The following is a 144,179-nucleotide window of genomic DNA, read 5'->3' as shown; positions in this document are numbered from 1 at the left end:
GCTAATGTAACAATCATCCTTAATTGTCATTTCATCCTCCACTTACCAGAATCCTGCTTTTTCCTCTCCTCTCCTCTTCCTCATTTTTCTTTTTCTTTTCTCGCTACCAGATGAATAACTTCTCATTTTGACACTGGGCACTCCTCAAAACAAACTCCTGCAAGTTTGCAGTCAGAAAGACACGATTCAGCAAGATGAGGCCCCTTTAGGGGGGTTTCCAACAGTGTTGCAGGAGCCTTTTCAAACAACAGATGCAAGATAGGGCCCTCTAAGCTTTTCAAACAACAGAGTGGACCTAAAACTGTCAGCCAAAAGGGCCCCCAACAAAAAAAATAGGGGCCCTAAGCAGTTGCCTGCCTTGCCTGCCCAGGAAAAACACCTCTGCAGACATGTTCTGTCTGCTTACAGATGACTCAGCATCATTTCATATATAGTAAAAGCCTTAATAATTACCTGAGAGAAAGACATAAGAGCAGAAGGAGTTGTTAAGCAATGAGGACACAATTTTACTAACAGGGTACCAAAACACACGTGCCTCTCATATTTTATGCCTCATGCATGAAGACTCTCTGATAGAGTTCACCATATATTTGGCAACAAGGGCTTTAATCACTTTGTAGAATATGTTACAATGGTTTTCTACATGCCTAGAGCTGCCCTCCATCTAATCCATCTTTAATGTGGTATTTGAGGTGCAGCCTTTATGTACAGTGTTCATCATTTCATTTATTCTTCATGCTGAATCCCCATGGCATGTATGCCAATAATGTCTTTCTCTATGGCTGCCATATGCTATTAAGCTAATAGTATTGGATTTTGCCGCCATGTCATTTCTGCACTTACTGCTCAACACAAGTGGCAATGATTTTCCCAGCTCAATATGTCCTTGTTTTATTTCATCATCATTCTTTAATACTTAATCCAAAATGACATGGGGCACGTACAGTGTATGAATCGCTTCATTGGGAACCTGCCATAACTGATGGCTTAAAACAACCATGTTTGTCAATTAAATGATGAAAACCAATAGAGAATAAGAAAATCCAATTCCATTTTGGATTGTTTGTGGTGCAGCGGGTTCAACAAAAAGATAATGCATGATTGATTATTATTATTTTTTTTTTTTCATTTTCTCCCGGATTGCTAAATCAATTAAAAAATGTGATATAGGACTCGCAGCATCGCCTATAACTATCTTTCATTCTTGTTAATAAACATGCAATGAGGGTTCACAGCGCACAAGCTAACTGTACATCAAACAGCAGAGCAGTTGACTACATAATTAGATGGCTTGAGGGGAACATTCATAGGTCAAAAGGTAGGCCACTTTCTGATTAGAGCTTTGCACATTAAAACTGTCGGGGGTCACGCAGTAATCAAACTGAGGAACACAGATGAATATTATCCAGTGTTAGTCATAGGACACACCAAGCTTTGTATGATTGTAGGTTACTGCGAGGCACAAATCCTCTTAGTAGTGCATGAACCATTACCATACACTGAGAAAAAAATATGCAACAGCTGTCTGCTAGTCTGCACATGATTAACCAATGCTTTCGTTTTAGCTTTCTCACTCTACTTGAAACATGGCTCCAATTGGGAGAAAAACAGAGGGAAAAAATTGACATATTTAACAAATACAGATATGGAGTTTACTGACTGAAGTAATACACATGGGCAATACATAATTTTGTCTGGAAAATTACTTTGATATTTTTGTCACTGTCCAAAGTGGACGTGAGAAAATTCCTTGCATCCTTTCTTGTGTTCCTTGTGAAGCCTTTTCACCAGCTTTGACATCGTCCACTGCACCTTAAAGTTCTCCATTTCAGTAACGTAGTAATGTAATGTAAGGCAAAGATGAATTAGATTTTTTTTTCTTCCACACTAGCCCATATTTTTCTAGTTTCCTCCATCAGGATAATTGATTTTGTTAAAAACCTCAGAAATTAATTCACTTTAATAGGTTGTTGAAATGACATAATTTAATGTTTTAGTAACTTTTTAGGTTCATCTGTTCATCTAGAAAAAAAAAACAGCTCTCTTCACAAACTGTATGTAAAGCTCCAAAGTGTGATGAAAATAAGCAAAATAAGTAAAAACAGTAATTGAAAATAGTCAGAATTAACCTTTAATAAGCAGCAAAGAAACAGTAGAAAAGCTCTGCTGCCAAATGTCATGTTTTTAAATGTTAATAATCGTTTTGCCATCTGGTGGATCACGATGCTGCAGCTAAATACACGACTACTCAATGCAAACATGATAGGGTTTCCTCAAAAGCACTACTTGAGCACCCAAACAAACAAACACACACACACACACACACACACACACACACACACACACACACACACACACACACACACACACACACACACACACACACACAGAATCTGCCAGAATCTGGGTACGGTGGATAAATGCATCCAGTCATTGTTTATCCTAACAGGCATGTCCTTGAACAGCTGGAAAAACATATCTACCAATCTTTCATTATTGTATCTTACTGGTTAGCAACTTAACTCTCCACGGACTTCTTTTTTTTTCTTTTGTAAAGCTTTTTTTTCCTGTCCTGCTATGTGAATAGCTTCTGGCAGTAGTTGTTCATTGATCTACTGCATGTTGTGTCTGGATGTTGTTTTGAAGATTGGGCAGGATGAAGCAGCTTATGTAAGCAGCAGCTGGAAGTCAGCAGGGGAAGGAAAGATTTAGCCACACGTCTATGTTAGAGGAGAAATTGTGAACTATTACCGATATCAACACACCCATGCTGTGCTTAAGCATATCCACGGAGTCCAGAGCCCCACAGCTCTACACTGAACTGAACTGAACTGAACTTTCATTGTTCCAAATACATCTAAATGAATTTGTCTTTAGGACCTGTGCTCCAACAATTCATCACATGGGCGTACAAAACAAGATACACATAACAAACATTTAAAAACATAATCAATTAAGAAAATTAAAAGTCACTGAACTAAAAAGGGGCGTTTGACAAAGGAAGAAAGAAAGAAAGAAAAAGAAAAATCATCTTAATGTCTGGTGCTCATTAGGCACCCTGATTAAGGAAGGGAAAAAAAGAGTTTTTTAATCTGTGTGTCTTACAATTCAGTGTTCTGTAAGACCTCCCTCAGGTGGAGGGTCATGAGCCTTGCTGTTTGCAAGGTTAAGAATACTTCTGTGACAGATGTTTTGAAAAGCCTCTTCCAGTGACTGCCCCACCACTTTGTTACAGATGAGTAACTGAAGGATAACTGCACAGGCAGTGAGTGGATGAAAAAAAAACAGAGCTAAAATTTCCTTACTAGCCCCAGAACACCTCAGTCTGCACAAGAAATTGATCCTCTGCTGCACCTTCCCACAGGCATAATCCACAAGAATGTTCCAGAATAGTTTAGATTTGACATGGACTCCCACGTATTTATATAACGCTACTTGTTTGATGCGGTTGATGATGGCTAGCCGATGCCTTCCTGTTCCATTTTCCTGACGTTGAAGATGAGGGCGTTCTGCTCACACCACCTCACCACCTGTTCCATGGTGTCTGTGTATTGAATCCTCTCCTTCCTTCAGTAGTGCCACCAATGTGGAATCATCTGAAAATCTGATGATATTCTTATGTTGCACATTAATACTACAGTTATTTGTGTAAAGAGTGATGACACAGCCCTGTGGGTCTGCACAGTTCGTAGTTATTACAGAAAACTGTGTGCTGTTTACTTTCGCCAGTTGTTGTATTTGTATTTGAGAGGATGTGAACCAGTGACTGAGATGAGGGTTTATCTGTAACTGATGCATTTTGGATAGGAGACTGTCTGGTTGGACTGTAAATGCGGATGTAAAGTTGGTGAAAAGGACTCTTGCATATGCCACACAGGTGCCAACTCATGGCTGTACAGTTTCAAGATATAATAGTTTAAAGTCTTACTTGTATTAAGATGATGAAATGTACTGGCTACCTGATTCATTGTGATATCTTCTAGGGTTGTCCAGATCCAGCCTGATGGACTTAAGCACCTGGATGCATCTTGTTGGAGTGTCCTCGTTGTCAAATCTAACTATAAATGAAGAAATCTCTGTCTGTGTATGTGTATCTTTCGATTTTCTCCGCAACCGTTCAGCCGATCGACTTCATACTTGGCAGTTGTATTGCTGAGGACCCGAGGGAATGTAGTGTCAACTTTGAAGTCGATTGGATGAATGGGTGTCTAGAAAATCGAAGGACACACATACACCTAAAGTTGGAGGGCAGGTCAGTGGAGGGGGCAAGAGGGTCAGTGCAGGAAGGCAGGCTTGGGGGTTGTTTTAGCACACAAAGCAGGAAACACAAACACACACAATACTCCCACCCTCCACACAGCAGAAGCTCCCAAAGGGGGAGGACAGCCAGGGTATCTCTCTCTCTCTCTCTCTCTCTCTCTCTCTCTCGCTCTCTCTCTCTCTCTCCCCACCTGTTTAAAAGTCCACATTGATTTCAGCCGATTCAATTGACAGCTTCCCCTTCATCTAATCGAACTAAAATGGAAGGAATCTCGGTCTGTGTGTCTCTTTCCTTTGATTGTCTTGACAACTGTTAATCCGATCGACCTCACACTTGCCAGGTGTATTGCTGAGGACCCAAGGAAGTGCAGTGTTGTGCATGAAGTTGTTTAGATGAGTGGTTCTCCAGAAAGCTGCAAGCTGCGATACCAGACACCAAGCAATTGGTCCTTTCCAAACAGGCAGGTTTGGAATGGACACTGCAGTAGTCTACTAAAAAAAAAAACACATTGAGTTCATTGGCAAAGCTGCTAGAGAGCAGTAAATATCACTGCTCTGCTGTACCATTTGTTCATGATGTCAGAAATATGGACATTAACATGAATCTGGTGCCACGATATCACTCACGGTGGTTTTGGTGGTGATTTAAATTATTCAGGCTATTAACATGGACCTGTACACAGATAGAAAAAGTAATAGCATAGTAATTAAACACCGATTGATGATTCCTATAAAACAATGTATAGTCTCATGCAAAAATAATCCCTCCAAACCTCTGGGTGCCTCTGGGCATCAGCCTTTGGAAAGTGGATATAGCTCATAGCCAATAACAGCGCACAGTGCCATAGTGATAGCTTGACATCCAATAGGAAGCTTCAAAAATCACAGAATCACGGCCACAGAAAAAAGGAAATACAGCGAGGCAAAACACCAAATGGACAAAGCTCATTCCACAATGAGAGTGAAACTGGGGTTGACTTTCGCCAGCTGGTGACCACTGCAGGAGAGGAGGAAGATGAAGACCAACATGGTGTTGGCCTTGTACTCTGTTGGACAGGTAAGTGCTGGGAGGCCAATTTTTTCCTTGGACTGTGAGGTTACAATTTGGGCGCTCATTTCATTCAGTCGCCATCCTAGGAAGCAAAACCTCGCTACTGGTGGCTAGCTTAGCCGGGGAGAAGGGGCCAGTTTTGAATGTTGTATTTATAAAGTGCAAACGACAAATCCTTCTAATGCAAGTGGCAAGACAGAAGAATAAGTCATACTAGATATGCTGAATTCAGAAAATTTTAATTCACGGCTCTGGGATTGTAGGAGTGGAACCATGCCAAAAGTCGAATATATCTGTCTCCTGTCTCTGTTCAGTCTCTCCTTCAGAATTTGCTCGCTTCCTTTGTAGCAAAAAAAAAAAAAAGATGTCAAGGTGACATACATTGCACAAGCACAAAGAGGCAACGCTCAGTCGTGGACAATTATTTACAAGAATTCTTGTAACAAAGGGTGACATCTATAAAGTGCTCAGCAGAAGAGCCCTTTCAGGTGGCTTCTGCTGTTTTTGTGGCCACGTCATTCCAGTAACAGGCAAAGACCACTCTGCAAGACCTTGTTATACGGAATATGGTATCAATTAGTCTCAAGGTAATTAATCTTCGTATAGCAGCACATCCACAAGCAGGCAGAGCTCTCATGACAATAGTGATATTTTGGCAATTAGAAGCTGCAACAGTTGTGCTGTCCCTTTTCCACTGTGGCCACTTTGTTTTCAGTCCATCGAACAGCATCTCTTTAAGAGATCCTCCCAGAGAGAATGTAATAGAGGTGACAGATGATATTTTCAAGCCTGTTATCTTACAATTAGTTTCACATTAGAGTTTTTCTGTTATTTTTGAGTCTTTATACTCTTGTGCTTGTGCTCCTATATTGGCCGTGCACACAGTGAGGAAAGCACCTCTCCCTGTCAGCCATAATTTGGCTATGCAATTTGAGCTGTAATGGAAACTAGTACTTCCTTTTAAGAGGAAAAACAGCATACAGCAGTGGCAGATTATGTTTTAACATTTTACCCTGTCAAGGACGATGGATGGTGAGATACGAATGTAGTATATGTAGTAACTGCTTGTCTAAAGTGACAGTGTAATTTAAGGAAGAGGTAGGGTTACTGAAAACCTTTTATTTTCGGATGACCACAACATTAAAAGCCCTCTTTGAACAGAATTTGCTCTAGGAAAACAGAAAGTTATCTTTGCAACTTGTTATTCCAGAATAAAGCATTTGTAAATTCCAATTATGTGATACCCCAGGATGTTTAAATATCAGAGTGGCCCACCTCTAAGAGAAATACCTGCTTAAAGCAATAATGTTAATGAAATAAAATGGGGGGTGGAGGGGGTGGGGGGCGAAATACATACAATCAAGTCAGGCTTAAAAAAGAATCAAAATTGATTTGGGGGAATAATATTCATAGAAAGTAACAGTTAGAAAGTTAATGTAATAAAGAAAAATCCCCCGCTGCCAACAGAAATGAAAATAGTCAATTCACATTTAATTTAATACATTCTAGAAAAAAAAAAAAAAAAAAAAAAAAACTTTATCATGCTAACAAATGTGAATTTTTAGCATTAAAAATAAAATAATTTCAGCCAGAAGAGAATCAGCTGCAATGTGCTATTTAATATTCAGTGATGCACAGGGTGTTACTCTGAGACAAGGGCAGTGTTTTGCCGACAACCTTATCCGCTCTACATAAACCATAGGTGGGCCTGTTGCTTCAGTCATGGGATGTGACTAAAATATTTGTTTAACAAGCACCATGGATTGTCTGACAGGAATCTGTGAAATAACCCTGAAGATACAACTCTGTACATCCTCCTCTTGATTCATAATGACAGACCCTGAAATTTATGGGTGGAAGAACTGTTAACTTCATGTTTTTTGTATTATATAAACAGAATTTTCCTTCAGCTGTCAGCAGGAAATGAGATATTGCATAATCCAGTAGTTTCCGATAGTTGGTGAATGTTCCAGTCTAAAGTAGAACATTATTGATCTTTATTTTTTTCTTCATCAGATCTAAGAAATAGATCACCAAATGTAAGATACAATAACAATACATCAAACACTCGACATGCAGAAAACACACAAGACGTGTACAGACAGTGGGTGTAAAGGTCAAAAATGAATGTTAAATGTTTTCATTACCTGGTGCCTGAGATAATGACATTCATGACTTAGCGTTTCTTGGTCCTGTGCAGCACAAAGTAAAATTGTCTTTACATACTGCATTAGGAAACTCTTACTGCAAAGAGTAACACAAAGCTATAGTGAGTGTACAAATCAAATCACTAAAGAAATACTGCTATAAGCATCATGTCTAGCCCATTTATTAATCAAGAAATGCACAATACAATAAAACATAATGTTATTCACCAAAAGATGTGATTACAGAAGGCAGGTGAATATTTGCATTTCTGTATCTTCAAATGTTTCTATTTTTCTTAGGTAATGGACAGTCTCCATCATGTGGGAGGAGTGCTGCTGTATTGATTCAGCCCTTCAAATTCATGAATATTGATCCTGCCCGTGGATTGGACTAGAATACTAATTACAAAATGAGATCCTATTTTATCTGACTGCAGTCCACAATGACTCAGGTTACAGTGGGCACAATCAAGGGATTCAAGTCAAGTCGTCATCTGGTGCCAATCACACACTACCTGGATATGTGTTCAAGCCCAATTGTCCAATTTAACTGCTCTCATTATAGTCGGCATTAAGCATCATTAGGACAGATACTATCCCCCTCCTTCATTATCTAACAAGACCTTGAAATGAAGGCATAGAGTATACATTTGAAGTATTCTTTTGGATGCCTGAAATCAATTTGGCAATAACCTGTGCTGATCTGATACACGAGATACTGTTTTTAGAATCAGCAGTGGTTTAAAAAATTAGGAGATAATATCTTGACCTGCTGGTTAATTGGCTGAAATGAAAGCTTTGACATCAGCAGCGAGTAGAAGGATAGCAAGCTTGGCTTCCCATATGAGCCACCGAATACTGGATTACATGTTCAAAGGTTAGTCAAATTCAAAAACAAACATGTCATGTTTGTTTATGATAACTGGAGAGATTATTGCCTTGATTATGCCATCATTGTAACTTTTTCCTCACACATTATAAAACTTTCTATTGTCCCAGTAGCACCAAAAATTTGCATTCAAAGGGATGATTGCACCCAATGGGACACAGACTCTTATAAACAATGACTAACTCTGTCATGAATAATACATATGCTGGGATTGCTTTGAGAATGCTAATTTTGTAAGACCAGCCCTCCAGTTGTTTTTTTAGACTGCTTGTATGTCTAAAAAAGCCAAAATGCTTTAAGATATAATTTAAGAACGAAAAGGATACCATTGTAAAAACCTCTCTGAATTACAGTAAACATTTTCAAATGCCGTTTGCTGTTACAGCAGCTTCATTGTGTCCTTCTCTGTGCCACAGGAAACCAGCCCAGGCAGTGCGATGTTTAACATGTTTGTTTTGAACAGTCCCCTGACTTAATTGCTCCATTAGTTAAGTAGTTATTTATCTTTCCCCCACTTGAAATCCACATGTAACTATGCCATTAGGGCTGCTGCTCTATACACTGCTGCTCAATACACACACTCTTGTTTTCAAATGAAATTTGTTTGATTATTTGGGTAAACCATCAGTTTAATCATGGGTATTACTTTGCAGTGTTGATGTACCACTCACTGCAAGCAGGAATGAAAAAGGATGAGCGAGAGTGAAACAGAGAGAGAGACAGAGCATACATTCAGATTAACACTAATGAAGTGGGAGTAATGTGACTATGTATGGGGACACTGGGGCCAGGTCTCAGTAGACACTCAATATCTAGTGACAGTGGAGGTGAGAGGGGGCGTGTATCAACACACAACTAAATTCTTTGACACTTCCTAATTGCCACCTTAACCCCTGGTGTCAGAGCCATTTAGTCACCACAAAAAACACCACACGCAAAAGAGAGAGGGAAAATAAATCTAAGCTAGGCACTGCATCAGTTCTCACTTAGCGCCCTTAGCCTCTGACACTGAGCTCACCCATGGTGCCTTGCTAGTAAACCAGTGCAACTCCACTAAGGCTCCCATACACATGCCCAGCCCACGCTCCACTTCTGACCCCTCTTGCTTGGTGACTCTCATTATTGCTCTGAACAGCCCTCCTCTGTCATGTAGGTGAACCGCTGACCGGTAACAAAAGCATCACTGGTTCCAGAAAATACACCACTCATCCACACAAATTCACAATAAAACACTCTGATCCGTAGATTATGGTTGTGGCAGTGAAATAGCATTTTATAGTAAGCATGACACACAGCAAGTCTTCATTTGGCAGCGCAGTTGTTTTGAAGTCACCGATGTGACATGATGAGACGCTGGTGAACATAGCCCAGCCAATATACGCCTACAGGTCCAGATATTATTTGGGCAGCACAGGGCTGGATAAAACATGTTAGAAGTTTCCATTTGAATCCATACATCTTTGTCTTTGTAATATATGCTGACATACTTTGATCAGAGCAAATGATTGCTCTTCACTGGGAAAGACATTTTTGGTATTGGTGTTTTGCAATGAGACAGTGGTCTGCAAACTGGAAAAGACAAGTGACAAACTTCTCCTCTAACTCCAACCACCGTGATGTTTTGGGTTTTTGCGATGTCAAACAGTGTCTTTACAATGACTTCTGTAGGGCTATTGGTGCCTTTAATGTCTTCGTATAAGGTAGAACTTTTTTCTATGCTTTTCTGGCTTCCCATCAACTCCACCATATTACAGCAAAGTGCATTCCTGTAATTTCCATAACCATGGTATATATTCCATCAAAACTACCATGAAAGGCAAAATAATGATTGAAACAATTTTCTTTTGAGCTGAATGAGAAAAACACATCCTGTTGGTTTTAATCCTGTGGGTTTCCTTATGAAGCCAATGAATAAATAAATAAATGAAATAAAATACTGGTCAATTTTGATACAATGATTGTGTGTCCTGCGTTTCTGTTACAGTATGACCCCATGCTAAAACCTGGTTGTAGTTGGATGAAAAGGCATCTTTTTTTATCTTTTCTATTCAAAGATGATTGGAAATAGATTTTACTAAATCAGCACCGGACAATAGGTCCTTCTTTGATGTAATCCTGTCTGGATGGCTCCGTTGCAGTTTGCGGCTTTATGTGGGGTTTAAATCCGGCTATAATTTTAATCAGTTAGTTGGGGTAAAACACTGAGACAGATGAAAAAGAGAATTCCTTCCTCTCAAAGCAATCAAGGGACCTGTTCGTCATTCCTACATATTCAATTTCTCTGCATGACCAGAAAATACATAAATAAGAAAAGCATTCATAAAGAAATGCTTTAGGGAGATCTTTCAGTCACATATAGACAACTTCAGAATAATTACCACCCTCCATGAACACAAGCAAAATGAATTCTGAAATAAATAATACATAATGACTTCATCGTAAATAAATGACCCCAAGCATATGTCAAAATCAATGGCACAAAATAAATGTTTTTGCAAAGGCCACTTGAGTCTCCAGACTTACCTACCAGGCAACTCAATTTAACACCTGTGGTCTGAATTGACAATTGGGAGACGACAGGCAGAAAGCAAAGAATATCAAGGACTGATTTTGCAGAAGTCCAGGACTCCTGCAAATGTGCCCTCCAACTTTGTCCCACATCACAGGAGGAGGCTCAGTGCTCTTATCCCCTTCAAGGGAGACTGCAGTCAGTGTTATCATAGAGGTGCCAATAATGTTTAAAACTGTGTTTCACAGAACAATTTTACTACTGTAACACTTGAAAAGTTTGCATTGAAACAGCTGCTAACAGCCAAAGATATTCTGTTGCTGGTTTTCTTAGCCATTTTTGTTCATTCTGCGGAAAGGTGCTAATAACTCTGGAGTTGACTACATGCCTGGAATATTTTGCCCAACATCTAACTAAAGGACTAATAAAAATAACCTCAAATGTTTTAGAAAAAAAGTATATACATATAAACTGATATAGAATGTGGTTTAAAGCCAAAGTATCCAAGTCCAGGAAGTCATTGAGTTCCATATTCATCTGTGTTTGTGGTTAGCCCTGGACATTTCAGCAGAGCATAGTATTTCCTTAAACTAAATGTCATGAAGGCATTCAAGCATGAAATGTCAGACTAATTCAGGGCACAAGCGCAAAATGTGTGCTTGCACAAGACTAGCTCAAACTATACAGAGCAATTCATCAAAACGAAAAGGTGGCTCCACAAAAATGAGGTAAAAAAAAAAAAAAGGTCTGCACACATAGCTCAAATTGATTTTGAAACAAAAAAAAAAAAAGTACTTAAAATCTATCTCCATTTCAAGGAAACATTGTTTCTCACTGATTCTAAGAGCAAAATCTATACTGTATGTCATGTTGTTGTGAGTATGTGAAAAAAAAATGTGGCTGGGCTGGCACACGATTGAAAAAATTCTATCCTTGAAGCATATTATTGACAACTTACTTGGCTGTAAATAAATTACAGGACCGAGGACAAAGACATTTTGAAGCTCAAAAGATTTTTTGTCCAGTATATGGTACTTAAACATTTATGTCGATCATTGAATGATGACAGGATAGTGAAGCCAATAATCTAACATAGATTTGATTCATCACTTTAATCACAGTCAGTCTTTTAGTCTTCCACTTGCTTTTTGTGGAAAAAAATTGCTTTGACAAATATTTACCTTGTAGAAAATTGGAAATTTTAAACAACTGTACATAATTAGGCACTAAATATGTTTTATTTCCCCAAACGACAGCTTGCCTCAGAGCACCATCAGTTATCAAAATTTAGGTAAAGAGAGAGCAACATTCAACATTCAGAGATGGGATTATGACCTACAGAACAGATGCTATTATTACTTTTGCTACATTTGACAAACATTTTCATTGGGTTGTAAATCCTGTTGCTGTCATCAGTTACTTTTTTCTTCCATTAGACAAAAATTTGAGATAGTATCTGGTACTAGAAGTTTTTAACCCCCTCTGTTGAGGTTCCACAATTTGCACAAAAAACTCATCACAAAGCTCATTCCATTATTCATATGGACCGGCTTCAGCAGTACTGGTAGCTGTGCTGTGTGAACTTGCACCAAATCCTTTGCCTCGGGTGCAGTAAAACAGTGAGTTAACGATGTTTATGTTCACATTCATTAGCTGCAAACAGATCTGTTCAGTTCACTAAAACCATGAGCAGATTCAGTGAACTCCATTCATTTAGCATGTTCATGCACAACAATGACTACTGTAGCCTACTGATGTAATTCTGTTGTTACAGTATTGTTCACCAGTAAATAGGTCTATTATTCATTAGTTTGTTCCTGTGTTTGTGTGTGCGCGCTGCCACTATAAGTGATTTCATATTGTCACAAAGTGCTTGCAAACAACTGCCGGTTCACTGGCAGGTCTACATATTTGTTATGTAGGAGCATGTGCTGGTTTAAGGCTGTTTGTTCTCCAGTAAATGAGTCTATTATTCATTGGTCAGTTTGTTCCTGTGTGTGTGTGTGTGTGTGTGTGTGTGTGTGTGTGTGTGTGTGTGTGTGTGTGTGTGTGTATGTGTGTGTGTGTGTGTGTGTGTGTGTGTGTGTGTGTGTGCCGCAGCCACAATAAGTGATTTCTTTGATGCTGCTGTTGTCCCAAAGTGTTTGTGGACAACTGTAATTTTACTGCCAGACCTTCATATTTGTTATGTGGTTTAAAGGCTATTTGTACCACAGGAGTGTTTGGAAACATGTAAATAATATATTTCATTATTTTTTTTCCCCAAAGGGTTTGGTGTGTTTTTATGAATGGTTCATGTGAGGCATAAGTTGCCTTCATTCCCGAGGGGTTTGGATAATTAAGGTTCAACTATAGTGAAAATGGTGTAGCGTATGCCTAAGATTCAAAGTGGTAAAATAAGCAGAAAGGGCAGGAAGAGGCCAAATAAGAAGAAGACTTAAAATCAGCATTGTAAAATGCCTAAATTCCCAAAAAGGTCTAGCGAAGAGATAACAGTCTTCTTCACGATATATTTATTTAGTCTATACTAGGGATGCACCCGAATCCGAATCCATATTCGGCAAGTAACGAATAATGGCTTTCTGCTGAATAAATTACCCCTCTTAACATTTTTCTTAAAGTTTGGCTTCAAATAATACATGCAGTTTCTTCACAATATGACATCACTTACAAAGGATAGCACAATTTTGGCTGTCTTTGACATCCAACCCTTTATTTTTAAGAAACGTTAACCCAGAAGCTACATCTGCACAAAAAATGTGAATAATATTATTTCTTTTGATTTGCAGAATACATAGTCGTTAGAGTGGGTTTCCTAAACCTATATAGTTTTAATAAGCAGGGATTTCAGTCATTTTAGATTTATTTGTGGTGAAAATCCAACGACTAAAAAAAAAATAAATCACTTCTGGGTTAAGCAACACCCAGTTTTTCCCCCAAATCTGAATCCGAATGATTTTGCCCCAAAACAAATACAAATACGATTACAAATAGTGGTGCCTCCACACACCCCTACTCTGTACACTGTTTAAATAATTTCATTGATGCATCAGCCCACAAAGGCCGGTGTCCTGGATCTGTCTCTTCACAGATTATCAATCTCTCATTAAAGGCAACATATTATGTTTGGCACACAAGATCTGAATTTTATTATATGTAAACAATATGAATTACAGTCTTATTTTCACACTGGGATCTGCGCAGTGGACTAATGCTCAAATAATTGTGCTTCCATGTTTTTTCAACTGTCTATCTAAGGATCAGAGCAGGTCATCATTTTTGTGAGCGCTGGCTGACATTTCTCCATGATGGGATGAGTGTTGAACAGCAATAACACCGCTGTTGTGATGGTCATTGATCACTGATCTTTATGGGGGAAAAATTGCTGAATCAGTTAGAGGGGTTATTTTATTGCCACAATTGACAGCGCAATATCAATGCGCATGGAGAGAGGGAGGCGGACTGAAATGAGTGAAATGATCAGGAGAAGATGTAGCTTGTTTTCATTAGGGAGTGGCTGATAACATCAGATGATTAATCACCAGCTTCCCTACTGCTGTAATTCACTACACGGGGCAGAGGGGCTCCATGGCAACCAACCACAATAAACTATTCTCTCTAATATAAATCAGACTCAGTGCACCTCTAAAGAGGAGAGCAGGAAAATGTATACTGTTAGAGCTCGTATTGATTCAGAACCTAAGGAAGATATGCTCTTTTGCTGATAATATTATGAAATGTCTGTGTAATCTAAAAAGTGGACCATTTATGCAAGAATTGAACATTTTCTTTTTGTTAAAGGAAAAAACTATAATAAGGCAAAAGTTATCTTTGAAGTTCTCCTTCATTCTTGAAACAAAATGGTTGAGAAAGTAACCATCATACATAATGCATGGAGCATTTCTCTCACACGTTTCAAGGTTTTTTATCTTTAGTTCTGCTGGAGGCACATGAAAAGAGCTTGAACAAAGTAAAAGCTCAGTTTTCCTATATTTGTAGTGGGCTAGGTTGTGCTGCTCATAATGGCCGATACCAGGCTGGTGTAGATTTCCCTGGGGATATGAAGGCTATCATATCCTGCACTTCCTTTCAACTCTATTTTTCAGTTCAATTTATAGGGTACAAACAGGGATCAGATTCTCAACAAGAATCTCTGCTTTGTGAGATATAAACATGATGGCTTTAAAGTGCAATAAATGAATGGAGCAGAAGTTCTCAGAGCATCACATCTTAGATTTACGCTTCCAGCAAGTAGTTGATTCAGATGACAGGAACAATGGAAATAATCTAGGCAGGCGCTTCCGGCAGTGGTATAGCAGGGGTATAGACAAAATTATATGAAGGGATGCCTCTTTCAGTGCTCTAAAACTATCCTGTATATGTAAATGCTTCGTTCAGATTTTGAAAACTGTTCCATTTCCAGTCTCTTAACAACAATGGGTACCTTGAAAAAGAAATCACTGACCCTTTGACACCTGTGGCCACAGTTTCCTCTCAGAGAACGAAGCACTTAGTCAGACCTCACTTCCACTTCTCCTCAGTCTGAGCCACACAGGACTCTAAAACGCTTGGATTATGTGTCAAACCTCCAAAAGGAAAGTGCAAAATCAAATCAAACTAAACATTGAGAAATGAATTATTTTTCTGTTGCTCCAGACAATGTATCAGACTGACGCACAAAGCACTATAATCAAACATGGATTTGTAATAACTATGCAACTTTCAAGTGTATGGCGTAAAGAGTATGACCCACTTTTGGTGGAAAAGGCCATCCCAAATGGAACAACATAGGAACAATACAACAAAATGAATGTTTTCATATTTGTTGACCTTACTGAAGACTAGAAAATCCTTACTGAGGAACAAGTAATTCATATTTGTGTCAGAGAAAGTGTCTATGGCCATGAAGCTGCTTATTAGAACAAGCCCTTTTAAATCTGGCATGGTGAAGTCCTGGTCTTATTACGTTGTGGTTTTAATAAAGCTGTCAAATCTCCAAATTACACCGGTGACCTCTATTTATGAAAGCCTTTTTAATGTCCTCCTGAGACTAGTTTGGTTTATAGAGTTGGTACCAAATCATCGCACTTCATCAATCTCCAATAGCTCTTCCCACACTACTGAATTGGTGATATTTATAGACACAGTATATTACTCAGCCCTGTCTGACTGCACAAGGGACCACTACCTACAGCAAATGCCAGTTTTAACATATTTTCTTTATATATTTTTGCAAAGATGTGTTGAGGTGTCACAGCAACAAAGATTTATATGTTCCCTAGCTATGCATGCAAGACTGTGTTTGGTGATGGGTCACAAGTACCAAGGTGGAATGAAAGTAAGTTCAACATATGTGTGGGGATGGTGGAAGTGCTAAAGATGGTATACAAAGGCTGGTAGAGGTTTGAAAACATTCTTTATTCTTATTCTTTTCAGGGAAAAAAAAAAAACAAAACAAACAAACAAAAAACAAACAAACAAACAAACAAAAAAACAGTTTTTGCTTGTTTACAAAGCTTTACATGGTCGGGCTCCAGCTTATATATGTGACTTGTCAACTCCCCGTGAGCCAGGGCTCTTTTATTGGTTCCCAAATCCCACCTTGTCACAAAGAGTGACCGGGTTTTTCCCATCTGTGCCCCTAAGCTATGGAACTCACTGCCTGAGGATCTCAATCTCAAAGTCTCTGGCTTCTTGTAAACATGTTTTTTTTTTTTTTAATCAGAATTCTCTTCATTGTTTGAAAATTTTATTTATGATCGTATTCCTTCTTATCTCTTCCACTGCAACTTTTTGTCGTGTTAATTGTTTTAGTTCTTCTCCAATGTGTTTGATTTATTTTGCTGTTACTTGGTCATTGTGTTTTAACAGTTCCTTTTTTATATCTTTATCGTTTTTATGTTGTTATGTCGTTATATCACTTTGTGACCTTGTTCCAAAAAGTGGTATTTTATTATAATTATTATTAGTAGTAGTGGCAGTAGTACTAGTGGTAGTAGTAGTATTAGTAGTAGTGGTTGTAGTAGTATTAATAATTGTTGCAGAAGAGAATGGAGAGAAGTAGTAGATAGATAGATAGATAGATAGATAGATAGATAGATAGATGAACTTAATTGATCCCAAACTGGGAAATTCTTATGTTACAGCAACAAATGGAAACATAAAATAAAATTAAATAGAATAAATGCAAAAATATATACAATAAAGACAGACAAAAAAATACAGAAACATCTAACACTATGAAATATACAGATGGTAAATGCGAAATGGTAAATATGAAATATACAGAAGGTATATGAAATATACAGATGGCTAGTGGCAGGAATGATTTCTGTATCTGTCCCAGCTTTGTGTTTGTTTGTTTGTTTTAATTTGTACGGGTTGATTACCATGGAATAGTGGGGTAGAAACTGTAAACAGTGATCTGAGATGTTAACAATATATATATATAAAAAATGCAGTGCTAATGGTTTAAAATGAGATACTCAATGTAAGATTCTCTTGTCAACTGTTACATATCACTACATGCCCTTGAGCATTTTAGTGTGTTTGTGTGAAAATGTGTTTTTTTTTTTGTTTTGTTTTGTTTTTTAGGAAGCTAAGCAAACATACTCCAACTTCCAATGGCACTCAAGTACAACAACTGCAGACCAAACACAGCATGATGTACAGCCAGCTAGTCATTACTCATGATTAAATCCCATTAATTAAAGTTAAACTTGATTAAAAAAAAAGACCTATTTTGCCCTTTCAAAACAGCAGTCATTGCAAGTGTCGCACACTGGGTCCTGAAAAGGAAGTTCGATTGTCTCCTCAGCCTATTTGAGATGATCCTTCGATAATGATGATGGGCAGGGATCAGATGCCATTTTGACTCACATTCAAGTCTAGCTAAACTGTTGTTAGTCTGGAGTTGGTAAAAGTACCAGAAAATACATACAACCCTATTAACAAAAACATTACATTTTATACAGTCCATCAAATCATCTCAATTTGCAGGAAAACACATCCCAGGAAAATGAAATGCAGCTCAATGACATCACTGAGCCTGCACAATCAATGTGCTACCCAAGACACGAGTTCATGCAAGATATTGTTTGCAGCTTTTGGCGTGTTTGCAAAAAGACAGCGTGAATGCAGAAGCAACTATATGAGAGCTGCAACAATGTATCTTAATCATGCTCGCTAATACAAAATATAAAATCTATACAACATACTGGAGGCAATGACACAGCGCCCTGTCTGAGTGCTCCTCATGTGATCATTGAACTACAGTTACCATGCGTAACTACAGTCACTGCATAGTTCATGCATTCCCTTTTTGATGGATATCAGCAAAATTACATACAGCTATATTTACAACAATATTTCACTATATCATATATACAGGGCAATGTAGTATGTACACTAGTAGTATACACTATATATAACTGTATTCTATGATATACTACTGTTTATATGCGTTTGTAAAAGTTCACACATGCATATTTGCTATGGGACCTGGGACCTGGAGACTAAGGCAGCGGGAATTCTAAGAAAAAAAAATTCTAAGAAAAGTAACTGAGGAAATAAGATGGCCTTTCTTTTAGTGTTCTTCCTGTCAGAACTTCAGTGAAGACATTAATAATGGGGACTGGCTTTTGAGTCCTTTTGCCTTTGCAAATTCTATTTTTTTTTTCTTACTGAAATAGGAATTACACCAGCACTTTACCTGCCAAAATAGAACAAAGAGAGAAACTGCTGTATTAATGTCATGTGAACAATAGTAGCAGCAGCTAAATGTCAATGGGGATGTAAAGGATTGTCAAACTTTCAACTTTTAGCTCTGATTCTGATGACTGCATTTGAGATGACTGCAGTCACATTAATCAGACTAGTGCTTTCTTGTCTCAGATGACAAATCCAGTGTTATGATACCAAAATTTCAACACAGTTTTAGAGCCTTTCATGACATAGACTCTGCTCTTTTTAAAGTCACCAGTAATCTAATATGAACTGCCAGCGCTGGTGATTGCTCTGCCTTAAATCCACACTAGCACTATTTCACAGTCAACCACATTAGTTTACCTGACTGTGTTTACAAATGTCAGCACCACAGGCCTCCCTCTCCCAAGTGCATCCATTCATAGTTTACAGGCAGTTTTACACAGGCTCTATCCATTGGCAGAAAATATTATATAAGAATGGCACCACAAATCACACCATATGCATAGAGAGCAAGGTTCATCATAAACATGCAAAACCCCCTTCTCTAGGACTGAACTTCTGAAAGAGGGAAACAAGACACCCATGTTAAAGTAATAAAAAATAATGATAATAATTCAGAACAGTGAATATATCTCCAGACAGTCGGCGATAAACATTGGAGAACTTCCAGAGACTACATGGCAATACAACAAGAGAACACTGAGCACCGAGTTCCTCATTCATGTGCTGGGGATGTTTTCAAAAACCAAAACCAAAGCCATTTGCATTCTTCTCTCAATAGCAAGCTGTTTACTTCCACTCCCTGTCTTAGGTGGCCACTCGGCTCAGAGAGATGCTTTGCCACTGGATGATCTGTCATCATTATGTCTTACTCTGATACTTGAGAATGTGTGTTTTGACTGAACTTCTCATTTTTCCAACATATCGAAGACCTGGCTGCACTGCAACAGGTAAATAACATTTGTGGTAAATTGACAAAATCATTTATCTTGTGCTGTTGGTAACAGTAGTTTCTGTAAAGTAAATGCTGTTTGCTTTTGGAAGATTTACAGACATCTCTGATTGGAAAGAAAACAAGATATAATCTCATGAGGCACCTTTGTGCTTTCATTTATATGCTTTCATTTGTAAATCTTCCCTCCTGTCTCTCACGTATTTTTCGCTGCTTTTAAGAGATTTGGTGCCTCATCATATGTCCTGCCTAAGCTCACTTCAGAAAATGCAGCACAGCATCAGAAATATCAATAGCACCCTCACCCCCATCAAGAACAAGTCAATGGCACTCTCAGCCTAAATTAAGATTTCAATTTAGGATGCCAAAGCACTGTGTGTCAATATTTTCTGTATCAATATTTTTAGATCATAAGCCTAAGAAGGCATGTGTATAAATTTGAGCAGTGAAATTCTTACAGAACTCCAGTTAATTATATCACTTACAATGGACACGTCAAATAAAATAACAGTCAATGTCTAACATGGGCCTGATTCACTCTTTTGTTGGATTACTTTTATAGTAGTGATTACAGTTATATACGTGGGCACTGCAGTGGTTGGGGGTGGTAGGCAGGCATGGAAGGGCACAAGGGAGTAATTTTACCTAGAGCGCCAACATAGGTAGAGCCGGCACTGAGCGGGGTCATAAAAAGTAACACTGATTAATAGCAGATGGGTTGTGGATGGGTGAAATAATACATGATTAATGAGGAAAATATGAATCACATTCTCAAAAATGTGAACACAATTAAGAAATCACATGCAAAGATCGCGCTGCTCGACATAATTTAAAAAGCAACATAGCCTACAGGGACAGGTAGGGGTGCAGTGAAATGTCCATGTGGGTCATTAAATCGGAGAAAATAATTCATTCACTTGGTAGATTATTTATGTGTAGCCGGTTTGTCCCGAAACTGGCTCCGCTACACCTCCTGCGTTGTGTCTGTGTGCGGTGATCGAGTCAAGTACGACGACGAGTCTGCTCATCTGGTGGATTTATTTTCTGTGTAAACAGATATATTTCAATATAACATCCTTCTGCGGTCTTCCAGAAACACACCTCCTCTCCATAGCTAGCGGCAAGTGAATAAAATTGCCGCGAAGCGACAGGAAGTGACATCGCCGCGATGTCAAAGGTCATACACTTAAGAGAGTAAATTTAACAAAATAATGCTCCCTAAAATAATACAAAAACAGTTTTCATGAAAACAATAACAGCAAAAACAGATTTTCGGTGAAATATGACAAGTTAATTTACACATCTGTTACATCCTCCCCTCCTAGATTTCACCAAAATCAAAACCATACCTGAGAATAACTCTGTATACTATAACACACATGGACATCTAACCCACACTCTGAAATCTTGTCTGGGATTAACTGTAAAACCCTAGTTTTACCATCAACATTATAAGCTACCTACTGCATAGGTTCAGAGAAAACATAAGGGTGATCAAGCCTTAGCCCCTCTTAGACAATATGATGCCTTTTACACCATACAAACATCCCACTACTTTCAAACACATGAAGCATACCACATATCAAACAATGCATAGTCATGATGTCCCACAGATACATGTTCACTAAATTACAGGCACAAGAAATAACCCAAACTCATGTTCATCCTCTTAAAACAATGTAAGGAGTGACTGAGACCTCTTATGAACTAAACTTGCAAAATCTCTGAAGCCAAAAGGCTTTTGAACCATGGACTCAATGAGTCGATTTACCCTTTTACTGACTCTGCCCACTCGTGTTTTGACCACCGGCTCTGTTTCTGGGTGGCAGCCCGTGTCTTTGGGGGTCACCTGAGTAGCTGTGTCATGAATTGGGCCTGCTGGTTGTGACAGTGACTCTGGAATCAACTGGGCATTTGGAGGTACTGAAAATACATCTGACATGAGTGGGGAATCTGAGTCAGGCTCTGCCACTAAACTGTTCAAGTCACTGTCTTGGTAAGAAGAGGCTTGGTCATTTGAGGGGCACTGAACAGCACTGTCTGGAGATAACTCCTCTTCACTCAGCTCTGGAGCACCCCGACTCTGAGTGCCCTCTGATCCACTCATTATCCATGCACTGGTCCTATCCTCCGTATCCACTTCCTCCAAATAGTCCAGGGAGTCGGTCACACTTGACCCTTCCTCTGATTCAGCATCACATGACTCCAATTCAGCTGTTGCCACTGGCAGGAAGCTGATGTCCAGTACCAAGTTGCGGTGCACTATCTTTGTGTCACCTTTGCCATCCTCCAACTTGTATGTGTGTGTCCGCAGATTTCTGTCTTTGACCGTGTACACTGTTGCATTCCATTTATCAGCCAGCTTTTTCTTTCCTCTCTCACCTTTGTTTGCAATAAGCACTCTGTCTCCTATGTTCAGGTGAGTGCCTTTCAGTTTCCTGTTGTAGCCTTTTGCTTGTTTGTCTTGTTCTTTGACAGCATGTTTATGGGCAATCCTGGCTGCTTCATGAAGATGTGACATGAGTGTTTTAACATAGCTTGTATGATCAACAACCACCGGGTCCTGCAGTACCTGTTTAAACATCACATCCACGGGAAGCCGTGGGACTCGGCCAAACATGAGCTGGAATGGTGCATATCCTGTGGTTTCATGCACTGTCGCATTATATGCAAATGTCAATGTCTGTATTTGTTGTGGCCACTTTTGCTTCTCTTTGAGGGAAAGGGACCGCAGCATGTTTCCAAGTGTTCGATTAAATCTCTCAGTCCCCCCATTCCCCATGGGATGATATGCTGTAGTATGTGACTTGGAGACTCCGGACAGTTTGAGCAGTTCTGCTATGAGCTCACTTTCAAAATTGGCTCCCTGATCAGAGTGGACACGTTCAGGGAACCCATACACACAAAAGACATGATCCCACAGCTTTTTAGCTACTTGTTTAGCCATCTGATTTGTGCAAGGGAAAGCATGGGCTAACTTAGTAAAGTGGTCTGTTATAACAAGGACATCCACTGAATGCTGCTTACTGTCCTCCGCACTCCAGAAATCCAAACACACCAGCTCCATAGGGGCAGATGTCCTGATGCTCTCAAGTGGGGCTCGAGCAGAGGGGTCTGGTGTTTTGGCCAGGATGCACCTTTGACAGCACCTGACATGATCTTTTATATCAGACTCCATTTTTGGCCAAAAGAACCGCTGTCTCGCTAGATGCAAGGTCCTTGCTTGCCCCTGATGTCCAGCAGCGTCATGTATGCCATGTAATGCTTTTTCCTTGAGGCTATTGGGCAAGACATACTGATGTCGCTTTAGTTTGCTAATGGGGTCTTTAGTGACTCGGTACAGGACACCGTTTTGGGTTTTGAGCCTCTCCCACTGCTTGAAGAGCACCATCGCCTTGGTGTCAAATCCTGCCCTCTCACGGCGGGAAGGGCGCCTGCCGCGGATAACAAATGGCATGACTGTGGAAATAGTGGGGTCAAGCTCTTGGCTGTGCTGAAGCTCCTCCAGCGTGAATACAGGGAGTGAATCTTGTCCTGGTGATAACAGGCCTTGAACAGACTGAATTAACTCCACAGCCCTTGTCTCAGCGGCAGCCTCCCAATGTTCATGAGCATCCAAAAGAGCCTTAACATCCACAGTATCACAGGGATATCTGAGGGGGACTGATTGGGGTTTTGAGCTGTTGCAGGCTGATTTCTTCACCTGACACTGGACCTTCAGCCGGAAGGTGTCTTGAATGCCGTCGTGACAAACACCCTCAGCTTCATCAAGTAGATGGCTGTACTGCTCTGTGATAAGCCTGTGACTGACTGTTTTTGCAAAGGGATCTCTGCTGAGAGCGTCAGCTACTATGTTCTTGGAGCCAGGTATGTGTTTCAAGTCAAATGTGTAAGGGGCGAGTTTGGATACCCAACGCTGCTCGCATGCATCGAGCTTGGGTTTTGACATGATATAGGTAAGAGGATTGTTATCAGTCCATACTGTGAATGAATGGCCTCTTAGCCAATGGCTAAACTTCTCGCACACACTCCATTTTAAAGCTAAAAACTCGAGCCTGTGCGCTGGGTATTTCTTTTGGGAACTGCTCAGAGTTTTACTGGCAAAAGCAATGGGGCGTGCCTTCACTTGACCAGCTGGTATTTGGGACAAGACAGCTCCAAGTCCGTCTAGTGAGGCATCAATGGACAGTATCAGGGGCTGGGAGAAATCTGGGTGAGAGAGGACAACACAGTTTAATAGAGCATCTTTCAATTTACACAGGGCCGTATCACATTCGTCTGTCCAGTCAGAGGGTCTGAGTTTTCTGTAAGAGCCAGCATTGGAATTTGCCCTGACCTTTCCACGTCTCTTTTGTCCAGCAGTGAGAGCAAACAACGGTTTGGCTACTGAAGAGCAGTTAGGAATAAAGTGTTGGTAATAGAATACCATCCCCAAAAAGGATTTGATCCTCTTCACTGCTGGTGTACAGCCATCATCATCCATCAGGTCTGCCTTTGACATCTTTGATATGACCTCAACTTTTGCTGGATCCACAGCCACCCCTTCACCGCTTATAATGTGGCCCAGAAACTTGACTGAGGATCTCATCAAGTGGCATTTCTTGGGGCTAAGTTTCAGGTTATGGAGCCGGAGCCGCTGGAAAACAACCTCTAATCTCCTCAAAGCCTCCTCCTCAGTTGCAGCAAACACAAGCAGGTCATCAAGATAACACAATAGACTGCTGAAATTGAGATCTCCAAATATGCTGAGCATCATACGCATGAATGAGGCAGGGCTGTTGCATAAACCTTGTGGCATCCGATTATACTCATATAATCCCATTGGAGTTGTGAATGCAGTGTATCTCTTGTCCTCCTCTGCCATCGGGATGTTATAAAATCCGGACGTCAAGTCCATGGTGCTGAAGTAGGTGCTTCCGCCCAAGGCGGCCAGGCAGTCTGATTGGTGTGGCAAGGGGTGTGCATCCTTGAGGGTTCTGGCGTTTAGCCACCTGAAGTCTGTGCAGAGCCTCAAGCTGCCGTCTTTTTTCCACACCAGCACGAGGGGAGAAGCATAGTCACTTACTGACTTCCTTATTAACTCCTGTTCCTCCATTTCAGACAGGACCTGTCGCAGTTTCTCGTAATGGGCTGGTGGTACTCGCCGGTAGGGGAGGCGGAATGGTCTCTCATCAGTGAGTCGGATACGATGCTGGAAGCCTTTTGCCTCACCGCAGTCCAGTGCATGTTTAGAGAAGATGTCATTATACTTTTCAAGCAACTCAACTAGTCTCTCTTTCCCCGCTTTGTCAGCATGGCACTGTTCAATATCTATGTCAGCAAGCCCAACCTGTTGTAGTCGCTGTTTGAGATCTGCAGGCTTGACATTTTCAGGTTTTTCCCCCTGCTTAACTTTTTCAGGTTGGTTGACACCTTGAAAAACCTCAAAATCTTCCACAGCTAAGCAAGTAGACACATCTGCTAGCTTACTGTTTTTCTTTAGGGTAATGGGCTTGTCTGACAGATTAGTAACTTTCATGGGAATCCATCTGTCACCCCACAAAGGAGTGATGACACGGCCGACCATGATGTTACGAGGCATGGACTTGGATGAGGTGGGCTCAACAATCACTGTGCTGCCTGGCGACATGGGAACGTTCTTTGGCAACTTACCCCAAACTAGGTGCTCTTGCCTTGCTAGCAGGGTGACTGACTGCTGGAGCTTGACGGTCCCGATCACATCTGGAAGCTCCTCACCTCTCCACCGAGATGAATTTGCCATCAAATCAAGAAACTGTTCACATTCTGGGAGAAGATTTCCACTAGAGACAAGACGCCAATAATCACTTGTTATTTTCAGCTGGTGCATGAGGAATCTGATGACATTTGTGCCTACGATCAAATCATCACGCTGGCCGGGCACCACAAGGACAGGCACAATGCAACTCTCTCCGTACAGTTTCATTTCTATTTCATACATACACTTTGGTTTACTCAGTGTCCCTCCACAGCCCACCAGCACAATCTCCTGAGTCAAAGGAATGGGCTCTGAAAGTATATTCTCACTCAACATTTTCAGCTCTGCTTGCTCACTGAGTGTACAGGCCATGGAACCAGAGTCAAGCATCCCCTGCACCTGGAATGTGTTATTTACGCTGACAGGTGTGTAAAACAGTTTGTCAAAGGGACCCACTCTCTGAATGTTTTGTGCTATTACTTTAGCACCAGCTGGTGCTGCTGCACACGCTTTTATATACTGTTGCTCAATATCACCACTGTTGAGGGATTCTTCTGTGCCCACACATCCCCTCATCAAATGCGGGCCAGTTAGTTTAAATGCTCAGTGTTTTGTGACGGGGAGGCACGCTGAAATCGGCTAGGCTGGCGATTTGGGCAGTTTTTCTTGATATGATTGGGCTGAAAACATGCTAGGCATAGGCGCTCTCGCCTGCAGTGGGCATGAGTGGAGTGCTCCATTGACTGACAGACTCTGCAGAATCTATGCTGAAACTGATCAGGTGGGATTGGTCCGCGTGCAGCTTGGCTGTTTTGTGACAGTGCACGGTCAAAAAGGCTGACTAGCGTTTTCAAGCAGTTATCATTACAAGGGACTCTGGTTGTGGCACTGCACTCGTCCTGCCCAGACGACTCTACTGAGTGAGATGATGTTTCTGAATTGTTTTGTGGGATTGCTTGAACATGAACTGTCAGTGGTTTAGGGCACTTTGACTTGGAGAGCATCTGCTCTTTCATTTCAGTCTGATGGCGATCAATAAGCTCTTGAACCTCACTCGCTGTCCACTTATCTGGTGCTTTAAATTTGAAGACAGCAGCAAGGGTGGGATCTGGGCAATGTTTCACAAACATCATGCTTACCTCCTGACAGGGATCTTCCATTTGCCGTCCTAGCCTTTTCAACCCCTCTTCTGCGGCATCAACAGCCTTATTCAACCGAAGCCAGTACTCCACAGGACTCTCTCTTGCCTGTGGGACAGTGCTGTAGAAATCAGCCATGGGCATGCATGAGTACGTCACTGCACTGAAATGTTGCCTGAGGATGTCATAAATGATTTTAGGATTTTCCTGAGGCTTCAGAGATGGGCTACTTCTCAGAGTTATTCTCACAATGTCTTTAGCTTTGCCCATTAACTTACACATTATTTCAATATGCTGTTCATTCAAGGGCGTGGCTCGTTTCCTGAAGTACACTTCCATCAACTCTTCCCACTCACAGACTGTGTTCTTATCAGACCCATCTCCCCTGAAGACTGGAGGTTCTCTCACATCTGACTGTAGGACTAATTTTGCACCAGTCAAGTTGAGGTAAGTGGGGTCACTGGGTAGCTGGCCCACACTGCTCTGAGCTTGTGTGCCACCAACACTTTTTCCTACACTTTCATTCCTCAGCTGATCTTTTATAGTCTGTCCCACTTGTTGTGCAATATGTGTTATCAAGTTATTTAAGGCTGGGTCTGTTGTATCTGGGAGGCTTGAGAGTGTAACTGCTCCACTGGAGTTAGAGGCTACATTACCAGGCATACGAGTGGAACAAAAAGCTGGTGAATCTACATTATATGCACCTTGAACTGGGGTTTGAGGTAACTCACTGATAGGTCTCCCTCTCCCAAAAGAGAAACTGAAATTATCAGTTGGGACCTTGTCCTCATCCATTTCCCTGATTACATATGTCATATTACATTCAACTGTGCACAACAAAATATTGTGAGAAAAAATAATAAAATTGATTCTCAAATCAGGACAAAACAACTTAAATTAGAAGGTAGTTTCCAGAGATTATTTCTCTCCTTTTTTTTTTTTTTTTTTTTTTTTTTTTTTCTAATACCGAAAGTTCATTAGAACGACCGTGTAATGTGTAGCAACGTCCGGTGACCAAGCTGGTGTTGATCCACAGCTCCACGAACGACAATGATCCAGTCTGAAGCGATGTGGATCCGGGTCACGGCACCACTGTAGCCGGTTTGTCCCGAAACTGGCTCCGCTACACCTCCTGCGTTGTGTCTGTGTGCGGTGATCGAGTCAAGTACGACGACGAGTCTGCTCATCTGGTGGATTTATTTTCTGTGTAAACAGATATATTTCAATATAACATCCTTCTGCGGTCTTCCAGAAACACACCTCCTCTCCATAGCTAGCGGCAAGTGAATAAAATTGCCGCGAAGCGACAGGAAGTGACATCGCCGCGATGTCAAAGGTCATACACTTAAGAGAGTAAATTTAACAAAATAATGCTCCCTAAAATAATACAAAAACAGTTTTCATGAAAACAATAACAGCAAAAACAGATTTTCGGTGAAATATGACAAGTTAATTTACACATCTGTTACATATGCATACATGTGGATTCAGAGGACATCAGAACCGATACATGCATCGTTATTTTACAGTATTTAACTTTACTCTCTCAAGCCATTTTTCCACATATTTTTCTCAGCTGGCCAAAATAACGGTGGCCGAGAACCTCCATCGCTGCAAATAAAAAAAAAAAAAATGATGCAAATAAAAAAAAAAAAAACGCTGCAAATAAAAAAGAAAAACGCTGTGTTGCAAATAAAAAAAGCAACGATCGCTGCAAATAAATAAGAAAAACGCTGCAAATAAAAAAAAAAAATGCTGCAAATAAAAAAGGAAAACGCTGCGTTGGAAATAAAAAAAGCAACGATGCAAACAAAAAAGCCAAAACAGACGTAAATTACCGGGGACTATTATTGCTGATGCACAGGTGTTTTTTTTATGTGAGAGAAGAAGAAGAAGACGAAGAAAACGACACAAAACAAGAAGAAAAACGAACGAAGTTAAAAGTTACTGTTTAAACAGAAGTTGTACTGCATTAACTGCATTAGCCATCTGTTTTCTATTTTTCATGGCAGATTTTTTATATTTGTTATATTTAAGCAAGAAGCCCCGAAAAGCCGTGGGTTACAATGATTTTACAACGGCTGAGGGGCGTTCTAAAATGTAAAATCGCCGTTGTAAAATCACTGTAACTCACGGCTTCAAGGGGCTTATTGCTTTTATAAAACGGTTACCCTACATATAGCCCATAAAATAAAAAAAAAATAGAAATAGATAAAAATCGATAATTTATTGGTACTAATGCAACAATAAAACTGAGAACTATTCATACTTCCACCAAGCAAGATAGAGTGGACAGAACGGTTGCCAAGCAACAGAGACGCTACGATTGCTTTGTCATCTAGCGCCATCATCATGTCACATCAGGCTATCTGGGCTCATTAATATTGAATTGGATATTTCCATTAATAGTGCAATTGTTAAAATAGTGTTCAATTATGTTTGGACTCCTCTTTGCAGGGACGGTGGCGTGCGTTTCGTGACAGGTGCGTCTTTGCACAGACGTATGCCTAACGTCGGTTGTAACAATAACAATAATAATAAAGTATACAGTTAATTTACCATACATCGACGCTGTCACACTGTGTAAGCTTTGGGTGAAGATAAAAGGCAGGTGGATCAGGAGGCAGCAGGGAGAGGTAGGCTATTTCTCCAGGGAAATATCCAATTCAACATTAATGAGCCCAGATAGCTGATGTGACATGATGATGGCGCTAGATGACAAAGCAATCTAAAGCTGTGTCCCAATTCAGGGTCTGCATCCTTCGAAGTCTGCATTTGAAGGCCAGTTACGTCACAATACTGCGCGAAGGCCTGTCCCAATTCATCCAAACCCAAAGGATCCTTCAAATGTGCACTTCAAATGCGGCCTCCTTTTCAGCCGTTGGTAGCCGATTCGGAGGCTGCACCGCGACTATCCTTCTCGGCCTCCCGTATCCCAAAATGCTTTGCGTGCTTCTGCTCAGTCGGAGAAAAGTTCAGATTTCACATTATAAATATTCGTTTTTTACTCATTTGAACATTCAACGCCATATATGTTAAACCAAAACCCCTGTTCTGTCTTGTCTGACAGAAAGAAACGTTATATTTCGGTCTCTGGAGTTTGTTGTCATGGAAACGGCGGTAACGGCGGTTACGCAACCAGGAAATACTCTGAAGGCTAGACCGTCCCATTTAGTTGCCGTTAGTTGACAGGGGAGGATGCTTCGGTTGAAGTCCGGGTCCTCCGAAGGACCCGGACTTCGAAGGATGCAGACCCTGAATTGGGACACAGCTTAAGTGTCTGTGTTGCTTGGCAACCGTTCTGTCCACTCTATCTTGCTTGGTGGAAGAATGAATAGTTCTCAGTTTTATTGTTGCATTAGTACCAATAAATTATTGATTTTTTTCTTGTGTGTTTATTTTATGGGCTATATGTAGGGTAACCATTTTATAAAAGCAATAAGCCCCTTGAAGCTGTGAATTACAGTGATTTTACAGTGCGTGTCGTGCCTTAGAGCGCCCCTCAGCCGTTGTAAAATCACTGTAACCCACGGCTTTTCGGGGCTTCTTGCTTAAATATAACAAATATAAAAAATCTGCCATGAAAAATAGAAAACAGATGGCTAATGCAGTTAAATCAGTACAACTTCTGTTTAAACAGTAACTTTTAACTTCGTTCATTTTTCTTCTTGTTTTGTGTCGTCTTCTTCGTCTTCTTCTTCTTCTCTCACATAAAAAACACCTGTGCATCAGCAATAATAGTCCCCGGTAATCAGAGGCGGTCCTGGCTAGTTTTGCGCCCGGGCGAACCGTCCCCCACCCCCACCACATCAGGCCTATCATTTGTTAACATCCTATTAACTAAGAATAACACACTAGAAATTACTCATAAAGCTATATCACATATAGCTTACAAAATGTCATGTCAGTGTATAGGAAGTTATTTAGGTTACCATAGACCCACGTATAGCAAAAAAAATTAAAAATTCCACAGTCAGGACGTATTGTTTACCAAATCCACAGACTAACAGGCCAATGTGAACTTGCACTTGTTGTGTTGCAAACACAAACTAGCCTATGGGTGAAATTAATTCCATGACATGATGCCTAAAATTCTAATAGTTGCTAGTTCAGCAAAACTAAAAACCAAAAAAACAAAAAACAAACAAACAAACAAAAAAAAAACTTCTGTGGCTAAGTGGCAACATATTAGCAAGAGGCTAATAAATAGGGTATAAGCTACTGTTTCATTACATGCACAATTAACGTCACGCATAGAGACTTGCATACCTTTATCTTTTGAACATTTCTCCTCTTCTTCTCTCCTTCTCTTTCTGAACTGGGCACCTGATGTTTTTTTTTGGCCTTTTGTCCATGATACTCCATTGACTTTTTGTTGTTGTTGTTGTTGTTTGGCATTTTCACATAACCCAATAAATTACATGTAGCTATAAGGGGTCTATATTAATTTTATGAATGAAATACAATTTATTTGGAAGCAGCAGTTTGTGTTGTTTGGCCTGGGATCTTTCATATCAGAGGTTAGTCTATCCCCCGCCCCCCTCCCCTTTGCTTTTCCTGAGACTCACAACCTGCGCACAGCCTTTGCAGTCGCAAGTTGATCCCCCGCGCCCCCCTCCCCCTTGCCTTTTCTTCTGACACACACGACCTGTATACATGACTCTCAGCAGCAAGTTGACGTGATAGTAGGGGCGCCTTAGCGCCCACTGCACCAACTTGACATGGAAATGAGCGATATTAGTGTAGAAACGTTTTTTTTTTTGTTTGTTTTTTGCGGACGCACTTTTTTTTGGACGGCGCTTGTGCGCCCCCAAGTAGATTGCGCCCTGGGCGGTTGCCCACATTGCCCATAGCAAAAACCGTCCCTGCCGGTAATTCACTTCTGTTTTGGCTTTTTTGTTTGCATCGTTGCTTTTTTTATTTGCAATGCAGCGTTTTCCTTTTTTATTTGCAGCAGTTTTTTTTTTTATTTGCGTTTTTTTTATTTGCAGCGATCGTTGCTTTTTTTATTTGCAACGCAGTGTTTTTCTTTTATATTTGCAGCGTTTTTTTTTATATATTTGCATCGTTTTTTTTTTTTTATTTTATTTGCAGCGATGGTGGTTCTTGGCCACCGTACAAAATAAGTTAGGAAATCGAAGGAAAAAGCATAATGTTTTATTGTATTTACTTATGTTAATTTAAAGCTGCACTAAGCAATTCCTGACCACCATGGCCAGCCCTGCTAAAGGGTACACAGAAGATCCGTGGCACAAAAACCCTAAAGAAAAGGGGGAAAATTTGTTTTTTGGATGGCAATGAGGGATACATTTCACTTTCACAAGGCTCCTGTTAGATTACTTGGATTATTTTGTCTCTGACATCCAATTCAAAAATGTGGTGACGCTGCAGACTTTCAGCTGCAAGGTGAGCTGCTGTGAATGGAGCATGAACTTTTTCTGTCCCCACAGTGGTGATTGCAGCGACAGGGGTAGGTGTGTGGCTGATGTGAAATTTGGATATTCTGCTTTGCAGAATGTATGGTTTCATCACTTTGAATGAGGTTGAAGCGGCGAGGAGGTGAAGTGGGAGGGAAGGAGCTTTTTCTCAGGTCAATACAGAAATTTAGAAAGCTAAAACTAGGAAATAACAATGGGCTGGATATGAATTGTATGGTGGACAGGATACCCACAGTGATGGCTCTCACATCCGAAGGGTCATTTTAGTGCAGCCAAATGCATCTAATATTGCTTAACATAGCTTTAAAATCAGGTTTTAAGTTATCCACATTTGATAACATAATAGAGAGAGTCAGCCAGCCACCACTAAAGCCTCCTGAAAAGACGAAGGCTGGTCACGTGACTCCACTGTCCTCGAAGTCACTCCAGAAGACATGGACTAATTGTTAAACTGAAAAATTATACCTGTCCCTGTTTGGAAAACTAATCTGGCCTTAATTAATCAACTGCTCACACGGTGTGTAAGGCCGATATGACAAACTGCCACAACCAGAGAGTGACTCTACAAGGAAAAATCAAAGGAGATGCTTGAGACTTTTCTCTTGTGCTCAGTCAATTAGAAACTAGTTCACCTATGATTTGTCTTAACTTATCTTATGATGAACCAGCTTACAGGAGTGAGGTTTTATCAATTTGAAATGCAAAAAACTTGGAATTAAATGTTTTAAAATCAATGTATGGACCATCTAACCAAGGTCATCCACCACACTGAAGTTAAACACAAGCCACAAAGTGCTGGGAGTGACAGCATCTAACAAAATCACTACTATTCTAAAGAAAGCACACCAGAGACTTTTCTTTTCAAGACAACAGTATCCAGGGTTGTTATGGTGCAGTTTTATAGAGCGGCAGTGGAGAGCATCCTTACCTGCGCAATAACAGTGTGGTTTGGCCTCGTGTCAGCTGAAGACAGGAGACAGTGGTGAGCACTGCATCCAGAGTTAGTGGAAGTCTATAAGGCTAGATTAGAAAAAGAAGGGCCCTCAAGTTTTTAAGGACCTCTCTCACATGGCTAACAACCTTTCTAATGTTGTTCACTCTCAGAAAAGACGCAGAAGCACACCAGACCAGAACATCCACTTTTCAGAGCTGCACATATCCTGAAGCTGTTCACCTCCTTAACACTCTAAACACACATAGAATAAGGTAGATGTTTTTAATGCACATTATTTAGTTGGTCATTTCATATTGCTGCAAATTCCCCCACAAGTGATGCTGTTTTATCTATGGTGTTTATATGTGTTGGATTTATATATATTTATATATTTATATTATATTTTACCTGTTTGTTCTTTGCTTTTATGGTTATTTTGTGGTTTAGATTTTACGAATCTGTTTTATACATTTTTGATGTTTTATGTAGTATAGTGTAGTGGACAAATTCTATGCCACATTAGTGGTGTTGATATGGCAATACAGTATTGAATCATGAATCTTGAATCTTAATCCATAGAAAGGGAGAAAATAGTTGGATGTACTAATGTTTAAGTGTACTTGGACATTATTAAAACTATGATGTTGATGAATATTCATCAACTTCTTTAGCTAAGATTAAAAAAAAAATTCAGTATCTTCAGTGTGGGTATTTACATATGAGAATTCAATTAATACTACTTGCTCTGACATCCATGCCTATTTTTAATTGCAAATGAATAGAGATAGACACAATAATTAGTCGGTCATGACAGATATGTAAAAGGCTGTTTCAAAACAGAGAGTAATATAAAACAATTATGATGTAAATTTGAGCACTGTGAGCATTTCTCTCAAAGGGTATGTGAAATTAAGGACGTGTGTGTGTGTGTGTGTGTGTGTGTGTGTGTGTGTGTGTGTGTATTTATCAAATTAATCAAAATCAAATTAAATGTTTTCATAAAAATCTTTAAATCTTAACACAGTTGTGGGAAAGTGTGTCAGAAAGGGTAAAACAGAACAAAATCCAGTGCAATACAAAATTAGGAATAGGTAAAAGCCCTGGAGGAGCATGCAAGTCTTAAACATGTTCTTTAAAACAGATAAAGATTCTGCTGACCTAATGTAGATGGTGACAGAGCTGCATTATCTGCTGAATCTGTCCCGTTTGTGAACTGACTGAAATCTTGTTGCTAAATGCCCCAGGTCAGAGCTCACCTGAAGGATTTGGAAGAGTCACTGGAACACTGGAGCTCAGAGATGTATTCTGGGGCTAGATGATGTAGAGCCTTAAAAATAAAAAAGCAAAATTTTATACACATATCTGGCTCTTACAGGAAGATAGTGTAGTGAAAATAGAACCATCGTGAGGTGGGTTCTCTTTATGGGCTGAATTCACCCACAAAGGGAAATTATCCCTCCTTGGCAACTTATTTACAGTGCCATACATTTGTAATTGAAGTGCTGTATATTCATGCATTCCAACTGCACCTGCCAGAGAAGAACACTGGTTTCCTTTTAAAAGAAGCTGAACGAGACTTTCCTTTATCCAGTGTGACACTGGCAGACGCCAACACCATGATGGGGAGTGCACACCTTTTAAAGGGCATAAGAGCTGATTTGATTGGCCTTGGCTGATGGCAGCGTCTGTCACACCTTTTTTGGTGATCCAACCCCTTTTGCAACTGCACCACTGGCGCATCTCTACTGCAGCAGCATTTCCCACTATAAAATTACCAAGAATTTGTTGGCTCCAGCAGTAACACTGCACCATGAGCTTAGGCCACTATCTGCTCCTTGATTCACTAAATTACTTGCCCTATGTGACGGGGTCTTTTAGTACTTTGCTTGTTCAAATGTGCAAATGACATAACATAGTAGCGGGGGTTCATGACTGGTTTTGATCAGTACCAGTAAACACACTGTCTGGCCACTTTGTTTTGTTTTGACGAGCTATGCCACACAGCTGCTGTGTGTGTGCTGCTGCTGCTGCTGCTGCTGCTGCTGCTGTTATGTACATTGAGGGGGGATTTAGCTAAATCACCAAAATGCATCCCCCTTTTTAACTTGTCATCCCCCTCCCTCCCCTCTATTATCTTGTGACCTTGTGACCATTATTTAGGATGTTAGCTACTTTCCCTGAGGTTTTCTTGTAATGTTTCGAATCTCTACAGTGTGTGAGATTTATATTACAAAAGAAGGGGGTGGAGGAGGAGGTTGGAGGCAGAGCACACCATGAGCAGCTTGAATACAAGCAACATCAGTATTGTCAACAGGGAGCCAAAGGGCATTGAAAAGAACAGGAGGAGGACGGCTTGTCCTGCGTGCATTTTTCAAAAAGAAAAAGACAGGTGAGCAGTTACCTCAGTTTTTATTCTTGTTTAGACGATTAAAGGGTACGACAGTGTGGATGGCCTCATGAACTGGGGCCACTGCAGGACAAGGGCCTGTTGATTCATTAGTGACGTGCCCAGTTGGGCCAGTACAACAATTGAGGATTTTTTTTTTTTTTTTTTTTTTTTTGCATGAGCTGTGTAAAAATGACAATGCCATGCTGTTTGTAGGCAATGTTTGTGTAAACCTGATTATTCAGGTTCTTTCTTCAGTGGGACAGATAATTACCATCCATCCACCTATCCATCTTCTATACTCCCTCTCCCATTATACACTGGGTGGAAGGTAAGTAAAAGGTCGACAGCTCATCGCAGGGCTTACACAGACAAACACACACACACACACACACACACAGACCTAGAGGCTATTCAGTCTCTGTTTCACCTGACCTGCGCGTCTTTGGAACGTGGGAGGTAGCCAAAGCACCCGGAGGAAACCCACTTACCACTAATGAAGATGCAAGTATATCAGTGGTTTTAAAGCCAGGGTAAGTCACTCACCCACATCAGTCACTTCGGTAGTCTTACTTTAAAAGATGACAGTCTCAGTTTGAGTGTCAGTCACCTCCCCATTCACATCAATTTGTTTTCTGCAAACCAAAACTCAAGAACAAGCTTCCAAGTTAAACCTGAAGGCTGAAACACACAAGGTTAGCACAAAAGAACTTGCAAATCCATTCAGAACATGTTTTTTTTGTTTGTTTGTTTCATTCTTCATTTACTACCATGTTGTATTTTCTGCTGCCGTTATTTATTGTTTCTTTTTGTTAATGCGTGTGTTTGCACTTGCATAATGATCTTTGTTTTTGACTCCAGTGACACTGATTGTTTTACTCTACATGCATGCAGATTTTTGTTGCTGTCAGGCACAAACTCTCCCTCTCTGTATATTGTCAATTACGTGAACTGCATTGATTATGGACCAGTGTCATACACCACACAATGCACAAACACACCCTTTGGTCTACTGAATTCCATATTTTACTTCACTTTCAAGGGCAGCCTTTTTTTTGTTTAGTTTTGTTTTGTTTTTGCTTGATGTTATGTACATTGTTGTGTTGTTTTTGTTTGTTGTTAGCAACTGTTTTTGTACTGTGCTTTTGTGGTACAGGACATCAAAAAAAGTTGCTTCCTCTCGAGGGATTTATCCTGCTATTGAAGCAAATATACTTCCTAAATGAAACACTACTGGTATAAAGCTCTTAGAAATTGACAGTATTCAATGTACAACATCTCCATGAATCTGATTTACATTTTTTTCAGGCAGTTAATATTGAGGATGTTTAAATATTGCCTCCTCTAAATGTGTGTTTGACATTCAAAAGCCTTGGGTTTGATTCCACACCAAGCTAAAGTGAATTAGTTTTTAGTTTAGCTACAAGGATGAAAATCATGTCAAGTTTCGGGCCGGCATGGCTCTGAAGGTAGAGTGGTAGCCTGGTAATCAGGGGGTTTCTGGTTTAATCCCCTGCTCCTCCAGCTTGGCACCTTGCATGGTAGCCTCTGCCATCAGTGTGTGTGAATGCGATGTAAAACACTTTGATTGGTCAGTAGACTAAAAACACATTATAGAAATGCAGTCCATTAAGCACATAACCTACCCTTATTGTTCACATAGAAGTCAACATTTGCCTCTTCTCTGCTCACATGCTGTTCTGACATGCAGTCATTCATCTGAGATCACATTACCACAGAATTAGTTACTGTCGTAAATGGGTCACACTGTAGGTCATTTAATCTCAGTGTGTTAGCACTGAGTTATTACATGCAGAAATGAATATAAATTATAAGAGGCCTTCTTGGTTTTTCTTTTATACATGATGTTAAAGGTACTGAGATGTCCTTTGTTCATGCAAGAAATATCAAGAAGCTCCTCGGAACCTTTGACTGTGTGAAAAATGAAACCCCATCCTCCTCATGTGGTCAGCCATGCTGTTGTCATTCTTTTTTTCTTTTTTTTTTCTAAACACTCAGCAACTATTTCAGCCATTTGTTTTTGTTTACTTGTCCATGCTGACAGAGCTGAAGGTTATACTTGCTTATTTTTTGGAAAGTTCCAAAATTGATGACTCAGCGCTGAGGTGTGAGGAGTTATTATAAGAGCGATGGGCCAAGTGCCTCACCCAACAGCCCACGTAAGCCATGATAGCGCTTACTTTTCAGGCCAGTACACCGCTTTCTGTGTTTTGGTTGCTGGAATCTGAGTTCGGTCTCATCAACGCATATCGCTAAAAATATATATGTATAAAAAAAAAAAAATACATATTTAGCATGTGAAGCTGCACTGCAGTGCTCTGCAGGGGCCTTATGTGCTGTCGAGTGTGTTTAAGGGTAGCTCAGGTCAGGGGTGGGGGTGGGACTGGTGTCGTTCCCGTGGGTGTCTCTAAGATTGGACTGTCACATTCTCTGCCTCCTTTGGTCTGGGCGGCCCTGGGCATTTGCTGGTCCTGGGCTTTTGTATGGTTCTGTAAACAACTCAGAGTTTAAGAAAACCATGGAAAGGATTGAGTGCTGGTCACTGAACTATTATTTGAGAGGTTAATACATTGCATGACTTGTCCTGTTAGTACGTCTGTTTCTTGTGCTTCCATTAACCCGTCACAACTGTATTTTTCCCTTTGTATTTGAACATCTATAAGAAACTGTGTGGCAAGACTAAATCAGTTAATCAGGTGAATATATCTTTATTTACCATAACCTTTACTAGGGCTATAAGAACAGCTATAAGCTCCAAAAGGAAATGCTCATAATACCACTGTACTACTTGTAAGTAGCCATATTTGAAAGTATGTGACAACGTAACTCTATGCCTGCAGACCTTGTGTGTGTATGTATTTGTGTATCTCTCTCTCCCTCTCTTGTGCATTGCACCTACTTTTGAAAGAAAGAATACAAAAACTATAAAGTAAAAATGTCTTTGTTAATTTTCGTCCTATATAAAAGTCATTCTATTAAAAACTATTACATTATTGCATATTAAACAACATTAAAATTGAGACTGACCTTGACCATGGCCATGACCTTCTACAATCACCCAATGAAAACAGGGTATGACTTGTTATAGAACCCTTCTGAATAGTTAGATGTTCTAGGTGTCACAAAAACAAAAGCCTGGGCAAACAAATTTACTTACATGTTTCAGAATCAAGACAGAGGCCTTTTGTGAATCATGGCGTAGATGCAGGCAGTGACTCAGGCTCACTTGGGTGTAACCAACAGATATTTGGTAATTTAGTGACCAGAGGAGCTGGAGAAGCAGAGGTGCACCTGCAGCACAGCTGTGAAAGTGGTTCCATTATAAGAAATAAATTATCAGTGGCAGTGGCTGGGGTCAATCATGGCAAAATAACCTCCTCTCATTTCCTGCAAAACCAATGCACTACGCTCAGTGAGTGCACTGACAGATCAGACTAGCTTCTCCCAAGAGAAAACAAATGCCTAGGGGGATGCAAAGTCACAAAATAGGAATATATGCCATGCCAAATATGCCACCAAGGTCAGATGATGTCCCTTTTTAAGATAAGAAGTGACATGCTAACAATCCCACCATAGCCACAGTAAGCTGAGCTAAATCACTACAGGTAGGCAAGGTGTAGTTTTTTTGAAGGGGAAGCAAGTATGCTGGGGTCGTGACATTTCCTTGAGGTGAATGTTTGATTTATCCCCAGAGGATTTTAACAAGCAGCCTAGAAGTCCAGATTTTTTTTTTTCTCAGTGCATGCACTGTAGTTTGGACAGGACCTCTTGTGTATATAAAACTATGAAAGAAAATAGTGACCCATGCAACATTAACTGACTAAAAAGTTTGCCTTCAATTAGTCATATATGGCTATGTATAACCAATAATCAAGCCAGTGCAAGTTATGACAGGCCATGTCACTAATGACAGCGCCAATCAGCAGATCAGAGGTTCAGACTTCTATCAGACAAATCTATCAACTAATGCTCAGCTATGATGCCAAAAAAATCTGACAGCTGATTGCTTAGCTCCCAGTCTGACAGCATATTTAAACACACTCTACCCAGAAGGTTCCTCTGCTCTGCACAAGCTTCCAGGTCCAACCTAACTCCACCTTGTTTTGTATCTCATATTGTGCGCATTTGAGTGGTTTATTTTTTATTACTCTGTCAGTTCAGCCTAAATGGAATGTAATCATAAGTTGCAAGCAGGGGATACATCTCAGCTCTGTTTCTCACCTCCCCATTCATGTGTATTGCATTCACAAAACGACTCTAAAAACCAGTTATAACTAAAATATGACCAAGTTACAAAACATGACTCATTGCATAAGGGAGCATGAGGAGGGATGTCATGTTTTTTTTTTGTTTTTTTTTTTTTTTTTTTTTCCTGGTTATCTGGAAAACCTAGAATGTGAATATGTGAATCTAGTGAACCTGGATCTACTTTGTTTGTGTGTGTGTGTGTGTGTGTGTGTGTGTGTGTGTTGCATTTGGTTGCGTATGAATGGCTGTCTTTCCTAACAGGTATGCCCCACCACCCTCCATGGGCCAATCCCCCAAGTCCTCTTCATCCCACCCTGTCATCCTCCTTGTCATCATCATCCGCGGTTGCAGTGTGGCTGGTCATTGTACTGTGCTGCTGCGGCTGCCTCCTGCCTTGGCTGAGACTTCCTGCTGCTTCTGTTGTCATATTGTTTGCTGGTATGTTTTCTTTTGCATTATGACTGCATTGTTTGTCATTTGCCCCCTGGGTTGTACACCTGTTTGACCATGAAGGAGTCTCTTCTCCTTCTCAAGATTCCTTTCATTTTTTCCCCCTTACAGCTGGGGGGTGGGGGATCTTGTCCGCTCTGAGGATTAAGTCAGGGAATGTCGCCCTGTTTGTTGTAGACTAGTGGGCACGTAAAGCCCTTTGAGACTGTAAACAGTGGTATTGGGCTTTAAGCAAACTTGAACTTGAACTTGGGAGAGAGAGACACATTTCAGGGTATTGGAAGAGACAGGCTTAGAAGTCTGAGGACAGAAAGACAACAAGAGTTTACTTGTATCGCAGTTTTCTTACTGCTTTCAGTTTTGACAATCTAAACCATGTTTATAGGCAACTCCCTTCCATACACATAACTGAATTCTCAAAGACAAAAAAAACCTGTCTGTTATGAGATCAATACTAAAGGTGGTTTTGGTTTAATTTACAATAACAGGACGTATACGAATGTTATGAGAAAATAAAATGTCCAGCTATTAATAGGAAAGTGTTTACATTCACATTTGGTAAATTGTTTTATTAATAATGCAATCCAAAAAAAAAAAAAAAAAAAAAAAATAGACTAATCAATACAGTAGTTGTTAGATGTAGCCCTGGCCAAAACATAATTGTATCCATAATGGGGGTATACTATTGACAATACTGCAAATAGTCACTGTAACCTTTGCATATGACTGTATATGAACTGACAACTCTGCCATAATAATTCTGTTTGATGTACCTATGATTACAATTGTCTAGGGAGACTTACCAGTACAGTTACAGAGCAGCCATGGGCCTAGATCGCTTACAATTAAAAAATGCAGTGCCTCAGGCACTGCTTTTGAAAGACCCACTGGAACCTCCTCATGATGAGAGTGGCAATACTGCACAACCTCAGAGGCTGCAGGGGACACCGAGTCATAGCATCGAAATGCTGTGCACAAAAGCATAAACAATCATACAGCTATTCTTTAAGAGCATAGTGCTAGTTGGAAGAGATTTACTCAAGATGTTTGCAGCATGTTTAACTATGCATGCTGCATAACCTCAAATTAGTCGCTGCAATATAATGCACATGCCTGTTCTGTCTCCCTCTGATTGCGAATTAACAGAAAGGGAAGGACGCATAAAGCAGCTGGATAAGAATCAGCCCTCTAACCCATTACAGACTACCTGACTGACATTACTGCTTTAATCATATTAAAATCGCATTTTTGATGTGCATATGAATGCATCTACCGGTTGAAAGATTTATATCAAAATGAAACATGGCATGCGTGACATACATGAAAGGGTTTGTGTGCGATTTTGCAGAGATTTTTGTGGGTTTGTCCTCACCAATTAATTCTATAAAAATAGCACAGAACACCTGGATCTGTACTAAGACATGATCTAAAGAATGCTCTAGAGGTTTTTCCTGGTTGTCCCCCCCCCTTTTTTTTTTTTTTTTTGTATATAATCTAGTCAGATTTATTTATTTATTTTTATATGAAATGATACATGGTGCTGAAAATTGGTGTCAACTAACCCACTAGAATCTGCTGGTAGTTGTAGTTTTTCCAGTTTTATAAATGATAAATTTGGAATTTCTGGTTCCATATTAAGATGGGTTTCTTCTCATATAATAAATAAAGAAAGAAAAAAGAGAAAGGGAAAAACTATTTCAAACTTGGGATCATTTGCATAACATTCTAGGAAGAAAATCTATTCTGATCACTACAATCAGCCATACGAATGTAACTGTCAAAAACGATATTTATTTAGAACCATCTAAACAATAATAATAATAATAATAATAATGAAGGTGATGATGCCTGTGTATCTCCTTGGCCTGCTACAGTCCCCTCAGGGAAAAACAGCAAATGCATCATCTATACCTGCAGAAAAAAAATTATCCTATGACCTCCTGGAGAAAAAAGTATCCCCTGTAACCATTCCCAAAATAACCACTAATTGGATAATCAGGGATAGCAAACATGAGAACATAGAGAAATCATAGGCTCTCTAATTAATATAAATCGTGTTGGAATGGGTTTTAATAGCCTCATAGCTGGTTGATTTCCTTGTCAGTTTTTGCTCAAGTGCTAGTGCTAATAGTGGAGGTAACAGTGGGCAACCTTGAAACACACCACAATCAAGGGTGAAAAAGGATGAAATTAGCAAAACAAATATATTAAAAAAGTTGAGTCATGCAGCTGATAAGGTTAAAATGTTATAAGAGTTGCAGGCATGACTTGAATATTGTTAACACTGTGGCATGTGACTTATTTGTCACATGCCTTCTCTTTCTGTGTCCCAGGACTTTTAATGTCTCCCAACTATATCTAATAAAGGCAAAATGCAAATAAAAAAAAGAAAGAGGGAAAGAAAAAAGATGTGGGCATTTTTACAAGACTCCCTGAAAAAGATTGTCTATTTGAGCCACAGTTAAATAATGCCTTGGTTGTAGGCTTGCTGTGCATCCACTGACTACAGTGTTTCTGTGTTTCAACCTTTGTTCCCAGGTACCCCTTGCCCCTACCCGGAAGAGATGTGGCGAGAGGTTAAACCCTAAAGCTGGGTGACAAGGGGAGTGCTGATCACACACAATGCTGCTCTGCTGAACAGGAATGGTCGATTTCCTTCTTACCCTATGGTGTGACTGATGGAATCTGTTTGTTGGTGTGGATGTGTGTCCTGATAATCTGTTTTGAGCTTGCTGTACCTCTGCCTACTCTTGGCTGTATCACTCTGCTGCTTACCTGGCTGCTGCTGTTACACTCCACTGTCCGTTCTACTCTTGTTAATCCCAGTCACCATGCTGAGAGGGGTGTGGGGTGGGACACTTCGACCCTCACAACTATGACATTCATCGCTGACCGCTGAGTTACTCACCACTCTGAAACCCCCTTTAAAGACAGGACTATACTGTGGTCTTGGACAATCATTCTTTATTTCAAGAAAATCGGTGGATGATCAGAAATCTGTACTGAACCACTGCTGCAATTACTGACAAATCCTGCCAAGTTACCAGGAATGAGAAAATAGTCTAGCATAACAACCAAACAGAATGTGCAGTCCTTTCCTTGTATGATGCATTAGTTAAATGCAAAGTGTCCACTGTGCCCAGTTCATTTTTAATTTTAGGCCATGCCTAATGATCCAGCATTTGGTTGTAATTGTAGTTCTTATTAAGGACACTATTTCAGTCACCTCCAATGACTGTGATAGCACATATGCACACATAATAGGGTGAAATGAAAGAGGTGATATCATAAATTCAGATCTGATACATATAGTTTTAGGGGAAATGTGTGTACATACTCACACACACACACCCACACACACACACACACACACACACACATCTCTCACACATCAAAGAGATAAATCAAGCGATAAAGGGATAACGCATGTTGATATATGAAATCTTCCTTGGATCTCAATTACGAGTTCGCCTGATTTAATATCCCAAACATTTACGTTAACAGCATACAAATTTAAATAGATTTTCCCCCCTGAGTTTGAACCAGTTATTGCATACTAATCTGTAATTCTGAAATACTATGACGGACAGCACTTCATAAAAAGCCTGGTGACTTTAAGTGGCCTCCTTTGAAAATGACTTGTGGAAAAGGAGCTCTGTGGCTCAAAGAACAATTTTGTTGTTTGAAACGGGTTGATTAGGCAATCAGGATGCTTTGAGGCATTAATCTGCACCACTGTCAGCAAGTGAACTGCCACAGTCTGTGTGGGGGCCTTCATGGTGCCAAAATACTTGGGAAGATAATTCAATATTTCCATTTCACTGCCAGCCTGCTTTAATTGATTGAATCTATTCTGATTTGCTAACTCAATTGAAAACAATGTGTGTAGTGCAGCTGAACAGATCTTGAAACCAGATAGAAAGCTTCTGGCATTCACTTGTTTTCTGGGGAGAATGTTCTGTCACAGCATTTAGCCTATAGCGGCCTTGCTAATGGCAGTTTTCATGCTCATGGTGATTCCCTTTCCAGTCTGCCTCACACTGGCTAAAAGGCTGGATTGACCTTTGCGGGTGTTTTCAGTCTGACTCTTACAGCTTAAGCTCTCATCATCATTTACATCATTTCTTCATGACATAAAACAGACAAAAACATTTCTCTATCCTTGCATACTGTATGTGTAACACAGTGTTTTGCAATCATGTGCCATCAGGAGTCATGCGTATGCAAAATTTCATCACAATCAAGCACTACACAGGTTGAGATTACTCATCAGCATTTTAGTCATTAGGGAACCAGCATATGAATTTGAACGCTGATTGGAGTTTGTGTTGTACATGTTGTACAATAGTTGACATGATCTGCTTCCTACATGGGAATGTGTCCCATTCACACCAGTCCCACAACATACAGCATACAGAAGTGTAGTTCCTTAATTGTCATCATTAGGGTTAAATGAGTCATCACCTTCAGCCAATTTCCCATCCAAATTGCTGGGTAAAGTATTGCAAGGGTAACCTTAAAGGAACTACAATGTTCCTTCAGCCTGTTGCTGCCTGCATTTCCATCACAGTCAAAAGACCCATGAGGATTAGGCACATTAGTCCGCTGATGTATGAAACAGCTGTCTTATCCGTAATTTTCTACAGTCATGAAGCATCAGGCCATTTAACCTATTTTAACCTTGATGTCAATTTTTACAGTGTTTTTCCTGCCTTTTCCTGCCAAGACAGAGAAGCCTAGTCTTCTGTCTGTTTGTGTGTGTGTGTGTGTGTGTGTGTGTGTGTGTGTGTGTACACACACACAGATGCAGAGGAGGAAATGTGTGTCTCGACTGTAAATCATCTGTAGTGTTTCATGGTTATTTATGTGTGCTTTAGAACGTAACCACGGTGAAACAATCAGAAAATAGTGTTTTATTTTTCTTATTCACTGGCACCGCAGCATTGGTTGCCAATGCTCTCAGCTTGATCTCGCTATCTATCTTTCTTTTGCGCTTCTATTTTTAATAATGAGTCAGGAATCCGACAGCTAAGCCTAACTCTTTAATATTATCAAGCAAAAGGGAAATGTCCTCACCTCTTCCTAACTGTTCCTAAATCGATACTACAGTACCTCCTTTATGTATGAATGAGGCAGCGCACAAATTGTAGTAGCCTTGGCAATTCAACAGTCCCCACAGCCAAGTAGGGACTTTTTCTTCAGCCAGCAATTTCCCCATAACTACATTTTGACCCTGGTCCCTACAGTTGAAATGCAGACACTCCCTCAAAAGGTTCCTCATCCCGAGGGAAAGTTCTTGCAGTCGAAGTGAACCTTTAGAGTGTTCTCAAGGGTGGTGCCTCTTCTACAAGGCAGGTAGCTATTTACCCCGCATGTCATTGGCTGTAAAATAGTCATTTGTATATAAATATATCTTCTATTGTTCTGCTCTCAATGGAAGGAGGAGCAAGTGGCGCAAATGTACATGTAATAGCATCTCATGTGCCAGTTTGCTTTAGCACATTTTCTAGCCTAACGTATCCTAAACAGGCTAGGCTAGGTTTCCCTTAAGCTGCTTTTAGAAACAAGTGCACATCTAGATGTTCAGATGGAGGGGGGTATTAGAGGCATGCATAAGTGAAACTGTGTTTAAATAACCACCTGTTAACACCAAAGTATTATGGCAGCACAGCTTTATAACACTGAGAATCACCAAGCTAAATATTAATTCATGCATTGCCTTAGCATGTGATTGTAGAGAGCAGCAGCATTGAGTTCACTGATGCTTGTTTGACTTTCACTGTCATGTAGTGTCTGACATACAAGTAAACAGTGGTTTTCTCTAATTCAGGGCTCCTGGGGCTCCACACTGCCTAAACAGCGCATACTGTGATTCCCCTAAGCAGTGCACGCTGCAAACAGTGTTACACTCAACCTGACAAATGAATACACAGAGCCTGACACTCATAGAAATGCTCCTTCAGAGCACCTAATGAAGTCACAAGGGGGTCTGAAAAGTTGCTAAATCTAGCAACAAAGTCGCAAAGTTCGTAACAGTAGTTATCAAACAGGCTCATACATTAGCCAGTGAGCTAGTAAACTCTGCTATAAGCTGTATTGCCCAGGCTATTGAGAAGAATGCCACTGTTGAAAATATAATGATTGACATTTTCCACACCTCAGCCTTTCCTGGTATGAACCACAATCCACTGCTGAGGAGATTCTGCAATGGAGGCAAAATGAACTGCTGCCATGAGTCAAACAGCCACCCCAGGGAAGGTACCGCTGGGATGACCAGAGGGTCCTACAGTGACTGGTGGTGCATGTGTGGCATACAGTACAGCATGGACTAGCCTATGCACAGTTGCACATCCAAACAGGGCTCATTATGTGTCCCACAACATCTACGTTTTGATATACACATGGACAGCAGCATCTTACAAGTATTCCCCTGTACAACCAACAGGCTAAACTGGTAGAAAAAGAACAGCAGCCTGACTGACAGGGCAAATTAAATAAATTCCTTCAACTGGATGAATTATCTGAACTTGACAATAAACAGCAAACACTGGCAAGAATGACCTCTATAATAATCTCTGGTCTACAGGATGTGCATGTGATCTGGTCTTACAGCCACACTGAAAGCAAGAGACAGGCATGGTTGGCTGCTTTTTTATTATTTTATTTGACATTTGTTGTAATGTAACTGTTGATTTTGAGTTATGCCCTAATATGTTTCTACATACATATATAGAAATACACTGTTGGTGTTGGTTAGGTTATAACATGGCTGTAAGTACCACTAAATTGTGAGCATGACACTTGAAATTACATAAAAAGATTTAGTTTTTCAATTAAAAGACATCCATTAAAAGGCATCCATTTGCATGTTATGTCTTTTTTACAGTGTTGTTTGTCACACAATCTTAAATGAAAGGCATCACTTAGCCTATAAAGGCTGTTGTGTTAAATAGTGTAGTTGTGCTGCAGTGCAAATAAAAGGGGAAACGTATGACCTGTTGGTGAACATCTTAAAGTTAACAACCACCAACAAGAACAATTTCACTTCAGGTGAAACCACATCCATGGTTACTAGAAACAGGCATTTCACAAGTGTTTCAGTTCAACGGCACAGAATTATCAGAAATATTAGACTATCAGTTGTGTTTCCTAAATTTGACAATATTCTCATTCTTGGCTATTTTAATGAGCATGTATGTTTAGCTAATGAGTTTTTACCTCTAGTAGATTTGCATCTTGCACCCGCTGGGCATACCTGATATCAAACACCACACCTTAGATCTTGCTTTACCTGCTGGGATTATTAAAACAACACATACTGTACTGATACCAGAGTTACTGATCATACATGTATTTTATTTCAACACGTCCCTGCCCATTATCTCAAACCGACTTAAATGTGAAACATGCTCTGGCATTTTAAATTCCACTTCTGTTTCCATATTCTACAAAGAATTTGCCTTGCAGCCATTCTAGACAGAGCTGCACTTTGTAAAAGCCTAAAAATACTTGCAGCCCTGGATAATAGTGATGGGTCGGTCGCGAACGAACCGGCTCTAAGAGCCGGCTCTTTGAAGTGAACGACGGGAGCCGGCTCCTGATTGGGAGACGTTTTTTTTTTTTTTTTTCGGGAGCCGATTGGTTATTTTTTCTGCGAAAGCCGCACGTGATTGGTCAAGATGTGGGTGCCGTCTGTCTGCGCTGAGCAGCTTCACCCCGGACCGGCAGTTACACACACACACAGCACACACGAACAGGAGGGAGGGAGACGAAAGAGAAAGAGCAAGGGGCCACAAGGAGAGACAACACGAACGCTCTGGAAAGGTGGAGTTAAGAAAATGAGTGACAGCAGGAAAAGGAGTATAATCTGGACCCATTTCAATTTTATTGACAGTAGAAAGGCAGAGTGTAGAGTCTGCAAGAAAAAATCTCTTATCGAGCCGGCTCTACAAACAACCTGCACAGGCACATGGCAACTGTCCACCCCCACCCTAAAAACACAAGCAGTTGATCCTGATATTAATGAAGATGCCAGTGTGTCTACTGCAACTGTTGTTGCGGCTGCTGCAGTGTGTACAGCAATTCAATTCAACTGTAAATAGCCTAGTTAAAAGTTTGTTTTTGTATTTTATAATATATTTTTTGTAGCACTATGTAGAGTGAATAAATACAGGCATATTTATATAATAAACATATATAAATAAATAAATAAATAAATAAATAAAAACATAACGCATGTTTTTTTTGTTTTTTTTTTTACATTAGGAATTCATTTTGCGCATAATTTTACATTATTGTTGGTAATAAATTAATTTAAGCAACAAAAAAATCTGAAGAGCCGCTTGGGAGCCAAAAGAACCGGCTCTTTTTAGTGCGCCGAGCCAAAAGAGCCGGTTCTCTAAAAAGAGCCGGAATTCCCATCACTAATGGATAAACAAAGAACGGAAAAAGACCACCTTTGTCCATCTTGACACCCTAAAATTCTTAATGAAAAAACTCAATTCAGTGATTAAAAATACTCGAGAAAGCTTTTTTTGTTGTTGTTTTGTTTTGTTTTTTTGAGATTGAGAGGAACCAGCACAACCCCCTCCACACAACGCACACACACCACTGAAAAAGTCATTGAGCACTCAGAGTGAGTTTTACCCTTGTAACACTTTCTAATCATCTGTCCTTCCTTCTAAATGTATTTCACCCTGTCTCTGTTGATCATTCAGCCAAGACCATTGCAAAAACATTTATTTTTCATGTCTGTAAGGGTGTTTAAGCCATATACACTACATGGTGGATGGTAAAATGTGTCACTAGCTAACATCTTCCCCAAAAAATGCCCCAAGTTTGAGAACAAAAAAAAAAAAAAAAAAAAAAAATAGTTGAAACAAGAATGGGTGATGTAGCTAGCTAAGAAAACAAGATAATGAATATGTATTCTTGGACACAACCACTTGATTTCCCAGTTTTATAGCCAACATTAAGAAATGCAATTCAATTACAAAACAACACAAATACCCTACAGCCTCAAACAGTTCAGTTGAGCACAAGAATTGATTCTGAGCATGGTCCTTTATTATGCATTTGCTTATAGGAAAGACGCTCCAGGCATAGATTTATCCACAGTCAGGCCTGAAATCACGAGTCAGATGACAGAAATGCACTCATTGTTGTAGATTAGACAGGGAAGGTGGGCTGTCTTATTGGCCATCACCTGGGAATGCCAGATATACAGTACATCCAAACGTGACATCAGCATATAGGTATGCCCCCTGGGTCTATACCACATTTCCTCTACATTCCATTTTCTTGCTTCCTTTCCAAAAAAAAAAAACCTCTCTGACCTGTGAGCTGTGATGCAGGGATCAGGGCTGCAGTGTGGTTAGTGTCGTCAGGAGTAACGGTGTTGAATTCTAATTGTTTTGAAGGGTACAGGATTCAGTGGTTGTTATGGTAACAGTCGGTGCACAGGAGTGAAGCAGAGACACAGTGAATGAGAGAAAAAGCAAAATGACATGCTGAAGATAGAAAAAGAGTCAGACAGACAGAACTGTCTCTTGCTTTGATGCGAGTTTAGTTTATCTCTGCCAAAGATACGCTATCCTTATGTTTTGTCTGAGGCAGTAGGGGAAGAGCTGTGGTTGCCTTCTAATTTATGCAAGAGGTTAATATGGTCCTCTTCTTTTTTCTTTTTTGAAAAAAAAAATCAAACTGCAAATTGCTGCAAAGGACTGTAAAAATGAGGATTTGATTTTGTGAAAAATGGACACCACCCAGATGGTGTGTGTAAATATACTATTTTCTGCCTGGCACACAACTTTGAAAGATGCATAAAAAGTAGGATGGGGAGTGAGAGCAAATGGGGATGTGTGTGTGTGATAACAGATCACTCATCTCTACTTCGGGGCAGTAACAATTTTCTAATCGCAAAGGGTTTGATGCTGCCAAAAGTGAAATACTTGCCTTGACATCGCAGCTTGAGTTGTGGCCAGAAGTGCAACACAGCTGAAAGTTTCAGCCTACATAGAGCAGTGCAATGATTTTCTAGTTCTAGAAGCAGATGCAAGACATTTTATATAATATGTTGTGTAGTGCTGATTTGCTCTATGAAAGGATCAGAGAAAGAAAAAAAAAAGACAAGTTGAAGCTAGTGCAAGCTGTGCCGCTCAGAATTTATGCAAATACTTATGGACTTGCCTGTCTATGTACTCGAGGTCATGTACCCTCCAGCTCCAGAGCTGGTGTTTGTGCCACACAACTTTACAACGAGATCCAATGTAATGTGATCAAAACTTTTGTGGAAAAAAAATTATATATTTATTTTCATGTATGTATGTATTCGTTTTGAAGGCTGACCTCCCCTCCTTTGATCTGTTCTGGGGTAAATCCCCTTCAGGGTGTCGAAGGCTCAGACTTGTTCTCTCAGTCTGGAATAACATTATCATGGTAAACTAACCGCTTCAATGGAACTAATGACCAGATTTTACATTTTCCATTCAGGTAAGCAACATATGCTGTGTGCGGCTATGTTAAAATCACTTGACCAAGGCCCAAACAAACAAAAAGCGTCATGAGCCAGCGATGCAGCAACACCAACAGACAACAGTTCATTTAAAGCTTACCTTGTCGCTGAGTCTGCTGTTTCACCACATTTTCAAACTGAAGCTCAGAAACCAAGAAATCCAACAGGAGCCTTGTGAGAGTTAGATCCTCCGTTTTTTGTCATAAAACACACTTTTTTCTTTACTTTCAGCTTTCAGCCGGTGCCTGACAACTAACACTGGCTCATACTGGCTCTATGTGTGCACCTTTTAGATGACATAATGCACCTTTTTCAACAAAGTGGAGTCAGTAATTAACTCAGTGCACCGAGAGGTCCAGAGCCTGGCTAAAAACAATTACAACCCAATCTGGTGTCACCTTTCCTGAATCCTTCCAAGCATCAGTGCTTGGACTGAACAGAGGACTTCACTCTCACTGATTTTATTATTTTTATTATTTTTGTTTCCTTTTTCTTTTTGGAAACATTTACAATAAGCATTTTCACAATAACTCAATTACATTTTATTTAATTATTATTTATTAGTAATGGGGTTGTGAGCTGTACATGATTTGCTGATTGGGTAATTATTTTGAATCAGTAACTCAAGAGCTCAAAGGGTCTTTAAGCTCTCTATTTTATAGATGAACGGCAACTCAACTTGTTGCTGTAACTCTTCAAAAATCAAAAACAACCTTGTTATAATGAATAATAAATAAATAAACAAAATAAACATATTTGCCTAGAGTCAGCTGCATTAGGAATCATATGGGTGCAGAATATGTTACTAAGATATAACAATTGATAAGAGACATTGTGGGAGAGGATGAGTACAAGAGGAACAGCAATGTGCTGAAAGGTATTTTTTTCTCACTCATGGAGTTGAATGTGGCATGATAATCATCATGAACGTGACATGATGCTACAGGAAACTGCCATAGTCAAAATGCAACTTAAAAACTGCTGCGACAACAGGCATATCCTGAACCTGACAATGTGGTGACATTGCACTTTCACACTTTCTGAAAAAAAAAAAAAAAAACAGGATTTAAGATGTCTATTTACCTGTGTCACTAGGGCTGTGATATTAATCCTGTTATTAGGATTATGATAAACATTGTTGATTGGAACATGCCACATAACCAATCCTTAATGGGTTAGGTGTTTCTTATTTTTATCTGAGAAAGTTTCCAACCCAAAGACACTGGCAAATTAACACTGGCCACAATATACAGAAAATGCAGCTGAATCTTTGGAAAACAATTTTGAAATAAATTCTAATTATATGAAATAATGAATAAGATATAGGACTTTTTTCCCTATTTGTATACGTCTGTGTAATCATAAAGCTATTCCAAGTGGGTAAATTAATTTATCTTGTTTTGGCACATTATGTACTTGCTAGCTGTGGGCTTGTATGTATTAAAAATAGGTATTCTCATCAGAAACCAGTTTGCCTCTTTCTGAGACACAGTGAAATTCATGCATTTATTGGACCTGAGCAGTGATCCTTGAGCAGGACTCTAATCTCAGAAGTTTGACACATAAGGGCCCTGGTTTTATTATTTCCTTTTTGCAAGATTTGCTCATTTTGAGACTTGCTTCATTGATGCTTGACGAGATACCGTGAGTTCACTGTAATTTCCCAGTGAGATCCTTCACCTCCGTATCTAAACTATAAGAAACCATGCTTGATGCAATGACTTTCAGCTGGTTTTGCCTCTATTACCATTACCTCAGAGACAGAAAGAAAGAGCAGCTTGACGTTTTCCAACTGTTTGAAAGTTACCACGGTAAGAGTTTGACCACCGAGAGGCAAAACTGCACTGTATTAATGATGAGCTTCCAATGGAGGAGGTTGCCAAAGGTAAGCCTTTTCATGTACAGCAAAATAATACCAAATTAGCATAGAGACCAAATGACTCACACATTTATGCCATGTACCCCAAAAACTACCCCAAAACACACAATGAACCATGTCAGCCTTTTTTCTTTGTTGAGTCTCAAAGACAGCATATCACATCATAACATCTTCCGAAACACAATCCAAGTAGCCAAACAAGTAAAACTGCAGTATGCAGCTTTACAGCTATATATATTTTGTGTGCCTCCACTGGCAGTGAATTAAACACCGCTTGAAAAGTACACTTCTGGGTTGCACAGCATGCCTTTCAAACTTCACATGCAAAGAAAAACAGGAAAAAATAAGCTGTACAAATGTTTATACAATTCCAGTAGATACTATGACTTTGAATCATATTGCCCAGCCCTACCTAAATTAGATGTACTAGATGTACGTACATGGGATCATGGCAGTTACAGTCAAGGAGGGACCGGGACAAAAAAGTGGCTCTGGACTTTGACCAAGACCAGCCCACAAAATAGTGCAGACTCTCAACAGCCTGACCACTGTTGCTCACACGAGTACAGCAGCCCCTAACACCACCACCTGTCTGCATTACAGCAAATGTAGACGTATGTCTAGATGTACAAACCAAATTAGGCCCAGATAGTGAGGCCTACTCATATGGTTTAAAGCTAAGTGTCCCAAGTCCCAGCAAAGTTCTGTAAAATACCAAAATTTCCCAGTTTTCAACATTCACTACCATTAAAGTAATAATTACCATTTTATACTTGTTTTAGTGCTTATGTAGACGTCTATCATGTTCTGTCCCACTCAGTAGAACATAACCCAATATGAAAAAAGAGATAAACAACACTAATAATTCAACATTGTCATTCATGAAGCGTAGCTCCTAGCTCGGTGTGTCGGTTGTGTGCGTAGAGAGAGAGAGAGCGAGTGTGTGGTGGTGAGAATGGCAACCGGATCAGAGAGTTGTAAGTTAGCAGTAGCTGTGAACGCAGCAGTACAAAGTACTTGTTAGGCTGCTTGAAAATAAACACTACAACTCTTCAAGACCCAAGCAGGTAGAGGCATTTAGCCCTGAAGAAAGCCCCAGCAACTTCAGCCCTGAAATATAACACAAAGTATCCCTGTTGCTTCCCGACCTCAGTGGGGACGCTGAAGCAGGAAAGGTTAACAACACTATTCATTGTAACATTATGTGTGTCAATCAATCAATGAGTCACTCGATGTCAAGGATGTTGCTTGCCCCATTGCTAGCCTGGATTGTCCCCCATCCTCATGAAAACGCCTATGGTGCATGCATGAAAATGAGGTACATTTCTCACACACCACTTTAGTTGCACTATGGTTTTGGCAGCTTGTACCAGAGGCAGGGCTGCTGGGCTTAGGCAGGTCAACATCTGTGTAGGGGTTGGCGCTATGTAATCCTCCTCCACAACCTCCTCTGCAGCACCAGCAAAGGTACTGAACAGGCCTTGTTTCCCGAAAGGCTTTCAAGGCTAAGATGATTGTAGAATCCATTACAAAGTTTCTTGCACTAACAAGGTGTTTCCCAAAGCCATCTTCAATAATAATAAAAAAAAAAGCTCATGAAAATGATCATAGATCTATGATTACCACTGACAATTTGCAGATCATTAAATGCATTTAAATCAACCCAAACACATTTTATTTGTCCTCTTCTTCTCAATTTATTTGTTTTTGTACTGTTTGAATACAAATCTTTTTTTTGTTGCAATGTCATCCCACACTCCAAGTTTATCTTTATTCCTGAGTGTGCCCTTATGCAATAATTAACTTGTACAAATGTGCCAAATGACAATAACACAGCAGCGGGGCTTCAAAGGTGTTGTTACAACACAATCCACAGCTATTGATCAGATTTTAAAACAATCAAGTCAGTGTCATCCAGTCTAGCCTCTCTGAGGATAATTACCCCCACACACATGCATTTCAAGCTCTTGAACAGCCAAAATGGTTCAGCTAGTCAGGAATATTTATAACATCCATGAAACAAACAATTGGCTTTCCATCCATTGGATTCCATTCATTCCACTGCGATATGAAAATGAACTTTCAGAGACTTCAGGCTTTCTTCAGTAGAGTATTACATCGCTGTAATGAAGTTGTTCACATTAATCTTTCTTAAACCAGCAGCACAGCTGTGTTTTAATGTGCTTGAATTTGGGTGAAGTGAAACAGCCCCTCCACCAGAAAATAGTCCCTGGGAAACATTTGCTTTACACATCCAATTATCAGTTTATGAATGATGACAAATTTGCCAGCCACAGAAGCAGAACATTACAAGGTAGGTGTTTCCACCAACAATTTATATTTAAGAGATTTTGATTATATGTTGTGCAATCTTTAGCGCAGCCACATCATTTGCACAATGGTTTGTTGCAGTGAAAAATCTGTAAATTGTAGCAAATGAACCAAACATTCAAAATCCTTTGTGTGGTGGTCCTTTCAGACTTGCTTGCATTGTTTCCTATGGCTGTTGCTTGAGGTGATATTACTTACAGCTTCTTTTAAAAATTGTGATCTCATGTGTAAAGCTCACCTGTGTGGTGGTGTAAAAATATCACATTCATGATAACTCAATACAGCACCTAACCTACTTCTGTTTCTGTTTAGATTTAAATAGATCACTCTTAGAAAAAGCTCTTAACCTCTAAGATTGATTGTTATTCCGAAAACGGAATAACAATCAATCTTAGTCATTCAAGTCATTTTTTTCTGTCTCAGTTTTTCTGCTCCAACTTTATTCTTTTACTAGACCAATGAGACCAAAGAGAAGCAGAGGGAGGAGCCACACTAAGGTACGTAACGCAGGTACACAACACAAATTATCTGTCCATTAGAATTGGGCTTCTTCAACCCTCTCCTTATCTGAAGTATTGGATGAGCTTACTCACAAATGTCATTGTTGCAGGTTATGTTAAAGAGTAAAGAGGAGGAAAAAAGTTTGTGCTTAGCCAGCCCACAAGCTCTAGGCCCACTGGGACGTTAGGTATGTTAGTTGTCAGATTCAAACACAGTTTTCAGATGTGACAGAATGCTGCCACCGTTCTTGATTTCCAGCCTCTACACTTCACTGGAAAAACATGTCATAGTTTTTTACTGCAATCTATTTTGTTGTACAGTTACCTTTCAAACATTGGTCATTACCAATTGGAGAAACATTTCTGTGGCATTGCAGAGCCAACGAGGCAAAAGACTGAAACAAATATGGGATCCCAGCTATATAACTATGTTTTTCATGTTTCGTGTGGGAATCGTGTTCACATGGCTACAGGCAGTGGTAACATCATTAGCCTAACATAGCTAGGGAGCTTTCCAGGGGAATGCATTTTACAGAGTGACATTCATTTTCTCTGCCAGCCACTTGTTTCCAATTTTAGTGAGATCTCTACGATGTTTTTGTGGCCACACTATCATTACAGAACACTACATGTGCATTGCACACAAATAAAAAAAAAAAAAATCACGAATATACCTTGCTTTAAGATACATCCCTGCATTTTTCTGACAGTTTCTAAAGATTAATGGCATCGCTATTAAGTGACAGGGAAGGACTCAGGGAACTGAAGGCAGGAATCACTGAACTGTGGCCGTCATGATCACAGGTGCCACCACAATACAAAGTTACAGCCTGACGCTTCAAGGTTTTGTTTAGCAAACTAAAACAGCTTGGGTAAGATCAGCTCAATGAAGACTTTCTAACTTTGTACCTCTGAAGGGAATGGAGAACTGTTCATTCAATACTGTGCCATTCAGCTACAGTCAGTGTATCCTTTTCTTATTTCTTGTCCTTCACTTTTTTATCCTTACCATGTCCATCCTTTTTTTTTTCCTGTGTTCCGAACTTCAGCCCCACCCCTCGCTACAAGCAGCCCTCATGCTTTAGTCTCTGTAACTGATAAGGTAATTGACATTAACTACAAATATACATTTAAAATGTGCCATTATAAAAATCACATTTAAGTGGTCTCTTGTGCAGTTCACAACCTGTCCTTGTCATTTTGACCATTCATGTGTCAAATTTTGTCAAATCCCATTAATGCTCTAGATGTGAGCAATTTTCTTCTCAACTCAACTCCAAGCCTCACCTCATGGACTGTAGAAAAAAAAAAAAAAAAAACATACCAGCTTCACTGCAGCTTGCCATAACATTCCACACATCCTCTGCCTCTGTCCATCTCACGGGAATTTATTTATTAGAAATCTTAAACTTAATAAAAGCAGCCCACATACAATTACCATTCACAAATGATTCAATTATTTAAAATACATTTGGAAATGAAGGAACTTTATACTTTGAAGTGGGATAGCTCAACAGTATCTGCAGTGGGCTTGATGCACATCGGGTGTAGACAGGATTATCACACAAGCTCAGGGGGACAGACAAGTAAAGCACCAGAAAGGGTGAAGGGTGACACATTATCAAACTTAAGGACATCACTGTCAGCAAGACATGATGAAAAAATCATGAAGACATGTAATTTACATAGGTGTTTCAGAAAATATCTAACTTAAAGCTACTTCTTGAGCTGATTTTCCTCCCCAGTGTTTGGTGTCACATAGACTAAATAAAAGAGAGAGAGAGAGAGAGAGAGAGAGAGAGAGAGAGAGAGAGAGAGAGAGAGAGAGAGAGAGAGAGAGAGGTGGTTCAAAATACATCACTGCCCTTTTCCTCAAATCTCTCAAATTAAAAAGATCCAATAAAGCACTGATAGGTAACTATGTTCCATGGACAGTAGGGAGTAGTAGTGATGTGCTGAACAGGTTTTAGGGTGCCAATTCCGATCACCTTTTTTTTTTTTTTTTAACAGTGAGGTAGGAGGTACATAGCCAATTGAAAGGGTACATTTTCTGCAAGCAATACCACATCATGTAAAAGTGAACAGCAAGCAAAAATAGTAAAATTTAAGACATTAAAAAGATAGTTACTGCGGGTACCTGTCCACATGTAAACAAAGCATAATTTTATCCAGCTCATGTGTTAGTGTGTGCTTGGTAAGTGAGGCACTGCCTCTGCTATTCCCACTGAAAGCCACAGCCTCTGACATCTGTCCAACATCTTCTCTTTGATTACAGGATGTAACATTCACAAACACAATATCAGAAATAAACTCAGTGCCCGGTGGATGACATGACTGCTAACATTCTGCTAAAAGTCTCATACTCTTTACAACACACACTGATTCCCTGACTGATTTCCTGACTGACTGATTGATTCATTCATTGACTCATCTCTTCATTGGTTGATTGATTTAATTACTTTTGAATCAGGCAGTTGAAACTGTGCATGACTGATCAAAGGTGACCTTTTTTGGATTTTTTTTTGTTTGTTTGTTTGTTTTGTTTTGTTTTTATATCTCAATCAGAATTAAATTGTGCATGTCCAGAGGCCTGATGACCACTCCCACAATTTACCACAAATGGAGTGTGACACTCACCTGATTGGTCTGCTTTGTATTTAAACAGTTTCTGCGGGCCATTCAGTCTTCAGAAATAGTTATGAGAAGGATGTAAAAGAAAAAACAGAACCTGTGACGCTGAAATGATTGTTGATGAGGTTCGGGTGAGGAAAGCTATTTTGTTTGGAGGCCTTGCTGATGGTATGACCAGCAAATAAATATATAAAGTAACAACAAGTCAATGAAGCCTTTAAGTCAAGTCTGAACTCCAAACCCTGAATGACGTCAAAAAGAAATGGTGCGACAACAAGCGTGTGGTGAAGAAGAGCATCGGTGCCCCCAGTGCCAGTGCATAGTTTCATCTGCAGGCTGAAAGGGCCTCAGTGGCATTGTGGGAGATTATGCGGGTAACACAGATGGACAGAGCGATATGCAGGTGGATAAATAAATCTTCCACATTCCAGACCTGTCCACGAGCTTCAGGTTGTGCTGAAACTGAAGAATGAAAGGGATTGCATGGCGCTTCTGTGTCTGTTGTTCTAACATTACAAAACAGCTCCTGGAAGCATGAAGCAGCGCATTAGCCAGTCACCATCACGGGCCAAAAAATCAGTACGGTCTCTAAATGCTCATTCCCCTCTATTTCCTGCATTGGCAAAGCCCCCCAGCAGCACAAAAGCCACCATTGTGTTGTTGTGCACAGCCATTACACACGGCCATGCCTAATTATAGCGCTCATAATCTCTATTAATTGATCACACATGTGCTTCTAAACCAGCATCAGTAGTGATTTCTCAATCAATAGATAAATGTTGGTGTGTGTTTATATTTTCACTCACAACATTATGAATGGCAGTGTGCAAAATCATAGATGCACATTAAAATTGGAGGTAATGACAACACTTGGTTATTAAAATAAGAGGTTATCATGAGCCTGCCACCAAAAAATGGTGTATGGTAGCAAGCAGGGGCGCCGCCAGGGATTTTGGGGCCCATGAAAAGAAATCTTATTCGGCCCTTGTATAGCCGGCCAATAGATAAACCTTTTTATTTCAGGCCTTTCGAGGGCCCCCTCCCCCATTGTGGCCGTGGGTAATCAGTCCCGCTTTTCCCCCCACTACGACGCACCTGGTAGCAAGTATGTGTGGAGGTATACACACTCTCACAAAAAATTTTTTTTTTTTAAAAATAAAAACCAGTTTCTGTGTGGAAATTGGCACATGCATGTTTTTGTGCAAGCACATCATTTATGAACCTGGCCTCAGCTGTAGCCAATGATTTGCACGCCCACAATCAGAGAGGAAGAACTAATCAGTGAAATGGCTGTGTCGTGTTTGGATGAAATGAAAATCTGCATATTCTCAGCAGATTCTGTTGCACCTTTTACAAAAAACATGATATGTAGGCCTACCAATGAGCCATATGGAGGTCTCCCTCAGAACAAGTCAACACAGCTCAAGACACAGAATTTCTACTGAAGCTTGTAGGACCAAGATCCAGCACAGGCTGATATCAAAGAGGCCTGCGTGTGTGTCTGCTGCCATGGAGAAGAGAGAAATAACTGTAGTGAGCCCACGGGCTACAGTTTGATTGAATGCAATGAATGTGGCCCTGTTTCTATCTCCAGCAAAGAGACTGGGAGAGGGCCTCATTTTTATGATGCTGGTATTTGCCAGAATACAGGCTAGATTTCGAGTTTGTTGAATGTAGACTTTTTTGACACACAGATGGGAAATATGAGCCTGAGAGGAATGTCAGAGGAACGGAACTCAAGCTAATCACTGATCTATAATTCATTGATGGTGAAAGCTCTTCTTAAGCAGCATACTAAGACTAAGGACCCAGTCACACAAGTGGATCATTATATTTTTTGATATCCTGACAATTGCAAGGAGAACACACAGACTGGCACTTGATGCTTTGCACATTTTATCTGATAGTATAAGCAGTGCACATGGCGATTCAATCTTAATCACATCACACCGACTGTCTTGCAGACTGATCTGAGCCACCACAATCCTATCAGCCATGTTTGAAATTTAGGACCCGACATCTAGACAGGCCCTGAAGTGTGTGGCAATTACAGATTCATTCAAAGAGCAAAGATCGCCAGTAGCCATTGTCATCAGAATTTAGTCAGGTTTTATTACCAATGTTATATGAATGAAAATAATTACAGTACTATTATTCTTTAGCTTTTATCTGATGAAGCCTATGAACCTCCAGCTCTCCTGAGATTCCTTGGTGTTTTCTCTCTTCTTTTTAATGCATATTATTACACCTTGCATTGATGCTCAAATTAATAAATACTGATTCAAGCTGGAACGCACAAATTTAAGATTAAAGATTAAAAGGTACTGACATCAGCGCTGTTTCAGGAGTCATCAGGATAATCTCAGTTAAATTGTGCGTGTAATACAGCCTCGCCTTAATGCCCAGTGTGAGCATATTTACAACTGAGAGACAAAATTATGTGTGAAATGCGATGCATTTTCAAAGTCAGTTAGGATTTTAATAGTCTTTTAGAGTGTCTCCAGCCTAAGGGGACTAAAATGCCTCAGGCTTACCATCATCATCCTGCATTAGGACCATTTGAGAAAAATAGAGATGCTCTTAGGAAGAACATTATCAATCTATTACATGGCCATGATGGCTGATTCATCATTATCATAGTATTTGCTTTTGATACATGCGGTTATTTCCAAATGGCTCCGATGATTTTCTTGCCCCATGAAACTTTAAATTTAAATAACAGATTTTATGTGCTTTTTTTTTTTCAACTTTCACCTACAACTTTTTACAACTACAACATGACTATAGAACATCTACAGTTGCAGTATTTCGTTTTTATTTCACTGTCCAAATCCGTCGTCTTTTGTGTTTTTGTGATGTACTACATAAATTAGCTTATAAATTTCATCAGAGAGGACAGAAAGAAAACAAATATAAATAAACAGATAAATAAATAAATAAATATGTATAATTTAGTGTATATTGGTGGTGCTCTCTAATGTGTCTGTCTGAATGCCAAAGCAGGTACATTTGCAAGCACAGATAACTTTAAGCCTCATGCAAACCAAATAAACTGTCATCTCTTTATCTGATTTTTTATTCAAAGTCACAATCAGAGTAAGAATAACATGATCAACATAACAAAAAATAAATATTAAAAAAAAGTAAAAATTTCAGTGTGTCGGTGCCTTACAGAAAGCTGTGAATGTCATAACTGTGACCAGAGCCAGATGTCACGTATCCTGAAAACGGTAACACAAAAAGATGAAAGACAATGGCAGGCTGGAAGTGCTGGGAAAGCTGGGCTGAGTTCCTTTCCAAAAGGGTCATACCTAAACTGTATTACCTGCACAGGCACCTCTGCAGTTAGCTGATGCCCAGGAAACTGATGATGATGATGATGATGACGACAGTGATAATGATGATAATGATGATGCTTCCTCCTACAGGTTTTGAGGACAACTCATCAAAATCATCAGTGTCCTAGCATGCACTAATTTTTACATCAAGGGCTGAAGTCTGAGTGCACCAGCAACAACATTGTATTTACTCAGTTGGCATTTCTTATTTAAGAAAACATTAACTACTGATATCAAACAAATGTTTACATCTGTGAGAAATGCTCATACGAAAGAAACATATTTGTCAATATTTTGTTTGCACAACATTTGGTAAGATTTTTCAAATAGTTTCTAAATACTGACAAATGAATGCTACTAATGCATAGTATGTATTATTTTGATAACAGATGTTGACTAAATTACAGACTGTATGGTCTTCTATGCATTATGCTTGCTGCTGTTAGAGCTTTAACTTTGAAAGGCAATGTCAAATGTGCCAGCTGTGAGAGGGAAGTGCTAGAGAAACTATATGATCCTAAACAGGACTCTCTGAAGACCAAGAAAGAGCAAGGGGTGCTGACTGACATGCCTTTCCCTCCACAGTCACCACATTTCCCCAGTGAACAGGCCCTAAAATAGTGTTGGAATAATATGGACTCACAAATTCTGCAAAACCATGAAGAACTGATGCCACCCGGTTCAGCTTGTGATTAAGGCAATTGTTGGACATACCACATATTGCTTTGAGTGAATGTAAAACTATTTTGTTTTGTTTTGTTGATGTTGTTGTTAAAAAAAAAAAAAAAAATACAGGATTAGTGAATATTTTTGTACTATTCAGTAATAGTATTTTTGAGTTTTTTGTAGTGGATTCTGACTTTCAGACTTCACTGTATCCCACCTGGCTGCTTTATATTACATTGTCTGTTTATAAAATCCAGACAGTGAGTGCTTGTCACCAGATTTGGATGATTACACTGTGACATTTTCTGTAACATGAATTATCAAACATTTTCAAATCTCTATCATCATTTTGTACAGTGATACAGGACTACGATGACATTTAAGTCAGTTGACTCTGCCGTAGAACTGTTCTTGGCAAAAAGGGAAATGAATGAGGGTTTATTCCATTATAGGCTTCTCTAACCAGATGGAAGACATTATTATAATCTTATTTCCCCAGTAAATATGGCAAGTACACTTCAACAAAACTCAGCAGAGATCAATGTTCACCCCCACCGATCAGAGCCTCACTCAAGATGGTGGAGATTTCTTCCAAGCCCCAGTAAGGGTCATGTGTAGGTACCCACTGTATTTCATAATTGCAATGGAGCTCTGGTCTTACCGCTAGTTTTCATTTCTGCCGCCTAATCAGGGGGGATTTTACACTTGGGATGCAGGGTGAATGCAATCAGCTGGATTAACCAGCTGGTAGGATATAGAGAAAGCAGCACTGTGCGTCCTGAGAGCCACACTACTGCTGGTTCTCTGCTTAAAGCATGTAAACATTTAAATCAAATGTTTAGATGGTGATGATGACGACTAATTTTGGTATAAGTCTGAATATAATTATAAAGAAACTGCAGAATAACCTGTTTAATAGGGGAAAATAATTGACTACTGTTAACTTGGGATGTCAAACCATGAGCACAAGGCAATCATCTCGAAATGTGCTCTTCCTGTGTGAATCATAGTTGAAAATGTATGTTGTTTTTGCATCTGTACTGAAATGTTTAGGAGAGCAAAAAACTTACTGACACTATGTTTTATTTTGCTTATGTACTTCTTATTATTGATCAGCCACTGAGACAGGTTAGATACACATCTCAATAGCTGTTCAATGACATGATGCATCTAGTCACAATTTAAGTAGCCAATGGATCGACAAAATTTGATTGGCCCAGTCACAATTAAGCAATATTACATGAGGGGGAGTGCTGATTAACTGAATATTGAATATATATATAATTCATGAGATTGGGTGCGGATGACATTTTTAAGTGAATCAACACAACCAATCAAGAGCGGATTTAAAAAACAATCAACAATAATCAACATCAGCAGAAACATCCTGATCTGAAAACATGATGTAACATTTTAACATTTCTTGTTTTTCACAGTTGATAGCCTTTGTAGGTTGCATTGCCCATTTGTTACGCATCAGTGTTCCCTGGAGTAATATTTTTCCTACATAATGTTATATGGAACATGTTTATTTAGTGCATGATATCATTAACTGCAACTACCTGCAATTACCTGAAAGTTACAGAACTCTACAACATCTTGACAAACTCTTAAATGATTTTCTCCCGCCTATTAGTTTATGACCTCCAGGTTTTGCCTTGTGCACAATGCATGTGTATAAAACCTGTTGTTTTTCATTGCTGCTCTCAGCCTATTAACAGCATCACTTCTAAAGTATGAGTGTGCTGACAGTACTAATTATCACTGAGTTAGCCTAATATCAATTGTCAATTTCAGCATTTAGGCTCAGTAAATATCTGTTTTAATTGAGTTTCCTGAAGTTAATGAATTTTAGGCTTTCATATTTTGAAATAATTTTGAGAGTGCTATGCATTTAGGAAGAGGCAATCAATTATCATCTGTCTAATTTCCTGCAAACTGTGCTTGAAAAACAACTTGTAGTTGGTGAACCATCATGGTTAAGAATAAATACAGAATTGTTTTGGCTGAATGGCGGCCTTGAACAGCAGGTACAATGTGGCTAAAACGGAGAGGTGTGATATGATCATGTAAGGATTGTTGTCATTGACATTTTGCTCCATATTTTTTGTTCACCCAGAAATGAACACTATGGGGGCATCTCAGTAGCTCAGATGGTAGAATGCAAACCATGCATAAAGGCATAGTAGTTTTAATTATGTTTGCAACATAACAGCAGACCGAAGGTTGTGAGTCAAATTACACATAAAAAAACATAAATTTGTAATATTAGGGATCAGTTGTCGTACACCTGCAAATATTGGATGTCAAAAGTGTTTTTTATAATCCTCACCTGTATTAACTTGTAAAAACTGTGATCTAAGACATGATATCTTCACTCTATAAAAGTGCAATTTAACACTTTAATAACTATTCATACTCCAAACCGCTCAGCTTTTTAAGTCTTCCATATCTCATGCATTTAAAGTCACTGGGCATTTAAGGTGACATTCAACTCTGACATGACCATTGCTGGATTTGTATGTACTGTATGATTGCATTTACCAAATGATCCATGCAGGCATAAAGACAAGAATTACCTTGCTTACACTTGTAAAATTTTCCGATGTCAACATAATTTCTGTTTGGGCAGGCAGGAAACAGCTGAGTAAGTGCTGGGATTATATAACACAGTGAAATAACTAGGAAGGACAACATGAATCCACTCAGCATACTGTCATTACAGCTAGGGGTGGGGATCACCATATTTTACTCATGATAACAATGGTATTATGATAGGCTACTCTGCAATCTCCAATATATTATCGTAATATATAGGATAATTAACTACAGTGTGATACATCAGGATATCTCTATCTGAAGAAAAAAATTACCCAGGAAGAGGTAAAGTAACTTCTCAATAAGTAGGAATCAGTAATGCCTGTTGCCTCATCTCATCTCATTTTCCTCTGCTTATCTGCAATCGGGTATTCCAGGGCCACCTCCACCAGCTCCTCCTCGGGGATCCCAAGGTGTTCCCAGGCCAGCCGGGGTACATAATCCCCCCAGCGTGTCCTGGGTTTGCTCTGGGGTCTCCACCCAGTTGGTTACGACCAGAACACCTCCACCAGGAGGCAACCAGGAGGCATCCTGACTAGATGCCCAAACCACCTCAGCTGGCTCCTTTCACTGTGAAGGAGTGGCAACTCCACTCCGACTTCCTTGCGGATGTCCGAGCTCCTCACCCTATCCCTAAGGGTATGCCCTGCCACCCTGCAAAGGAGACTCATTTCCGCCAAGAAATTGTAAAGAGAAACAGTCATACTAGTTTGCCCATGGCTTCGGGCCCTAATGGAGTGAAAGTGGCCCAGTAACGATGAATCTGATGTAGTGTCACACTAATCTAGGGAGGTGATTGATTTCTTTTTGCTGCAAGCTATGCAAGGGAGAAGTTCATTTGTACGGCAATGTTAAAGCAAGCAACAAGGGCATAATGATGTAAGCCATGTGTATTAAAAGCCATTTATTCACCTCAAATAGAGGGAAGGGGAGAAATAAAAAGGAGAGAGTGATTTTTCATTAATTCTATTAGGTCATTGCAGAGATACACCATAGAACTTTGAACACTGTCGGGTTCCATTTGATCTGTATTATTAGTCCGCTGACCTGTCCATCTGTTGCCGGCTTCTGCTACAAAAAGCAGGATGTCATCTTGCATTAAATCTTCAAGGTAATGGTAAAAAAAAAAAAAAAAAGGCTATGCTTTTCTTTCTTTTGTTTCTGCCACCTGCTCCTATCCTCAAATACTCACTCTGTCTTTAACATTGCATGTGTTTGTGTGGGTGCATTCATTAATTTTATTATTCACTTTTTAATTCTTTTTATTCTGTTTATTTATTTAACTGGAAGTTTGAATCAAGCGTTGACTCTACTGTACCAGGAGCTGTAGGAATAGGGGCTTGTTGTGTACTGCATTACAATCTGTGCGCATATAGACAGTTGTTCCTGTGCTGAAACACAATCGATTTTAGGTATAGAGGTGGTAGAGGTTGTTTAAGTTCAAGTTCAGTTTACTTCAGAGCCCCAAATTGACATTTACAGTCTCAAAGGGCTTTGAGGACCCACAAGAAAACATCAAACAAAACAGGACAACACCTCCTAACTTAAATCCTCACAGCAAGCGAGCAAAAAATCCCGTCCAAAAAACTCCAACGATAACAGGAAACCAGGGAAGAAATGTTGAGAGGGATCACCCCCCCCCGCCTTTCCTATTTAATGTGAAAATTCCCTTAAAGCAAATTGCATTGCATTTTATTTTACAAAATGTGCGATATAACATGCTATGGTTTGGCTTGGTGTGTGTGTTTGGGGGTTTGAATGCAGTGGGCTTAAAGCGGAGTACCCAACACACACCAGTGCATTTGTGTTTACGACCTCATTGTCAAGGCGACAGCAGGGTGGATGGTTTGCGCTGTGGGAGAGCTGTGATCATGAGGTAGATGCTGCAGATCAGAGGGTCGGTCCTTGGCTAACTGCGATGATGATCAGAGGTTCTGCATGGAGGTCTGACCCCCCTGGCAGCAGCCATAAGAAAACCCTATTAAATCATGTCTTTTTCGGGGACCTCTACAGCTTTAGGCCCACTGAATCACTGCCATCCGTCTCCTGATGTCCAGAGCCCAGTGTTGTTATTCATCCCACCAGAATTGATTGGTTCTTTATGTACGCTTGGGGTCATCTTGACCAAAGACTGTGACTAAGCTGTTTCCTTCATGATTCTATCTACTGTAGATTATTAGAGATATTTCTGAGTAATGATTCTGAATCAGAGTTTGTTTGAGATGCTGACAGGGCCATTCAGACGCATAGTCACCCAAAGCTCTTCCACACTGTGTGAAATATTCAAACATCTGTCTCAAGCAGCAAAACGGGGGAACAAAAGGGCAACAGATGAATAAAGAGCTAGAGTTAAAAGGGCATGGTGGAAAAGGAGATGTCACCACACCAATAAACAGCATAAAAGAGTTAACACCAGTACAAAAGGGGGAAAGATGGTGAAGAAGAAAGCGTCCGGAAACCATTTTAAGAGCAGGGAGGGAAAGATTTTTCTTTAATCCCTGTGAGGCAAAGCGACTTAATGGAAGCTTCCTCTTATCGAGCATGATGCAGAGGCCTTACTATTGCCGCTGCTTTACTTTGATGTGTTCCGAGAGAGAGAGAGAGAGAGAGAGAGAGAGTGCTAAAGACTGTCTCGTCACATGCGCACACACAAACTCACAAGCCTTTGGTAGGCTACACAGCACAATAGATCTGTGCTACAGCTCCAAAGATAGGGATTTCTGACAGTGCTGGGACTATTGTTGCTCCCTACCTATGTACGCAATTCAAATCAGGCATTTCAATTTCAAATCAGATTCCCATGTGCTGCCCATAGATACTGCTGTTGTGCTCTAATATGCTTATGTCTTTTTTTTCCTGAGTAATGTGAGAAAGGGGCTGAAAGGTTGTGTGTAAAACATAAAAGGAAACAAACTAAGCAACGAACCAAATGAGAGGACATCTACTGCATGGTAATGATGAGACAATTACACACTTGCAAGCTTAAATAACGAGTGTAGTGTTTGATGGAATGGCGATGCAGTTAATAACAGCACAAAGCCTTTGTGCAATGTGCCAGAACAGAAGCGGCAGATCCGCTGCAGACAAAACAGCAATATTCTGTAATCACCACAGTGACAGTGTGTCTGTTTTAATCAAAACATTCTGATGATCACGTAATATCAGCTGGCCACATAAAAAAAAACACAAGTAAACAAAGAAGGAGAGAGACTGTCCTCTGATATGTTAATCTCAATCACTTGTCCATTCTCCTCTGTCTCACAGGCTGCCTAGAGTACTGCCTACGTAGGTGGCTCTTCCATAACAGCAAACACTTCATCAGGAGCAAGCATGCGGTGTTTACTCCCATCAGCAATGCACAACATGATCCTAGCTCAAATGAGAATATCTTACTAATTTTTGTTGATGCGTTACTAAGGTGCCATAGGTTTTGCAGAATTTTCTGCAATGGTCCTGCTTTGTGTTACTAATTATTGTGTGTAATGTTCTCAGTGACTGACCTCCCCAACCCTTTTTGTGCACCCTTGTAAACTAATTTGCAAAAACACCCTAAATATATTTATTGCTATGAATCATGTTTTTATTTTACTAATGTATTTGTTAATTTATTTTTCAGATAATAAAGTCAGTCAATAAATTATAATAGCAGGCTAATGCACTTACAATATTGACTTTCGCCAACGGGGTGTGGCCAGGTGGATTTTGCAAGTTTGGCACGCCGTGCACGGTGGCGCAAATACTCCGCTGTTCCTCCTACCGGCGCATGGGAGGAGAGAAGGCATGGAGTGGGTTTGACACAGCCGATTCACTTTAAACCAATCAAATGAACACTTGCCCTCACCTTTAAAATGCGCTGCATGAAGGCGTAATGAAAGTTTACACAATTGACATGGATGTCTACTGCTGCAGGCCGCGCGGAGCCCAGGAGACCGGCGCGATCAGTGCGGACACGTCACCAAAACCTCACAGGCAGGCTTCCGGAATGTCAGGCACATGAACAATGCAATAAATACCGACAAAAAACACTATTCAATGCTACGATCACAATCAGCACATACATACACTATATTACCAAAAGTATTCGCTCACCCATTCAAATGATCAGAATCAGGTGTCCTAATCACTTGGCCTGGCCACAGGTGTATAAAATCAAGCACTCAGGCATGCAGACTGTGAAACAAGACATTTGTGAAAGAATGGGCCGCTCTCAGGAGCTCAGTGAATTCCAGCATGGAACTGTCATAGGATGCCACCTGTGCAACAAATCCAGTCGTGAAATTTCCTCGCTCCTAAATATTCCACAGTCAACTGTCAGCTCTATTATAACAAAATGGAAGCGTTTGGGAACAACAGCAACTCAGCCACGAAGTGGTAGGCCACGTAAAGTGACGGAGAGGGGTCAGCGGATGCTGAAGCGCATAGTGCAAAGAGGTCGCCGACTTTCTGCACAGTCAATTGCTACAGAGCTACAAACTTCATGTGACTTTCAGATTAGCCCAAGTACAGTACGCAGAGAGCTTCATGGAATGGGTTTCCATGGCCGAGCAGCTGCAGCCAAGCCACACATCACCAAGTGCAATGCAAAGCGTCGGATGCAATGGTGTAAAGCACACCGCCACTGGCCTCTAGAGCAGTGGACACGCGTTCTCTGGAGTGATGAATCACGCTTTTCCATCTGGCAATCTGATGGACGAGTCTGGGTTTGGAGGTTGCCAGGAGAACGGTACATTTCAGACTGCATTGTGCCGACTGTGAAATTTGGTGGAGGAGGAATTATGGTGTGGGGTTGTTTTTCAGGAGCTGGGCTTGGCCCCTTAGTTCCAGTGAAAGGAACTTTGAATGCTTCAGGATACCAAAACATTTTGGACAATTCCATGCTCCCAACCTTGTGGGAACAGTTTGGAGCGGGCCCCTTCCTCTTCCAACATGACTGTGCACCAGTGCACAAAGCAAGGTCCATAAAGACATGGATGACAGAGTCTGGTGTGGATGAACTTGACTGGCCTGCACAGAGTCCTGACCTGAACCCGATAGAACACCTTTGGGATGAATTAGAGCGGAGACTGAGAGCCAGGCCTTCTCGACCAACATCAGTGTGTGACCTCACCAATGCGCTTTTGGAAGAATGGTCAAAAATTCCTATAAACACTCTCCTCAACCTTGTGGACAGTCTTCCCAGAAGAGTTGAAGCTGTAATAGCTGCAAAAGGTGGACCGACATCATATTGAACTCTATGGGTTAGGAATGGGATGGCACTTCAGTTCATAGTATGAGTAAAGGCAGGTGAGCGAATACTTTTGGTAATATAGTGTATATCTCCATCACAACTGATGTCAGATCAAAGAAGATTGGCACCGTTTGTGCTGATTGTGAGGTTTTGGTGACGTGTGCACCAGTCAGCCAAATTTCCACTGCGCCAGCTCCACTCCGCCTTGCACCGAAAGTAGACGCGGTTTCAGATGGCGAGCTTTTGGCGCACCTCGGCGAAGCCTTTTGGCACGAAACTGTCACTGCGCCAAGCTGAATCTGTTGACACCTCCCCCGCCAGTTCCATCTCGGCGCACCTCGGTCTGCGAAACTAGCAAACTGTGTGCCCCTCGGGTTGCGCTGGTCGAAACTAGCTCTGCGCGGGGTTCGCCTCACTGCGCCACCCTGCACTGCGCTGGGAAACTAGAGCCTTATACACCGATTCGGGTGAGCGGTTTGTGTACGCCGCCATCTTGTGGCGGCGCCATTGCTGCGGTGTGCGATGTCATAAAACTGTCATGCTATCAATAAAGACCGATATGCCAATAAATAATGACTGAGAGCATCACTGATAGCATGAGTAAAGTCACCTGGTTTGACGATGTCAGACAGTGGCCTCCGGTTACTGATGAAGGTATCTTAAATTAATACCGATATTAATTTGGGAATTAATAAGATGAAAACTATGAAGTATTTCAGTGTGGAATACTGAAGTAGAGGGAAATGTGTGACTGTAAACACTGGCTAGGCTACGTTTATACTGATCTCCGCAAGCTAACAGGCATTTAATCATTGTGTACAAGCCTTCGTGATTAAAAAATAATGTAGGGATTAAATATTAGTTTCGTGGGCTAACAGTGTTATGCCGAGAAATGCATGCCTGCCAAGATCTACACACAATAACTGAGAACTGAATGGATGTAACATGAGCTCAACCAAGTCAAAGTTGATAGAATAAAATGTGCGGACGGCGCCGCTTGAACTAAGTTAAAACTTGCTTAAAGATATTTTTAGACTCACCAGCAAACGTCGGAGATGGATGCGATATACGGCACAGCTAAGATCTGCCAAGATTTATGTCCCCTGCCTTTTCAGCCACACACAGTTGCATGTGTGAAATTCACATTCATTTGCATAAACGGGTGGATCTCGGCGAGAAGCAATTTCTGTACATAACAGTGGTGTTTAATCAACATGGCCAGGCTATGACATGATTAAGAAAAAAAACATGTTTCTGTTCCATTTTTAGATATTCAGGAGTATTTTATTCATCGGCTGGCCAGCGATGACCAGCAAAACAAAAACTACAGGTCATTGATTGAGGGTCAGAATTACCTGAGCTCTGGATGGGTCGGCCAAATACTACACTGCTTTTTGGACGACCACAGAATAATACTGAAAGGACACACCGCACACCGCAGTAATGGCGGCCGCTCTATTTCCGGTTATTTCGCCGAATCAGTGTATATGTGAAGCAATACACACAACAGGTAGTCCAGTTTTCTTTCAAGAATGGCATCTGTCTTTGCAAATAAACTCCTCTGTTCCTTATCCCCTTGGATTGTCCGATTGTTGGCAGTGTTCTTTGTGTATATATTAATTTGCTGTTTGGGCTCATTTTCTCTTTAGACTGGGCTTACAAACAGAATTTAAATCGCAAAGTGACGGACACAAAATTCTCAAAACAACAAAAAAGGTATCCAGAAAGATCAGACTGGAGAAATAGCACGTGGCACATGACAGCATCAAAAACTTCAATCAGTCATTTTGAGTAGTGGCTCACAGTTAATCCTATTACTTACATTTCTGTTATTTCCATTACATTTATCTAAATTTGTTTCCTTTAAGAGGGAGAAGAAGGAGGATATTTCATAACTTACAAACTGATAACAATGTGGCTGTCTTACATGGTTGCAGTTTTATCATCTCCACTGTTCCAGGCATACCAGCTCATCACGCTGTACTTGCATGCTCTGATATTAAATACTTAACATAATCAGTCAGACATGAAATTATTATCAGGCAACATAGGCTAGGTGTTGATGTTTACTTCAACCTATATTTAACACATACCTGCCTTACTTAGTGGTTGTAAATGTGAAAGTCAGCTCAGGGTTTTGATATCACATGGATTATGCCGATATACCAAACAGACGATTCAGAAGTCAAATTCCAGATCCCTATTACACATAATACTGTCTGTCTCATGAACAAAATACACATCCTTCCCACCATTGTTATAAATAAAGCCTAGCTGCCATTTTTCATGACACCTGTCTTCTTGAAAGCTCTACTGAAAAAAAAAAAAAAAATCAATGATGCCTCAATGGTAACACTTAGCAACTTGTCGCGTTTACGTAAGAATCAATCAGTAATTTGCTGTTACCTTGCACTGCCATGGCTTAACTCCTTAAACTCTGATTTTGGCAGCTTTGGTTGCTTCAAAGTAAGGAAAAGAAGAAAAAAAAAAGATATATTGAGTGAAATATTCTAACCCAAGCTGCCATTTTTTATGGATGCAGCATTGCATCAAACAGAGAATATCTAAGTATCTTGTGCATCATTTCATGCAAATTTTTCAGTAATTAAACCCCATTAACCAAATAACATAAAGATTAACTCCTATAATGGGACAGTGATTTAGTGCCACACATAGTTGAGGTTTTTTTTTTTTGTATTTATCATAAGTAAGTGTATAAATATACAGAAACATGAATTTATATGTGTGCAAGTTGTACATTATATGCACATTTCCTTGTATCCTATAAACACATATCATATTACCATTTTTCAATACCATTTCACTAACAAGTACAAAGAACTTGTAGTTCTTTGTGTGTGTTTGTGTGTGTGTGCGCATGCATGCACGCACGCATGTGCACAAATTTAGATAATGCCCCATGCTCATAACACACACACACACACACACACACACTACACGGTACAGTACATTACTTTCTGCTCCACTCCTATCCAACATTTTCCAACATTATGCCAATATCCATAATAGAACTTGTACAATGATGCCACAATCCATGTTACTGACAACTGTTCCAAGTTCATCAACGAACTAGAGTTGATCACAAAAAAATGGCAACATAATCTGGTGAGTGGGGACTAGTAAGTACAGATATAGGGCCCTATCTTGCATCATAGTCCCTAAATCCGTTATTTGGGGATTTAGCATTGCGTAAGAGGCGTTCCCCCGCAAAAGTTGCTATCTTGCACACCTGCCATTATCCCTAAAACTCCTGCACTACCCGCTATATTATGCATAGGTGTGGTTTGGGCGTTACGCCAGTTAAACCAATCAGTGTGCCAGCTGCCATTGCCTTTAAGAGCAGGCTGTGCTATCCCAAATCCACAAACCGAAACCCGTGATGGAGAGAGGAAGGTCGCGATTTAGTACTATCTCTGCCATTTTCTCAGGGGTTCAACTGAGGCTATAGCAAGGTGGCTTTTTACAGGTGAGTTAATTGGGGAGGTGGAGCTGCATGTGCACGTCCACATGTGTCGAAGTGGACGTGCATTGAAGCCGTCTGGGCGCGCTCTTGTAAAAGCCCAAATGGGATAGCGGGTGGACCCGCTATCCGCTTTCCCTAACATGTGTGGTCAGGATAGCAATTGTAGGGAAAGCGCATAAACACACCCACGGGCACACCTCCAGGCACAAATAAAGGAGTCAGCATAATGTATAGCGGGTAGTGTGGCCGCAAGATACCGTTTAGGGATAGTGGAAGCAGCTAAATGCATAGTTCACGGGTAGCGGGTAGTGGCAACGGGTAGCGCAGTGTGAAAGATATAGCCCATAGTTTTTAAAAGAGACCTTTAACAGCCACACACACAAATACACACTATACTCCTGTGCTGTTGCTATTTCTCACAAAGTGGTAAGATCATCCATCTCATCCTGTCCTCATTCATTATTTCTTAGGTTGTTTTGAGGCCCTTTTTTAGCTTTGAAAATAGTGTCCAATGTTCTCAAGAGCATTTTCTGTCTAGTTTTTTTTCTCTGTTGTCATTCTGATGGTCCCCACCTGTTAGAGTAGTATGCAATTATTCTGAACAGCTTGAGCAAACTCAAACATTTATTTCTGTTGTCATTTGCTGAAGATACATGGTAGAGACTGATTGTGTTTAGTATTAATTGTCTTTTGGATTGTCTTTTGCTCATCCTATTATGCAGTACCTGGGGGGATGTACACTGCTTGCAAGAATGACAGATTGGCAAGAGTCCTTGAGGGACTCCAGCAGCTTTGCTGCCTGTCTAATAATCGAGAATCTCAAAGCATGCAAAAACGTCAGCTTATGTTTTCATATGTGGAAGTTAGCCTGTTGAACCTTTTTGAAAAACTGATTATGTGGTTTGTAAAAGTATAACTGAGTCCCATTTATCTCCTAAGCAATGGCAAAAACAAGTGGCAGTACAAATTAGGAGGTTCAGTAATGACTGGGATCACAGAGTATTCTTATAAAGAACTGCCTTCATTCAGCCTTTCCAAAATTGGCCCACAAGGCCTGTAAATATTTAATCCATTGATATATCTTAGTTTGGTTACTTAATTTGTTAGAACTATTGATTTTACACTTACTATTGAAACACAAAAGAGTGCAGCAGACGTGAAAATATGAAAATAGGTCTGAATGAAAGGATTGCTACTTATGTATGTCCATCAGGATTCCCAGCATTACATTACAACCTATGACAGAATTCAACAATTTTTAACATTTAAGCCAATCTCTTAGTCGAATCAGGCGAACAACAAAAATCAAGACGTCTATCCACAACTAGCGGGTATACATTAAATTGCATGATGTCCACATCCTTTCTGTCTTCCTCTCTGACACACAAACAGAGTGCCATATCATAGCAGACAAACGCTGCAGTGTCAATAGACCAACTCCCTTGTGGAAGAAAGAAAGAAAGAAAGAAAGAAAGATAAAAAGAACTATATAATAAACAATAGGAGGAAGATAAAACATCCGGAAATTAGGTGAGAGAGAGAGAGAGAGAGATACATGTTTTCATATTCTCATGTCTGCTCCACTTTTCTGTTTGAATAGCAAGTGTACAATAATAAAATAAAAAATAAATAAATAAAGAAAAATAAAATAAGATGAATCTCATTTATCCAGGTACTATTAAGGGTTGAGAACATCAGAGTTGATTCATTCATGATTTATGCATGCAACCACATTGCATCAAGTTGGACTGCTACTGCAAAACCTGCAGCTCAGAAAAATATTATAAATATTGTAAATATATATACAAACACATAAACACACACACAGATGGAATACATAAATACATGTCAATGTACATAGATAGATTTTAAATATACTACATATATTTTATTATTTTCTTGTGCTCCACTTTGGCACCACTGACCTGGCTATTTCCCACAACATACAGAGAGAGTGAGCTATTCAGAGCAGGCTCAGTCTGTCTGTACCATATATTTATTTGGCTTGTTGCAGCATGGCAGCATGATATATTGCAGTACAGACATTTTGTGTCATCATCTAACCTGATCTACTACGTCAGTGGAGTGACTCCACTCTGCCATATTAATATGACAAATTGCAGGGATGGTGCTTCAACAGAAAAGGGCTGTTCTTGCATCATCCTCTCCTCACTCTGCTGTCGGTTATGGTTTTGACCTTATATGTTGATGCTGGGAAAGATTCTTGGGAGGTGTGCTGTTGTTGCTGTGACCATGAGTAAAGTTAGTTTAAAATAGCAAAATAAATTTCCCTTTAAAATTAAAAATCTGGGGAAAATATGCAGTGTTCCAGCAGGGGTATTGTCTCACCATTCCTATATAAGGGGGACATCCACAACTTGCCGAAGGTGATCCAACATCATTCAGGATGCAGACAAAAATAATATTCATTCCTAGTCAATATCAAACACTGACAAAATTTGATTTCATAGATAGCTTTAGATATTGCAAGGGGCTGCTATCGATCGCCTGAGGGAAGCACCTGACTTGATGAATAAACAACCTAATTTAGTCCTGCTCTGCACAAGGGAGGATCCCCATGCATGATGTATGATGCAAGTTGCGTAGTGGGAGGAACGAGGGCACGAGTAGGAAGGAGAGGAGCTTGGCCTCTGGGCACCACAGGCCTCTCTGTTGGGACCCATTTAGAGTCCCAGCACAAAGCAGAAAAGCAGTGACACAAGCACACACACACACACACATATGTGTGTGTGTGTGTGTGTGTGTGTGTGTGAGAGAGAGAGAGAGAGAGAACATGAGAGAGGCAGACATAGAGAGACAAAGTCTAACAAAAATTCAAGGAGCAAATTATGTAGATGGCCTACAGGACTCCTGGAGGATTCTAAGGAAATCTATTGAACAATAAAATCATACAGGACAAATACCGTTTTTGTGAGATTTTTTCTTATTCCCCATAGATATTCAAGTTTCTGCAGGATTTGGAGGAATAACTCCTGCCAGATATTGAACAGCTCTGTAGGAAATTAAATTCCTATGTTATAGAGGCAGTTTTTGCAGAAATAATAAGGGTACCATGCAGGAGTACAGTAGGAGAGAGGATACATTCAAGTTTACAGTGTTTATTCAGTGTATTGGATATGGTTAATTAACAATGATGCTCTTTTGATACCATTATAATTGTTTGAATGCGCGTATATACTAAACATCAGCAAAAGGAAGACAATTTGATTAAAAACTTGATTTGAACATTGAATTTTTTCAAAGGTGTCAAATGGTTATGTTGAATGGCTTTTAAGTGACAAAATGGAGACTGAGACTGAGACCTCATCCGTCTCAGTCTCAGTCTCAGTCTCCATTTTGTCACTATCTCCATATGTGACAGGTACTGAGTAAAGTTTATGTAAAATATCACCCCCTACAGGCACAAGGGTGAATGATGAATCTAAATTATGACCTCCATACGGCTCTCCAACACCTGTAACCCACCTGCTGTCATCTTCTCTGAATGCACACACCTTCATAACAAAACAAATGCAATCAGTCAAACAACAACACAATTCAGTTAGGAGCTATAAATTTATGATAGGACCTGCATAAATTACACATGACTATGAGGTGTAACCTCTACAGTAACAGAGACATGGTGGAAAGTGTGACATTGCTGAGAATGAAACAACAATGGCTGGGGATTTGTGAGGGTTACACTCTAGTAAATCTGTCAGTTAAACTTAGCCACAGTTAGCAGAACAAACACATATTACAACCTGATGGTACAGTGGCACAAAACACTGAGGGATCTACTTTAACAATCCAAGCGCACAGTCTGAAAAGCATGGCACAAGTGCATTAAGGGCATATCCAAGTCCACCTTTGCTATTTTAATGGCGGAAAAAGGGTCGTTGTGTCAGGCGCATGGTTTAAAAGGGTTGTACTAGATCACTTAATTAGTCATGGGCATATTCTGGGCATAATATGCAATAAACCGTTTAAAAGCCAGGTGTGCTTGCACCTTGGCAGCTTGCTATTATGGCGAAATTTCCAGGTAAGAAGGAACGCTTCTCTGCAGAGGAAACAGATCTGCTTTTCACAAGCAGATCTGCAATAGCAGGAGATGTCCCAAACATCCTAAGCAGAGTGTACGGGCTTGTGCACCTGTCTATGTAGGTATGCATGACTATCTTGATAATGTGTCCTTAAAAAAACACATACTACAACACTGACTTCAGGCCTGGTTTTTATTGGTCAATCACACAATCGCTTTTAACTGCTTGATAGCACTGCACCAACAATGCACCTGACCACACCTCATTTTAAGGTCAACACACCCATGGGTGCACAGATATGTGCAAGTGCATTTGCTATTTACACAACATGAGCACTGGATGGGAAAATGACAACTGCATCAGTTGGAAACTAGCAAAGACACTTGCATTGCACTTTGCCACTTTGTGCAGCTTGGTTACAGGTGTAATATAGGGCCCATAAAGCTGGTACTAGCAGGGTTGTACATTATGGAAACACACAGAAACTAAACTAACCTGCTAAACCTGCCTCTATCAGGTTTATCCTTTTGCAACTCCACACAGCCTGGTTCTGGTTCTGGCTCTGGTTGAAATAAGGGTCCTTTTCCGCTGTACAACAAGAAACAAGAGCTAGTGCATCTGGGAACAAACAGGAAATGGTGACAGCTCTGATTCCAGTTTTCATTTGTGTTTCAACCAACTTCAGGGGAATAAGTAACAACTACAGTGGTGACAGAAAAAAGAGACTAACATCATCATGGCACATGTCTACATCAAAACGGGAACGGAAGAGGGTACAAAACAGACATAGGGACACATGATGGAAAGTGAGGTGCTCTACTTACATGTATTTCTTTACCAAATGATAATGAGGACTTAGACCTTGTCACCGGTGTGTTTTTTTTTTTTTTCTGTTTGGCTTCTTCATGTGGATGACAGCTTACAACAATATGCTTCTGTTTCACCATGAATTCAAACATGGAATTGGAAGTGGAACTGGACACCAAGGTCAGCAATATCAGATCTAGTTAGGAGTGTCAGTTTTTTTCAGAAGCCCAGATAACAAACATTAGATAACTGTTAAGTTGTGTTTATCATTGTGTTGTGTTAAACAGTCATTTCAGCAGCAGTTTTTGTCCCCATTTGACCCATCTCACAATCCGCCATGTTACAATAACAATACCATTTTTTAAACCCATTCTATTATTCTGTTATGTGTGTTTCCAAAATGATCCACTACTGAGAAGAAAAAAATACAGCCAATGGTAGGCATGTGGTTGAAAATGGTTCCTTGATGAAAGAGGTCATTAGAGGCTGACACGGGGCTGACAACGGACAGTCCAGTCAACTGATCCAATGCAACACAGGTGCTGAAAGGCCCAGAGAATGCACAATTTGTCACATCTTAACATAAACTGAATATGGCAGCACCCCTCTTTTCTCAAAAAAGAAAAGAAACTTGGAAGCCATTGGCTCATTGCTGCTCTTTCATGCTGATTTCCATACAAGGGTATGGAAAAAGCTTCAAGTTCATGTATGCATTATTCTGTGTGTCAACGCTGCAGGCTGGTGGTGGTGGTGCGAAAGTGTGGGCGCATTTTCATGGACACTTTGGGCCCAACGATCCAGGGGAAACAGGATTTGAATGCCACAAAATATCTGAGCATCGTTGGTGATCAGGTGCAGCTCCTTATGCCTGCGGTGTATCCATCTGTGATTGACTTTTTCAGCAAGATAATACCCCATACCAGGGTATAGTTCCACAAAAGCAACAAAAAATGCATTCAGTTTGTTGCAATACCCTGCCCAGTCACCAGATCTCAGTCCAGTTTAACATCTACAAGATGAGATGGAACAAGCTAGTTGGAGCAGATATCCACCATCACCACACAACACAACTGTGGAGAGCACTTGGTGTCAGCGTGGGCCGGCGTTGCTGTGGAATACTTTCAACACCTTGGGCTCTTGTAGCGCAGATGCGCTTCGCCAACTGGGTGTGGCCAGGCGGATTTTCCAAGTTTGGCACGCCGTTCTCGGTGGCGCAAGTACTCCACCGTCCCTCCTACCGGCGCAAGGGAGGAGAGAAGGCGTGGAGTGGGTTTGACACAGCCGATTCACATTTAACCAATCAAATGAGCCCCTGTCCTCGCCTTTAAAATGCGCTGCGCGAAGGTGTAATGAAAGTTTACACAGCTGATATGGAGGTCTATTGCCGCAGGCGGAGCGGAGCCCAGGAGACCGGCGCGGAGCGGAGACCGGCGAGCAGTGCGCACATGTCACCAAAACCTCACAGGCAGGCTTCTGGAATGTCAGGCACATGAACGATGCAATAAATACTGACAAAAAACACTATTCAATGCTACGATCACAATCAGCACATACATATATCTCCATATCAACTGTCCCGTCACAGCTGATGTCAGATCAAAGGAGATTGGCACCGTTTGTGCTGATGTTAGGTTTTGGTGATGTGCGCCAGCCAGCCAAACTTCCACTGCGCCAGCTCCGCTCCGCCTTGCGCGGAAAGTAGACGTGGTTTCAGGAGGCGAGCTTTTGGCGCACCTCGGCGAAGCCTTTTGGCACGAAACTATCACTGCGCCAAGTTGAATCTTTCGGCACCTCCCCCCGCTGCGCCACCACTCCCATCTCCGCGCAAGTCCGTCTGCGAAACTTGGACACTGTCCGCCTCTCCCATTTCGCCGGTCGAAACTAGCTCTGCGCGGGGTTCGCCTCACTGCGCCACCCCGCGCTGCGCCGGGAAACTAGAGCCCCTTGTCCCCAACTGGTGAGGACTTTAAGTCTGTTCCATTGTTCAAACAAGCATGACCCTTTCAGTCTACCCAACACATCCCAGGTCTTGCATCTTCATTTGAGTGAGAAAAAATAGAATAAATGTACATTTTTTTTCTCTCATGAAGTGGCCACTTATCTGACCATCTAAGTAGCCATGGTTATTTATTTTCATATGTACTGTAGAACTTCTCAAGCAGCTACCAGTGAGGAGGATAATCTTAACACCTTGGACCAGATGCAGCAAAGTGGCATAGAAAAGGCAAAAATCAAAGCATGAATTTGAACTGCAGTATTTTTTCTGCACCCTATGTGAAATTATTAGCTGTTGAGGCTCACCAGAGTTTTATACAATGCTAACATTTAGGATATTATTTATAGATATGTAGCTTTTTTCTTAATGCTTCTGTTAATGCAGTGCTTTTTTTTCTTAATGCTTTTGTTCTCGTGCAAGTAAATGAGTATTCGTATTACATCCATAATAATACTTGGGAATCAGAATAGAAAATATGCACACTGGGCATAAATGATGCACAGCAGCAGACCTTCAGGTATGAGGCACTACAGCAAAGTTACATTCACAGAGAAAAGTTCCTTTCACATTCCTGAATGGCTTGTTTTGTAATGACAGCTACAACAGACCAGGTTTGTTGATGCCATAGTGCATCTCCCTCGCCCCGCCAGCTAAGCTATCACCCCTTGAATATTCATTAGACCCTGGAGCCTTCCTCCCCAGTTATTAGTGGTTTAGAAGCTAAAGGGACATTTCTGAATATATCTCCAAAAACACAATGTTAGCGCTTTTCAAAAAAACAAACAAACAAACAACAAAAAAAAAACACATTGCCAGATGATTGTTCAATCTAACCTCCCTCCCTTAAAAGGAAAATTTCAGCCTAAAGTACATTAACACTGGATTGATGATTAACATTAAGTTTCGAGTGATATTTTGTAGTTTGATGTACTGTCTGTTTTCCCCAGCTAACTAGCCAAAAGTTAATGCACTGACATCACTGGGAGGGAATCTCAGCACAGCTTCAAAGCTGTTTAACAAGGAGGGGAAAAATAGTGGTCTGAAACACAATGTTAACTGTCAGTAACTAGTAAGTGTTTACTGTCAGGTCTCAGTGTCACCTGCTGAAAATAAATCAGTAAGGCCTTCTTTTTAGACACAGCACTTTGGAACAATGCTACACAAACACAAATGGAGAAATCCAGCATAGAGGAGGGAGATCACACTTCCTCCTATTAAGCTCCAGTGTAGCTTTTGTAGCACGTTTGACGGGTTTACCAACAGAAAAACAGAATTACAGAGGCACCCCAGTAGCTCACTGGATAAGTGTGTGTACCACGTGTTGAGACTTGAGTCCTGATCACAGCATCCTGGGTTCAAAAGCAGAACTGCCAGAAAAACATAATTACATAACAGCACCAGTAACATATGGTAGGTTACCAATCCCTGTTTTGAAACAGGGATTGTTTTTAGGGTGGAATTTTCCTTTAATAACACCATTTACATCTTTACATCTGAGGGCGGCACATTCACACATCCTCTGTTAGGTAAAACTTTTAAGATTAATGAAGCCATCACTTGTGCTGCAATTAGTGTTTATTAACTAAATTCCCCTTGTGGATGTGTTTGTGGTTTTGAAAAAGTAGCTGTGCATTCGAGACGAACGAAGCGTAACACAGAAGCAGTATTGGAAATCAAAACCCTAAAAGCCCAGTGGCCATGCAATTTAACGTGGCTCAGCACAGTTTAGCCTCCCTGTGATACGTGAGCTTTGAACATGTAAAAATCTCTAGATGAGGAGGACATACCATATCAACAGGTTCTTTTTTGACAGGATATTGAATTATACCAACTGGACACATTATTTCCCAAGGGGCATGTTCTGTTATTGGACTATTTACCAACTAACAACAACAACAACAACAAATTGATCAATTCTTTTCCCCTTTTCCTATGTTTATGCTGTGTACAGTATGTGCATAATAAGTTGTTTTTTGTTCAGAGCATCAATTCATTACGGTGTACCACAATATTGCAGATTTTTGTAAATGTGCTTGTTGCACTGTGCCAAATTGTTCTTGTTTGTTTGTTTGTTTTGACCTGCACCACATGGAATTGTGTTGGCTCTATTTTACCTTAAAAAGTGACATGGAATGAATGTCTTTTTAATAATATCATGGAGATTGAAACAAAGACGGATTGGTGGGTTTTTGTCCCTTTACATCAGTTTCTATTGATGATATCCATTTACACAAAGTAAATGGAGCAGCTTTGCCAATTAGACCTTAACTGCTTGAGCAATTAACTGTGAGGGTGGCAATTATATGGGAGATGTCTGCCAAAAAACATTGAGCACTTTCACACAAGGGTCACATTTGATGAAAATGTGCAGGTTGTTGCCTTGGCAGCATGCAGACTTTGTAATGATAGGCTAATATTTGCAAAAGTTAATACCTGACATCACTTTTGCAACAGATCAGTTTCCAAAAAGTACAATAAGTGAATAATAAAGAATAAAAGACACAGTGGTTCATGCACATTTTGAATTCGAAGTGGCAGAAAAGAGAAGACAACATGTATTTTCATAATGAAGAAATGAAAATATGAGTCAAATTGTCTTCATCTCAAATGAAAAACAAACTTATTAGGGTATTTTACCTGTGTGTGTATTTTTATGCTGTGCCACTTTCAAAATAATAAATAATTTCAAAGGTGCTAGTCTGTAATCCTTAGTATAGTCAGCGATGGTCATGCCCTCAAACATAGACACATTTTTTCATAATTAAATGACACTGTCAACCTGCTGGCAAACATGGAAGTACAGAACTCTTATTTTGAAGGTGGCACAGCAGAAAAATAATTGACACAGTGCAGTGACCAATGAGGAGCGAACTCACCTACAGGTGGAGTAGTTTCTTTTTTCATTTGGCAGTCAAAAAAGAAAAAAGGCTTCTTGTTTCTACCACTAGCTATTGTTTTGCACCAACAAGACAAAGATAATTCAACTCATATTTTCATTTGTGTGTCTTGTTAAAAAATGAGAACTTGAGAATGCAAGTCATTTTCTCATTTCTGCCACTTTGGATTTAATCCAATAAACAAACTATCAAAACATAAATAGACCTATAATACATGAGCATTTTCAGGAGCCAGCCCTCAGTTAGGCATATTATAATATTAATTGAGTAGCTGCACTAGAAACAGTTATTTCTGAAATGACCATGAACTTGTATGCAGGGCTCCAGACTAACTTTTTCACAGGTAGCACTGGTGCCACCTAGCATTTCATTTAGTAGCACCAAAAGAAATTAGGTAGCACCATATTTTTCTTTGTATAGCGTGTTATTAATGCATGACCTTGTCATGTTGATGAAATTTAAAGATTAAAAATGACCCAAACTTGTCTGCAAAATATTTTAATTTGAACTTTACGTTTCTCTGCAGCAGCAGTACAAAATAGATCATCTTCTTCATATAAACAAAACATAAAAATGAAAGTAGGAATGTCCCGATCACGAGTCCGAGTCCAAGTCATCTGATTTTGAGTATCTGCCGATACCGAGTCCTGATCCAATACTTCTATAAAACCACGAAATGATATGTTATTAATGACTGAACAAAAATGACAAGAGGATGCATCAGTAATTATTTTACCTGAGGGTTGACAGAGTTCTTTTTACTGTAACAATATGTTAAATTATTATTTGTTTTAACAATGTAAATTGCTTATCAAACAGACCTAACAATTCAGCTACCAATGAAAGAGCAGTAGTATGCATGTGATAACACAGATTGAAAAATAAGCCGAAGTGATACCTCTTCTCTGAATAGACAAGCTAAGCCAGTGTGCTGCTGTTAGCCAGTGAAAATAGAGCGGAGTGGCAACTCTTCGCTTTGTTACACAATCTATGTCAGTGCGCTGCTGTAGTCTGGAAAGTTTCTTTGCCTTTTCCACTCGGTTACCGAGTCCAAAATTCGCTTGTCGCTTCCCTATTTTCAGACCCTCCAGCATCAACAGCCTCCTCTGACACATTCCTTTTCTTAAAATAATCAACGATAGACTGCTTCATCTTCTTTGTTTAGTTTTTTTAGCGGGATCGACGGTGATCATTCAGTGAGCACGCTGAGTGTACGCGCGCGTGTACGTCTGTGCACGTCACGCATTAAGGTGCTGTTTTCACAAAAACGGTGAACTTTTGTTGCGTTTTGGCCTTTCATTTACACGACAACGGCATTTTAGGTGCTTGAAAACGCAAACTTTTGAAACCGGGTTCCAAAGTGGAATTTTTTTGATAATGCCGCTCTCCCCGCCGCTGTGTAAACTGGCAAAACGAAATTCTTGTGAAACGATGACGACACGGACCCACTTCTCGCGTGACTATGACGTTTTCAGCCATGCGCGAACAGGAAAACCACAACAATGGTGGACTATCGAGCTGTTTGTGCGCAGGTGCGCGGTGCTACTCTGTGGTGTTACATTGCAAAGTTCACCACCACCTACTGGCCTGGCATGCACACTACAGCGTTTTCAGTTGTTCTTGCGGATCCGTGTGAACTAGGATCATTCTCACAGCGTTATCGTATAAACATGGAACTTTTTAAAAACGCAAAGGAATGAGTTTTCCGTTTTCATCAGAACCGTTGTCGTGTAAACGGGGCCTAAGACAGACAGGCAGGCAGAGACGGAGTGAGAGAGAGGAGAGATAGGAGTCGCAGGAATGAGCCAGAAAGTAGCCTAATATTTTTATTATCAACCACAACCATTACTGCACTAACGTAGCCACGGGAGTGATGAGAGAAAAAAAAATGATTTTTTTTTTCACTCGTCCTCCTGCAAGTAGCACCGGCATGACCTAATTAAATTTTAACTCGCACATTAAAAAAATTAGGTCGCATATGCGACCTAATAGGTCGCACGCTGGAGCCCTGCTTGTATGCCATGCCATTCATGATGGACTTATTTTGGACAAGCTTCCATTTCTGTTCAAAAAACTCAATAGTGATGAAGCAGCAAATAACAGTTATTTCACTGCATCAAAAGGCTACACAACAAGGAGTAAGTGCTGTTGTTAAGTGTGTCATGTAATGGGCTGCAAGATTGTCCAGTGGTTAGAATGACCGCACCATAATGGAGAGGTCACACGTTTTGTCCACATAACAGCCAGGCAAACTGTCGAATGGTCTTTGGACAAGACACTGAACTTGTCAGTCACTCTGGATAAGAGCACCAGCTACAGCAGAAGTCTGAATTGTGCTTTATTTCTCATGTGAGGCTCGCTGCAAAACCATTTGCAGATATAGAATTTCAACATTCAGTGGATTATTTTGCACACTGGATGAACTGCATCGGGAAGGCGGAGAAATTGTCTGTAAGGACAGTTTTAAAGAAATGTTGCAGATATTTGGCTCTTAAAAATCAGTTACAGTCAACTTCCTTTTCACTGTTTGGGTCATCCATTTTCTGTAAAGTACAAGGCATAATAGGCTTTTGCTGATACATCCTAACTGCTAAAGCTGCAGGACACAGAGTGAATTTCCAATTTGGCAAAACTGGCTCTAGTGGTGCACTAACATTGATTGCAGAAAGTAAAGAAAGGCAACTCTCAAGGCAAATCTGAGTATTGTTTAGCCTGGGGACTTCATGCCTGGACCAAATAAATCCAAGCTTTGACAGCTCAGACAATTTTTTGCTTAGAAGTGACAGCACATCAGCTGCAAGCAAATGGAAGATAATGCATCAAATATTCATTAATTGGACAATAGACTCCAGGGAACATTGAATCTGTTACACGGGTTGAAGAAAAGGTGTCCTCATCTTTTTGCTTCACCAAATTTACAGACATTGTATTTGTTTCTCACTCTGTCAGATGTATAGTTTTGAATGATGAATTATGTGACCAATTGTGCATTTAGATTCAAGTTTCAAGAAATTCAACACTCAAAATGTTTTTGAATCTGAAGGTGCAACCAAAGCAGTCCACCTTCAAACGGACTCTAAAAACTGGACACTGTGTCTCTGACAAAGCTAATTGCAAAACACAGCAAGTTTAGCTCTCTGCTTCTACAGAATAATAATAATAATAATAATAGTGGTAGTAGTAGTTGTGGCTGTTGTGCTGATATTAAATATTAAATCTGGAGTCTGGTAAAAAATCTGATTTCTGTATATTAACCCATTAACCTTCCACCTTCCCTTGTGCAGAGTATTTGCCTTGGAGAGGGATTGATTTTTCTCCTGTATTTGACAGACACAATTTATCATACTTTGAAAACAATTTAGCTGGGATTCCATAGGATACACTTGTAATTTTAATGAGCTTTGACGCACTTGATATACTCAGAAACTCCATCCATTTCTCCAGCCATCCATGTATCCAATTTGGCGGAATCCTTTGCAAAGCCAGGTATAGGCTTTTCAGTCTCTACATGACTGTCCTGAAAGCATCCAGGAAACCTTGTATAATCTATACATAATTGGTGTATAAAGATGCACAAAAGACAACTCACTAATATTCTTATGCACACATAATAAGTTATATTTTATTTATTTATTTATCTATTTTTTAAATCCAATCTGTGCTTACATTTTTAATTAATGAATAGCATTGTTTCAGTTAATCAGCTTTTAATGCTGTAAATCTTTCCATGCACGGGACAGCACAGGTAGTTTCAACAATGCCTCCATTTTCACACATGGAGAATTCCTTTACTGATCCACTTACTCAGGTAACCCAGTGTCGGACTGACGCATGTTAAGTCATACAAAACACACGGTTAACAGGACTGGCTTGCTTTGATATTAAACTGTCGACTGTGACATGTAAACATCTTTTCCACTCACTATTATTCTTCACCATTCAAAACACGGTGTTATGCGCACATTTTGATGTCAACAAAGAGACTGAGGTGAGCAGTATTTACTATTGTGACACACTAAGCCGAGTTTTTGCGGTGCGTTCCACACGATTGGCACAAGTCAGACCTCTGTCGGTAGCTTTTTGACTGATGGCCGATGGCAGGTGGAAATCCCAGGGGGACGGGGAGGGGGGCATCCTCTCCAGTCCTGGAAGTCCTGGGAGTAACTTAAATCAGCCAGTTAAGGCAATACCTGAGTTACTCAGTGCTTGCTAATACAACCGTGCACTGCATGATTTAACTGATGGATTTATTTGAATAAGACAATGAAGCCAATTTTAGCTCTGTGATGGTTGTGCAGCTTTTCCATTTTGCATCCATGTTATATTTTCTAGCTGTTCTGTGTTACAGTAAAAAAAAAAAAAAAAAAAAAAAAATCCTCGTTGGTGTCTAAAATAGACTTTGAGGCGTGGAATTTTGCAAAGGAAAAATTCAATTTTGGGGCTAAAAAGCAGCGATTAACATTCTGGGACTCTTGTCTCATGTATGACACTGGAAAAACTATTGTAACTATCCCAAATGGTGCCAGCTGTTCTATGAGCATATTTAAGTATAAAGTTTTACTGTAGGCTTACACCTTCAAGAGGAACAAGCCTAATTACAATGCCACTTATGAATCCCCCTGCTCAATTTATGTCCACAGAATTCATCTATTTATATGGAAATTATACTTTTTTCCTGCTATATTCTAGCTTCCACCTACACAGTCAGTCAAAGTAAAATGGTCTATCATTAAAAGCCTGCTGCTTTATTCATAAAGTTCCACACCTTCGAGCTGTGTTATTATCAGAGTAATACTGTCTGTCTGCTTGCTCAGCCGCTCTGACTCACACTTTTAGATGTTCTTTTTAAATTTCAAAGTTAACAATCTTTTATGAAAAATAACACAGCAATAACATAGTAACAGTATTGTGTCTGCTTTTTTTTTTTTTTTTAGTAAGGTCTGTTCAAATCTACAACAGAACAAGAATTCCAATCAACCATCACGTTCCAGTGGTAATTTCCACATTTCCAATTCATCAACATGAAATTATGTCAATCCATGTTACTAGGCTGCAAATTGCTGAACAAAGAGGTGACATTTTGCATTTCACGAGATGACCTGCACATGAATATAAGACTGTGACAGCAAGGGTATGTGGACAGCTCAATTATTTAATTACTTAAGAAAATATTTTAGAAAGTCATTTAAATTCAGTCAGCGCAACTCAAGGTGAGCATGAAGCCCACATTTGGTCACATACCCATTACAATAACTCTGTCCAGTTGTGACTCACTGATTATCCATGATTGACATTTCAACTGAATATACAGTACCTCGAAAAACAGCATATTATCACTCATTATATATCAGTTGGACAGTGGTGTCTTGATGGGCTCTGTCATACATTACTTTTTTTACATTACCGTGGAGATGGATGACTGTACTATTTGCTTTAATGTTTAATGTCAGACAAAAATCTTTACCTTCCCCCATAATATCAGCTTCTTCAGCGCCATCTCACAAATGGTATTTTGTTGTGTTACTTTTAGTATAATGTATTTGTCACTCCAAAGAAAATATATCATACAGCAATACTACCCCAAGCTTGGTCAGCAGCTCCTCATGTTTATTACACTGGTCCAACACAGTTTTTGTATTTTGTGAAAAATGCACATTTCCACCAGGTGTACAGTTGTCCCTTGCTATAACGCAGTTCACCTTTCGCGGCCTCGTTGTTTCGCGGATTTTTTTTTAGTGCAATTTTGCATGTTTTTTTTTTTGTTTTGTTTTTTGTTTTTTTTTTTGTTTTTTTACAGCGCATTGTGTTCATTGGCTAAGGGACTGTAGTGTGTTCATTCTATAATACTGGACTTATTTTTCTACGAAGGTTTGAACTTTGAGAGTGTTTAAACAAGAGAGAAAAGTGAGAAAATGTTAATGCCTGTCTGAGAAAAGTGTATAAAGTGTGTAGTGAGGGGTTTTACAGCCTTAAAATATCTATAATAATTGAAAAAATAAAGTTGACTACTTCGCGGATTTCGCCTATTGCGGGTTATTTTCAGAACGTAACTCCCGCGATAAACAAGGGACCACTGTACTGATATCTAAGATGCTGTCAGTGCATTCATAATGTTGATCAGCTGAAAACTTCACACAGAGAATATACTGAAGGAGTGAATGAGAAACAAATGCTTCAAAATATATGAAGCCTGAAGGGTTACATATCATTTGAAATAACCTGCAGTGGCATGCTTACATGTTTGTGTAAAGTAGGCTCAATGGCCACATACATTAAACTTACATAAGCAGCTAATTTTACTGTAAATACACCACAACATCAATATTGTAAGTTTCGTTATCTTTATCGTTAAGTATTAACTCATTTGTAGACATGTACTTACATGTAAATTACTGAGGGGCATTACAAAAGAAGATTTAGTTAACCTAAGATATTCAAAACTCAAAGTTACCTCAAGTGACACACCCCATCACAGCAAAGAGGCTGACCAAAATCTCCCCTGGAAAATGCTAGTGATGACAGCCTCTGATCTGTATCTGCCTCAGTGGTGGGCTACATTATTTTGCGTGCTCTCTCTTTATAGAAAAGAGAAACATTAACAGTTGATTGGCTGTCTCCCTGACCCTCCTCTTCACTAGTCTTATGGGCAGGATAGTGAGAGCACAGTTTTTTTTTTTTTTTTTTTTTTTTTACTAAATTACAGGTTGTTAAAAAGGAGGAGATGAGGCCCTGATGTATTTAGATCACTAGCTAGCTGAGAGTGGAACTCATTAGCAAGACACTTCCAAGTCAGGTCGTGCTTCTTGATCTGCCTCCCCAGAGCTGCCATGCTTTGTCATTTTACACAGACATGAGCGATGGGTTTGCTTTACAAGGGGTGAATTTTCACATAAAATTATTGATCAATTATCAATCATGGTTATGCCCAAATCTACAGCAAGCACCCCAACACCTGCCACACCACACTGCTCACTTTAACTCACCTCACCTTAACAAACAACTGACACTGATAAATGCAGATGGTGCTTGCTGCACTATCGCAGAAACGTGTCTAGGTAGTCGAATCACAACTAACAACACTGAGCTGCCTGTGTGTAATGTTCTGCCATATGGCTTAACATTTGTTTTCCATATTTAGGGGCATTGTCAAATTGTGTAACACTGAGTCATGAACTTATTTTTCTGAGTGTCTTTAGTGTAACACGAAAACGGAAAGGAATAACACACATCAGGGTCAAAACGGTTACGAAAACCTAATTGTTCCAAGAATATCAAAAGCCTATTTCTGCTTTGATTTTTTTTTTTTTTTTTTAAATGGGAGTAGATGAAAATTAACTTTTTAGGACATTAATGACACTACAAATTGAGCTTTCAATCAACTGGCATCTAATAACATGCATGATTTTTAAGAACACATTAAGATGTTGCTTTGAGTATTGTCCAATAAATATTCCTATATAAGATGAAAATAGCTTAAAATACAGTGAGGAATGAAGTGACAGGGTAGCTGCAGCACAGTGTGAAATGAGGGAGAATGAAAGATGCAAAAGAAATGAAAGCTAGTACACAGTTCAATATTCATGAATATGAGTGTTGAATCAGATTTTTCCCAGTCATAAGATGGCCAATCTTCTGCTTTCATCCAGTCACATAATTTTGAATGGGCAGCTATGTCTTTTACAGCTGGCCGCCTTTCACGATTCCAACTGGATTATCATGTGTCCAGTAGTTACAATATAATGAATAACATTAGCAACAGAAAAAAAACTAGAGTGTGGAGAGGGAATAGAGGAGAGCATAAGAAATTGGAAAAGCAAGGAAAAGGGAAGAGAGAAACACCTGAGCACTCTCAAGCTGCCCAGTGCCTGAAAATGAGAAAACCAGTCCATTATCTAACATCCAGTTGGTAACACCAGTCTATATGACCTTTTTTGTATCTGTAATGCTAATTTTGAAACTCATTTTGACTTCAAAAAAGCAATTATTACCAAAACATGACAAGCTCCCCTGTGCTCAAAGCTGCACCGATGCACCCAAAATTTATTTCCAAGTTGCACAAATTCAAATTTACAACATGACCGCACTAAATTACCCTGTAGGATAAATATCCACTACTTTCTAATTATGAACACTATATTTTTTAAGTAAATAAACACTGAGCTTTGATAATGTGCGTGCCCCCAAGAGTATCATAATTTGTCAAGGTGAGCTTTTCACGAGGTTGACGAAGAGCTTCACTAATTGCTGAAGTTTGCAGAAGGGGAGGAGAAGGGACTGGAGCAGGAAATTTAATTGAAAAGGAAGAAAAATAATTGTTGGAAAGAGTTTTCATTTCATCACATCACAGAGTTCATGGAGACATGACCAGAGTGGGAAGCATCAGGGGAGGGTTGTGATCAGCTGAGGAAATAATTGCACAGAGAAAATCATTGTTGGGCTCCGAACTGAGGACAGAATGATAACAGAGGGATGATAAAAGGGTGGCAAGGTTCAGATTGGAGTTGGTAGGTCAGGCATAAGAGAAAAGGATGGAGTCTGATATAAGAATGTGTGCCATTACTGCAGGTGATGTGGAGGTGAAAAGGGTTAGAAATAAATACACATGCAAGTACCAAACAATTTGTACATTAATGTAAGTGCATTGATAGGGGATTACTTATTTATCTTCAAAAAGATTAATACATATTGCACTTCACTGAATCAGTCTTGTTGTATTAACCACCTTTAAAAAGAAAAAAAGATAACTAAGAAGAAAACAATAAAACAGTAAGAAAGCCTCTCAGTGCTATCAATAAAACCTAAAAATCTGAAAAGAATGCTGTTAAGCTATTTGACCAAGCACTGGACTAGCCTGAAGGAGAAATTCAATTAAACATAGGAGCCATCATCTTGGCCTTCATTTAACTGTCATCATCCAGTTTCATAGGGGAACTTCAAACATTTCACCTCTGCTGATTGATGGCAGGTAGTTGGAAGGCTGGAATTGCTGTTCTCACCTCAGTTATAAAACAAGCCACCTCAGCAGATTCTAATTGCTCTGTGCTCTGCTGTTCATCAAAGCATTAAGTTATTGGCTTGATTAAGGTTATTAGACATATAGAAAAAAAGTGCTCTGACAAGATTCCTTTTCAGCGCTGGAATGTGCATACACAGTGCAAAAATAATTTTAATTAAAAAAAAAAAAAAAAGACATGTTCAATGCCAAAATCAGCCTAATGTTCACATAGATCTGACAAGAGCCACAATATGTTTTGTAGTATGGTACCTCTTTTTGAAAAGCTGGTTTAGTGTCTCTCTCACAGCTTCCTCTGCACCTGCAACACAAGCTCAAGTTGTGTGGGCAATGGGCTCTCCCACTCGGCTCCAGCCCATTGAAGAATCACAAGTAAGTGTATTTGAACTACTAACACAGCTAAGAGCAACGCTTGCCAACAAGTTCTGCATCAGCTAGGCTTGTTTCTCGGTCAGCCTCCCCAGAACTGATGTGCTCTGTCATCTCTTGGCACAAAAGACAAACATGATTGGCACTAAATGTGTCCAAGAGAATGAATGTATATTCATTTCATGTCAATAACAATAGCATCTTACCCTTTAGTTGCAAAAACAAATTCCTGTAATCTTCATCATCAACATGATGCTGCCTGTGCCCTCTCTGTTTAACACAGTGACAAAGCCTGAGGTCTGATTGTGCTCTGAAATGGGCCAAGAGTGGTGGGTTAGCTGATGTCCCAAAACCATCTTTCCCATACCTTCAAGAAATGGAGTGGTGAGAGTACTGGCCCCGTTGACACAAACCTGATTAATGCAAGGCACCAGCTCATAAAAAATAATGGGGGAAGCCCTGCTGCCATCCTGGCTAGTGGGGTTTCCCTCTACCTGGCCAACTTGGCTGAGAATCAAGCCCGGCCATCGTGGCCAACAATGTAGCCTAACACTGGCAAAACTTGCTTTTTGGGTCAACCTCCCCGCTCTCCCAACCTCCCGCAACATTTTATCATACCCATTCTCTACCAGCCAATCGCTGTAAGGTCAACCTCTGCACATTGCCACATCAGCTGTGACACAATGGCTTTCCCCCAGAGACATTTAGGCACCAGGAGCCCCAGTGCCAGCTATCCTGTGTTTGTGAATCATTCCTCATCCAAGCTGACTCCTTGAAGGAGTGCCTCTTCTTCCCATCCTTGTTGTACCATAGTACAATAAATTCCTGTGTTTTGTGTTTCAAGGAAAAGACTGCAAATTCAACATACCATATGGCCGTTCTCCGACCCCCTCCACTTTTTAAAGGTGAGTCACTGTACTGCTGGGGATTCAGGTCTTCTTACCTTATTTGGGTGACCAGCTTCTCATGGTCTGTTTTAGGGAAGGGGATTTGTTCCAAACACTCAAGTAGAGTAAGACGCAGAGGAAGGAAAATACCTTAGCAGAGTTAACAAGTTTGATGTCTTTGTCTCTATCTTAGTCTTTATGTCACCTGCCTAGGGACTACAGATGAAAAGTAGTTGTTTTTACTAATTCTGGCATATTTACATGGGTGTATCTTTCACACAAATGTTCATGAATAAGCATTGTCCCTATTAAATAAACCAATAAATAAATAAGTTCTGCACTACAGAGTGCAGCTTGACTCCACCACACCTCATAAACAGGCAGGGTGCAGTTCAGTCTATTCACATGAGATGGCTGGTTTAAGTTATGTTGGACCATTGGAGGATCCCCTAATCCTTGCAAAAAAAAAAAAAAAAAAAAAAAAAAAAAAAAAACAGTGTTGGCTGTGTTAGCTTCAACATACCTCTTGCACAGGGATAAGCAAGTCATCATGCCAAAAGAGATCAATAGCTGGAGTGGGGCCTTCAGAGAGAACTGACAAATAGAGTCTACTTCAATAAAGTCCAAGGTAATGTCAGACAAGGGATGGCCGAGGGTCAGGCAGAGTTTGAAGTGGACCATCCAGGGATTGGCAGGCAGCCACAAAACTTTGCGTGCCCTCTTTCACAGTGGCCAACCAGATGTACTGACAGAGGAAAACCACAGTAAGCTGCACTCTAGCCAGGTAAGTCTTTAACACTGTGGGCTCTAGTTTCCCGGCGCAGCGCGGGGTGGCGCAGTGAGGCGAACCCTGCGCAGAGCTAGTTTCGACCGGCGAAGCGGGAGAGGCGGACAGTGTCCAAGTTTCGCAGACGGACTTGCGCGGAGATGGGAGTGGTGGCGCAGCGGGGGGAGGTGCCGACAGATTCGGCTTGGCGCAGTGACAGTTTTGTGCCAAAAGGCTTCGCCGAGGTGCGCCAAAAGCTCGCCTCCTGAAACCACGTCTACTTTCCGCGCAAGGCGGAGCGGAGCCGGCGCAGTGGAAGTTTGGCTGGCTGGCGCACATCACCAAAACCTCACAATCAGCATAAACGGTGCCAATCTCCTTTGATCTGACATCAGCTGTGACGGGACAGTTGATATGGAGATATATGTATGTGCTGATTGTGATCGTAGCATTGAATAGTGTTTTTTTCGGTATTTATTGCATCGTTCATGTGCCGACATCCCGGAAGCCTGCCGGTGAGGTTTTGGTGACGTGTCCGCACTGCTCGCCGGTCTCCGCTCCGCGCCTGTCTCCTGTGCTCCGCTCCGCCTGCGGCAGTAGACCTCCTTGTCAGCTGTGTAAACTTTCATTACGCCTTCGCGCAGCGCATTTTAAAGGCAAGGACAGGGGCTCATTTGATTGGTTAAATGTGAATCGGCTGTGTCAAACCCACTCCACGCCTTCTCTCCTCCCTTGCGCCGGTAGGAGGGACGGCGGAGTACTTGCGCCACCGAGAACGGCGTGCCAAACTTGGAAAATCCGCCTGGCCACACCCAGTTGGCGAAGCGCATCTGCGCTACGCCCCCGCCTCGCCTGGTCTGCGAAACTAGAGCCCTGTGGGTGGACTATCTTTTCTTCCAGTAGAGTAACAAATCAGATTTTATAGTTCTAAGTGCAAATGACCAATAGTAAAATTTGGAATCCTCCAACATCCAGCTGATCTCTCTCTCTGATTTCTCTTCAGCACTGATTTGTCCAAGTAACCAATCAGTGGAATAAGAGGAAGTGTACAACTGAGGAAATTAATTTGGGGTTGTACCTTTATTTTCAGCATCATAAGATGTTGTGGTTTTGACATCTACTTCTTCAAATCTGACATAGAATTAAAATCTGAAAATAAAGAATATATGGAAGTGACTGTGACAGTTTTCTTATAAAAAAGAAGCACATCATCTGCGTAAAGTGATCGATGAAGGGTGGAGTTAACTGTGATACGTAAAATATATTTTGACTACTGAGTAATTTTATGAATTTAACTGTAAAATGTTATTACACATTTTATTACTCATTTATTTCATAATAAACTATGTAGATGTATAACTGTTATGTCCTAGAAATTATGTGTTATTTTGTTAAGTTTTGTTCTTATGTCTTGTCTCGTGACTTCCTGTTTTATTTTGATATCCCACTCTCCTCTTGTGTCAGGTCACTTGCCCTTCCCCTTGTGTCTTTCCCACTAGTCTGATTGTCTGCCACGCCCTGATTGTTTCCACCTGTTCCCCATTACCTTGTGTGTGTATATATAGTCCATGTTTCCCTTTGTCCTGTGCGAGTTCGTCCTGCTATGTCCTGTTTGGTCATGTCCACGGTCTTTCGTCAAGTCAAGTCAAGTCATGTCACGTCACGTCACGTCACGTCATGTCACGTCACGTCATGTCACGTCAGGTTCTGTATTTCCTTGTTACTTTGCTCACCATAGTTAAGTTTTAGGTTTCGTTGCTACTTTGTTTTGTCATAGGTTTGCTTTCTGGTTCTTTTGATACTTTGTCCTGCCTTTGTTTGTATTCCTCGTTAAGAGTGATTTTGGTTGCTACTTTGTTATAGTGAATTTCAGTTGTTACTTTGTATTGAGTTTTGTGTTGCTACTTTTTCTTGTTATTAAATTTCTTTAGTTGAACTCGAGTCGTGCGTTTGGGTTCTCATTTTTGTTCAGTTTTGACAATAACATTTCTAACTTTGTTCAAATGTATGCTTAATCCACATGGTAGCAGACATACAGGTTTACCAGTATGTTTTACCAGTATACAAGACTATCATTTCTCAGATTTTTACAAATCAGTCCAGAAGATCAAGTATTTCAGTGATGTAAATGTAAGTATTATGTGGAGCTGTCACTTAATGCAACCAGGTCAACTAGACTATTGGCGCTACTGCATTGTTGGGAACAGTCATATTACTCTCTATTATGGCTAAGGTGTTCGTGACAGTGTATTCAGCACATCCCTTTTCAACTTCCATTACCACCAACTTTAACATTATCTAAAATTTCCACCTTAATTGCAAGTGGCAATAAGTAATGACCTGTCTTAATTGTACAGACCCCATAATCAGGCTAATTTGCACAGAAAGGGATTACTGGTTCTTTGGCAGTGAAATTGAGCATGCTTTCCACCCATTGCAGGTTGTTTTTGAATCACACACTACATCTCTCCTGGTATTTAGTAGTTAAACAGCCACAAAAATATAGAAAATCTTATCTGAATCCTCCCTGAATTGTGGCAGCATTGGCAGCCTTATTTAGTGGAACAAATGTGGAGAAGCTCTGTACAGCTGTCTCGTGGTCTACACTCTGTTGGTTCACAAGTTCATTTCTGTTGGAAAAGACCTAAAGTAATGGTGACTTACAGTACAGGAAAATTAAAGAGACCCATCACTGAGCTGGTCATGCTGTTAGACCCGGGTGCTAAGCACTGATGGAATACAACATGAGCTTGATTCCCTTTACACTACTCCTGACTGACTCGTGTATAGAGTGACAGTGTCAGTTAGGTCCGTGTATGGCAAGTTGTCAACATATTATATCACAGCAGGGGGTATAGTCATCAGACTTCACACTCCAAGCCAACACAGCCCTGTTAGTGGGCAAAGCCTGTGTGAAATACATTAGTCTTGTTCCATGGCCACAGGCAGAGCCCTCTGAAAAGTCAAGCTGTTGTTGCAGTTGCTGAAGACATAGTGGATCGAAAATAGAAGTAAAATTGCCTTATACAGTGATAAGCCATAGGCTAAAAAAGCTCATCCTCATTGGCTGAGTATGTACATGCAAATTTCAGTGTGCTTAGGCAACCACATTAGGCAGCTGGATGCTCAGCCGTCCCAGTGGAGGAGCCCTCTTTGACTTGGCCCACCCAGGTTTCATCCATATTTTACTGATAATGTTTTCTTGGGAGTCTCTCCAGCTGCATACATTGAGGGTCTAAGGTTGGCTAGGCTATGTAGGGCAAGTAGTTATGTTCTGTTAGAACTTGCCATTGTGTGTCTTGCACTGTTTCACTTTCTTGTCTTTGTGTTTCATCTTATCTTCAATGGTCACATTTACACTTGTCATTTCATGTGTTTCTTATACAGATACAAATTATCTACATGCGATTGCACTTACCCACACAAAATGCAGATGACCACGCATGACAGCTACCCAAAAAACTTTGACCATTTGATCTTTCTGCCAAATAACTTTTTTGTACATAGACTGAAGGCTCTTGTCTCACTTGCACTCCAGTGGGTGCACTCTGTTTGTAAGCCAAAAGCGCCTGTGGTGCACTGAGTTGGCATGCTGAAATCATCCGGGTCATGCAATGCTTACTCGGCTTGGAGGAGATAGCAACACTGGCAGATACATCAAGGACTGAACACAAAGTGCAAAAAGCCAGGATAACTGGGCACCAATCTGAGTGCACCCAATCTTGCAATTTCTGTGCATGTTAGTGGAAGTGTCTCAGCAGTCTCTCACTCTTGCTGCATGTCAACATGCAATATTCCAGATGGAGTATAGATCATCATATGTGGCTTGTGTAGTCAGATGCACTTACACTTGACTTGACTGCAGCCAGAATGTGTCTCAAGACTCCTCCCAATGTGGTTTAAAAAATGTGATTTAAACAGCCCATATATTGCTTTTGGGGATTTCCATTTTCCCTTTGTGTGTTATTTTGCTGGGTATGCATGTAAAACACATGCAAAGTTAGACTCCACACCAGAGGGAGTGTTTCTCTCTGACAGAAAACACTGCTCCTGAACTGGCTGAAATGCCTCATTTGTAGTCGAGCCTTTTCTTCCACATCACTATGGAATACATTTGCACATGCCCACCTAATGGCTAGTTTGGTGCGCCCTCAAATAGATAGGTAGGCAGAGGCTGGCAAGGGTTTGGTTAGACTGCATTGCAAAGTCAAAAGGAAGCCGTTATCTGTGCTGCAGACATTTCCTTTGTATGGACTTAAAAAAAAAAAAAAAGACAATAAGAAGATTTTAATTTTTGTTTTTGCGTGTGTGTGTGTGTGTGTGTGTGTGTGTGTGTGTGTGTGTGTGTGTGTGTGTGTGCATGTACACTCATTTTTATGTGTATAGCTGTGTATTTGTTGTTTTATAGGACTGTTTGGCATTTTGGATAGCATGTTGAGTGGTTTCACGCAATACAAAATATGTTTATAATTTGCCCATTGTCTTTTAGAACACATCACAAAATGACCCCAGTATCTAACACCCCTCCACCAGCACAGCATGATACCAGAAAACAGGGTATCAAACAGCTCCTCCACACACCGTGTCAGTGAATGCAGTCTGTGAGAAGCGAAGGTATGTAACACAGGCAGTGAACATGTTTATAAATGTGACATTCTCATATTTTAATTGTTGTATGGACTAAAGAACGTATGTTGCACGTAACAATGTTTCTAATTTTCCATTTGTCTGCATACATTTGATACAACAGTTTGTACAAAATACTCATGTTATTTCTGGTGTATAACAAAGTAAAAAAAACTCAGTGAACAGTGAAATGGCCAGCTCTGGTCTTGGCGCACTGGTAGTCTGGGAAGTTCGGTTTTGGGATCAGACTCTTTGAAGTGTCGCCATTGTGTTGGAGGTGACAGTGAAATTGTTTTAGCAATTCAGGTAATACTCATTCAAGATCGTTCAATAGTGTGTTGTTAATAAGGATGAACTGGTCGGGGTGTGACATTTCCGACATGCTCTAAGCAGCTGGCCAATTACAATAGAGTGGGCTTTTCAGAATGGGGACAGGAGCCAAAACAGTTCATTTCAGGCTGACTGAGAAAGAGGGGCTGCATCCATGGTGTGTACATCTCTAACAAGGCACTTTTTGATTATAAAACCATGCAAATGCTTGTAAACAGGCTACAAAAATGCACAAGATTAAACAGGGACAGTGGCATAATATGGACTCTCCCAGACCCAATATGTCTTAGAGGCATGCACACTCAACCTTTGATTGGCTGTTAGTAAGATCTCGGCAGGTTCAGTCTTTGTTAAGTCCTTTGAGATAAATGGTGCAGCCAGTAAAGCCCCATTACAGGCCTCTGCCTCTGATTATGGGACGAGAATTACCATGTATAACTGTCATTTTCTCACAAAGACAGGAAGTTTTTATTTGTTAAAGGTCATACAGTTCTTAAATGAGTTGTGGCAATGATCATATGTTTTAGTTTCTGTTCTGGTTCGTGTTGCACCTTAATCAAATGAGAATAAAGAACATGTTACTGACAACAGGTCTGTTGCTCAGCCTGCTGCCGACTGAAATTAAATTTGACATTCCTCTTCATGGATGATGAATAGACCTTCATTTGGTCCTGTTACCAATGCACATAATGTTGTCATGTACAATGGCACTCTAAGTAGAACGCAGATTGCTGATGATACAGAGTTCTTCATATGGACAGTATAGTTTTTCAGCTGAATAACAAACCTGTTTCTACCTTATTTCACCATTTTGCAAGTATTTTATTCTGTATGTATACTTTATTTGTATGTATATTTAAGTATGTACAGTATATTTTTACTCTTTGTACAGGAAAAAATGCTCAGTAAATTAACAAAAAAAAAAAAAATACCTTTTTTTTTTTTTTTTTTTTTTTACATTAACATTAGAAAAAAAAAAATATTGAACAAGTTAAATAAAATGGACTACTGGGTCTCAAAGGGTTAACATGAAGCCTCAAAATCCACTGAGTGTCAGTGCCGCTCTTTTAGATTCTTGTTTCAAAATGACCTATATGTTTATGAATTATGCAGGCTGTACATTATTAATGCGACAGCTAATATCTGCTCAGACATTTACAATATCATTTACACCACTGAGAGGAGATTTGTCATTTCTATTAGGTAAACAGGTTGTTCTGAATCATTATGATCAATCAAATTGTTATCAGTGACAGAGACTATACAAAATGCAGATGGTAATAATCTTGAAAACAACATAACTGGCCTGTGTAAGATGTCAGATTTTCAGTGTTTAGCACTACAGCAGTGACACAATGATTTTAAATCCTGTTTTTCAGATCACAGTCCAAACATAAAATAAAGACAGACAAGTGTAATCAAATTAGTGCATCAGCTTCATGGGATACCTACAGCAGCAGAAATTGTGAAACTGATGTTTGAGCTGTTTTAGGATGGCTGTTCTCTGAATCATTGTGCTCATCGTTGCATATTCCTGCTGACAGAGAATGTCACATGGTACATACTGCAGTTTGCCCTCTAATCAGTCTCTCCCAAACTGTCAAGCTACCAACATTTCACTTCCATTTACAATTATATTTTTATAATCTCTTGCATTTGACGGGAAGAGAGAGAGCCCATCTGTCCCCCATGCTCATGACTGTTATATACAAAAACACAGGTAAGAAAATGCTGAAGAAATTGTTGTATTGTGACTCATTAATAGACACAACATCTTGTTCCTCATGAAGGAATGATTCTGTATTATATGGGAGGAGTGGGCCAGGTGTACAAATTTTCACTGCCATGCAAGCCTTTGCTCAAAATCCTCTCATTTCCATTATGTCCTCTATGACACAGTCAAATTTAAAGGCAGAAACAAAACAACGCCGAGGACAGAGGGCAGATAAAGACGTAAAGATTTATTGGACAACCACAAATATCAAGAATGCATCAGATAGGGGCTCAGCTGACAAGAATGAATGGGAACCCCCTTCATTTGCTGCATGAATGTTGCATCACATCGAAACTAGCTGGCACAAATGAACCGAGCTGTAGTCTAGGCCACATATGCCAAACTCAAATCAGGCCTGTGGCACAATTATATCCAGCCTGCAAGATGATTTTTAACTTTCTAATACTGTCCTGGTTCCATATTGCCCACAATGCAGGTACTACAAAAGCCAACATGCGCTGCCATGTCCTGTGTTATCAGCACCACAAATCACCTGCATGTCCCGACTCCTTTCTCCTGACGAGCTCATCAGCAGCCCAGCCGATTGTTTCCATCAAGCCTGCAAAAAGCAATGTCAAGCCAATTTTGCAATCACAAGTTAACCTGTATATATTTTGTGTTTGACTTTTTCAATACTTTAGCATATTTTGACCAGATGGCTCATGCGGTTTACCATGAGAATATTTGTTCTAGTTGGATTTACACGCCAGTGATGTGCATGTATGAGTAAAGACATGTATGACTGTAGATTTGGCCACAGAAAAATGCCAGTTATCTGGTTATTTTTGATTCTATGTGATGAAACTATATGTCATTTGGCTTGTAGGTACAATATGCCAGAAAAAAAAAAAAAAAAAAAAGATTAATGATGCAGTGGACTCTTTTCATGTCATTTTCCAGTCTAATCAGTTTGTATAAAGCAACACAATGATATCTAAAAACAAAGACATTTTCAGGGAGGAATTGTTCATGTAAAGTGAAGTTCATACTTCATACTGTTCAGCAAAATAACCAGTTTTGCTCAAAGGTGTTCAATAAATATAGGCCCTGTTTGACACTTGAATTGATTGTGGTTTGCTGATTGAGTTTGACACCCCTAGTTGAGGCCAAAAAAAAAAAAAAAAAAAAAAAAAATCAGATAGATGAAACAGCTTGAAAAATAAGCAGCTTTGTGTTTTGATTAATCATATAACCTCGTCTTATTTTGGAGCAAAGCTTTTCAAACATCAAACCCTAAACAAGTAAACAAGTTGTGCCCCATAAATAATGCAGACACCTGTTGAACCTATCAGGGTGTATATTTCTTAATGTGACATTAAGCAATATTACATGCACTTTATTATTGTAAAATGCCTCCTTACAATGTGATTCATCACTGTGGGTCTTCTTTCCACCGCACAAATTACAGCCAACCTGCTCTGATTTCCAGGTTTGAGCTCTCTAAAATTTCTATACTGCCCCAACAATAAGCTCCTCCTCTGTTCCCCATCACTATCAACTTCATGCAAAGCTTATCTTAAACTGCACATTCTGCAGATGAAAGTATGCAATTTTCAGATCAAACACGCGAGTGTGTGACAGAAAAAGTTCATTCAAAGCAGCTTACTTTGCAGCTGCAAGCATGCAGCTTCACCATATTTTCAAATTGGTGGTCAGAGAGAAAGTAATCCAAGTAATCCAACAAGAGCCTTGTGAGGATTAAACAGAAACCACATTTCCATTCCAGAAATAAACCCTTTTTTTTTTTTTTTTTTTTTTCAAAACTTTTGTTTTCATAAGCATTTTGCTGACAGAACTGACTCTGTGTTGTGCTCTCAACCCCCTTTACTAGTAAGAAATTTCTTAGTGGAGCTTTATGTTTTATCACAATCAGACCAAGGGTGTAACAGGCATGGGCTATGGACACTGCCCGATGCACATTCTCTATCCCTGATTTCAACACATTGGGAACCACATTTTGCATTATTAATATCTGAATAAGTTGTATTATCTTCCACTGCCCAGTACAGTGACTTCAACTGTGAGTGGCTGTATTACACTGGCAAATGGATTTAAAGGTTTACTGATCAATTCATAAACAAAAAAGACATACAGTGATATAAAACAGCAAAACTGAGGAGAAGCTGAAACGCTGAACATGAAAGTGCTGTTCCAGTGGCTTTCGGTTCATGGTGTAATAGTTGGGTTTATGTTGAAGGACACACCTTCCCCAACCCATTACAATAAAATTTCAAGTCCTGCTTAGATGGCTTTGAGATTGGTTACCTTGGAGACACAGGTTCCGTGGGCTTAGTCCAAAGCAGCACAAGGACACTTTTTATTGTTATTGATGGGAATATTAATCAAACGTCAAAAGGTTAATCAAGGCCAATAAATTAATTGATTTATCATTTTGAGTCGGCTGTGTGATGGAGAACTCTGTGTATAGGACTCTGACATTGTCCCTTTCATTTCAAAACAAGTGCGGAGGCTAAATTGATGGGTGATTAAGGTGGGGAAAGATTGATGGTTTCAAATCAACATTAGCTGACCGTGACCATGTAGCAACGTTTTGGGGGTATGAAAACTCTTGTCTCTACATTCATCACTGTGCTGTTTGCATCATCCCTCCCTTTAGAGCTATTAGACACAAGTATAACAGATTTCCGCTTACTTGTAGGTCAATACTTTATGACAGAAAATTGGAAACGGAAGAGAAAATGATTACTTGTGTAATACAAAGCTGCTGAGCTACTTATCAAAGAGATGTTTATTGTGCTACACATGAAGTATAAGTACCAATATTTTATATGGTGTAGTATGTGTTATGACAGATATTCTAAATAAATAATGACACTAATGAAAAAACAAAAACATAATAATGCTGACATATAGCCAAAACATTAATTTAGAGGCAATAATATCTGATATATCACGAATGTATATTGGCAGTGACTAATAGGAAATAATCCTTTTTTTTTCATAGAACGTTCATATAATGTTTGCTATTTTAATGCTTATTTTCGGTCTTAACTACTGTGCTATACTGCACTTTGTTTTTGACTTTGCACTTGAGTCTGCTCAATTTTATGTTATAGTCTATTCTAACTCTGTTTTAATTTTTAATTGACATGTTGTTTTTACACCTTACCATTGTTTTTGTTTTTCATCATCCATTGTTTACATTATTCCCTATGCCTGCCTTTTATTTATTTATTTATTTATTTTATCTTTTTTTTTTTTTTTTTTAGGAACTTGCTAGCTTCAGAGTAGTTCATAGTAATGGTGGATTAGCAGATAAGGTCATGAAACTGAGTTGTTATACCATTTGAAAATAAGAAATTAAAATAAATAAAAACAAAAAAATACATAATTTGATTTTTGGGCAAAATAATAATATTTTTTATTTATGATATTTTTCCATACAAATACAAATTTATTTAATTCATGATCCATATTTGATGCTGGATAATCCTATTTGAAATGCTGGCACCCAGTGGGAATCATACTGACATGCTTGCTAATCCAACAATTAAATGCCTACCACATGCTTTCAAAAAAATCTCTTCTGGTCTACTTCGATCCTTGCAAGCTTTCCTCCATCTCTGTTTTCTCTGGATACTTTGTTCACCTTAAACTTTGGCAAAAATGTGCTAATATTCTCAGCACTGTTGCTGTGCAGTCCCCCCCCCCCTTCCTTATGTCAACCCTTTCCTCTTGTGCCACAGTGCAAAATACTGTCATCTTGTTTGGACTGCAAAAAGTGTTATTAAGCAAAAGGTGGCAACTTGACAGTCATACCCTCTGAAAAGAGACACATCCTATTACAAATGCATGAAGGCTGTAAGTCATGCATTGCCATATTCATTTCATCTTTATCAGTGGCCTTATCACATTGTCTTTGTGCCCACAGCAGCTAATTTCTATCTCCCTATAGAAGTCGGTTGACATGCATAAAAGCAACTGCAACTCATTTTTGCTTTTGTTTAATTTGGATTACGTGTGTGATCATTTAAAAAAAAAAAAAAAAAAAAAAGAGATTTTAATTTCATCCTCACGTCTATACTTGTCAACACCTCCCAGACAAGTGCACCTTTGTTAATTACCAGAGAAAATTCTCCACCGCTCTGGAGGGATGATGGATCACGATGTGCATCCTTCAAGGCAATTATTCCTTTGTAGCACATGTAATTAAGTAGGGAAATATAATGTCGCGAATTAATTATGATTAATGGAGCTAATTTGAATGGACAGATTAAGTGCAGTGTTTTAATGCTGTCATATTTCACCTTTTTTATGAAAGCCGTCTCCATCAGAATGTCCTCTCCGCCTCCCACTACACGTCGGCCTCTGGGGACCTGGAGGTGAGATCGTGCAGTTGACAAAGCTGTGAGGAACTTCATTAAATACTCTAAGATTCATCACTAAGATTTTCCGGATGTTTGTTAATTAGGGCTGTGCCTAGTCTAGTATTCTGATAAACAACGATCGTAAGGGGTAAGAAACCCATACGGCATCTCCCCACTACAGCGTCTGAGGTCTCTATGCTTTATAATAGCAGTTATATGCTTTGTAACACTGTTTTGTTTATTACTCTACTATTGGATATTGGATATTGGAAAAAAAACATAAAAACTGATAGTGGTGATATACAATATGAAAAAATACAGGAAATTTCACCAGATGCATGCAGTGTGTTCTTCATCTACAGATATACAATTAACAATCAGACTTTTCATCATTTTGGTTCTTAAAAGTCTGTCACTACAGCCCGCTGCCCCCTTCCAACTTCTACCCCTCTTGGTTCAGCCCCCTGCATCCCCTCCACAAATCAGCTTGGACTCCTCCACTTCCGGTTTCACATATGCGACTCTGACAATAGTATGGAAAAGTGGAGAGAGAACAGGTGGAGAGGTATTTGGGAAAAACATCCTAAACTTTACAAATGGACCTACAGTTTGTGTCTCACTTGTGTTATTTACATGTAATAACATGTAATCTACCATTTCTAATGATATTCAAATACATGCTTCATTTCTTTATTTGGGCCCCCATTAGCTGCCAGTAAAGTAGCTGCTACTCTTCCTGGGGTTCACACACACAACAAAACATAAAATAAACAAATGTAAAAAGTCTCCCTAAAAACATGTTCAGTGAGTTCAACTAAAAGTCAAAGAACTCAATGTTACAACACATCAAATTGAATTCTAACATACTTGGGTCAGTAAATTAACATTACAGTTATTGTTAATGTGCTTTGTTTAGTATTTTTTTTAACACTTGTCTTGCTGGGTGGTTCAGTGATCATAGTTGTCCACATTGTGATGGTGTTAGACATTACAGATGTGCACACTGCATCTGTTCTGGGTTTTGGTTTAACTAGACAACCCTTGCTAGCCTGCCTGGTAGTTATTTACATTTATCTTCCACCATGCAGATTAAACATATTGTGCACATCAATTACCAGTAGGCCTCCTGGTGTGGCTGAAGATGGTAAAACTCTCAAACACTAGCGACAAACAGATTTATCCAAATTCTGGCAAGATGTAAGTACAGATCTAGATCTAGATACCGTCTTTGAATGAAGCAAAATAATTATTCAACTAAGTAGACCAACATAAATTGTATCAACTCTCAGTCTTTTACAGGGTCTGGGAACCTGCAAGACTTCCAGGATTATGTTTTCAACTAAAGCAGACAGGCCGCACTAGTCAAACACAACCTGAAAATGAGCACTTTCATGCATCCTGGATTGTGACTACTGCACATGTGCAGTGTTGATGATGAAATGATATACCATGCAGCCCTACTTGGTAAAATGGTAAATAAACATTTGTACAGTACTTTTCTAGTCTACTGACCACTCAAAGTGCTTTAACTATGTTTTTGCCTCACATTCATCCATTCACAGACACCTCACTCCCCCATCAGGAATGATTAGGGGTTGTTAGTGTTATAATTATTAACATTGTTGCAATTGCTATAAAAGAAAGAAACACATAGGAAGCAGATGAGTGCCATTTCAAGTCCACCAAATGTTTTGTAATTTGTTGGCAGCACATTTGGTAATTGGTAAAACCACTGAGGTGGTGTTTTTCCGCTGCACTTTCCAGAGATCACTTGTCAATCAAACAGTGTGCCCAGCACTGCGATGACATTTTCCTTGGACTTTAATGTTAACGAAATTTTAATTTCTGTAGACACTGGTCCCTTCTTTATCTGTTCAGCGATGGAGGCTGTCACCATTGATGCAAACTACCTATTTCTTCTTCCCTTCACTCCAAATACATCACTGTAGAAGCTGATATCAAACATGTCACCCCAGGGTCCAAAATCAACACCCACCAAGTGCCAAATGTAGGTAAATTTTGGGTTTGATGGAAATAAATTGGGGTCACTGGCCAGATAACTTTTTTTTCTCTAAATAAAACTAAAACTCTTCTCACTCCATCTCCAACAGCCACACACACACAGCCACACACACACACACACACACACACAGAGAGAGAGAGAACCGCTGCCCAGTGCCCACACAGGCCCTCCTCTCACCTTCAGCTATTTCATCAGCTCAGCATTATTTTAGGTTTGCTTCAGTAACTTCCTGTTTTTATTTTTGGGAGAATACTCCTGAAGTAAAATCATGGCAGGAGCTACAGAACCTCCTCGCCCAGTTTTGGATGAAAGAGACAACAACCAAAGCACCATGTGGATAAGCCAAGGATGTCCACATACTAATGTGCAAACAATGCTACAAAGTAGTGCTGATAAAAGGGGGCTAGCACATCAAGCTTGGTGAAGCATCTTAAGAACCGTCACTTGAGGCAATTATTTTCAGTCAAATAATTCACGATGCAGTTAAAAAATTGTTTAGGTCGATAAATTTTCCCACTTTAATTACCATTGGCAGATGAGCCAATTTTATTTTGAGCCAAATTTATTTTGGACCCAGTGTCACCTTCTGCTTACCAGAGCATTTTTTTTTCCCCTAGGAAAGACCTACCCAGCAGCAGGCACTCACAGAAATTCTAGAATAAAAGGTTTCATGGACTGGGTATAGATGACTTGGAGTGATGTCAGTTTTTTGTTAATGATACAATACTGATTCCCAAATCATAATCCTGTTATAACCAACAAGCAACCATAAGCAAGCATCTCATCTGACCTTGGAAGGAAAGACAGAATATTTAAAACAGGCTGGAATCCGATGATGTGTGTTCTTCTGTGCTTCCAACAAGGCCGACACCACTGAAGTCAGCAGATAAACTCAATCTGTCATTTCATGGTGCATACAGTACATATATCTTATTGACAACATGTCTCCATATTGTGGTGAAACCTTATAGGCTACAAAAGCACAGATGCATTTTGGTATGTCACTTTAGGATGAATGAGTTATCAAAAACAGGCATTTTATTTATGTTAAAAATGGAAGTCAACATGGCAGCATCAACAGAACAGTGACATCACTGCAAGTCACAGACAGGTTGGATGTAAATACAGGAATAGAGAGTAGCAAAACAGGCATGCATGTATTTGGAAAAGTAACAGATTATTACTCTAACATATTTATGGCATCAAGTGGCATGTCAAGAGATAGATCATGGCAAACATGACTATTAACTTCACAGCTCCAGTGGCTTAAATGATTGTATCAGCTGATTGTATCAGCTGGACTGCAAGGTTGGAAGTAAAGATTTACTTCAATTACATTTTTAAAAATTACCTCAAGTTTTAAGTAAGTCATTTTGCTATTACTCAAGAGTGCCTAAATATTACACTTGGCAACACGGTAAATTAAATTAGTTACTGAGTATAGATCTTAAAATCAATGAATAATTAATTAACTTATTATGACTACCATTTGTTGTTTATTAGGGGCCAGGCAGCCTAAGCTGCCAGGTCCCTCTTGTATTCCTGCTCAACAGCTATAATTAAATTTTGAGATGGGTGTCATCATAGTTAATCTGAAAGGTATAGTGGCCTATACAGTACCTTTCAGATTTATTTGAGCAGAGCGAACAAAATTTTGCTTTATGACTTTTTTTTAGTTTATTTTTAAAGCAACATTAAGCAGTATTGCATTCATTTGTTGCAGTAAAATGACCTCTTGCAATGTGAGAGTCATCAGTGTACATCTTCTTTCCACCATACAGTTCACAGCCAAGCTCGCTGCTTCAGTTTCATTCATCACTTTTCTCTGTCACTGCAATCAACAAAGCAGGGACAGAAAAAGTTCATTCAAAGCGGCTTACCTTGTAGCTGAAAGTCTGCAGCTGGAGCTCAGAGACAAAATAATTCATTCAAGAGCCTTGTGATAGTGAAATGCATACCTCATTTCTATCCCCAAAATAGATTTTTTTTGCCTTACCTTTCAGTTTTATGTGATCTACTGTCAACCTAGAAGCAAGCCTGACTTTTTGCTTACAGACAGAGTTTGAGCTTTCAACACCCTCTAGTAGTCAGAAATCACTTAGCGCACCTTTAAAATGTTTATTCATACAAAGAAATGCATCCCATTCCTGTAGTTTAAACTGATCTGTGATCCATGCCCCCATTTTGTCTCTAATATAAATGCACAGTGCTCCACACAAAGTACTTTTATAGATGTAATTGTGACTACTCACTTATCCACTAATTTTGTATTGCCCTTGTGTTGCCAGTCACTACTTGTGAAAGGCATGCACCAGTGGTTGCCATTAATAATACTGAAAAATTGGTATGCAAACAAACATGTCCATCAATTACATTCTTGCACAGCATTGATTGAGATGGGGTGGTTACAGGCATACCAAGTAAACGGCTAACAACGCCTTTTCAAAGCAGCAGCATTTTGCTAAGCTGCTAAACTGATAGACTGAGAGAAGAGATTAATTTAGAACTGCACCTACACACAAAATTTGCATGTGCTATTCTTATGATATGGGACAGATAAATATAGATTTATCTGTGGGGAAAAAAAATGTCTTTTCAAACCTCTTAAGGGGGTCAGATTTCAAATATGTGACAGTTCCTGACATGCCTTTGCATGTGCATTTTCTTGTTCAGAATAATTAGCACCATTAGAAAATGCAGCGTAGGGCCCTTGAGTATGAATTCATAATGTCAGCCAACTCACTGTCAAATGGAACAACTTCAGAGAGAGTCTCCTGATGACTTCAGGAGACAGGGACTTTGGAAAAGAATGGGTCCCATTCAGATATATTAGTTGAACTATCAAACAAATTTGGAATAATGAATGAATTCTGCCTCAGAGTTTTCTGTTTAACTGAGCAATAAATTAATATACAATTAATTGCAAGTCATTAGTGAAAATGTGAAATGAAGTGTCAGAGTTGTAATGTGACAGGGCTATGCTTGCATGCTCGCGTGTGTTTGCAATGCCTGGTAGCACGTACACAAAGGTCAAATATTGTTTGGGAGAGGATGGCATTTACTTCAGTATTTCTTCCTCAGTATCTGTTCTCCCTCACTCTCACTCACTCTCCCATATCAGGTCGAGTAACTCAAATAGCTAAATAAAATAGTGCTGGTCTGTATTGGCCACTTGCTCTGTGTGTGTGTGAGAGAGAGAGAGAGAGAGAGAGAGAGAGAGAGTGTGTCTGTGCAGGTATGCTGCAGCCATGCATTTGTGTCTGTTTGCAGGATTGCATGTGTCTCGCTGTGCATGTGTGTGCTGCAGCCTGTCTGGCACTCCTCTAGTTAGTTAGCAAATGGCCTGTCCTGCACATGACAGGCAGACACACGGGAGTGTGAATTAGAATTCACCTCTAATCACTCTCTAATTCACCCCCTGTCACTCTGGAGGCTCGCGCACAGCACTGTTTCTGCCACATAAGCACTTCGTATAGGTGAATGCTGATGTGAAGGTTTCAAGTACAAGAGACCCCTCCACTCTCTCTCTCTCTCTCTCTCTCTCTCTCTCTCTCTCTCTCTCTCTCACACACACACACACACACACACAAAGACACACATTCTCAAATCACAAATACAGCCAGTGTTCATGATCACAGAGTAAACAAGTCACAAAAGTGACCGACTGCACAGAGAATTTAATGTAACTTCTGCAGCATTTTGCCATTAGTCTGTTTTGCCCTTCCATGCAAAACAAGCCATTCAGTTTATTTATTTCTTCTTTCTCCATAAACATCTCTTTCTAATACATAGTGTGTTGCTTCCAAGCCCTTCATTCATTTGTGCAGTGACATTTGTGAAAACAGAGTTGTTCAGTAGCAATTTCACCTCTGTGTGTTCTATATTTAGTGTACTGTGCCACTTTGAGTCCATGCAAAGCTTGCATGTATTGTCCACTGAGCATACACAGTATGATAAAGCTTTAGCCTGCTCTGTGGTAAATTACATTAACACCAGGCACAGAAGTAAAAATGCTCAATGTCATCACCACACCATGTTAATTTGATCCAAGAGCTTATTTGCCCAAAGATTTGTGTATTTCTTAAGACCTTAAAGAAGTTTCTGAAATGACAGTACGAATGTTTGCTTATTATACTGTTTATACACACAAGTTTAAAAACTTTGAGAGTGAAGGAGTTTGAGCACTCTTCCACTACTGAAACTCTAACTGCCTCTCATGCTGTGTATGATATGCCCTCCAAGGTCAGACAAACCTTGTACTCATATAGTAGTAGCTACAGTAGTAGCTACAGTTTTTTGTTACAACAGCAAGCTAATACAAACAATATACTGTTGTTCATAGTTTTTTTGAGCAGATGAACACAAGCATATAGAAAGCCAAATAACTTTAATTACTTAACAACACATGCATATTAACATACCAAATCTGACGCATTATGTAAGACATTAATAGCAAACCTATTAACAATTCGCCAGATTCACACCTGCAGCGACCAGCTCTACAGCTTGTGATTGCTGGCTGTAATGCTGTGTTAATGATTGCAGATGGGCAACACTGTCCAAAACATGAGGTGCTGCCAATCTGACTGACTGACAGGCATTATGCAACTTGTGTGAACTCTGTCTGACTTGTCTAGGGTCAGAGAAAATGAGTGGAGTTCCAGTAGCTAGGTGTTTGCTGTGTGAATCCACACTGAATATTCAGTCAGTCGTGGCCGTGATTTCTGTATTACAAAGATGGATCTATACAAAATATGACTACATAGGCCGTCAGTTTTCAAAATATAGCTGCTAAAAATACACATAAACATGTCTGACTTTTGACACCTGCTAGTTTTTAACATTGCTGAATAGACTTGAATCATAGATTTACCATAGGCATGTCATGTTATTTCGAGCTTGTAGCCTTAACTAAGTAACAAGGTGCTCCCCATAACAGCTTGTGGTTGTCAGACCATGACAGGAAACAGTAAATAGATGGATTTAAAGTTGGATGAGGAAGGATGCTTATGAGAGTGGCAAACTATTAACAGGGGAGATGCAGCAGTGCAGTGTGTGTGTGTGTGTGTGTGTGTGTGTATGTGTGTGTGTGTGTGTGTGTGTGTGTGTGTGTGTGTGTGTGTGTGCGTGTGCGTGTGCGTGTGCGTGTGTGTGTGAGTGAGAGAGAAAGAGAGGGTGTGAGAGCAAGAGAGAGAGAGAGACTTAACAGAAAACACAGACACACAGATAGGCAGGTTGCAGCAGTTACTGCAAGCTATGAGTCACCAAGGATTAAGGCTGAACTCAATCATTTCTCACCTTGAGATGCTAAACATCGAGGTAAACACAGTACTAGGATGTGCTCTAGTAGGCATCATCACTAAGATTACAGTACATTATTGGCTTAGAGGGAAGTCACTATAATAAGAATGCAAAATGAGAATTATATATCATATACCATCAGCCTGAGAGAGGTACACTGATCTGAGAGGAGATGCTTCCTCCAAGGGCAGGCCCAAGGTTTTATTGCAGAGCTTATTCAAATGAGTAATCATGCTGACGATTACTCATCCTACCAGCCTCACATTTTCCTTCACCTTTGTGTCCATCTTACACCATTAACATACTGCGTGGGGTATAAGTCACAGCATCTGTTGATTAGATTATGCCAAATTTGATATACCTGAATATGTTTGGCACAAAGAGCTTATTCATAGCCAAATATAGTACCAACACACAGCCTAGATGTCATATGCCGAGATAAAATGTCTACAGCAGGCCTACAAAATAAAGTTAGTAAGAAAACAGATCTTTATATTGCCAACTTGCAGATTTTTTCCTAAAATGACATTCCATTACAACATAACAAAAATAAATTCCTCGATATATGGAAACTGCATGCCTCTAGTCCTCTTCACAGTAATTGCCTTGCTGTGCCACTAACCAAGTAATCAGGTTTTGCATCTGCTGTCTACTAAAGAGGAAGCCTCCTCACACCAGGGGCATGGGCCAAACCGCTGTTTACTCATTAAGCTAATTGAAGCAATCTGTACATTTTTTTAACACCTGCGTACTTGCAAGAGCCATGCAGTGTCACCGAGTCAAACGCCAGTGTTGGAGGTTCTTGGTTATTGTTGCCTGAGTGAAGAGCGCAGGGTAATTGACAATGTGTCAGTGTCAGTGTGCCCAGGAACAGCCTCGGAGCTAAAGGCAACAATCCCAAACTGCCTTTCCCTCTACTGAAAAAAAACCCACCTGTTTTCCAATGCAGTGAATTTTGCTGACTTACATTAAACGATACAAGGCTGTGCTCAATTCTGAATATACATTTTAGAATTAAAATTTCCATTTGATGTAGCCTCATTTGAATGTCTGTAAAATTTGTGCCAGTAGCCTTCCAAATTTCAGGCTCTCTTTTGACTCGTGCCACTTTTACTAGTTTTGGCTACAGATCAAGAGAACCTGCTCCACCTCCAATTCATGAATTTCAGTCAAGCATATTCAGTTTTTGCTTTGACCATGTTAATTTCAGCTGACATTGTTACATATTAATGTCTTACTGTCTGCTGCTGAAATCAAAAACAAAATATTTTAAGCCTATTGTGACAGAATTTCACATGTGTTTTCAAACAATACCATTTGTCCCCGCTGACATTAGTCACTACCTCAGCACATGCTGATGGCTGGCTGGGCTATTTCCAAAAGGATTAAAAAATGTAATCTGCTGTAAAATAGTCATTCTATGCAGCTGACATGTATGAAGACATTCCAGCTGGACAACAGTCATGCATTTAATAGTGACCACTAAAACATGACAGAAAATGTCTACACAGAATGTGACATGACTGTTCATTAAACAACAATCCATGTAATATATTAACAAAATGGTCGTGCCCTGCTCATGTGGCAACCACTGATCTATAATACATTCATTGTATTTGTATTATAGATCAGTGGTAGCAACATACTGATTATTCAGTCACTGGAAGTTTGCCGCAATTTTATCTTTTAAACAGATAAAATGGGACTTAATTATTTAACATGTTATTGATAGCATCGGGCCGCACATCTGTTAGGCATCATTTCATGGGTGAAAATGTCTGGCAGGAGACTGGGAATCATCAGAATGAAGCACTTCAGTGAGTTGAGGAAAAGGCACTGTAGGTGGGTTTTGTACCAATCAAAACACCTCAGCCACTTCTTTAGAAGAGAAAGATGTAGCACCTTACTGAAATCTGGAAACGGTCCTGACATACCCATACACAAGCATAATGCTCTGAAAATGGAGACTGGATGCATCACTTTTACCAAGGGGAGTCACATGTGGCTGCATGTGCAACCTCCCTGTTTGAACATCTGAGAAAAGGCACTGATGCTCGGGGGAAAAGAAAATACTTAGTACAAGGCCTCACACAAATTTAGACGGTGAGTAGTTCCAGCAATATAGTCTGATTGTCCAAATAGGCATTACAGATGCACTGTATGAGCGTGCCTAGCCATGCTGAAAGCCTGTAAAAGTTGCAACATTGAAGCGCTTAGAAATATTTCAAATTTCCAGTAATTCTGCGTTTCCACTCTAGAGCTACATTTTTTCCACTGTCAAATCACAACTGGTAATGCTTAGTGGTTGGGTTTGTTTTTCTCTGTTAGTCAATCCTGATTGTTTGTGTGTTCATTCTTCTGCCACACACAACATCTTAAACATTACTGATCGGATTGATGCATTTCATATACTGGGCTCCAGCATTTTAAAATTACACTGACTGGCCTAAGGAGGGCGCTATAATTGCCTGAAAACACTGGCTGATTGAACATTCTTTCAGGAGGCATTGGAAATAAGTGTGTCTGTTAATTTCAGTGATATTACACTTGAAAACAATTGGCTTAGAACATCTAATTGTATGACTTGTGTTACTTTCTGTCTCTCTCTTCCATGTATTTCCACATGTATATATTCACATAATATATTTTTACCATATGACATCATTTGAAACCCTTTGGGTTCTTCCTTTGTCAGTGTATTATGTTTTATTTCCCAAATCAAAAGAACACGAGATAAAAATAGCATCAGCAAAATCTTTCAATCTCCATAGCAACTCTGATAACTTGTGTCTCAAACAGAATACAAAGCATGTTTGCCTGCCTGTGATTTCACATGACAGTGTGGTCTTGCACAAACATAAATCAAATGCAGTGGGATAAATGACAGTATTTGATACACTTGAGTGTCTTTAATCTGTGAAAGAAGGGGCAAATTATTCCCTCAGAAGCTGTGTACGCCGTAACAGAAAGGAGAGGAGAAAGTTAATTGGCAGCTTCCTGGTCAGCTGGGATCTCTATTCACTTTAACATGCAAAAGAACTGCTAATTATGAGACACAATGCGCTGCAATCTCCTTTCTCAGCGCGTGCTTTGCAGGTCATGCAATCAGATGCTCCCTGTAAAATCAAAGGAAGAGACATCATGGGGAAGAAGCTGCAATTGCCCTTCAAATCTCCAGCGACATGGGAAAGCGGGAATGTTTAAACACGGGCTCAGTGAAATGCAGCACAGCTGTCCTAGGATGCTGCTGAAGAAGAACGTTTTTGAAACACAGCTTTTGATCAGTCGCCGCTATGTCATAATATTATTCACTGTGCAATTAAACAAACAAGTGGGTTTGTTGTGTAATATGTATATGAATGTTACATCACATTATAGCTATTGAGGGTGGAGATAAAAGGGTGGAGATATGCCATGCATGCACAACATACGGCCCTGGGCCCAGATGAGGCCTGGTGAACAATAATCTGGCCCACAACATGATAATTACTAATTAATTTACATTAACATGCTCTTCTATCTGTCAAAACAGCGCCCCCTTGCACTAAAAGAGCAAAACTGCAGGCATCAACAGTTGACTACAGGTTCCAGCTGTATTTTGATTGGTCAAATGACCTTTACACTGCGCTGTCACTGATTGAAATTGGGTACGGTCTGTTTGAATGTGTCAGTGGAGGGTTAATTATTTAGCAATAGGTGCAGAGAAAGTAGTGTAGCATAGTCAAATGCAGTGTAGGTGGCATCTATTCCACACAAATGCTAATCAGCTGAAAAAACACTGGAAGAGGCTGTGGTAAACAATAATGTTTATGAAGCTACGCCCATACGACCATCTTTGACACCAACTAAGCTTTATTCCTTCATTATTAACACCAGTGAGGGTTATCGAACTTAATTTAAAGGAATACTCCAAAATATCCTTTTTCCAACTTACCCAGACTGATACGAGATATTTGATATCATTTTCACCTTGGTACCGAGTGCATGGATCACTGCGATAGATGGAGTTTTTAAGCAGCCAGTGCTCAGTCATTATCAGCCTTGCATGCATTTCATTGTCATACTCCATGTAATAAAATTTCTCAATTTACATCTTGTCACATATTTATTTTTGTTTGTACAAAGATAGACAATTAGTTAAAGAGTCAGTTTTAAATATACAGGAATCAACTGTTTACTGGACCCTCTGGTGTATTGGTCTCCCTCTCTCTCCTCCATCTAATTTTTCCTGTCTTTATAAATAATGTGGATATATTAAGGAAAAGCAATAGCATTTTGTACATGCTGTGCGTATATGGCAAATCTGTACAGTGCAAATATGTACTGGATATATGTGATATCTCTGTATCCCTCTGGCATGGCAGTATCAGGTCTCTGGCTTTAGCTGTGGCATAGACTTGTTCATGTTCAAATATTGATTTGTCCATGAAACTGTAATTTACCTGAAGCCATTCTTTAAGAGCGGGGGTTGGCAATTAACGGTTAAATGTCCATCCCTGCTGAAAGGTGTTATCAGTAAATGTTTATTAAAAGGGTGAGTTAATTAAGTGCTGCACTCTAAGGACATAATGTGTTTTCCAAATATGTCATATGATTGGTGTTACATGTTTGATTCGTTTTGGGGCGTTTTGTGACCTTATTTTTTATTGTTTCTTCTTTATATTCCCATTTACTTTCATGATGGAAAGTGTGTTAAGTGTGTAATGAGAAGCCAAGATAAGCACATTAGTGTATTATAACTTGGCCAAAATTTCAAAATTAAATTAAAAAAAAAATAAAATGAAATTGCAATTAATTCTAAATCATTTTACAACCTCCATTTTAACCTCCTACAATCCTGATGACAACTTTTTTTGGAGTCTCATCATGATCAAAACAATCTTGCACGCTGGCCGTCAGCACTTACAAGCAAATCAAACTGTCATTTGCAGGGAAAGATTACAGAATTACACGTCTTTCAGGTGTGGTATTACTGAGGGCACAGTGTTACCCAGCAAACGGCAGTGTGCTCAAGTCACAACATTTCGGAGTGATTTACTCCCATTAGATTCAGAGCTCTGTCTCCTAGGAAATGTCAGAAACTTGAAACTAAAGTTAGAGTTCCAGAAAATTCAATGTTACAGCTCTTGCTGTCACCAGAAAGTGTGTTGCATTAACTTCGAAGTCAAATTCCCCCCTCTTTATATCAAAATCAGTGTCACAAATGATATTAACTGTATGCTGTTATGTCCTGAAAAACAGATATGATGCATTTTCACGGATCTGGCAGCCACTTATTGATCACCCCAATCAGCTGTGGACTCAGTGTAACCTTTGAACTGGCTGGGCCAGTACTTGTGGAGAGTAAATTTGGCCAGATAGAGTATTAAGAGAATATTCCAAAGTCCAAATAGAATATTAAGAGAAAATTTAATAGATTTTACTTAACTGCTTGGAATAATCAGGCTATCGTTAAATGTTACAAAAAGAAAAGGGAAATTGAAAAAGCAAATTAAAAATTTGAAATGATAATTCGACACTAACAAGTGAAATTTAAAATGTAAAACCTCGAATGGAAATCCTAAAACTGAAAGATTAAATTGTAAAGATGAAATTGAAAATATATATGTATATTATTTCATTTTATAATCATTATTTTATTTCATTTGTTTTCACCTTCTTGTTTTCTGTTACCTGTATTTTGAATTGTTTTTAGTGGGAATAAGTTGTACTGTTTGTGCATATTTGAATTTTTTTTAAATATTCTTTAAAAAAAAAAAAAAAAATGCTGACAGTGTTCCAAGACAAGCTGAAATATGTATCAGAGACAATTTACAAAACATATAGCAAATCATGTGTTGGCTTCACTGAGTGTACATTTTCCTTAAGCCGCTCTACCTCTGACTGTGTTCATCTGACGGTTTAACATTTAAAGGTTTGGCTTGTTTTCTCTTTTCACAATCTAGCTAAGGAGATTAGCATGTTAATTAAGTTTTTGTTCTTTTAGGGCGCCTGTGCGTGCATGACAGTATATTGTCTTGCCTAATTCAACATGAAGAAAAACAATAAGCAAAACAATAGTCTGGGAAATGTCAAGAGTTACCCAACGCTGAAAAGATGCATAACTTTGTTACAGCCCAAAATTTAACATAACAAACAAGAACTTTAATCACAGGGGAAAAAAAAAGTTAGAGGAATAAAGTTTGAATTTGAAAACATAATGTAAAGGTCTCAGACACTGGGCAGTGAAGGAATGTGATGAGTAGACATTTTTCAATCGGAAGGCCACACACACCCAGCCAAGGTCAGAGAGAGGCTGAGGCTGGGTGAGAGGTACTTTTTGTTTACTTTACCTGTATATCCAGAATAAATAAATAAAAAATAATAATAATGAAGGAATAAAGCACCCAAGTGAGCAGAGGTCCTGGGATGGCTCATGCTATAGCAGAGGGGGGAGGAGTGTCGAGAAAAACAGAACTCTTTCTACTGCACTTGCTCACAGAAATTTCTTTGCAATGTTGCAGGACCTCACACACTGCAGTCCAATTAATGAGTCATCAGACTAGAAGACAATGTAGTGACAGCTTTTTTGTAGGACAAAGACATAACAATGAGTACTCACAATGCAATTTCACCACAGTCATTTATTAACAATTGTCCCAACACCTACAACTGTTTCAAAAGAATATTTCACTTTGGTATAACTTCGTTTCCAACAGTCCTGCCCCAATGTAAATCTACATATTAGAGTATCAGCAACATCACTGCCCTCAAATACTGATTGCCAGCATCACCATTCCTGCTGGACAATAAACAATGCCTTTGATGAAGATAAAATTTGTCTTTGATATCCAAACGACAGTAGTTAATTCATACAACAGAATCAATGGACTGAATGAATGCATGGATTAGGAGAACTAGGCGAAAAATTATGCTGACAGCAGAGAGCAGGGGATGCTGATGTCACTATATGTTTGTTGATGCTTTGGTGCATTTACTTTAGGTAAGGTTGTTGAAAACTGACTGTGCTACACCAAAATAAATCACTGTAAGCAGAATGGTAGGGATGCACATTTTGGATTTTTTTTTTTTTTTTTTTTTTTTTACTGGATTTTCACATAAAATTAGCAATCATCCTCACGCCTGCACCTGCAATAAGCACCTGCACACACGTATGACCACACAGTCCACTTTAACGAATCTTGCTTTAACATACAACTGACACTGATAAAGATTGACAGAATGTGGAGTCTACAGGCAGTGATGGAGATGGTGACTCGGCGGTATGATGGAAAAGTGCCTGGGTAGCAGTATCACTGCCAACCAGAATGAGCCCTGTCTGTGTGAATGGAGAGCTGTATGCCTTGACATTTCCTTTTCCATATTTAGGGACACTGTCAAGTTGTAAACAAGACCTAGTCAAACTTTTTCTGAATGACTTCAGTGCCACAGAAACACAGTATTTTTAATTCACCAACATGTCAGCATGTGCTATCCACACAGCAACATTATGACGCTCTTCCTTGCAGCAGCCCATGTCATTACCATGGTAACTGAACAGTCATACAGAGATTGTGTCACAAATGTATACAGTTACATCTTACCTGTATTAATTCCACAGTGTCAGGCTGTCTTGGCTGGCCTTGTTTGGGCTGCAGTGCTGCTGTCAGCTGATTGGCTGATAGTCATTTACGGCTGAGCGTGGCAACATTATGGTATCAGATTTCACCACAGTAAGGTGACAACGTTGACCTGCCAACAGTGAGCCCTCTGCTATGGGCCTCATAATAAAATAAGTCTGATATAATGGCTCTCCCTCATGGGCGATTTCAGTAGAGCATTTCTCCTCCAAAGCAGTGTCTCCGCGTTCGACCTGTTAAATGCCGCAAATTTAAATATCACATCAAATCGACTCAGTGGTACAGTAGGTGAATTGATGAGGTGGGCATTTATTTGTTTTTGCATGAACTACTGTGTGTGGAGTTTTAGACTGGCATATTAGAAGGCATTAAGTCAGATGTCCCTCCTCTGTTCTACTGACTCAGGATAAAAAGCTTTCCAAAGCATACAGAAAGTGCATCTCTGTTACTGGCTTCCACAGTGCATTACTGGGCATGAAAGGCTCTTGTTTTAATCCTTCAGAGTCTTAATACCAAGAACTGTAATTATGACAAAATTCAGAACATCTACCTCTGACGTCTTCCAAATTGATGTGTGTTTTGCCAGTGATTGCACTGTTCCAAAAAAAATGCTTTTTCCTCTCCTCCAGGATTGAGAGGTCAGAGGCAGTAATTTTTACTGTTACTCATAGGAGTGCTCATCATCGGAAACAGTATTTACTGATGTGGGGTATTTTAAGATTCTTGTTATGATTCATGATGATTGTTATGATTCACTCCTCCTTGAACTGCCACCTTATCGTGGTGGAGCAGTTTGTGTGCCCACATGATCCTAGGAGCTATGTTGCTGGGGGCACTTTGCCCCTCTTAGGGTCTCCCATGGCAAACAGGTCCTAGGTGATGGGCCGGACTAAGAGCAGTACAAAAAACCCCTTATGAAGAGAAAAATATCAAGGACCGTGACGTCGCCCGGTACGGCGGAGCCGGGGCCCCATCCTGGAGCCAGGCCTGGGGTTGGGGCCTAGTGGCCGGGCCTTTGCCCACGGGGCCTGCCCGGGCCCAGCCCGAACTGGTGACATGGGTCCAACCCTCTGTGGGCTCACCACCCACAAGGGTAGCCGTAAGGGGCTGGTGCTTTGTGGATCGGGCAGCAGTTGAAGGCAGGGGCCTCGGCGACCCGATCCCCGGACACAACGGCTGGCTACTGGGACATGGAATGTCACCTCGCTGGGGGAGAAGGAACCTGAGCTTTTGCGGGAGGTTGAGAGGTACTGGCTAGAAATCACCTCCATGCACAGCTTGGGCCCTCGAACCCAGCTCCTCGAGAGGGGCTGGATGAGAGGGTCGCCTCTCTGTGCCTTCGGGTTGGGGAGAGGGCTTTCACTGTTTGTGCCTACGGGCCAAATAGCAGTGTAGAGTACCCGGCCTTCTTGGAGTCCCTGGGATGGGTACTGGATAGTGCTCCGACTGGGGACTCCATTATTCTACTGGGCGACTCCAGCGCCCACGTGGGCTGCGACAGTGACACCTGGAGTGGGGTGATTGGGAGGAACGGCCTCCCCGATCTGGACCAGAGCGGTGTTCTGTTATTGGACTTCTGTGCTAATCACAGTTTGTCCATAATGAACACCATGTTCGAGCACAGGGGTGTCCATAAGTGCACGTGGCACCAGGACACCCTAGGCTTGAGGTCGATGATCGACTTCGTTGTTGTTTCATCTGATCTCTGGCCGTATGTCTTGGACACTCAGGTGAAGAGAGGGGCTGATGAGATGAGATGTTTTGATTACAACTGGGTTCTAGAAATGAATCATGTCAGATTTTAGCCACTTTTTCCTCTTTCATTTGACACCAGTCTATTATGTCAAAAATCTGTCATTTCTCTAAAACAGATGACTCAGTCTGCAAAAGTGTTAAAGGAAGGACTTGAATTATTTACGCTCCCTAAACAAGTAATTTTATGTTGTATTCATTTGTTACAATAATTTTAGATGCAGTGTTTTTCAATAGATGGATCTTATGTTTTCTAATTGAACTCTTCATAGAGCAATATTGGTCAGTCAGAATTGAATCCTGGTGTGAGACCAAAGCTAAAGGTCAGATCAGTGGGGTGCAGCTATTATCAACCCAGGCACTAAAAGCTGAGTAGGATTGTTAGCCTAAAGATCCACAAGTGACCAGATCTATTGGAGGATGCATGATCGAAAGGTAAAATGTGGATAGCTGTAGATGCTTCAAATATGTGGCTTTTTTTGGTGGTAAGTCCATTCCAGTATTGTTGCTATTTGTCCATTATCGCCCAGTCAAAGCTTCCTAGAAGTTGTTCTGTCCGAGTGGACAATCTCTCTCTTTTTAGCTCTGGTGGAGCTATTTAATGTTAAGGTACATTATGTTATGAAGTTAAGCAGGAGGTGATGTGGGATAAGAATCAGTTTTGATGCACACCTATATCTAATGTGCCAATCACTGGTCTTTCTGCCAGACAATTGCACGAGTCACCCCGATCCGAGTCCCAAGCGAGTCTCAAGTCATTTGGTCCAAGTCTCAAGCAAGTCCCAAGTCTTTCCTGTTGTGGGCAAGCAAGTCGAGTCGAGTCACAAGGTTATGTTGAGTCAAGTCGAGTCGAGTCACAGGTTATGTCGAGTCAAGTCGAGTCGAGTAACAAGTTTGTCAAGTCAAGTCAAGTCATAAGTTATGTCAAGTCGAGTCAGCCACAGGCTGTCAGGTCAAGTCGAGTCACAGGTTATTTGATTTCATTTGTCCATTACAACATTACAGGTCTGATCATTTAGATCATTTAGATTTAGATTAGATCTTATTGATTTGGTTAGTTTTATTAAAAAACATTTTGAGCTGTTACTGAATTACATGCCTGTCTAGTTATGCAACACATTAGTACTTGTATTATATTGTGTCATTTGACAACAAATTAATATAGGTATTGATAATTAAAATGGCTGTAAGACTGGTAAAAATGGCTAGGACCACCTTTTGTAGCCCAGAGGAGATATGATGCTCAAACACTCAGTATGTAGTGTTAGAGTATGTTTATAAGTTGTAGAACATAATAAATTATCTTGCAGGAGTAGATGTTTACCAGTAAGCGTGAGTCAAATAATTTAACAATATGTTAAATTATTATTTGTTTTAAAAATGTAAATTACCTATCAAACAGACCTAACAATTCAATTACCAATGAATGAGCCGTAGCATGCATGTGATAACATAGATAAGAAAAAAAAAAAAAAAAACTATCCAAAGTGATACCTCTTATTTGAATAGACAATCTATGTCAGTGCGCTGCTGTAGCTGGAAATTTTCTTTGCCTTTTGGACTCGTACGGTGCCGGTGCAGGTGTTGTAATGTTTTTTCCTGGTGGTGCAGGTGCAGGTGAAACGACTTATTTTTTTTAACCTTGCTGACGCCCGATTATGTCTTATGAAAAGTTGCGATGTTTGAAAGTGATGGAAGACGAGGGCTTGCTGTTACCATGGTGTATATAATTTATATGGTCACAGTGGCTACATCAGCGATCGCGACAGTGGTGAGTGACACAGCTTGTGCTACGCATCCATATAGAATCCCCACACACATGCACATGCACATGCACACACATGCACACTGAGCGTTTCTGCATTGCCGTTTTCCATCAGATTGGAAGTTTTTATAAGCAAACTGGATTACTTTGGAAACTAAAGAACTGCCTGCAGTTTCCATGATTCCAAATAACAGCAGCGCGGCTGTGTCTCTGGCTCCCCCACTGATCATCAGAGTGCGTGCGCTGTGCGTACATGCATGCAGTGCCTCTCTGCTACATGCGGAAAAAACTAAAGGGAGTAGGCTGTCTCCAATCAATCAGTCAATGGTCTCAGTGGCGGTTCTGCCCATGTTGCCGCCCTGGGCGAAATTACTGCCTTGCGCCCTTCTGTTCTAGCCGCGCGCGCGCGCAGCGAGAACTTCCAAGCGATAACGGCCGCTACCGGTGCCCCTCTGGCGGCTACACGCGCCCCTCCCAGAGCAGGGGCGCCAACACCTGCACAAATACCTTTTTTGGAAAAATACTTTTTATATGGACAAAATCTTGTTTGTATAAAAAAAAAAAAAAAAAAAAAAAAGCCACCGGTCAGCATCAGGCGGGCCGGCCGCGTCACCGGCTTGATGCTTACAGGTGCCACGCCCACCCGGTCAGGTCTGCCGGATCTGACAGGTGAGCGGCGCACACATACTGCCATCCTCTCATTATAAATCAACTTTTGCTCATACGCGGCTGCAGCAGCACAACGCACAATGACACAGACAACATGGTTGATTATTGACTGCGCAATGCGGCCATTCGCCGGTAATTGCGGCATCAGGCGAGCCTACCTACTGGTTTATATGCAAGCACAATACATGTATATTTGCTTAGACCCCAAAATTAGACGAGGGCGTTTTTCCAGGGCATTTTCAATGGAAAAAAATATTGTCTTATATTCAGATGAATACGGTAATAGAAAACTGCTTTGCAGCGAGGATGATTTTTTTTTTTTTTTTTTTTTTTTTTTTTTTTGCGCTCATGCCGCCCCCCACGTGACATGAAAATATGCCGCCCCGGGCGGCTGCCCGCTTCGCCCGTGCCTAAAACCGCTACTGAATGGTCTGAACCTGCACTGCTCTATACTAATATGACATTCACGTGGAAAAAAAAGACAAACTTATGCTACAAGTTGTCCGAGCCAGCCTGTCTCAAGTCGAGTCGAGTCAGGAGTCATTGTCTGCAAGTCAGAGTCAAGTCAAGTCTTTTTACCCTCAAGTCCGAGTCGAGTCGCAAGTCGTCAAATTTGTGACTCGAGTTGACTCGAATCGAGTCACTATGACTCGAGTCCAATTGTCTGCTTTCTGCAACCCAAGGCAAACTACTCTGTGTGCCTCTTTCTGTTTCTCTCATTATCCCTCTCTATCTTACACACACACACACACACACACGCTCAGTTATGTTGTTTAATGTTTATGCTATGCAGAGCGTCGCCTCTAAACTTCATAATTCAAAAGCAGCAATGGACCTTTGGTGAATGGCCATTGGTGGAAAAAGCCTATGAAGTCATTAGGGACAGATATAGCAGGCAATGAGAATCATGTGTAATAAACAGTGTTAAATCAGCAAAGCCCAGGTAACCTTTAAAAAGCCTTTGCTGAATTTTAAATGTTGCCAGCCTGCTTGTAGGGGGAACTTTTCAGTAACTTGACAACATATTGTGGATTTTAAATGCCATGTTCCTCAGATTTTTATGCCTGGGGGCTTTTAGTCAGACTTAACACTGTGAGGAGAATCATAATTTCAACTGGTGTCAGTGCACACACCTAAAACAAACAAGTGGATGCACACACACACACACACACACACACACACACACACACACACACACACACCACTTATATTAAGTTCAGAACGAATATGTTCCATGAATTTTAACGCGATGAGTATTTATTTAATAGCCTTGTCTTAGCATTTTTTAATTCACATGCTTGAAGATAACTGGGAAGGCAGAGTAACCTCCTAATGAAGAAACACTGTTTCCATTGAGGGCCATTAACAGCCCATCTTATGGATAACCAAGATTTAATATGCTTATGCATTTTAGGCTTAATATTTCTGGACTATATTACTTGATTTATATACCTGGCACTGGTGTACAGAAATAGAAATTTTGACTGTTATAGGTCCTTTCTATCAATAAGAGGCTATGCACATTTCGTTTTGGGGACCACAGGATGTTCAAAAATTATAGGTGAAACTGTGCTAGGCTGTGTGTAGTATACAATTCAATTTCAGAGATTGGCATGCTATTTGAAAATGAATGGCTGATTTTCAGACTAATCATAATCAGACAAATATGTAAAAATTAAATACGTAAAAAAAAAAAAAAAAAAAAGGAAAAAGGAAATATAAGTAGGTTTAAGATTTAAAAAAAAAAAAAAAAAAAAAAAAAAAGCACTTGCAGACCCCAATATTTGCTTCTAAATGCAGCTTGGCATGCTTACTAGTGCTGGCAGTTTTTTTTTTAATCTGAAGAGTCCAGACTTTTTTTGCACATATTGGAAGAGGAAGCCCAGTCTCAAGATTGCTCAAGAAGTCTCAACACTGACCTTAAACCGCTTATTACTCTAATCTCAATGTAAGTTCCTGAAGGTAAAGCATACAGTATGCTGCTGTATGTGTGTCACATCATGCATACACACATTCCCAAAATTGCAAATGAGGCTGCAGTGAGGGAGATCCCCTGACACCAGCTGAAGCTTCTATCTGCCGACATGTGAGTTTCTGAAATGACATAAATGCAAAAACCAGCGGTATGATAAAGTGGATGCTACAGCAATACAGCGGTGCAAATGACAAAACCATAGGCAAATAAGATAGCACAATGTGCAATAACAATAAATCTAAGCCATAGCAGTGTTGTTGTGCTGGTAGTTCATGAAATAGTAAACAGGTATAGACTAAACAACAGTGCACTACTGAACAAATACTGATCTTTGGCTGAGTCTTGAGCATATAACTCTCCAAAACCATTCTTCATTCTTCATCTTTCTCTTTCGTTGCGTCACTGGTTGTAGTGGGAAGGCCTTAATAATGAGAGCTTAACAAGTTTTTCTATTGTGGACATTGTGGCTTTTATTTGTGCTGTCAACTGTTGTCTGTACTGATCCAGAAAGTTTGCAACCTGCTAGTCCACTTGATTGGTGGTAATCAGGTATCAAAATAGACCAGAGGACATCATTACCCTGCAGAGTTGTTTGGGGATCAGTCAATCAGTAAAATCTGTCACCCAGACAGGACCTGGACTGTACTATATCCTCAGTCATTTCTCACTCCCCTCATTAGTTGCTAGCACAGCAAACACACACCTAAGGATAGGGAGTGACTAGCGCTAGACATGTCCATGTATAGTTTGCCTCTCATAAGACACACACACACACACACACACACACACCAAATACGTCAACTAAGTTTTCAAAAAGGGACAGTTATGGGAAAATGATGAAAAGATGAAAACCATCAATTGGCTCAGCATGTGTACACCTGTATGTGCTGCCCATGACACTACATCACTTGCTCACAATACTTCTTCTGCGTAAGTGAATGCCTGACATGATCCTAGCTAGTCAACAAGAGATGCTCCCTGAATAGGTGACCTGTCATAGGGCACATAGTGGTGCATGGATACTACAAGAATTCTGCAAGGTGCCTTTGATCAAAGGATTCAACACCTTACTGACTGAGGAGTAGCTGTTATGTAACCTGGTTCACATTCCTCAGGTCTACATGAACTCCTGACTTCCTGTTGTGATTCTCAGATGTTGAGGCACCAGGGGTGAAACATGACAATGTCTTGATGTCGTGTGGGTTTATGGTGTTTATATAAAGTGTTGGTCATGTATCCGAACACACACTAAACAAGCAGTAAGAGACACAAATCTCTGCCATGCTGTATAACCCCCCACATTAACACACACACACACACACACACACACACACGCCTAAAATTTTGTCAGTTAAAAATGATTTTGTGTAATACATCCATAATTTGTATGCACATATTTGTATACATAATACACAATGTAAACATTATGTATTTAATACATATTCATGTTCACCCAACTAATTTGAATTTTCAGCATAAGGACCATCCATCTCTTTCTGAGGTAATAATCCAGTATCACTGTAAATTTGCTCTGCTAGTTATGCATATGCTGCACTGTCCATGGTTAGCCATTGTCCGTTCCGTTGCAGATTTGCTCAAGGTCAGTCAAGTTACATGTTGAGTGTTTAAGTCCAGCCAGTAATTCCACAGGCTTTCAGTGTGATTCAGGAGCGGGCTTTGTCTAGTCACTCAAGGACTAAGTGAACTGAGCAAGATTTTTTTTTTATTATTATTCTATTCTAAATCCTGTTCAATCAAATGAATTGACCACAGGTGGACATCTGCAAGACCTTTAAAGTAATTTGAATACACAGCTCAAGGTGCAGGTGGAGAGTAAAACCATACACACAAAAGTGAATGTCTAACAGCCTTTTTTATTCAAAGCACGTATGGTAGCTGTATTACATGTTTGAATTTAATTATCAGCTACAAGTGTGCAGTGTGTCATTGCCACTAATTTCAATGCATATTGAGACGATTCCTGCATCACTTAAAAGGGGATGAATACGTATTGATTCAAAACATTTCAAAATTTTCATTCTTAATATGTAAAAAAAAAAAAAGAAAGAAAAAAAAGCCCACTTTTACATTATATATTATTTTGTGCTGGTCAGTGAAAGTGATTTAATTTAAATAATTCAGGCTGTCTGTGACAACACAAAAAGTAGAGCAGGTTTAGTGGTATCTGAGGGTACTGCATGTTGCTCACTGCTGACAGATATGACTAGAATACACACACACACACACACACACACACACACACACACGCATGTGCACGCACACACACACACGCACGCACGCACACACACACACACACACACACACACAGGAGCTGATGCTGTTCCTTCTTTGTTAGGATAATTAGTGCAGTGCAGTTGTAACATTCAACAAGCTTACCTGGAGGTATCCCACACCGTGTTGGAAGAGATGGAGACCTGGCCCAGCATAAATTATATCAAATTAACAAAAATCTGAGACTGTCATGCGCATAATGAACCTCTAATTTCAGCATAGCTGCCAACACTCCCGTTTTTCCCGGGTTTCTCCCGTATTTTAGACTCATCTCCTGTCGCCCTCCTGTTTTGTGTTTTCTCCCGAATCTCCCGTAATTTACAAGCCCCAATTTTGTTTGTTAAAAATAATGAGAAGCGCACAATAACAAAGGTTTTATTTTGAAAGCTCAGACCAGAAGCCACCGCAGCTCCGTTAGTTTAACAGAAGCTGAAACACACAGCGAAATGTTTTTAACTGTAAATAAAAGTGCACATTTTCCAGCCTGCGTCAGACAATGCCGAGTTTACTGACTAATTATTAAAAACCTGAATGTGTTGTAAATCTTAACCTGCTCAGGTTAAGATTATTCTTTAACACTGCTGATTAAGGACAATTACAATTTTATGTATCTTAGCCAATGTACCTGTCATGCCATTCCACTTTTCTACAAAAAACGGGAAACTTCTCTTGATGTCCCTTTCATACAGATCAATCATCAATTTGATTTCCAAGGTCATTGTCATAGTTAGCATTTAATTATTCAGTCAAATGGACAAGAATTGATAGACAGACCTATAGACAGACACATAGCAGGGTGGTACTCTGAGCTGTTGTTTTCTAAAAGAAAAAAAAACATTATACAGATGCAGGTCCCGAGAGTCAGAACTGAACTGGGCAAAAAGGCTTTTAAACTTTCTGCTCCGTCTACCTGGAATGATGTGCAGAAGGACTTGAAATTGACACATCTTATATCTCTGGGGGAATTAAAGTCAATTATAAAAGACAGGGAAATGAGCTCAATAGGATCGTGTGATTGTACTATGTGATTGAATTTTATTTGTGTCTTGTGTGTAACCATTGTTTTTGTGCTGCCATCTTGGCCAGGTCACTCTTGGAAAAGAGATTTTGAATCGCAATGAGTTTTTTACCTGGTTAAATAAAGGGTATTATTATAGTTATGTCACACAGAGCACTTAACTGTTTCAGAGAGAAGAGACCCGAGGTGAAAAGGTGAAAACCCGAGGTGAGGAGAGTGTAATCAAGAGTGTAATCAAGTTATGATCACAGAAAAAGGGAACTCAGTGCAAGGTGCCAAGGTGTTCATATTCATCATAAACTATACAAATAAACATTTCGGCATACAAGCATTTTGCTTGCATGCGCAAATACATGTGAGCACGTGTTCACACTCACACATGCAAAACACACTCAACCATATTCCAGATTGACAGCTGTCAAGAAAAGTAATAGAATTTTGTCATCAGGTTATTAGATCATTTCTCAGCATTTCTATTCATGTGCCATGAAGCCCGTAAAACCTGTCAAAAGCTTCCATCATATAAATCAGACTGCAAATAAGTCTTCAAAATGCCCAACATGGGGGTTACTGGTGAATATAACTCACTCCTGTCATAATACTTTGAATATGACATCCATAATTAAAAGATGACTTCAAGACCAAGTTCAACTTGCATTTTTTATAAATTGAGAGATGATATTCTGACAAGCTCATTATTTCTAATGCAGATGCCATACCGGATCTGCTAGAGAAGCTTGAGGGAAAGTCATGGAGTCACCCAAATTGCCAGGTATCATCCTCTAGCCAGCATGAATGTTGTCACAAAATGTCAACTCTTACAACCACCACTACCACAAAATTTTGGCCTGCTGGTAGTGATAGAGGGATGGTCAGAGTTTGATGCTCCAGGCAACATGAATGTTGACACCAAATGTCATGGCAATGCAAAAACTTTGAGATATTAGAAGAAGAAGAAGAAGAAGAAGAAGAAGATTTATTTATATAGCACATTTCATACAAAAAGCAGCACAATGTGCTTCACATGTGAGAATACAGAATAAATAAATATACATGTCATAAAACAGTTAAACAATTAAACAGACAAGCAGGCAAAACAGCAACTATAGATGGACCATGAACACACGCACACACGCACACACACACACACACACACACACACACACACACACACACACAAAGGCAATACTTTAAAACAGCAAATAAAATATCACAATCTAGTTGAACACAACAGTAAAAAGAAATGTTTTCAGTCTGGTTTTAAAAGAGCTAAATGTTGGTGCAACCCTAACACCATTTGGAAGGGCATTCCATCTGCTAGGAGCACAGTAACTGAAAGCAGCTTCTCCTGCTTTAGAGTGAATACGTGGGAGAACAAGGAGACCACTGACTGATGATCTAAGGCTTCTTGTTGGCTGATATGGGACAAGCAGGTCCTTAATGTAATTTGGAGCAGTGCCATTCAGTGCCTTATAAACAATGAGAAGAATTTTAAAATCAATTCTGGCATATACTGGGAGCCAATGCAAGGACTTAAGAACAGGGGTAATATGGGAGTTTCTCTTGGTCCTGGTTAAGATGCGTGCAGCAGCATTTTGGATAAGCTGCAACCGTTTGATGGTCTTTTGAGGGAGACCAGAAAAAAGACTGTTGCAGTAGTCAAGCCTGCTTGTTACAAATGTACCAGTTTTTCAGCATCTGAATTGGACAGAAAGCCTCTGATTTTTGAGATGTTTCTTAGATGAAAGAAAGATGATCTTGTGACATTACTGACAGTAATGTCACAAGTCATGACATATGAGTGAAAATTGAGATCAGCATCAATAATGACACCGAGATTTCTGGCATGTTCTTTGCTCTCAAGAGAGAAGGAACGGAGGTGGGCTGCAATTTCCTGTCTCTTTGCTTTTGCACCTATGATGATGATTTCTGTTTTGTCACTGTTTAGTTGCAGAAAGTTTTGGTTCATCCATATATTAATGGCCTTGATACATTTGACTAGTGTTTCCACAGGGCTCAAGTCATCAGGAGACAGGCAGATATTAGTGTGCAACATTAAAAATTTGACCTTTTGTTGTTGCTAGAGGAAAGTTCATAGGTTCACCAAAATGGACAAATTTCATCAGCTAGCCAACATGAATGATGTCACCAAGTTACATCACGATCCATTAGTCAGATTGAGATAATCCACTGTAAAACTGACAATGTGGCCTGCTGGTGGTGATTAGCCGACAGATCAGACACTGTGACGTATGGGCCTCCTCACTTCTGAATAGGGCAAAAAATAAACACCTAGAAGCCCCTTGCTCCTTTCAACCATAAAACTAAAGTTACATGGGAAGGAGGCACAACAACAATGTGTGTAATTTTACTTGAAACCATTTGGTCCTCTTTGTTGCTAACCCTTCCAGTGCCACGGCTTGGTCTTATTTATTACATTGATTGGACTTTAAATTCCTCAGTTCAGCCCAATTACCGTTTGAGGACCAATCTGACCTTTAACCCTACTCATCATTTGTTCTGTAGCAGATGGTGGCATCAGGGGTTGGCCCGGGAGGCTCAGTCTGAAGAAATTATAGTCTTCAGCCACCTGAGTCTGCTTCAAGTGTCAGCAGTTCACTGGCTCATGAAAAGGGTGGGGGAGTGGAAATCTAAATGTCAAATAATGCTTTTTAAACTAATTGCCCTCAGTGTCGTCAGAGAAGCTGCTTTTGGTTAGGGCTGATTAGACAAGGCAACGTATGAACCTGCCCACCTGACAAGCAGATGATATAACTAAAACCCCTCACAGCAAAATTCCACAATGGTCTGACAAGGACATCACCGTAGCTCCAGCCACAGTGCTCACATGTGATAAACCATCCTGACACATTTCCTTTACAGCTGTCGCTCAAAAGTTACACATTCATTCGGTCATTTCTCCAGTAGAGTTTAAATTGTTTTGTGCTCTGTCCTGTACGATGTGTCTTGTCCTGTGTGCTTTGTGTCTTTGTCATGTCCTGCATTATGTGCACCTTGTTCCTTTAAGTCAGCGGTCCCCAACCTTTCAACAACTGGGGTGGGGTGGGGTCATGTCACAGTTAATTCCATTGGGTTTGTGTCTTGCCTAACACATTACTTCTTATGAATAGATTGTCATTTTTTTTTTTTTTTTTACAGCTAATGCTTTAATGGTGCATTAAATGTAGTTATTGAACAACAAGAATTCAGATAGGGGTCAAATCATTGTATGTCCTGCCCTGTGTAAATCACAGTTCTAACAGTACCGGCTGCCAAGGCCTTCTTCTAATTTTAAAGATTTTTTTACTCTAAAAACTGTACAGCTACAAATGATCACTGTAAAAAAAAAAAAAATGTATCCTATTGAAACAATTCTACTAATAGAATAAGTTACATTAAGGTACATTCTTCTAAAAATCGTTGGACATCTAGACATCATGTAGACATGATGATTAATTTGAAGATAGTTAGTTTTCCCCACTGACAAAGTCCTCAAAGAACATATTACACTAATGATAGACCACAAATGTGGACATTAAGAGGGAAATTGCTTATTTGACCATTAATATTAAAAAAAAATCATTTTTTCACTGTACATGCAATCACTTGGCCACATAATCCATAGGCACAATGTCTCGTTACACTGTTATGTTGATGACACCAAGCTATTGCCAACTGAAATGAGAGGCTCTAAACAGCCTTGATACACTACATAATATGTACTGGCATTCCTGCTAAAATAAAACATGTCTTTATCAGCCTTGATGTAGCTCTGAAGGCTGTAGGTTTGTTTGTCTCAGGTTCCTGCTTTACTTTGTTTTTTACTTGTCGAGTTGAGTGTGACGAGGGAGGCAGGACCTGTCAATCATCACTCACTTTGGCAGAGAGAGAAAAACTTGTTTGTCCCAGTATACACTGTATTATTTTATACTGAAGCAATGCATTATTGATAAACACTATAGCCAGTTTAAGAGTTTCCAACTCCGATCATTTCTACAATTCAATAACAAATAAGATTATACGTAGGATGTTATCAAGGCCACAATCAATCTTAGAGGTACTTGGAACAATCACATGGAGTAGATTAGGCATCTTATGACAATATTGTTTAGTATTTTAATTATAGTTAGGTGAGATTTTTACACAACACATTAGTTTGATGAGATTAGAAATATTTAACAGAGCTGTAAGAAATCACATCAAACAAGAGCCACAGGAAACAAATGGCCTCATTCACCAATATTTTCATCAGTTTTTTTTTTTTTTTTTTCTGAAGTTTCCTCTTTAGAACGATTCTAAGAAAAGTCTGCAGGGCGTCCATGACAGTTTCTTAAACCGAGGAATTGTTTGCACCTGTGTTCTTACACTGATGAATCCCACTGCCTTCGTAAATTGAAAACATGTGCCAATTGACCTCAATTAGCATAGCTAACTGCCCCACCAGTCCCTATTAAAAAGGCAAGACTGCAGGTCAATGTGCGTGCACACACACACACACACACACACACACACACACACACACACACACACATATACACACACAAACACACACACACATACACACACACACACACACACACACACACACACACACACACACACACACATATCAAGTTGAGAAGTGAAGAACAACCAAACACAAGTCTAAAGAGGGTGGAGCATCAGACACCAGACAGACATTTAAAACAAAACAAAACAAAAAACCTGTCATACACACCTAGATTTATTAATTGTGCAACAAAGTGGTAGCAAAAGTGAAGAAAAGTGCAGGGACACAAACAGATAGCACTATCATGCACGCATGTGCAATGGCACGAAAATAGATGGTATGACTGGGGACGCTGCACATTCAAATCTTTTCTTAGTGTTATGTTTATTTTAAAACAGACTATAATGGTTTGTAATGTAATGAAAGTCATTAAATATTCAAAATGATATAAATTAATGTAATTTAAATCCTATGAATATAGAATTGAAGAACACAATAGCCAGTTAGTTTCCACAAACATGTCAACACTCCAACATGCGCAAGAGTGCAAGTGCACATAGAATCTGTTCTTACCAAAGAACAAATCTCAAATAAAACATCTTCATGAAAACTGCGTAAGTAGGTTTTAAGAACGTATTTCTCAAGATTGGTTGGTGAATGAGGCCCAATACAATTAAGTTTCTCTAAGTTGCTCTGTTTGACAACAACAAATAGTTTTCAGCATATTACTTGGCAGGTATTAATGAGAACAAAAAGAGAACAATAGCAGTATGGTGACTGCCACATGCAGGCAGGAACCCAAAATACACCCAAATGCAGGAACAGACAGGCAAAAGGCTTGAAGGAAAATAAAGTTTTTAATAACAACTCAAAACACTAGGAACACCGGCAACACCAGCATGACATGCAGAAAAGACAATAACCAGACAAAGAACGTAACTGAAAGAGGACTTAAATACATGAAGGACTTAATGGGAAAACAAGACCCACTTGGGGAAGGGGCTGGAACACAGGACTGGAGAACACAGAGGCTAGTGGACTGGCTAGTGGAAACACTGGGGAGGGAACAGACCAATCAGGGCTGATCACACAGACTCAGGACAGGTGTGGGCAAATGGGAGGGGCCAACATTACTGAACGTGCGCGTAGCACGTGCACGTACAGCGTTTGAAGCCAATTTCACGCGTCCCGCAAATTGAGACCGTGTCCCGCATAATCAATGCTTGCTCTCAAAAAAAAAAAAAAAAAAAAAAAAAAAAAAAAAGCTAGTTCGCCCGGGGGATAGGGCCATACACGTTAGTTTTTCTCCTCCTGCGCTGCTGTCTGCACATGCCGGGGCGTATGTGTGTGTGTATGACTGAGGAGCACACACCCACCAGTGCTGTCTGAAGCGTAGCGCGGTGAGAACAAAGTTAAAACAGCAGCACACTGACATAGATTATTAACAAAGTGAAGAGTTGCCACTCCACTGTATTTTCACTGGCTAACAGCAGCACACTGGCTTAGCTTGTCTATTCAGAGAAGCGGTATCACTTCGGCTTATTTTCCAATCTATGTTATCACATGCATACTACTGCTCATTCATTGGTAGCTGAATTGTTAGGTCTGTTTGATAAGCAATTTACATTTTTAAAATAATAATAATAATTTAACATATTGTTAAATTAAAACAAGCCAACATGATGCAGGTCAAAGACTAAAAAAAGACTATTGACCAAAACTAGACTAAAATACTTTGTAATTTAGTCGACTAAAACTAGACTAAAATACTTTGGATTTTCTTTGACTAAAACTAGACTAAAATGCTAAGACTTTTCATCGACTAAAATATGACTAAACAAAAAATATGACTAAAACTAATAAGGGCATTTGACACAAGACTAAGACTAAAATTAAATTGAAAAATAGCCAATGAAATTAACACTGTTATAAGCTATTTAATTTTATTTATATTTTCCATTGCAATTTATTCACTTTAAATAAAAAGTAAATCTTAAGTAGAAGTTCATCTGTCAATTAATTGAAATGTTTAAAATATTATGAATATCTTTTATTTAGAAAAAAAAAAAACACATTGAAAGCTACGGGCTCATTAACAAGGGTGGCCTCTTCATGAGCACACAGCAGCAATTAGCTTCATATGTTAGGGGAACAGGGCAACATTAATATACCATGTAAAGTGGTATCTACTAGAAATCGGTAAACCGGTATCAGTGAGTCTGCCCGCCGAGTGGGGGCGCCGCCACGCTGGGCAGTGTCCCACATTGTCCCTCAGAATCATACCCCTTGTCCCCCATTGGGCTTATTAGCAGGTGGTCACCCTAAGGTGGAAACACTGATGAATGACACAATAGTAGAGTCAAAAGACAGAACCATGACACGTTGCTGTGTGCTGTGTTGTGTGAACGGGCAATTATCCCAAAAGAGGACAGAACACATTTACGCAAATACATTTCTACAAAAGGGCAAAGTCAGAAATAATATGTACAGTCGCACCCATGTACAATAACACTGAGAGTCACTTTTATTGACAGTGGTTTTGGCAGCACATAGCATGGATTTGTTATGACATACTCAGTGATGAGTGGACAGAAGTAATAGATCTACAATAATTTTCAAGAGGGTCTTTAGTGAACATGGTTTTGGGAAAACCTCATAAGCTAAAGAAGCTTTGTAAGATGAATTCATCTCAGCTTTTAGAGCATTTTGGAAAACGGGGCCCAGATCATTAAAATGACTATTTGAATGTGCATCTTTCTCTTTCTTCCCTATAAGTGGATTGTGTTCATTTTGCCTTGCCTCAAGATTCCTTCTCATAAACAGCATGAAGGATGTAGTAGACTAAAAATGGCTCTGTTTTCATTATATTGATTGGCATGGTATCAACAAAGGCCTGAATTGAATCATATTGGATCATTGGCTGCTTAAAATTTATGTTTCATGCTTTGGCTGATTGATCATGTATTGAGATGCATATTGAATCAGCCTCTGAGGGATACACATGCCCAGTGATCAGAATAAAAGAACAGCTGTTTAGATGACAGCCGGGATTCCCCTGGAGGAAAGGGAAGTCAATGGGGGCATGTTAAGTGTTTAAAAAGGTGAAATTAAGTGTGTCATTGGTTGAATAATTTAAATTGTAGTGACACAGGTAAAAAGAACACACATAAAAATGGGGTTTATGTGATGTTGGAGAGGTCTGTTCATTTTTGCTTTTGCCCACTACAGCCCCCCCAAATAGGACAAAGTAGCACTGAGACCTGATGTCCCAGTACAAAGAGGCACAACACCCACTGTTTTGAATTGACACTGACCTCTAGTTTACTCCCCTGTGCATTTCAGCACAAGCAGGGCCTTGCACACCATGAAATTATCAAATGGATGCCGCAGATTTTTTCCTAAAACCAAAATTGCCACTTTTTAATCACAAGGTCACTGCACTTGGCATAAACGGGCTATGCGGTTGTTTAGGGCCACAACCACCAGAGGGGCCACACACTCACTGTGACTCTGTGTTTCTACTCTTACCATCGACTGTATAAATATACTCTCACAAACACTGCAGTGTCAGACTTTCACTAATAATGTCCGTACTGTGTCGGTTAAATGCTGCTAATTAACCCTTTGTTCACCTTTCCTGCCTCCGCGCTCAGACCGTAGTCGGAACGCACCGGGAAACTTATTTTCTGTAGCAAAGTTCGGGGCTGACCCTCCTTTCTTTATGGCAGAGTGGCCAAGTAACACACACAAACCGGGCTTGAGGAGTCTTGAGGAGTTCATTGTGTATTTATTTTTCTGACAAAATCTCTAAGGGCACACACCTTATTTCTTCTCGTTTGCAGCTTCCTTTACACCATGCTTGGCCCCGGTCACCAGCTTTACCGACACACACACACTCCCGACTGTGCAGCCACTGCGCAGCACATAGTACACTCTACTGTCCCTTAAAAGGGGCCACAGCACCTGTATAACGCCTTGATTACAGCTGCAACATGGGTCCTAAACAGAAATGTAGGAGTGGTGCTCAAGGGCCAAAAAAGAGAAGATTGGAAAAGGAAAAAAATGGCAAGGGATAAAGGTTTGTTATTGTTCACTGAATCTGAAATCTGAAGCATAACATAAGTTAACCAGATACCCACCTTGATTGTATGGCTAGCTTTGGTTATTAGCTAAGCTAACTTACTTAGCCTACTAATGTGTTTTTTCAACATTAAAATTTGCATTTTGATTTTGAATGAGTTAAACTAAGCCACAGTAATTTAACCTGGGAAGCTGTCTAGAAAGTAAAAAATGTTATGTGTTTGGCAGAAATAGCTGAAATCATTTAAACAAGCCTTTTGATTTCTTACTCTTTGCTTGCTACGCAACGTTAGCTAACATGAGTAGGATGCATCATCATTTATGATTCATAAAGGTTACAGTGCGTTTGTGAACTAGCACCCAGTGTTTTCTTGCAACATGAAATATTGGTGTTTTAGTTTATTAGGTTATTTGATATTATAGCTTTGTAAATCTAAATCTTTGTACATCATACTTTGAAATTTCAATTGGATAATTTGCAAGTTTTGAAAAAATTGTGTTTGTTTGACTGTAACTGAATATATAAGCCTGACAGATACATGTAATGTAAGAATAAAAAAAAATAGTTTAAATCCTAATCTTTTCAGGGGTATGACTGAAGTTCTTTAGCACATCTACTGCTGCAGCAGAACAAACACCATCTTCAGCGGCTTGCTTTGTACTATAGTTTACACTTTTGCAATTTTAACTTTAGTTTGAATATTTTGCACTCAAGGTGATCGTTCATTGTTATTTATTTGGCTTTTTTTTTAAAATCAGGTTTGTAGCTTTTATTGTTTCAATATGTTCACTTTATTTAGCATTTTGAATATTTTTGGTTGGGTTTTGTAACTTCTCAAATTTTAATATAATTTAATAAACAGTATTTAACATAAAGTAAGAAATTGTTGTTAATTCATATATTCATATTCATGCATTTATGAGCAGTGTGTGCGTGATTTGATGGTTGTGCTGGATGTGTTTTGGGGCCACAAACAAATCTTGTTCAGGGCCACCAAAGTCGTAGGGCCGGCTCTGCCCATCAGATTGAAATGCTTTACTAGCCCTAACCTACTCTTACGTAAAATTACACTGGTAAAACAATCCTCAGTAAAATGGAGGATTTATTATTCAGAACAGCACAAAATCAGGTTGCTATGCTAAGCTAAGAATTACTGTTACTACCGGTTGTTGAGCTGAGAGTCAATCAAGCACGGGTGGGAAGAACTAGACACTGAGGTTGAGTCATGAATGGGTGTGAGGATGTGGCCTGTTATTGCCTTTATTTATTTGTTTATTACAATTATATTTTGGGTTGCTGTGTTTTGAGTTGCATGCATGATATCTTGTTTTCTTATGTGGTTAGGATGTGATTATGACTATTAAGTTGTTGTGATTTCCTCAGTTTTTTTGGGGGGGGGGGATATCCTGTTGAATCCTAGTGTGTTGTGTGTAGTTTTTGTTCTGATTGTGACTTGGCAGCAGTCAGCGCTGCCAAGTCACACCAGTGCAAATAGTCAGTTAACCGGGGTGGGAGCACTGCTGGTGGAAGCAAAAGGCACAGAGAGAGCAACGGAGAAGGGAACAGGTGGACACGGCAGAAGTGAAGCAACGGGCAAGCTGGGACAATCTGTCCAGACAAAGTGTAAGTAAAACGAGGGAAGAGGTGGCCAATGAGTCAGGGCTGGTATTGGCTTCCCCACTGGCGGCTTGTGCCTCCAGGCAGCAACAGCGGCATGGGCAGGACGGGGCTCTGATATCTAAGCTCTGATATTGATACCAAAAGAATAAACAAATAGGCAGAGGTCTGGAGAAAGAAGGATGAGGCATAATATCTGCTGAGTACCTTCCAGAGAGGCTGTGTAGGATGGCAGAGTCAAGTGGGCAAGCAGTTGTCAGGACTTCTCTGCTCCGAGTGCATTGAGAAAATGAGCTGATTATTCCTAAATTTAACATGAGTGATACACACTTCGTAGATGATTTGATACTGAATGAACTGAAGGTTAGTGTTGATAGTCATTGTGGAAATGTCTGCACCTACGTCTTCCAACAGCAAAGCTGTTTCCCTCAGTGAGGCAGGCATAATGTTGTGTCAGCACAGAACAGCTTGTAGACTTCTGAAAGCATTTTCTTGTGGAAACCAATTTCACCAATTTCTTCTATTAACAAAAGTGGCTGAAGCAGGGTATGAGCAATATTGATTTTGGATTTGATTCAAGGTACTGAGGAGGATAGTTTTTCTCCCACTGCTATGAATGTAGGTTGAGACTTTAAAGGAGTACTTCATCCAAAATTATAGATATCATGGACTCACCCCAACTTGTCTTTAATGTCTGTCAAAATTGCCAATCAAGTCTGTGAGGCATGTGGTTACATCTTTTTTCAACTGGACATTCAAGATGACTTGGATGTGAGTGTGTATGTTTTGATTTCATAGGAAAAAAAAATAATAATAATCATAATCTAAAATACTTTAATCCCCAAGAGAAAATTGGCTCACTGACTATTAGTATTTAGTATAAATCAATCCTCTGCATTTTCAAGACCCCTGACTTTGAATTGCTCAGTTTTGTTCTATCAAATGACAGAAATGTTGACCAAGTACAGCAGTAGTTCACTACATCTGTATATGTATATAACAGTATCGGTGTTCAAAAAATAAACTGCACACTCCCAGATGAAAGATGTGTATGAAAGGTGCTATATAAATAAAAGTCTGATTGATTGATTGATTGATTGTAAATTGTCATTTTCAGTCAAACAGAAATGACACAGACACAGTTAGAGCATTTAGGGTTAGGGTTAGATATATGATATATGAATATGATTCAGGAGAAATCAAGGAACTATATTTTCAAATAGGGCCAATGGACAAATACAATTCAGTGTGTAGTCCAGTCCACAAACCTACTTAGATTTTTGCACTTGAATCATTGTTCGGCACCAGTGAAACAGGTGGATGTGTATTTTTTATTTATTTATTTGCACAATAAAAGCAAAAAATATGAACAAAATTGAAATAGCAATAGATTGTGCAGGTGAGATACAGAAACCCCCTAGGGGCTTATAGGAAAATCCCACCTCAAAATTTGATTACATTTAAAAAAAAAAAAAAAAAAAAAATCTATGTCAAAAAATGGCAACAAACCAACAAAAAAGAGCAAATATACATTAGATCAATGCAGTAAATGTGTGTAAAAGTGTGTAAAAAGAGTGTATGGACCTATGTGAACATGTGTGAGTGTACATGTTTATGCATGAGTGTGAATACCAGTGTGTGGAAGCAAAATACGAAACAAAAACACCTAACCCCAACTACCAAAACCAAAAGTTAAAGTTTGGTTCATCAGACATGTCCTTAGTCGACATTTATAGTTTCTTAGTGAGGTAGATTGGAATGCAACTTGGATGTAACTTAGGCCCGTATCACGAAGCGGGATTAAGGCGTTAGCGAGATAACTTCAGGCTCAACTCCGGATTTTCTGTATCACAAAGCTGGTTCACCTCTGATCGGGATGGAAAACCTATCCTGAACCTGTCCTGAAAGCTAGCCTGCTCCGGGGCAGGCTAACTTTCAGGATACGGTTGAATCCTACATAAAGCACCGCCCCCTGGCCAATCAGCTGTTTGCCAGAAAAATGGCCTGCCCATTCATTGATTTTGATCAATTTTGATTCATTAGATTTTGCCGACGACTACTTGTATGAGAGGTACCGGTTCTCACGGGCAGGCCTTGAGTACATCTGCTAGATTCTGGAGCCACGTATTGCCTGTGCGACCTGCAGGAGCACTGCCCTGACTGTCCCTCAGGCTGTCTGCATTGCCATGCAGTTTTTTGCTACAGGGAGCTACATGTATACAGTTGGAGATGCTGAGAGGCTCAATAAAAATACAGTGTGTCGAGCTGTCCATCAAGTCGCCTCTGCCCTAACGAACCTGATGGACGACTTTATCGTCTTTCCAGGCCACCTGCCCGTACACGTCATAAAACAACGATTTTATGCCATCGCAAGTGGGTCAGTATCACCACCGATATGTGTGTGCATGTTTGGCCATTTTCAATCAAATCTCAGAATTTCAGTATTTTACATTATGACACTGATGAAGACACTACAGGCACTTTACAGTGATACTGACCCAAGTTACCCATTTGTCCACTCTGATGATACTATATGCGTAATTTTACTGTTGTAATGTAGCGCACTACATGCAACCTACTCTCATCACAGGTTTCCCCAGAGTGCTTGGATGTATTGATGGCACTCTCATCCTCTGGGTGAAGATGAGAGGGATTATATCGACCGACATAACAGCTACAGCCTCAATCTGCAGGTAAATGTTTTATTTTTTTTCCATAAATGTAGCGCTTTGAGAAAAAAGAAGAAAAGACTCACGGTATCTACATAGTGAAGTGATACTTGAGACATTGGTCAGGTACATGGTCTGAAACGTTTGTCCTTTTACTGACCACAAAATATACCATCACATTCCAACAGAGATTCTAGGCCACATCCCAGGACATCTACTGCATCACACTCACTTCACTTATTCTGTAAGCCAATCATCCCATCCATACATCACTTCTGCATGTACAGGCATTGGACCTCTGCACTTTTGTTCTACTTTATTGCAGGTTTTAATGTAACAAATGAACAGTTTGAGTTATTTTATTGAACCTGTTACATTACATTTTTTGATAAAGCCACATTACAAACATAAGAAAAACAACAACCACACAAAAGTACAAACTACCACTGAAAATTACATAAAGAAAATTATTAAAACAAACCTCAGGTGGGTGCGGTGGGGTTGGGGGGTGGGGTTCCTCTGCACTTTGTGAGATGCTTAATGGCAGTTACATGCTAAAGCTAGCACATATACACTGATGACTAATACTGTGCTGATGCTAAGGGATTACTGTAACTGAATGTCTCTGCAGATGACATGTGACCACACCGGCATCATCACCAGCCTTGATGCCAAGTGGCCTGGGTCTGTCCACGACTCTCGGGTCTTCAGGGAGTCCACACGCCACCATAGACTGCAGCAGGATATGGCAACTGTACATCGCATGCTTTTGTGTTTTACAACTTGCAGTTAGAAGCCAAAGCTAAAAGAATGCCCCTGTCAATATTCCTCTCATCTACAGGACACTTCGATGGAGTGCTGCTTGGTGACTGGGGGTACACCCTCCACCCTTTTTTGATGACTCCCTACCCAGACCCTGAACCAGGACCAGAACAAGGCTCAAAATTGAAAATGCTTTCGGTCTCCTGAAGGCCCGCTTTGCCTCCCTGCGCTGCCTGAGGGTGGCCCCAGACCATGCCTGCAAAGTAATAGCTGCCTGTTGTGTGCTCCACAACATTGACACCATCAGGAAGGAGAGAGCGCCCTATTTTGACCTCCAGCCCCTTGATGTTGTGGACCCCATAAACTTAGGATATCCAACAGGCCGGGCAGTGAGGGAGGCAATCAAACACGAGTTTTTCAGCTGACACAGACATTTTTTTTCTATCATACTTTTTTCTTCTTGTCCCTGGAAGACAGAATAAATGAACACATTAGTGGTGCTTGTACATTCACAAAGGTGTTTGAAATCTTATTTTGAGAGGGTGTAGAAACCCTGACCAGTAGCTTGGTATCTCATGGTACAATATAAATCTATCAAAATGTGTTAATGGCTCAAATAGTGTGGAATACGTTGTCATGGTCACAGTAGTGTATGAGTGAGCCAATATACCTAGCCCTGTGACAACTGATAATGTACTTGAGATGTGTACAGTTAATGTCAAACATACCTAACAGTGACCCCATACACACTGTAGTTAACTAAATACCCATGAAGATCCTCCACTTCATTTGATTAATTTGACCTTTATTTAGCCAGTTCAAGTTTAATTGAGCGCAGTGCAATGAATGTTATTACTCACTCACCTTTAGTTTTGCAATTTTGAGTTTGAGATACTCAATCTCAAGCTCCATTTTCTTCATTTTGAGGTCCTTCTATTTTAGGTCCTTTTCCATGCTCCTCTTATACAAGGCCCTCACAGGGTCAGCTGCACACTGAAATAGGAAAAATATGGAGCACACAGATTAAAGCATAGGAAGTGTTTGAACTAGAAAATTGTACATATAATGCAACAGATGAACAATGCTGTCCTGACTTGCATGTCTGTGCTGCTTTGACATTTCAGCATTGTCTTATTGCAGGAGAGGGAATGTGACATTAGCCTCCATGTTCCTGTTATGGTTAATATCATTAGCTTTTGTGATCTCTTTAGCTGGGTGGGTCTGCCCCCAGATTTGGGCTTGAAACCATACAACACATCTGAACAACACATCCTGAGTCTCATAGGACGTTGGTGGC

The sequence above is a fragment of the Myripristis murdjan genome, chromosome 1 (assembly GCF_902150065.1).
Source record: "Myripristis murdjan chromosome 1, fMyrMur1.1, whole genome shotgun sequence".
Taxonomy (NCBI): Eukaryota; Metazoa; Chordata; class Actinopteri; order Holocentriformes; family Holocentridae; genus Myripristis; species Myripristis murdjan.
This window is presented reverse-complemented; position numbering follows the sequence as displayed.